The 144,179-nt window shown below is 37.3% G+C and overlaps 1 protein-coding gene across 2 annotated transcripts; it reads right to left on the bottom strand.

Moving 5' to 3' along the window:
* Positions 1-24,200: 24,200 nt before the first annotated feature.
* Positions 24,201-126,615, bottom strand: LOC149204111 (serine carboxypeptidase-like 44). Of its 2 annotated transcripts, none has more exons than XM_089394644.1 (10): positions 125,949-126,615; positions 73,936-74,043; positions 73,502-73,594; positions 73,136-73,228; positions 72,881-72,966; positions 72,486-72,767; positions 72,169-72,302; positions 25,598-25,690; positions 24,934-25,051; positions 24,201-24,840 (listed from the first exon to the last, which is right to left on the bottom strand). In XM_089394644.1, exons 1-10 carry the CDS (start codon positions 126,199-126,201, stop codon positions 24,676-24,678), a joined length of 1,425 nt encoding a protein of 474 aa, XP_089250770.1. In that variant the 5' UTR covers positions 126,202-126,615; the 3' UTR covers positions 24,201-24,675. The 2 variants fall into 2 exon arrangements, with proteins under 2 accessions (XP_089250770.1, XP_089250771.1); XM_089394645.1 differs by lacking the exon at positions 125,949-126,615 and adding an exon at positions 74,551-74,647.
* Positions 126,616-144,179: the final 17,564 nt, after the last annotated feature.

The following is a 144,179-nucleotide window of genomic DNA, read 5'->3' as shown; positions in this document are numbered from 1 at the left end:
ACAATAAAGGTTTTCGTGAAGTCCGGTGTAGCTAAGACTGGTGCTTGGCACATTGCCTCTTTAATATGTTTGAAGGCCTTTGTTGCTTTTGGAGTCCATGAAAATGCATCGTTCTTCAACAATGTTGTTAGAGGTGCTACTATTCTCCCATAATTCTTAACAAACTTGCAATAATACCCTGTCAACCTGAGAAATCCTCGCAGGTGCTTTATGGCTGTGGGGATTTTCCATTCCTTAATGGCTTTAATTTTGCTAGGGTCTACCTTAACTCCTTCATGAGATACAATATGACCCAGATATTTAACCTCTTGTACTCCAAAGAAACATTTGAATCTTTTTGCATATAATTGTTTCTCCTCCAATAGTTGTAGCACCCTATCAACATGTTCAACATGATCCTTCCAAGACTTGCTGTAGATTAATATATCATCAAAAAATACTAACACAAATTTTCTAAGGAATTGTTTGAAAATGGAATTCATCAAACCTTGAAATGTAGAAGGTGCATTGGTAAGGCCAAAAGGCATGACCAAAAATTCATAATGACCCTCATGAGTTCTAAATGTTGTTTTCGGAATGTCTTCAGTCTTCATTCTGATTTGATGATATCTTGAACGAATATTCAACTTGGTGAAGTAAATTGATCCATGCAATTCATCCAATAATTCATCAATGACAGGAATGGGAAACTTATCTTTAATAGTGAGCTTGTTGAGCTCCCTATAATCCGGACACATGCACCATGATCCATCCTTCTTGTGCACTAATACTACTGGAGCAGAGAAAGAACTTTGACTAGGTTGAATTATACCAGCCTCTAGCATTTCTGCAACCCTACGTTCAATTTCACTCTTTTGGGCATAGGGATATCTGTACGGCCTAATGTTTGGAGGAACACTTCCTGGAATCAAATGAATAGCATGATCATGATCACGAATAGGTGGGAGACCTTTGGGAGTCTCAAATAGCTTGGAATGATTGTCCAAGACTTTTTGGATATCTGGAGAAATAGATGATTTCGATGTGGAAACATCTAGCGAACATAATTGTGCAATTACACCTCGTTGTTCCTTTTTTAGAAGCTTTGTCATACCATTAGAGCTGATTATCTTTCCCGATTTCCCTACAATACCCCTTAACTCAGCTTCCTTTCCTTCCGCAAAAAATTTCATGAAAAGTTCTTGAAAATTAAAATCTATTGTACCCAAGGATTATAGCCATTGGACTCCTAGTATAACATCAACACCTCCCATTGGAATGGAAAGAATTGGGCTATTCAATACATATTCTCCCATGGATAGCTTGATATTATGGCACTTTCTAGAGCAATTTATGGTTCCTCGACTTGCGACCATCACTTGACACTCTGGTTCTGGATATAGGAAGCAATTCAATTCTTTTGCTATCTTACAATGAATAAAATTGTGGGTACTTCCTGAATCAATCAACACTATTACCTTTTTCTTCTTGATATGTCCTTCTATTTTGATAGTTTGAGGAGTGGTGATCCCAGCCAATGCATTACAAGATATGGTCAGCTTCATTACTTCTTTATCTAGGGTTTGTTACTGGAGTATATCCTCTTCTTTTGACATTTTTTGTTCATTTTCTTCCTCTTCTTCACAATCTATGTAGAATAATTTCTTCTCAACATACTTATGACCTTTAGTGTATTTGCTATCACAACTGTAACAAAGCCCTTTTGCTCTTTTTTCTTCCAATTGTTGTGGTTTCAACCTTATAGGTTGTAGAAGGCTAGGGGCAGCAACACTTCCATCTTTATAGTTGTGAGTGGTAGGCTTCCTGGTTGCCATAATTTTGCTTTCCATTTTTCTTGCTAACCTGAATTACTTCTCCAATGAATCAGGTTCCCAAAGGTGAACCTCACGTTGGATATTATCTTTTAAATTCCCTATGAACACATCAATCCTATGCTCCTCTAGAATATATTTTACCCTTATGTTCAATTTTTGGAATTCCTCAATGTGCTTCATCATTGAACCCTTTTGTTTGAGACTTATCAATTGGCTAAAAAATGTGTTGCTTTTTGTATCCTCATAATGTGTTGTCATTTCTTCCAGAAAAATTGCCCAAGTGACAATTTGTTTATGAGAGCAAAGCCATCGATACCATACAAATTGATTTGGTTCCAAATATAAAGTTGCAATATGTACCTTTTATGTGTTTTTCACATTATGGAGATCGAAAAATTGCTCCATATGTAGTATCCATGTTGCAGGATCCTTGCCATCAAACTTCCTCATATCGATTTTTTGAATATGGTGGTTCTTCGATCCAACATTAGAGTTTATGAAATCATGATTAATGTTTATTTTTTTCTCATCATGAGTTTCCTTTACTACCTTTTCACCATTAGTAAGCATTTCTTGTAGAAACTTTGTCGAATCTGTCTTCAAATCTTCCATGCTTGTCTTCAAATCTATCTTCAAATTGTTCGTCTTAGCTTCCATGTCATTCATCTTAGCTTCTACATCTTTCTTTAAGCCATACATCTTAGATTCTGTTACTTTTTGTGCGAGTGACATTTGTTGCACTTGGTCTCGTAATTTTGATATATCATGTTGCATTTCTTCCTCTTCTTCATGAGTCACACTAGAGCTTTCAGGTTGTTTACTAAGTGTTTGCATTTTCTTTTCTCGTGGCATTAATTACCGATAATAATGCTTTATTATGCCCTTTGAATTCCTTCAAACTTATGCAAAAATTAAAAAAACTACACACCTTTTTTTCACTTTGTAGGAGCTTGATATTGAATCTTATGTATCTCTGTAATTTTGGATCATCCAGTTCTAAAATTGCGACCTGTAGTAGCGCTTTGCGTCCTCTTTCCAATGCCACTAGTCTAATCAAATTTAGATTCTCCAAGAAAGAGTTATGCACAATCTCCCAATATGACCTGATTATATACCTTTTCAAAAGAGTGAAATTGTATGAAGTTCCACGTGTCACTTGTTTAACCTTCGGATCTGAAAAAGATACACAGGAAACTAAAGTCCGTCCTCTTTCTGTAACTTCTTACGAAATTTTAATCTGATGCTCAGAACAAAAGTTATGAGGATTTTCCCCAGGTCACCTGTTTGGAATGTAATTTGGGAGTCTGCAAAAAGGCAAACTTCCTCAAATCATATCTCCGCAAATATAGCGTGAAAAGCTCTGAAATTCGGACCTGAGGTTCAGAATGATTTCAACCCAAATGGGTTTTTGTTTTAGCGTCTGAAATGTTGCAGAAGAAAATAAATAAAAAAATAAAATAAAATAAAAAAATAAAAATAAAATAAAAAAATAAAAATAAATAAAAATAAAAAATAAATAAAATAAATAAATAAAAAAATAAAAAAGTAAAAAATAATAATAATAATAATAATAATAATAAAAAAAAAAAAAAAAATTATAGCGAAAATACCACAATGACCTGTTTGAAGCATCGAAACCCTAGAATCCAAAGCTCTAGTACCAAATGTTATGAAACCAGCGCACAAAAAGATAGAAAACATAGATGAACGCCTTACAATTCAGCTTCTTCAAGGGGGGAACCTCCTTTACATTACAAAAATGAACAATTATTGGATGATACAAATGACAAAACCTCCTTTCTATATATAGGAGTCTAAGGGGTCACAATATAACCAAGCCGACATAACAATAAAATATAAAAGCACAAAAACAACAATAGAGGGATTCTATGGGGCACAGTAATAACAATATGGGGACAATAGGGGCACAACAATATTAATAAGGGATACAACTACAATAGTAATGGGGGAATCACTAGTATTATAGGGAACTAACACAATCGGTTTGTATGGTATCGATGGCTTTACTCTCGTAAAAAAATTATCACTTGGGAAAATTTTACAAAAGAAATGATAGCACATTATGGGGATACAAAAAGCAACACCTTTTTTAGCCAATTGATAAATCTTAAACAAAAAGTTTCAATGGTGGAGCACATTGAAGACTTCCAAAAATTGAATATAAGGGTAAAAGATATTCCAAAGGAGCATAGGATTGATGTATTCATAGGGACATTAAAGGATAACAACCAACATGAGGTTCGCATTTGGGAACCTAATTCATTGGAAAAGGCATTCAAGTTGGCAAGAAAAATTGAAAGAAAAATTATGGCAACAAGGAAGCCTACCAGTCACAACTATAAAGATGGAAGTGTTGTTGCCCATAGCCTTCCACAACCTACAAGGTTTACATTACAACAATTGGAAGAAAAAAGAGCAAAATGGCTTTGTTACAGTTGTGATAGTAAATATACTAAAGGTCATAAGTGTGCTGAGAAGAAATTATTTTACATAGATTGTAAAGATGAAGAAGGAAATGAACAAGAAACATCAAAATAAGAGGAAACACACTAGGAACAAAGCCTAGAGAAAGAAGAAATGAATATGACCATATCTTGTAATGCATTGGCCGAAATAACCACTCCTCAAACTATCAAGATAGAAGGACATGTTGGTGGGCTCCAGTATTGCAACAATAATGCTGCAACTCCTAGGACTCCCTTCTTTACTTTTATCAACCCGGTAGTTTGTAACAAACTTGGAAGCGACGGTGCTATATGCACAAGTACTAGCTCTTGCCGCAGCTGTCACTGGATCAGCTGGCACAAGTCCGCTAGGAGCTTAAGCCAACTTCTATGAGCTCTCAGAAGAAGCTTTTAATGGTGATGGACGAAAGCTAACTCAACCAGAGGCTAATCTACTTGCAGAAAGAAGTTGAAAGCTAGAAAGGAACGCAAACCCTAGCAAACCCTAGTTCTACCAACTAATCCTACTGGTGCAAGTAAAAGGATGAAAGCTATAGAAATGGATGCCATTGACTTCTAGCAAGGTAAAATGCATGTGATTAAGCTACTTCTGAAAAGAAATATGAAGAACACATCTTTTTGCATTTTTGAGTAATTTGTCAGGATTATTTTGCATATGCTTTAACTATTTTTGACTGTGCAGAGGTTGACTGGCGAAAGGAAATGGAGTGGGCGCTTGCAGGAGGTTGGGAAGGTTAGAAAAGGGCCTAAGGGGTCCCTAGCACCCTTCCAGAGAGTTTCACAGTGATCAGATTCCAAGAAACCACTTTCGTGAGCTTCTACAGGAAGTCCGCAGGGGTTCTATAGGATGTTCAGTGGCTTCTACAGGATGTTCCGAAAGGAGATTTTTGAAGGGTTTATGGTGGAGAAGAGGTGGAGAAGTGGGTATGGAGGTTGATGATGATGTGGAGTGGTCCAGGACCTAGCGAACGAAGCGGGGGAGTGATAAGGATGGTTGGATTTGTTCAAGGAGGGGTAGAACAATGTTGCACAAAAATATAGGAATTAGGTCAAAGTGAGGGAACGTAGCAAATGTGAGGCAAGAATCAGAGTTGGAGGGTGGAGCAGGCAATATTGATGGAGTAGGGGTAGGCAAAGAGGTTTTACAGGTGCTCTGCAAGTTATTTTCCCAAACTATTCAAACAAAGATTCGAAAAACTAAAGACCTAGCTACTTTAACCTAATCTGACCTGAATATCAGCAAAGCAAATGAGCAGAAGTTTATTGCAACGAAATCATGTGAAATAGCTATGCAAACTAAGCAATCATGAACCTGAACATGTAACCTCAACTGGTATCAACTTCTGCAAATGAGAATCTACACTAATAATTGCATGATGAAGCAAAGACAGTGTTTTTGGTAGCTGCAAGGACACCTTGGTCTCAGCTCATGGTCCCACAGAGGGAGAGGTGAGATCAGGGGTGCTTGATGGCCTTTTTCTGAAGATCTTCTCTGTTATTAACCTATCAAATAAATCTGAACATGAAAAAAACCTTTTTAATCATCAACAATGACCTATATAATCAAGCAAAATTGTAATCTACTTAACAGAAATTATTTGATGAAGACATTCAAAACATGTAATAGTGCAAGAAGGAAGCCTTGGCACTTGGGTTGGGCCCAACTCAAAGAGCTACAGGCTCCTAAGAAAGGCTCAGATCTGATGCCAAATGAAACTGCTTTCCATTATTCAAAAATAACCATGTCACAAGAAAGTTGTACAACAGAAACTACAAAAATTGAGCTGAGAAACTAACAGCACTATGGTGCAAAATACAATTGTACCCAAAGTAACCTACGAAGGCTGGAAGCCTTCCTATTTATGGACTACGAGGGTCTCCAACAGCCCTCCTTAACTCGAGGGGCTCAGCTGCTCAAACTGCCAGTGATTAGTCACTTTACACAAAACTGCTCGGCTGCCCTTGGGAATCCTTTTCGGTGGCCTACGGAACTCTGAGCTAAGGGTGGAGATTTTGAGGAAGGGTCCATTTAGTGCAGGAGACACCCTTCCTACGAATCCTCACCCTTGTTCCTTCATGCTTGGCTATTATCTGGCTCATAAATGCTTTGCTTTGGTCCAAAATTTGTCCAAAAACCTGCAATAACCATGTGTTAGCCTTCTTGGTCAAGTAACTACCCTCATTCGTTCAACCAACATAAATATACTCAAAAAACATGCATAAACTATGAAAAATGGTGGATTGATGAAGAACAGTAGGCAAAATAAGCCCAATAAGTTACCCATTTTTGAGGCTCATCACATGTCAAGAAGAAAAAGGTAATAGTGTTGATTGATTTTGGCAGTATCCATAAATTTATGCATTGTAAGATAGCGAAGGAATTGAATTACCCCCTATATCTAGCACCATAGTCTCAAGTGATGCTTGCAAATGGAAGAACCATAAATTGCTCTGGAAAGTGCCATAATATCAAGCTATCCATGGGAGAATATGTGTTGAATAGTCCAATGCTTTCCATTCCAATGGGTGGTGTTGATGTTATACTAGGAGTCCAATGGCTACAATCTTTGGGTACGATAGCTTTTAATTTTCAAGAACTTTTCTTGAAATTTTTTTCAGAAGGAAAGGAAGTTGAATTAAGGGGTATCGTAAGGAAACTAGGAAATATAATCAGCTCTAACGACATGAAAAAGCTTCTAAAGAAATAACAATGTGGCGTAATTGCACAATTATGTTTGCTAGAGGTTCCCACATCAAAATCATCTATTTTTCCAGATATCCAAAAAGTATTGGACAATCATTCCAAGGTATTTGAGATTCCTAAAGACCTCCCACCTATTCGTGATCATGATCATGCTATTCATTTGATTCCAGGAAGTTTTCCTCCAAACATCAGGCCTTACAAATATCCCTATGCCCAAAAGAGTGAAATTAAACGTATGGTTGCAGAAATGCTAGAGGCTAGTATAATTCAACATGGTCGAAGTTCTTTCTTTGCTCGAGTAGTATTGGCACACAAGAAGGATGGATCATGGTGCATGTGTCCAGATTATAGGGAGCTCAACAAGCTTACTATTAAACATAAATTTCCTATTCCTGTCATTGATTAATTATTGGGTGAATTGCATGGAGCAATTTACTTCACCAAGTTGGACCTTCATTCAGGATATCATTAAATCAGAATGAAGACTGAAGACATTCTGAAAACAACATTTAAACTCATGAGGGTCATTATGAATTTTTGGTCATGCCTTTTGGCCTTAGCAATGCACCTTCTACATTTCAAGGTTTAATGAATTCCATTTTCAAACCCTTCCTTAGAAAATTTGTGTTAGTATTTTTTGAGGGTATACTAATCTACAACAAGTCTTGGAAGGATCATGTTCAACATGTTAATAGAGTGCTCAAACTATTGGAGGAAAAAAAATTATATCCAAAAACCTCCAAATATTTATTTGGTGTACAAGAGGTGTAATATTTGGGTCATATTGTATCTCATGAAGGTGTTAAGGTAGACCCTAGAAAAATTAAAGCCATTAAGGAATGGAAAATCCCCACATCCATAAAGCATTTGTGAGGATTTCTCCGGTTGACAGGGTATTATCGCAAGTTTGTTAAGGATTATGGGAAAACAGCAACACCTCTAAAAACATCACTGAATAAAGATGCATTTTCTTGGAGTCCAGAAGCAACGAAATCCTTTGAACATATTAAAGAAGCAATGCGCCAAGCATCAGTCTTAGCTACGCCAGACTTCACAAAAACATTTATTGTGAAATTCGATGCCTCAGGAAATGGAATTGATGTTGTTTTAATGCAAGAAGAAAGACCCATTTCTTTTGAAAGTCATCCAATCAAAGGAAATTATTTACACAAAGCTATTTATGAGAATGAAATGTTGAAAATACTACATGCACTTAAGAAATGGCGACCTTACCTAATGGAAAGACACTTCAAGGTAAAAACAGATCATGATAAACTTAAATAATATTTAGAGCAAAGGTTATGTTCAGAATAACAACAAAAATGGGTCACAAATATGTTGGGTTATGACTTTGAAATCATCTACAAAAAAGGGAAGCAAAATGTTGGTGCAGATGCACTCTCAAGAAAGGATGAGGATGTGAAAGCTTTGCTTTGCGCAATTTCTGTTATCCAACCATATTGGATAAACGAAGCAAGGGATGAATGGAAGAATGACAAAGAAGTGTGGGCACACATTCAAAAGTTACAAAAAGGCCCCAGTAAATTTGATACATTTAGCTAGAAAAATTATTCATTATGGTACAAAGATAGTTTATACCTCTATAAGAATTCCCAACTCAAACAAAAGATTCTTATGGAATTGACACCTCTCCCTTAGGAGGGCACTCAGGATTTTTAAAAACTTACAACGGGGTTAAGAAGGAATTTTTCTGAGATGGTCTTAAATCTGATATTCAAAAGTTTGTGGCAGAATGTTTGATTTTCCAACAAAATAAATTTGAAACAATTAAGACCCCGGGTCTATTACAACCTTTATCCATTCCAAGTCAACGTTGGGAGGAGGTTTTAATGGATTTTATCATAGGTTTACCCAAGTCCAAAGGAAACAGTGTCATCATGGTGGCAGTTGATAGAATTACCAAGTATTCACACTTTTGTGCAGTATCTCATCCCTTTAGAGCCAGTACAATTGCTACTGCATTTATGGAAACAATTCAAAAGCTTCATGGAAACCCAAAGATTATTGTAAGCGACAGAGATCCCATTTTCACTGGAAATTTTTGGAAAGAATTATTTTCTTGTCTGGGTAGTCAGTTAGATCATAGCTCATCGTATCATCCCCAATCTGATGGGCAAATTGAGATAGTGAACAAATGTTTGTAAGGATATCTTCGTTTCTTTGTATCTAATAAAAATACACAATCGGTCAAATGGTTGTCTCTGGCTGAATGGTGGTATAACACTTCCTTCCATATTGCAGTGAAAATGACCCCATTTATGGCATTTTATGGATATCACCCACCGTCCATCACATCATATTTAAGAGAAAATTCTAAGGTTCAAGCAATGGAAGATCACACCGAACATCAACATCAAGTTCTCCAACTCTTAGAGGATAACCTCACTTGGCACATAATAGAATGAAACAACAGACAAATAAACATCGCAATGAAAGCATTTTTTATTTAGGTGACTTGGTATTTCTACGACTACAACCATACAAACAAATGTCCCTCAAGCAAGCTAAGAAGGATAATAAATTATCACCAAAGTATTATGGTCTGTATGAGGTGTTGCAAAAAATTGGTACTATGGCATACAAATTAGAGCTTCCTACAACTTCCTGAGTGCACCCAGTTTTCCATGTTTCATGCTTAAATAAGGTTATCGGTGACAAGCTCCCAGTTCAAACAATATTGCCAAAACTTGACGAGAAAGGAAAAATCATATTGGAACCTGAAGCAGTGACAGGAAAAAGAACTCGACAACTACAAAATCGATCAATTTCATAGTATCTCATCAAGTGGAAGAACTTACCTGTAGAAGATTCCACATGGGAGGATGAGAATTTTATACATAAGCATCTAGAACTACTCAAGCGTTGAGGACAACACTTTTTTGAAGAAGAGGGGCATGTTAGGCCCCTATAATACTAGTGTATTCCCTTATTATTATTTTCATTGTAGCCCCTTTTTGTTATTGGTGTGCCCATGTTGTCCCCATATTGTTATCATTGTGCCCCATAGAAGCCTATTATTGTTATTGTTGTGCCCTTACATTATTATTGTTATGTCGACTTGACTATATTGTGACCCCTTAGACTCATATATATAGAAAGGAGGTCTTGTCATTTGTATCATCCACGAATTGTTCATTTCTGTAATGTCAAGGAGGTTGCCCCCTCGAGGAGGCTAATTTTAAAGTTGTTGACCTATCTTTTATTTTATTTTGTGAGTTGGTTGCATAACAACGACTACCACAGATGGAGACAGGTTGCTATCGTCAAAAGAGGTGTCACAGAATGGAGAAAAAGAAAAGAAAAAAACAAAAACAAAAACAAAAGCAAAAAGAAAGCTTTCACTGGATTTCCAAAACGTATAGTAGATAGAATAAACCTTTAATTTCTGCATTACATAACTTAAGATTCCAAAATATTCTCATCAAATTTCTAACAAAATTCACTAGAAAATATGCATTCTGGTAAAAAAACCTCTAATAATTAGATTAATACATTTGTGAAACAGAGCACAAACAAATTTTATTATGACACTAGATGAATGTGTCTGCTAGTGACAAATTTGATACAGTTTCTACGAGCAGAGCGTACACAAATTTAAATGTGTCTGTTAGTATAATTTGATAGCTTACACAAATATCTGTTAATGACAGTGCTATGTCACAAGGTTCTTCAAACTTTAACCTTGAGGTTTAGCGAATTTCATTGAACCTCATAGCCATTGACCAAGTCCATAGATCAAAACTCATAACTTCATGTCACAACTCAAGCTTGTAATTTATCCTTAGAGTTTTCATGTCCGTGATAGCATTTTTTATGTTTACTGATGTTGATTTCTTACTATTTTTTCTTATAATTCATTATATATATATATATATATATATATATATATATATACGAACTTAATGACGAACCTCATTTGAATCTCATTAAAAATTCGAACTCAAACCGAACCTAATTATTGTCGAACCTGAACTCGAACCCAATTCATGTGACATTGTGATAATGCATGAAGGGGATAGCTTTCCTCGGTCTCTTTTTTATTTCTCTCCTTTTTCAAAGAAACCAATTATTAAATAGGTGATGATGTATGTCTTGCCATCCTTATGCAACATGTAAGTGTTGAAGTAGCCATTGGTCACATTGCCTCGAGATATCCCTCAACCAATTGAGGTTTTGTTTTCATAATTTATACATAAAAATTTGAGGAGCATAAATAGGATATAGATTACTCTCAAAATTATTCGTATGTTTCATTCAAAGCCAAATTACAAGTCACATAAATAGTGTTCATGAGATCCAATAGATTCCAAATAAGGATTTTCTTGTTGAGAAAATATCTCAACAAAACCAACAAACTAATTTACCTATTTACTAATGTAAGCATTATTTCCAAGTCCCCCCTTTAATGCTTACATTACTTCATTACAAAGATTAATACAGAAAACACAAATTAAAGTCACATCTGTCTAACTGGTATTCCTCGACACTTATCCCCATCAGTTCACATATAGTCACATCTATCTAACTGGTATTCCTCAACACTTATCCCCACTCTTAAATCTCTCGGACAACGCTCTTTTCACCACCACAATCTTTGAGCCTCTCATTCAACTCATTTAAGACATAATCGTCTCTAACGATCTTTGATGAACTTTTTATAATTGACGTTTCTCAATCTCCGGAAGGACAATCTCGATATTGGACTCTATCCAGCAATGAATTATGCAACTGACCTTTCTACACACATGGATCTCATGACATAACCCCTAACTGATACTCTTGAAGCCCAAAACACAACAAAACCAATCAACATATAACAAACTCATACAATCAAATTAACTATACGTTTTCTTGGCACTGAAAAACTTCAAAAACTGCTAATTTATTGGATAATTTTAATGGATTGGATGAATAAAATAAACTCACCAAACTCATACTGACCCATGAAAGATGAATCATCACTTGAGCTCCACTCTATCATTCTGCATTGTTGGTCTGCCAACTCCAATGTTGCGCGATGGTCAGTCTCAAAATCTGTTTCCTCGGATTCTTTCTTCCTCATCCTCATAGCACTAACTATGACCTATAAAACTGAGAAAGAAATTCCCCACAACCCGGCGTAGGCTCCCTGACCAGACCACAACCCGTCATAGGCTCCCTGACCAGACCAGAAAATAATGTTAAAGAGATCCATGAGAAGAGCAAGTGTTCCAAAACATAGATAGGTAGGAGCCCGCATTAATTGTAAAGAAAAAGGAAGAGAAAAATGTTCTGCGAACCCTCTCTTTTGTTGGACCATCTGGAATTCTATTTGGTCTCCTCTAAAAACTGAGACTCATGTTTCATGCCTCTAGTGCCAGCTGCTATGAATGAATAAGAGACCCAATAACTGGCAGCTTTGTGAGTTACAGGATCACGATTTTATATTGCAGCGATGGACATCACCCAGTTTATTGAATCTAAATTGGGACAATTGAATAAAATTTCTCAGTCAATTTTTCATATGACAGAGTTTGGCCAAACGCAGCACCAAAGAGGCAACTAACTGAGTATCAGCATCGAGCAATTCTCATGTTGTTTACAGGGGAGTCTGCGTAGCCAAGCACAACGAATGGAAGAGAACTGTCTCCAATTCTTGATAATGCACAAATTCTTTTTATCTCCTCTTGTCATTGATACTTCGCCATACAAAATATCTCGATGGCAGGTTAGACTTATTTTCATATGTTGCTACAGGCAGTAGATCTACTTTAGACAAGCTTACACTCCACACAGGCTTAGTAGCGAAGCGACGTCCATACGATACACAATTGCAAGTGGTTCACACAGCCTGCAGAGCTCACACAGCGCAAAGGAAATCATTGCAGCCCGAGATCCTGAATTGAATCCAGCTGCAGTAGCAAGCGAATGATTTATGCGAGGGAAGAAATTTGGGAGCATTGAAGAATTTCTTGGCCTCCGTTTGGATTGTTGCTGGACGCCCAGACTGTATATCGACAATGGTTACTTACCATAATTTTCTTCACCACATTAGCCCCTTGAATGCAGTTGTAGAAAAAGATGACTGAAGGAGGTCGGATGAACCACAAGAAATTCTGAGTGCTCTCAATCCCCAAGGCTAGCTCACAGATTTGTGATCCATTGTCAGAATTGGCTACCGACTAATGATTGATCCACGCAATCTTCCAATCCGGGCATGTCATTATATGCAGAAACAAAATAATGTCTCTACAGCAGCAACAAATGCACTCTAGTCATCATTAACAATGATCATACAATTTGTTATTATAGATAATTTACATATTATATATTTATTTCTAGTTAGTTATATAATAATATTATTTTTTTGTTATATTTTATGAGATATGTGCATTTAATCTAATTTGGAATATGTACTTTAAATATATATATATATATATATATATATATTTTTAATGAAATATTTATAACTTATTTATTTCAAGTTTAAATTCATTTCTCTTATTTAAATCTATTTAAGTATCATTTCACTTCATATGTATTCTAATTAATCCATTTTAGTTTATTTCAAGTGTTAAAGTGACTTGTATTATAGTAAAATTGTATGTATTTTTTTAGTCCATGAAACTAGAAATTAAAATGAATATTTTGTAAAATTTTACTTCTTGAATGTTGTGGATTTCATATTCGTGGCTTGATGGTGACTACATAATGCTCTTACTTCTTGAATCTTGTAAATTCCAAATCCATGCCTTGATGATGAGTCCTACATAATGTTTAAATCTTATACCATGGAGTTTTTAGTTAATTAGATATATATTTGTTATAACCTTTTATTTTTCAATACCATGGAGAGATAATTTCAATCTATAGCATATAATTGAAAAAAATCACAAAATGGATGATAAAAATCATTAAATATAAAGTAAAATTATGTTTTAAAATATAAATATTAGTTTTTTAATTAATTTTAAATTATCATTATTATCTTTTTTAATAAAAGTTATACTATAGAAAAAAATTTAAACTAGCGAAATAATTAACATCCATAAACTCTCATAAACTGAAATTTAATGAACATCCTTAAACAATAATTAATAAACATCCATAAACTGAAATAATGAATGTATCCATAAACTTTCCATATGAAAATATATACAAAGTACATTACATGAACATCTATAAACTGAAATAATAAGCATCCATAAACTAAAATAATATTCATGTATCCATAAATTGTCCATTTGAAATATACAAAGTATAGTACACATGTGAATGTGCCCTATAAAATGGGCCTAAAAATATACAAACTATGTGGTCTAAGTACCACTACTCCTATGTGACCGTTAGCCAAACATGGCGTCCAAATCTCAGTATTGCAATATAACAAATTTAAATTCAAATTAATTATCATTATTTACAAAATAAACAATATAGAAATAAATGATTTTGAACCACGTTTAATTACGTATGAATCTACTAACCTAGCACGAGTCCAAATGAAAGATAGGTGGGATAGGGATCTAATCAATCTAAGTTTGGTGCTTGTATGTTTGTGGTTCAATGATTGTAACATGCATTGATGGACCCGCATCGGCAACACCTGCGTACCTAGCATCCCACTCATGTAGCCATGTAGTTGTCGCTTGGACACCACTCTGTGTCTGGGCATGTTTACACAATGGAAAAGAAAAATTATAAGTAGTCTACGAATTAATTAGCGTGCATGTAAACTTAAAAAAGGAAAACGATGAAATCTTAGGAATAAATTTTCTTACCTCAATTATTGATCCATGTGGCTAAGTATAGTGACTCTCCTCCATGTGAGTGTGATGAGGTGGAGGTGGAGATGGAGGTTGCTCTAGACAATCAATTTCCCCACAGATGACCTGAGAAGCTCATCCATATAGCCCTATGTCTACATGTTATCATGAACTTATTAATATAAATGTAATATGATATGAACTAATTAATATAAATAATGTATAATTTGATGATAAGAATCAAAATTTATGTATATATGTACCAATTTTGTGTCATGTTGTTCTTACACCCTCCAAGTATCACGGATGGCATCACGACACATCCTTACATATGCCAAAACCTGGTCAAGGGGTAGAAGCTCGAGCTTTGAATCTTCAACAAATGGAACTAGAGGGTCATGAGACAACAATGGTGGTATGTTCATCTCTCCACACAATGTGGCATGTGCACTAGCCAATATGGTTTGCATGCTCACTATAATGGTATCCCTGATCTCAACATCGAGTTATGACAACTCCTCTAGCTCATTCAACAATACCACGCTTAGTGGCACCAATCATGAAGGTGGTGGTACATGCGTATGGTTCCTACAAGCCCTGGGATGATCATAGCTATGTCCCCTGTTGGATCCATAAAAATATGATCTGATGCTGGTTAATTTGGCCTCATATGCAACACAAACTCTTCATATAAATGTCGGGAAAAGTAAAGGGGGACATGGTCATGGTTTGGGAACTAGCCCCAAGATCCAATGAATTGATCATAAACAAAAGGAGCCACATCAACATTCTTAAAATACCTTAGGGGAAGTGTACCATGATCTCTAGCATGGCCTAGAGGGATTTCAAACAACTCCCCATGCACATCAATGTCCTTGGTGGTAGCTTTGACAACCTCCCAAGTATTTGTGCCTCAAACCTTCTACTTCCTAGTCCTATGTAATGCATGTAGGAGGTCTCTCTGTTGGCCCACCCTTTGTTAGAATTGGATCAACCAATTGATGATCTCCAACATTAGAGTCAAGTTATGTCTAGAAGACGAATGAGCAAGGAGCGTACCCAACTCTCATGTAATCCAAGCATGTTGGGCCTTAACATCCTCAAGTGTGATAGTGGTCGTGGTGTCATCCCATGGAGGGATTGACGTTGCATTGTCACTCTTAGCTTCGCCCTACTTAGGCTATGCAAATCATAAACATAATTTAACATATATAACAAACTAAACATAATAACATATACAAATTGAAGATGATTTAAAAATTAAAGGAAATTTCAAGACATAAACATATAAAGCAAAGAGGGTTTAAAAATGTAGGTGTACCTACGACAGGTGAACATGGACTATCTATAACATCATCAACAGAGATAGAAACATTGCATCTAACACTCCTAATAGCGTCGTAGCCAGGATCTACCAGTGGAATGCAAACTCTGGTTAGGCTACGTGATCTTTGACAAGCCTGATCATGTGTAATTGATCTCCCCGCACTATGACATGTTGCAGATTGGGGCAATGTGGGAGAAGGCTCTGCATAAATTTAGTTGGAAGGGGATTGATTATAAGAGTTATAGAGTTAATGAAAAGAAGACAATCAAAGTATAGAGGAATATAAGCAATAGATTTTTATTTGAAGTACGTTAGAGCCATCTAAGTCATATAAGCTTCCAACATAGATCTTTAGAATTGGAAAAAATACTAATACATATAAACTAATCTAAGAAAAAAATAACATATAAATAGAGTTTAGACTGACTAAAGAATGTCGACAAGAAAACCATCTCTAAACTCAAGTAGAATAATCTAGCCTTCCTAAACTTTAGAGAATATTTTTTGATAATTTATCAACCAAATTATTGAGTTCCATATAAACACAATAGAAAGAAGTGATCAAATCTAGCTTGACATTTTTTCCCATTTCTAAATAATGCATTTTATTCATAGAACATAAATATGTAAATATATGTAAAGAATTGAAATAAACCTATTTGCAAAACCAATAAAAGTTCATGCTAGCCAAATACTCCATAAGACAAGTTCTTCTAATGTTTGACTTTGACATATGGCATATTAGGTGCAACCACATGAAGACAATGTTTCTAGCACAACATGCTACATATCGAGTTGTTATCCAAGGGAAAATAAACCATAGGTATTTTCTTAATAAGGAATGCCTCTAATGATCCTATGAAACCATATTTATTGTGATTAACTTCCTTACTAAGACTTTTTTAAAGGTAGGTTAATTTCTAAGAAACCTACTTCCAATATTGTTGATAAGATTTTACAAGAAACATTTAGAGTTAAGGGGGTTCTTACTAACTTTATTTTGACAGAAACAATAATCAATAGGCTAATGAATAAATGGAATTAAACAAGTTGCACTCATAAATGAATTAGTGCTCCATTGATTAATGAATTAGATCAAAATTTGATTAAAATATTTCAAACTTTCAATATATGGTTTGAAAAACTTATGTGAGCACTATCATATTTGATCAAGAACTTCACAAATTTCTTCTTATAAATTCACCCTAAATGTTACAAAAAAACCCCTAAAATCTATGAAACCCTAAAAGTTATAAAGACCTAAAGATTCTAGTCACAAACTAAAATAAATGATTATAAATATTAATATTAATATTAGTTCTAATAATAATATTAGTATTAGTATTAATATTAATATTATGTGGTGTAGAAATTCCATACAAAGCTTTTAGAAGTTTATCGAAGTCCCAAATGTATTGTATATAAGGTGATGCCTACCCATTTTGGAATGCTAACCATGGAAATGTTCCCATGGTTATTTTAAGTCTTTAAACATAATGAAACAATTTTGTACATTAGAAAAGAGTTAAAATGTTTTTATTCACTTTAAATGAACTTTGAACATGGATTTAATGAATGTGTCAATGCATTATTGAAATTTGACATTGTAGTGAAATAAAAATGTTATAGCTAAATCAATTGATTCACTAAACTTGAAACCCTCATGCAACCTACAAAGATTACATATGACATAAATTCAATCTTTATTGAATTTTACCAATATTACGGTTGACACAATTCGAGCATTTATAAAGTTTTAAGATTCCTTTTCGTATTTATTTCAAGTTAAATTCGAACATTGATAATAATAAAATATCATCTATGATTCCAAAAGGTTAATTTGTGAGAGAAAGCTATGATCTATGAAGCTATTAATAATATATTGAGTTTGTTTTTCTTTCAAACCAATTATAGATTAGCAGTTGCTCCTAAAGGTGCAAAAGGTACACCATTATAGGGCTTATGTGCACTTCAATTTCATGCATATCTCATTTAATAAAAGATTTGTTTTGAGGTATGTTGCTTATCTTTTCTCTTTGGGTGAGATATATGCTATATCATAGATTGCTTCAAAACTTGACCAATATGTGACATAACACAAAGAAAATACCTTCATATGACATGAAATAAAGAGTTTGTTGCAAAGAGTTTAGGAGAATGTGATGTGTTGTGTGGAGAATATCTTTCATGCAACGTGATATATTGCATGGAAACTTGTTTTGTTGAACCATGATGTATCACATGGAAAACAACTTTGTGTGCAACACACTATAAAGGAAAAAAGTTTGAGTCATGCAAAAAAAAAATTGTTCGTGTACAAAATATCATGAAGTGTTTTGAGAGGAAAAGCTTTGAATGTGAAATGGTTCAAGGAAGAAAAATTTTGAAAGATGCAACGAAGCAAAATTTGCTAGAAGAAAATAAAGGAAAATTTATCTTTGTCATGACAAAGGAAAAATTGTATCGCACAAAAGAGAATAATCTCAACTAGCCAACCAATTCAAAATCACACTAGTGCAAAATAAAGAGTAAATGGAAAAATAAAATTAGATATATTACAAATATTAAAAAATCATATATATATATATATATAAGAGACATTATTAAATGAATAAAACAATGTCGATTTAGTATTTTAGTACATTTTCTTAGGTTAAATATAATAATTTTATATAAAGAAGATTTTAAAATATCTTAACAATTTTGAATTATGATATTGGAAAATTTATACAAATAAATTATTTTAAAAAATCTAAAAATTCAATATCATATATATAAAATCACAATATAGCTTTGTGATGATAATAAATTGTTCTATTACATTATTATTGTGAATTAAGTTTTTATTAAAAAAATTGTAGATTAAAAATTAATGAGTTGATTAAAAAAGTGCAATTGTCCCAACATGTTAAGAAGGATTTTAAACAACCACATAATAAACATTTCATAAACTTGTAAGTATAAAATTATTAGATATAATTAATTATTTGAGCTTTTAGTTTTTTACATCTCTAGAATATATTTTTCAATTAGAAGTCAACCATGCAAATGTTTGCTTATTTATGAATAGGTTTAAGCAATGAAAACATTTACAACAAAGTACATATATCTAATTTGGGCATTGATTCATAAAAAATAAAAAATAAAAAAATAAAAATTAGTTTGAGCATTTTCATACACCAACAAAACCATCATTTGATTACATAAAAATAAGCTTTGATAGAAACAAAATCTATATGATTTCCAAGTGAAAAATTAGACAAATAGCCTCCACCATATTCTTATTTAGAGAGACAAATAGATACAAAAGCACATAGTTGACTATCCCGATGTTGCCATCAAAATCACCACCTAATTTATCATGATAGATATTTATAAATCCAACCATTGCTATCAAAACACCCCATGTAATAAAATATGACAATAAAAGACAATGTATAGTGATGGAAAATTATTTTTTAGAAGACATTGCATAGAAGAAATAACCATATTGAGCTCTTGGCTCCTCAATCGAGCTTCTAAATTCATCAATTGACCTCTAAACTCTACGATCTACACAAAAATGGTCTACACATACTGTGACCAAGCATTTTATAAGGAAAAAAGGGCTTGATCGAGCCCCTAAGTAACAGCGGATTACATAGGAGTTTGATTGAGGGCTTGTTTTATTGCTCGATCGTGCAATATTTAAGCCCTTAAATAGCTCGATCGAGGGCTAAAATATTGCTTGATCAAGCGCTTAAAAATGCTCAATCGAGTTGTTTTTCTTCATCCCCAAGCCAACATGCTTACCAAAAAATGTAAACAAACTTCCTATTTTCACCCGCATATCAAACTCGAATCTCTAAAGTTATCAAACAAACTAAAGCATGCCATATTGCAAGATAAGTACAAACAACTATATAAAGATTATGCAAGTTACACTATATTAAACAACAAATTGTGGTTTCCTAACTCTCTTTTTTTCTTCTTTTTTACCATGGTGAATCGGTAATTCATTGAAGTAATATGGGTGAGGCCCAAGATCAAACCTAACGACTGCCACTATAACACCAAGAGTATACCCAAGAGCTTGCAAATCAAACCTAACAGTTGCCATTATAACACCAAGAATGTACCCAATAGCTCGTAAGCCAAATATACCAGTAATTTATGACTTAGAAAGAGTAAGACCCCACAAGGGTGGAGGAGCTTACTCCTTAAGCCTTGTCACAATGGGCCAAAGATGCTCTCCCATGGGATTTGAAACTGGGTGGAGGGGATAATATCCAATTGTGCCAACCACTTAATTGTCCCACAAGAAGATGACGGTTTCCTAACCATAGAAAATAGTACACCAAAACCTCAAAAGTTGAGACATCTAAAAAATAGGATAATGTTAAGAAAATTCCCTTCAACTAGAAATCTAGCAATCAACATTGATTAGAAGACAAACCAATTTAGAGATATGTCTCAATGGAAGGATTAACATTTATAAGAAAACTAAATCTTTGACCTATATAAGAAAAAGAGAATTTTGAATTAAAGACTTAGAAAACAAAGTAAGACATAAGAAATTTAATGGTTTATAAGTCCTATAGGGAGTTAAATATAGTAGAGAATTTATCATTTACCAGCATACATCCATCTTAACCCTGGATTTGCCAAGTGCCAAGAGGGATCAAATCTTTCACAACGCAAACCTCTTTTTAAGTGTAAAACTTGAGCAAAGGTTTGCACCTCTAGAGATTTGATTCCTCTCAGCCCTTGGTAATTCTAGAGTTAAGATGGATATATGTTACTTCTGAGCAAAACACTAATAAATTGTTTTAGCTATAAGAAATTTCTTATTTTGGTTGTTTTTATATAATATATATATAATTGACATTGAATTATTTTATTTGTAATTCACATTAGCCCCAGTAAAATATTAATACATGCTCCTTCATATTAAAAATTAAAAACATGTTCTCTATATATACAAAGACTGGAATAAATTATGTATCTCATTTACCAAAGAAAGTGAAAATATAAGAAATATTTTAATTTAAATTACGTTTTTATGTATATAAAAAGTTGATATAAAATTATGTTATTTAATATGAATATTGAAATATTTTATCTATGACTAATACTTCTTTTTTAATTAAATTGTTTTGTTTTGAATATTACATCTCATTTCAATTAACATAGAATGAATTACACATTAAACAATATCAATAATTTTTACATCCATATTAAACAGTTAAAATTTACATATCTCATTCGTATTAAAAAATAAATGAAGAATATTTTACTTAATTATTTTAACTTTTTATAAAATTGAAATATTTTATTTATAACTAATATTAAAAAAAAATTATAATGTAAATATTATTTTATAATTTTTAAATATAACATTAAGTAAGAACATTTCTTTGGCACTAAATTATACATCACCAATATACACAAATAAATTAATATTCATTTATATAAAGGAATTCTTAATTTTTAATATTTAGTATGTGAATACACGTATGCTATTTTTGAAAAACACGGCAAGCAGATTTGTATAAAGTCTCACACTTTAAAATGAAACTCTCATTCTCTAATTCACCCAATTAATGAATCAATTTCTTTGTCCCGGAATAACATGATTATTATTTACATATGTCATATCATAGATTATTTTTAGTCTCATAGACCTTAAAATATCATTTCATTTCATATACCATGCCAAGCCAAGTTGATCACATATGTAAAAGCATTTTCTTAATCACTTAACTATTATTTACATATGCCAAGTCAAATTAATTACATAAAATTGCATTAAAGTATTAATTTATTAATAATGATATTTACTTTAAAACTATATGTATTTATTTATTTTAACAAAACTTAATATTCAAAAAAAACATTAAAAAAATTTAATCATTTTTCCAAAAATAAATCAATTTAATTTAATAATTAATAAAATCTTAAATTAAATTATTATTATAATTTTTTCCAAATAATAATTATTATAAAATAAAATTTATAAACGACAAGAAATGCTAATAATTAATCGATTGAGTGGGAAGATGTACGTTGGACCAAAGAAGCGAATATTGATAACCCAAGTCGTCATGAAATTATGTCAACTGAAAGTCGAGAGACATGCAATTCCCCGTTGTACGCAGTCATGTGGGTTTCATCCCCGTGTGTTGAGATTCAAAATCGAAAGAGGCAGAGATTGATCAGCCTCTATCATAATGTCCCATGAAAACCCTAGCCACATTTCACAAATATGTGATTCTTTGATTTGAAATTGAAAACTTATTCGAATTTTTTTCATATCATCATCCTTTGCATTTGCATAATGTATTACACACAGAATATTTTCTTCAAATCAAATTTTATCCACTCATTTATTTAAAAATCAAAATTCTTGGAGTTCAATTTCAATATAGACCACACCTACCATGTAAATATGTTTTTACATAATAAGACTTGCTTTTCGATTTTGTTATATACAGAACGCGAGTGAGACTACTTGCAAATCTATTCCAAACACCAAAATTGCACGGTGCTTATTGTTTTAACACAAAACAAATCAGGCGTTACAACTTAACCGTATGAAGGGAAACTAATGGACGTCTCCTTCCAACATTGTTTTGATAACCTCAAACATAAATGGAGATTTTGATTGTTTTGCTATCATCATTTTTGTTTTTTGGTTTTTCAGAAGAAAAAAACACCAATTTTATATATTAGAAAAATCAGTGCATGCTTCAGGATCTATCTTCATTCCCTTTCAAAAGTGAAAAAGGTATTAAAACACATGGTACTCAAAAGAAAGAGACCGGCAATAAACAAAAGTATACTAAAAGCCTACAGAAATTCCAAATGAAACCACGGGATTATGTCACATGGTACTCATTTGACATAAACATACAAAGGTTATTAAAACACATGGTACTCAAAAAAAGAGACCGGCAATAAACAAAACAAATCTACTAAAAGCCTACAGAAATTCCAAATAAAACCACGGGATTATGTCACATGGTACTCATTAGACATAAACAAACAAGTCTACTAAAAGCCTACAGAAATTCCAAATAAAACCACGGGATTGGTCTGGGTATAATTTTCTTTTTGTCCTATAAAAATGAAGGGTCAAAGACCTTGTCATACATATTATGGATGAGTGGCAAATTCATTCCTCATCACAGACATAGCTGAATACCAGCTCTGGTGTATGGATTGTAGCTGTAGATCAATAGCCAACAGTGTACGTACAGGGAAAAGCAATTGTAAATGCTTGAATATGTTGGGACTCATAAATTTATCACATTGCTAAGTGAGTCCCTCAAACCAAGAACATCTAAAACTGCCTGCTTGTTGCAATCTTGTAAAGGCAGTTACGCCAAATAGAGGAGAGGCCGTCAACCAATCTCACAAAAATCCATTGGAAGAGTTACATGAAGAATTTGATAGTGATGCACTTCTTTCTTTTGGTAGTCATAGAAAATGAGAAATAATCAGATGAAAGTTCATGAGAATGTAGGACGAGACGAGAATTTTGAATAGGTTCAGCTTAAAGGAATTTGGTAAAGGAATCAATTGGCTTAGGAATAATGGGACTACTGCCAAGCCAATCAATGTATACCTTGATCATGTACACAAAACACACAGAAATTAATAATCTTCTAAACCATTATCATTATTTTGAGTGGACAATTAATCCCAAGTTCCAAGGGTGGATCCCAGTGTAGCAGTTAGTCCATGTGATTGATTCCCAATGAGGTGAGTGTGAAAATTACTTCAAATGCAATTAGGGGAATCAATTATGGGCTAAGGGTCTAATATCATGTTGAGGTTTCCATTACACGGACACCAAAAGCCGCAGACATTAGTAAAATTTCAAACTATTACTATTACTGTGAGTGGGCAATTAATTCCAAGTTCCTAAGATGGATCCCAATGTGGCGGTTGGTCCACATGATTGATTTCCAATGAAGTGAATGTCAAAACTACTCCCAAAAAAAATATTATAGTTTGTTGCAATATGAAATGCATGTTTTTTAAGGGGGAAAATATTTTCATAGAAAATCAATGAATCTGAGTCCATGGAGACGTGTAAATAGTTCAACCATGCTAATTTACGCAAAAGAAATTCACTAGAAATAACTGCTTCATAGTCACTGCCAAGGCATGTAAAATACTTGGCATCCAAGAGATTGATTCTAATTTGAGTATTGTCATAATCAAAAAGCTCAAATACCAGTATCGGCTATCCTCAAAGACAACTAGGATCAAAGAAGCTCACTTTGGTGTCTCCTTCTGTTCTTCTGTTCAATATTTGACGTAAAACATTGCTTATCAGTGCTCTTGAAAAAAAATATAATCAAAGCTCAGCTGGGAGCAATCTTTGAAAGTTGGAACATCAGAACAAGGTGCAAGCCTGGATAGATTCGATCAATCAGTTAATGGCAAGATGAAGAAAAGGTAGACATTGTGACATTCAAGATGGATTGCCGCTGCTCCACAATTTACTGTTGTGCCCAAAATATGAAAACAATGATGATATAAGATTCATTCTAACAGGCATAATCTAGCTGCTGCAAGAATCTTGAAGCCAGTTTTATTCCTTTTTTTCCTTGCTCTTGTTTGGTAAGCCTTTACCAGATAAAAAAGTCTTAAACAGTAGCAAGGCTCTAGAAGGTTGGGAATATGGAACCAGATGAGCAGCGCCTCTTACAGTTGCAAAGGTCAATAAGTTGCCATATGAAATTGACCATCCAGCTACCTGTTGATCAAATGACGACGAATTTTACATGTTTCATACTTTTGGAATCCATTATTACAAGGATAAAAACAAAATAATGAGAGCAAAGCATACTTGTCCATTCTGATACCAGGCGCGATATGGCAAATACACAGTCAAATTTAAGTGATCAGCTAATTTGCGAACTAGCGATCGTGATCCCAATAATGGTACAACTGAGTCTTGGTCGCCACTGAAAGTATCAGAATATTAAATGCCTTAGCTGTGTAAAAGTCAGCTCTAGAGCTTAGGGTTTCATTTTGCTTGAAACCAGAAAATCTAATAAAAATGAAGTAGCAGAAGAGAATAAACTTATTCTAGACAATGATATCATGCAAGTGATTCCATGTCAGATTTTCAGAGGAAGAAAATAAAATATTACGAGAGAACTGACATGTTTTTCCTGATATATCTTCAAAGCAAGTATCAATTAACTATTAGATGATTTAGTGTGGAGTACCACACATTACCGATTCTAAGCCTAGAAAATCTTGAGAGCATAATCTTGAAGTAATCACTTCAACGGTCACTTCAACTGCAAAGAAATCTAGTTATTGTTTTTGCAAGTGTTGTTCCTCAAAGCAAAGGCCGATAACGAATAAGATTTGCACCATACCAAGAATATATGATTTTGACAACTATTATGCCAGAGCAGCTGACAGCGAGCACATATTACAAGCAAACAATGTGCTTTCCTCTAGAAAATAAAAATATAAAAATTGCCTTTGTGTATACTTGCCTGTAAACCCAAACACGTACACCACGTTCGATTATCCTTCTGAGCACTGGGAGAATGTTGATGCATAAATCTTGTAAGTTGTAATTCAAGACACTGGTTAAACAACAAGATATGATGTTAGATTTGAATAATTTTCTTTTATTTCAAATATCAGTAACAAGTGACAAAATAATCTTTTCTTCAAATTCTAAGTGATAGATCAGAAAATCAAGGTCCGGGATGCATTAAATAATTATCCTGATCAATGAAACACTCTCTTACTCAACACAGGCAACCTATAATTGAGATCTACCATGTTTTGTAATTCTAGCCAACCAGCTGATGCAGATAACAGGCATGCCGATCATTAAAAAACTTAGACAGCTAAGACTTGATACATCATGAAACACATTTTCCTATTCCTATTTTTTTAAGCACTTAAAAGGAATAACTATGGCCAAATTTCATAAAATCTTGTGTCCATTTGACATCCTCTCAGCAAGCCATATGTGAGCCTGAAGTCAGTGCCAACTCATCACATAACTCATTTTCTTTGTTGAAAGGACATACATATCTTAATCATGAAATTCCCATCAACTACAAATGGCATAGCTCATAAGAAAGAAATAGATACATTGTTCTAATACAGGCCATTTTCAATTTCCCTGCCTTCTCACTGAAAGCAGGCTGAGGAAAGGGGCAAGCCATGCCTCCATGATTGCTCCCTCTTCTCATTGTAGTACTCAGATGCTGGACCCCCTCGAGCTGGTACCATAGCTATGGCCATCTTTTTTGAAGTCTTGCTCACTCAATCACCACCATTATTACATGCACATATGGATTGATGGGTCTACTTGTGAAAAGTCCTTCCCCTTGGAGTCTGGAAGCATCTAATAGGGCTGAAAGTATAATCATCCCCAACACAAGTGTGGTAACTTGCTTACAAATCCTGATCTAGAAAGACTTTGGAAGGAAAGGCTTGTGTGAACTATTGTTGCGCCCCTAACATTGAATATGGTTCACTAAGATACTTCAATGGCTTTTGTTCCTGGTGATGTTGACTTCACTTGATCTTAAGGGTATGTTTCAGGTGGTTCATTACTCATGCAACAGAGATCATCTGAAAGAAGTCTTGATACTTATCCTTGTCATTCAAAGGACATTTTGCACATTATTGAGAGTAGATATGACCTTGTGGCCTTAGTGTTGCCCTCATAAGATTGACGTTGGCCTTTGATGAGACTCCACACGGTTGTATGCCCCTTGCTACACCTCCAAATGCTGAAAGGTTGTAACAGGAAGCCCAGGGGTTGGCTTATTTGATGATGTGCCCATATGGGCCTAGGACGACCCCAAACTGACCTTGACCTTGTTTGATGGACACTACCTTGTTCCAAAGCCCAGATGAAGATTGTGATCACAAAGATGACTTGGGAGGGCTACCACATTATGCCTAGATGTCAATGCTTGACTCAAAGCATGCCACATCATCCCCACATGCCCTAAAAGCGTAACATGAGCCTTCCTGGAGATGGTGTCATGGTGGAGGAGTTATTTGGAGATGTACCATTACACCTTGATCATTTTCTTGGAGGAGCACTCATGAGCCACTTTATCACTTGCTTGATGAAGATGTCCATTTTTGGGAGGATGAAATCATCATGGAGAGCATTTATTCCCACACAAGTGGGATATTTTTATGTCTTTATTATGTTTTAAAGCTATCTTAAAGTCGGCTTGTGACCTTTAAAGCCTATTTGAATGCTCAAATAAACTTTTAGGGCTTTTACAAGTAAAATTATTAAAAGTGACTCGGTTGCCCTCATATAAATAGAGGGAAGTCACTTTCATTTGTATCATCACACTTTCACAACACTTCTCTCTCTCTTAAGAAGTGTGCACTAGCTCTCTTGTCTTTTTCTCTTGGTCCCTGTGGATGAACAATGGAGTGAATTGCCTTGGGAGGGATATTTCTACATGAGAAGACTATCTTGGATTGATGAAGTGATTCATGATTGAATGGTGTAAGTTTATTGTTGATTTTCATCCATTTTGTACGCAATTTTCTGAAATTAGGGATTCTATTGTGCCATATTAAAAAGTGCAATATCTTTCATGAAATCTTGTTTCTATATCTTATGCAAATTTTGTCTATCAAGAATCCATCCAAAAAAGTTGGTGTATGCATCATTTGATCTTAAATCTCCATTTTAAAGAAATCGCTAGAGTTTCTAAGACAAGATTTTTAGTCCTCCACCCTATTCATACAACTCCCTCTATCTTTGTCACCATTATTAACTCCATTGCCCAACTAAGAGAAGGCAATCATTAGAAAACTTTTGAGGTCTAAAATGATCCTCAAAATAAAAATGTACAACCAAAATCAACTTTATAAGAACCAATAGGATTCAAGATGGTGATGTCAACCATGGGAGGTGATTCACCATTTTTGCATTAAAAAAGTAAAAAGATTAAAAAATAAAAAATAAAAATAAAAACTATTTTTTCAACTTATCTCCCTAGGTTTCACTCAAATTTCGAGCAGGAGCACTCGTTGGATGCAGAATTTAATTCCTCATCTACGGAGTACTCATGTTGCATACTTTCGATGGACCCTACTACACGAAAAATGAGAAATACATGAAAAAACGTGATTGCAGCCATGTTTTTTCATGTATTTCTCATTTTTCCGTGTAGCAGAGTCCATCAAAAGTATGCAACATGGATACTCCTTGGATGAGGAAATAAATTTCGCATCCAATGAGTGCTCCCGCTCAAAATTTGAGTGAAACAATAGGGAGATAAGCTGAAAATACAAGTTGAAAAAGTAGTTTTTTTTCCTCTAAAATTTGAGGTTGTAATCTAATCTTATTTTATTATTTTCACTATTATTTTATAATATTCCTTAGGAGGCCTATTTTAGACCTCAAAATTTCTCTAATGAGACTAGCTTATTATGGTGATCATCTTAATTTCTCCTTTTTCTTCTTCATTCATGGCAACTAGGATTAGGGTTAGATTAAATCTGGGTTTTATAGCAATTTATTGTCTATTTGTTGTTTCCCTATTGAAAGGGATTGCATTTAAGAAATATAAATAGGCAAAAACTAGCATTAGTTGCATATTTTCACCCAAAATTAGGGCTAATGTCTAAATAAAGATTGACGTCATATGCATTTTCAATCATAAAGATATCATTGTTTACCTAACCCCTGCTTGCCTCTTTGATAGCCTCTGCTCCTTTGTTGATCTTATCACTCATAAGCTATTTCTCAAGCTATTATATGTCATTGTATGTCTTAATTTTGCATATCATAAAAAACCCTAACTTATAGCAGCTTTCTTCTAAGTCATAAAGGTCTTAGGCAAGTGTACTTGAACTGTTGGCAACTCTTACCTCAATCTTTCAAAGTTTGGCTAATACATTCCCCTTCAATTATTAGACCTTGCAACACCCTTGAGCCCTCATTAGTTGAATATCTTGTTGGTGATTTCTTTAGGGAAGCCTCCCTTATGGGGATAATATCCACCACTAAACAGTTGGAGAGAAGCCATCGAGGTGTCAGTGGTGGTTGATCTCTTCTTGCCATAAGACCTAGGATGCCTAGTGAAGCTTTGCACTAAGTGTGCTATAATTTGCAGTTGCCAGTAACAAGCTTAGAATGCAAGAAGATGTAGCTAGGTTCATAAGAGAATCTATGCTTTACTATACTAGCGAGCCTAACAACAGGAAACAGGGTCTATACCACTTCTTATTGTACATATTGCCTCAAAATCGAGTAGGCCTTGTGAGAGGCCTCACAAGGTAAAGGCAAAACCTTACTACAATAATGAGGTGGATTGCCACTGTCACCTCAGCAATCCTCCTACTCTTTAGTGGAATTACACCACGAGAGAAGCTTCCTAGTATCCACCCAAAGGATATTCCAAGCAAGATGGCTCAAGGGGATGTAAATGAAAGGCTAAGGTACTTCTTCAATGAACAAGGGCACAATTCCTTTGTGTGGGAGTCACGTACCAGATACCAAGCCCTAAAGGAGGCACATGTGACCTAAGGTTTCAAGATATAGATCAACAAAGGAATACCCAGGCATACAAGTACAAAGGAAAAGATTTGAAAATTGATTTAATCAACAAAAAGAGAAGGCAAATCCTCAAATTAAGCCCTAAGTTGAAGACTTAGCTAAGGTTAAAGTTTTTATAGGGAACAAATTGCTTAGGGAGGATGATGCCAGGCCTAATAGGGCAAATTCAACCATGCTAGATTTTGAGTGTAAAGGATCCATAAAGATGAATTCAAACTAATTAACCTCAACATCCAATTAAGTGATGCCCTAATTGAATTCAACCCCATAACCTAGCCCTAGTGGCTTGCCTTAGAGGACTTAGAAAGATAAAGGAGAAGAAAATATAAATGTTTTTATAATTTTTTACCACCACTAGGATTCCTAATGTCTATTCCTACTTGAGTGATGGAGTCTTTAGGGCTAAATTTAAGAGAAATTGAATTTATGCTTGGAATAAGAGGGAAAACCCTAATTTTCACTTGATAAACCTTAACTATCTTTTTTTGTGAGGGGAGAAATTAAATAGTGAAGCTCTCTAGGAGGTCCCCTATGGTATTCAAAGACGAAAAATTTAACATGCAATAATCAAGCAAGAATTTCCATAAATAATATGCATTTAGACATGGAATAAGAAAAACTCTAGCATTAATTTATCACATAAAAAAAACCAGCAATTTAACTTACAATTCTTCCAAGAAATATTGTTCTTTCAATCCCAAAAAGACATCTTCAAGAAAAAAATCATTCTCCAATAGCAATAGTTTCAAAAAGATCACATCTACACAAGTAACAAGTTACATCTAGGCTAAGTCAAGCTCCCTAAAGGAGGTCAAAATCTACAAGTGATGATGGGAAAATAGAATGGAGTGATCCTCTATTTATATGAGGCCAATCACTTCCATTAATTTGTCTAAAAACCCTATGACAGGGTTAATTTTTGAGTGAACATGGAAAAAGTGGGGTACAAGCCAACCCAATAGCTCAATATAATAAAATAAACCACTAATAGCCCATAGGTGTGGATCGAAACTCCTCCTAAGCATGATGTCATCACCTTTTAGGCCTAAATAAAGCTCCAAAAACACAAGAAATGGGCTATATATGTCTCCAACCATCATAATCAGCCCTGGATTGAGGATAAGTCCTCAAATCAAACCTCAAAATGTCTCCATATGTCAAGAACTAGCTCTAGGTGTCCTGCATCAACTCCATGGTGGCCATCAAGACTATGTGGCAATCTTTCTCAAGTGTTGGGGCTCCATGAGGTGGTACAAACTCTCCCTAGTCATATTGGGGATGACCATCATCATCTAGACTTTGAATCAAGCCATGCCCATCAAACAATGTCAAGGTCATCCTAGGGCATGCTAGGTCCATTGTGCACATCATCAAGAATCTCCAATACTAAGCAAAGTGAGATCGGTGTTTCAACATCTGGGGTTGCTTTGAGGTGTCAATCAACTACTAGAATCATCAAAGTACCCAACATTGTTGTGGAGGGGCAGCATTGCATCTGCAAGGTCATCAATGCTCTCTAGAAGTGTAGTATGTCCTGGGCATCATATGGCATGGACATAGAGTGGGTGTGCCCTTAAGGCCTCTACTAGTCTATGAAGTACCACCTGGCAAAACCATCTCGAACTTGAGTGAAAGAAACCACTCATTAGAGACAATGACCATAAATGCAACACAGTAGACCATACTTAATTGTTAAGGGAAAAATAGCACTTCATACTTGTATCACCTTCAACATCTAACTAGAGCAAGTCCCGTAAAAGTGTTCCCTACCTCGTTATGGGTGGCTAGATAATTAACGCTATTAGGTGCTTCTAGCCCTTAAAGGGAGGTGACATGTCCAAGGTCAACCCTTCAATTCATAGGTGTTTGTGATAGTGGTGGCAATAGAGGGTAAAGACTTCATCACTAGGTTCCATGGCCATGGGACTACCTGATGAAGGTCCATCATCCTGAGTGTATAGATGTATGGAGGGAGCAATCGTGGAGGCATTAGTTACCCCTTTCCTTGGCCTGCTTTTTCCGCCCCTCGAGTGCGCCTTTTACTTCTTTTTGGCACTGCTTTGATAAGGAGCATAGCTCAGGTGCCCTAGATTGCTTTTAATGATGTAGCATTTATTTATCCCTTAAGGATGATCCAGTTTCTCGCTCATCCAGGTTGGGACATGCAAGGGTTCCTTTACTATGTGATGAAGCATCTAGTGCTTAGGAACCAGGTAATTGCTAATGAGGAGGTTAGAGCTCAAGCTAGGATTTTTCCCACATGCTAATTATTGTCCCAACCATCTTTTGCATTTTAAAATTTCTTTTTCTTTTTTTGTGGTCATCTTATGCTTGTATCTTTCTTTTAGCTGCATCAACCTCCAACGCAAGGTTTTTCGGCCCTGACTCAAGGGTGTGGATATGAGGGTGCCAAATCCCAAGGAACCAATGACAACAAACCCCAAGGATGGATGTGAAATCAAGGAAATGTGTGAAAAGTGGTAAGTATTGAATGGTTATGGACATGCTACTTCAATCCAAGTTTCCCGCATAATGCCCTTCTATAACCCTAAGGCCTCAGAGGAGGTCCCACTGGACTAGGGCCAAAGACTAACCCCCTTGGTAAGTTGAGAGAACAATTTTATAGTCAAGATCGGTCAATTATCCATATTACCCCTTTCTCCATGTTAGAATGCACAAAACATTAAGCAAAAGCACTTGATTGCAAAATGGTTAAAGTGTATGCCGAGTGGTGACCCACCTTCCTTCAAGAGGAATGCCGGATGGCAAGAGGTGTATGACTAGTGCAAATGCGAAGGAATGTAGCATATTATCATAGCTAAACAATGTATAGGGTTCTGGCTAGCTCGTTGTCCAAGATAGGAGAAAATTTTTCTCCTATGGGGTTACCCACTTTTGGTCAGTAACATCAGGCTCCAACTCAAGGACATGTGCTCACCATAGAGTGCATGATCTGTAATGCTCGAACAGGGAGTTCACGAGAACCCCGGCAGTCCCTGGGCTCACAAATCTGTTGCATGCACACTCAAATCAACTTGTTTCCTAGCATGTGTACGGGGTGTTGATCATCACCTTTGCATTTATATGATATATAAAACCATACAGAAAAAGAAAAGGTTATCTACATGCAATCTAATCTAGAATGCAACACATCAACATGAATAATGAATAAGTAGGATGCACACACAATAATGCAACACACAAATGCAATGCAACTACTTAACTACAAATGCATTAGGTTCCATTGAACAATGTAAGGTGATTACCTCGTAATAAGGAAGGTAGGTGTTCACCATCAAGTTTCACAATATAGAAATATCCAATCCCTACTTTGCCATAAATCCTAAATGGAAGAGGGTCATTGTTTACAAGGAATATGTCACCAACCTGAAAATCTTTACCTTGTCTCTAAACCCAATGATTCTTTTTGTTTTGGAATGTTGGGCTCTTACTCTTATTTCCAAGAGCATTCTTGATTTGACATACATTCCTTGACGACGATTCAACCTCTTTTGGTCTATCAGGAACCTTTGGCTCAAAGTTCTTTTGTTTAAAGTGAATGTCTTTTGGAGGCATGCTAATCTTGGATTTTCCAATGGGTTGAGGGAAGAGAAATGGTTCTATGTCTTCCACATCCTCAAGCATGTGCGGTTCTCTATATAGGATGAATGTTTTCCCATCCAAAGTAGGTATAGTAATGTATGATAGATCCATTTGTAATTTCCCCCGAATAGAGGCACACCATTTCCTACACAAGAGCATGCCCCAAGCATCTGACACATCAATGATTACAATATCCATTAACACTGAAATGTCTTTGTTAGTAGCCAAGGATACTTTAACATCTTTTAGCAAGCCATACATAGGGATAGACCTTGAGTCAAAACCACACACATTCTTATATGGCATAGTGATTTGCATCTCTAATTGATTCATGACTCTCAAAGGAATTACATTAGCAAAGGCACCAAAAACAAGCATAAATCGTGTAGAATTAGCTTACTTATCACTAAGGGCAATAAGAAAGGTACATGCCCTCCACTTCTTTAGTCATTATATATGTTTTGGGGGATCGCTGGAGGGTCCTTAAATTGTTTTTCAAGGTTGAATTCTTTTTTGACTTGCCCACTTCGGGGTTCAAGTTTGACCAACTCCAAAAGAGGCACTTGCACATTCATCTTAGCCAAAACACTTTGATAATTCAACATCCAAAAACATATTAGGACCATGTGCACTAGGCTACATCAACCTCTAGGGAAACGTTTTTCAGCCTTGACTTAAGGATGTGGATATGAGGGTTCCAAATCCCAATGAACTAATGACAACAAACCCGAAGGATGGATGTGAAATCAAGGGAATGGATGAAAATTGGTAAGTATGGAATGGTTATGGACAAGTTATTTCAATCCAAGTTTCTCAAGTAGTTCCCTTCCTATAACCCTAAGGCCTAAGAGCAGATTCCACCAGACTAGGGCCAAAGACTAACCCTCCTAGTAAGGTGAGGGAACAAATTTACAATCAAGATCGATCAATCATCCAGATCACCCCTTTATCCATGTTAGAATGCCCAAAATATTAAGTAAAATAACTTGATTGCAGAATGGTTAAAATACCTACTAAGTGGTGACCCACCTTCGTTCAAAAGGAATGTCGAATGGTGTGAGGTGTGTGATCCGTGCAAATGGAGGAGGAATGTGGCTTATCATCATAACTAAGCAATGTATAGTGTTGTTGGTTGGTTGGCTACCCAAGACAGGAGAAATGTTTCTCCTGTGCGGTTACCTAATTTTGGTGCGTAATAGTACCCACTCGTCCTTGGGAAAGCATTTCCATGTACTTTGTGGAAGGTTTACTTACAACCAAGAAAGGACATGAATACATGTTTGTGGTGGTTGACAGGTTCAGCAAGATATGCATTCTTATGCCTATAAAAAGACCACCAAAGGGCAAGAAGTAGAAAACTTGTTCTTTAAATGGGTTTGGGAGCTCTTGGGAATATCAAGGAGCATTGTTTTGAATAGGGACATTAGATTTCTCAGTGAATTTTGGACTACACTATCAAAGAAGATGGGCACGAAGTTGAAGAGGTCTACAACATTCCATCCACAGACAGATGGGAAAAATGTAGTCAACAAGACTTTGGTGCAGCTCTTGAGGGGTTACAATCAGAAGCATCGAAAGACTTAGGATGAAAATCTAATATATATACAACACTCTTATAACAGAGCAATCCACACTTCTACTAGTAAGTCCCCATTTGAAATTTTCTTTAGATATTTGCCACCTTCACCTTCAAATATTGCATATGAGCAGCAAGGAGGGAGGAAGGATCTCACAAGGGATGCTTTAAGGGCAGATAAATTTGTTGAGAAGATCAGGTAGATCCATTTGCAAGTACAAAAGATATTGAGAAGACATAGGAAAAATACAAGGCCATGCACAATCAACAGAAAACAAAGAAGTTATTTAGAGTGGGAGACAAAGTATGGTTATTGTTGCTGCAAAATCTAGCAGGCCTTAGAGAGGGAAACCCTACAAGGTATAAACTAGACCAAGAAGCAACAATGGGGTAGTGGCCCACTATCACCACAGCCAAAACCCCCTATTCTTTAAAGGATTTCACCGGTGGGAGGAGTCACAATAGGAAAGAGATCACTTATAATAGGTATTTTAGGGTTAGAGTGTGAAATGATCTCACTAGGAGGTCTTCAAGAAAGGCAATTTTGGATAAAGGCTTCACAAGGAAGCAATTCGCTTTCTATGAAGTTACTTAGAAATGCAGGCACAAGACCTAGGGTTTGATTGATTTGACGAGTGTTGGAGTAACTCGAGGTCAAGGCCAGGAGAAAAGGTTTCTTGCAATGTATATTAGCTAGGCCAAGGCTCATGAAACCTTAAAGGAAGTCCGTAATTTGAGGGAAGAAAAACTAGGGTTTCCCTCTTAGAGAAAACACCTAGGGCAAGAGAACTTATGGATGAAATTGAAGTGGATGCCCACAAATTAATAGGTTTTGTGGCAAACCCTACCCACTTAATGTTTAGGTTCTCCAAACACTAAAATCCTCCATACCTAGAAATTTGCACCAAGCCCTAGAACTCTTCTCTAGCCTTGAAATGACCGAAATTAAGAGAGAAAATATGGATAAAAGATGAAATTGATCACCAACAACTTGGACTAGTGCCTAGTTCCTTGGGAGAATGGAGTCTAAGATGATTTAAGTTAGATAAACTTGTTTTCAAGGAGGCTGAAATTTGATGCCCTAGCAAGCAGATTTCAAGCATTTACCCACTCTATGAAAAGTGGATTTTTATGGGAGAGCTACAATGAGTTCATCACTAGGACTATTCTTCACATGTTATACATGAGTAATGTATGCAATATTCATCTAGATATCAATTCAATTAATCTTCAACAAATTAGGGCACAATTTTACCATAACCTAGAATCAATAGTTCCATACATTAGGCAAAGAAAAATATAGTCAACAATAAAAAGAACTTACAAGATAACATGCAAGAATTCCTTATGTTATCCAAAGAATAGCTCCAAGAAACATCCAAGAATAACCTCCAAATGTCGAAATGCATCCAATAGATCCAACTCTTCCACAAGAGAACAAATGCAAATTCACTAGATAGGCCAAATTTCTCAATGAGGCCAAATTTCCAAGTGTGATGAGAATGAATGAGAGATCAAATGAAATGATCTCTAATATATACATGTGCTACTAACTTTAATTTTAGCCCACAAGCCCCTCAAATAATAAAATAATAGCCAATTACTAATCAAGGCCACAAGCCGTCTTTGTAGCCAATGTAAAAACAAAACAAATCCCCAAAAGGAGGGCAGAAATGTTGATGTCATGCTATCATAGGACCTTGTAGGGCATGCATTGAGCTCCTCTACTGCCATGATGAGTGTATAGGGCTCCTAAAATCAAATTCTAGGGGTTGGCCCCTAGATTTCTCTGCAAAATCATCCTGCGGCCCTCAAATGTGGTTTTGGGGCAAAAAAAAGGGTCTCGTGGGTCACCAAGGGATGAATAAGCATGATTTTGCTCTAACTTTGAGGCTCTAAAGATGGTGCTAGCCATCCCATGTCTCAAGGCGTGAGACAAACCTCATCTGGGCCCCTGATCAACTGCCACACTATGTAATTACTGTTAAGTTGGCTAGGGGCATACTAGTCCAAGTGCATTATCCCATGAATAATAACACAAATGCAAGAATGTTGTGGGTGGTGAAGGTGCCCATGGCTATGAATGATACTCTATAATTGTCCAGAACCCCATGGCTCTCAACGCATCACTAGTGGGTGTCAATATGTTCCTTTGGAGGACCTGGACCCCAGTTAAGTTGCCCAAACCTATAGATGGAACCACCTGCCAATTACACACAATATCCAGTGTAGTAACTTTCACCATCAAGTACATTAATCACTATTGCATTTAAGTGAACCAAGCTTGAAAGAAATGGGCAAAATAACACTTCATATGAGGTTTCTCTTCCAAAATTGTGGCCTTGGTCATGAAATCGTCTTACCTCCCTAGGTAGGAGTAGTTAATAGACTATGATATTAGGTGTTACCAACCCCCAAGGGGAAGTGACATGTCCTTGGTCCACCCTTCAATCGATAGGTTCCATGTGAATAATGATGGAACGGAGGGGAGAAAACTTCATGGCCAAGTGCCATGGTCAAAGGGACCTGGCTATGATGGAATACCTCATCCTAGGTGTATAGATGTGAGGAAGGAGCAATCGTGGATGCTACCTCGGCCTTTGTTTTTTCACCCCTCTATATTGCCTTTTACATTTTCTTGAGTTTTCCTTGTATTACCGCTCATAGCTCGGGGAATGAGAGATTGCTTTGTATGATGTATATCAATTATTACCTCTTTTAGGACGGGGTAGTCCATCGCCCATCAGGGCCTGGGACATGTAAGGGTTCCTTGTCTTCTATGAGATAGGGCAACATTGACCCAGGAACCAGGTGATGGCCATATGATAGAGGTGAAGTTCAAGTTTGGCTTTTGCACATGTGCTAATTTGTAAGTCCTAGCCATATTTTTTCATTTTGATTTTACTTTTTGTTTTTATCATGGCCATCATATGCTCTTTCTTTTTTTTTTAGCTGCATCAATTTCCCAAGGTGCATTTCTAGGCCTTACCTAGGTATAACGATGTGTGAGCACCAAATCCCAAAGAACCAATGGTCGGATGACCTGAAGAAAGAGGTGGAACAGGGACTCATAATGTAAGATGGAAAGTGGTAAGTATGGAATAGGGATAGATGGGGCTATGCTATCTCAATTATGGCTTGCCAAGCAGTGCCCCTTCCTAAAGCCATGGGCCATTAGGGGAGGTCCCACTGGACTAGGATTGAAAATTAACCCTCCATTTAAGATGAGGAAACAAGACTACGGCCAAGACCCTTCTTTCTTCCAAGTTACCCCATAATCCATGTCATCATGCCCAAATGCAAACAAGCATAAGCACCTAATTGCATAATGAATAAAGTACCTTTTGATTAGAAGCCCACCTTCCAACATGTGCTCTTGACAAATGGGTGAGGAGACATATGACTGATGCAGGTGGCAGAGATAGCAATGGCATGTCACGTCAGTGACAAAGTGGCTCTTAGGGTCCACTGGTTGTTGGCTGGAAAAGATGAATAGGAGCAAATCTTCTCCTAGGGGTCACCCACTTTTGGTGGGTAACATCTAACTCCAACTAGGACATGAGCTCACTATAGAGCGCATGATCCATGTACTCGAACAAGGAGTTCATGAAAGTTTTAGCAATGTCCTAGGACCGCAGACCTGTAACTTGCACTTCGCAATACAACTGTTTGGGAGCATGTGCACTAGGCATAGGATATTGCCCATGTTTTTCATAATGATAATAATTTATACAAAAAAGTAAATCTATGCTAAATGCAAGTCTAATCTACATGCAACCTAATCTAGCATGAGAACATGATATGATGATGTTAGCTATGCAAAAGGAACATATAATGCACCTACACTACCATGCATAACATGTGATATCACGAATCCAAGAAAGGGGTAATACGGTTATCTTTAACCAGGTCGAGCCAAAGCTCACCATCAAGCCTAGCTATATAGAAATAACCCACACCAACCTTTCCATGAATCTTAACAAGGATGGGATGCTTGTCAACTAAAACCATTTCACCAACCTTGAATTCCTTTTTAGGCTTTTGCACCCATTGTTTCTTAGGTATGGTCAGCTTAGGATTAGGTCTCTTAATAAGGCAAACTTCTTGAGAAGGGGAACAATTAATAGGCTTGGATTAGCTAATAGGAGGGCCAAGACTTTTGGTTCCAAGTTATTGCCCAAGATATGGGAAAGGGTCCATATCTTCCACATGATTTGGAAGTTGGGGTTCCATGTAGAGAATGAATGGCGTCCTATCAAGTTGGGGAATAGTGGCATACAATAAGTCCATTTGTAGTTGGCCACCAATTGAGGCACCCCGCTTCCTAGATAAAAGCATTCCCCATACATCAGGTATATTAATAACAACAACATCCATGAGCGCAGAAATATCCCTGTTAACAGCTATAGTAACTTTCAAATCCTTAATGAGCCCATGGATGGGAATGGACTTGGAATAAAAGCCACAAACATTCCTATAAGGTCTAGCAATATCCAATTCCAATTGGTGCATAACCTTTAAGGGCATGATATTGGCAGAAGCCCCCAAATCTAGCATATAAATATGGAGAAGCAACCTATTAATGGCTAAAGTCAACAAGAAGGGCACGCAATCAGGGTTTGTCCTATCAAAGTGCATGTTTTGCAATACAATAGGGGGATCATTGAGTTCATCACCTAGCCCAAGAGCCTTCATGACTTGCCTTCTATTGGGAGCGAGTTGTACTCTCTTCTATGGGAACCTGCATAGTCATTTTTCCCATAGCACTACAAGCATCAACAACTAACTCAATTTCATGGTCCTTGGATTTGTGCTTGGGTTTTTCCTTAGGAGGTTCCTTTTCTTGAGAAGGATTTGCATTAGAGCATGTTTGGGCTTGTTTCTCATTCTTTCTAGAGTATTGCAAACCCTTAGATATCCCACTACTTTCCACGGCCAACAACTCTTCTTCTTACTCATCTTTGAGTTTAACTTGGCTAGGTTGTGGATGGATATATCTATTCCCAAGAACAATGTTATATGGGTGAGTTTCATCTACATTGTTCAATTGCTCGGGTTCCTCCTCTTCCTCACTTTGTTCACTAGATTTGTTCTCCTGCGCCTCCTCTTGTCCTAGCATAATGGTTGGGGCAAGGGTGATAGGGATACTTTGTTGAGTACCTAGGTCTCCCTCAATATTCTTCTTAGAAAAGGACTTATCCTTGTTGAATTGATTCTTAGGAGGATCATTTGACTTTGACCCTTTATCTCTTTTAAGAATAGTCACCCTATTCATGATGGATTTTTTACCAATATTGACATCATCAGACAGCTTGCCAACCCTTTGGGCCAAGGCCAAAACCACTTCCTCAAGTTGAGACTTTGATTTCGACTTGGTCTCAATTTTGGCCCTAGGATAGCTGAACATTTCAACATGTGCAACTTCATGTTTTGTTCAACTTCCATGAGTGTCCCCTTAGCTTCAGCCAAGGTTATAGGATTTTTATCTCTAAGGGCATATGTTAGATGTCCACGGGATGACTTGATAAACCTTTCAAGATAATAGCATCATTAAATTTGAGTCTATCAAGGATTTCCCTAAGAAGATTGTCAAGCCTTTGGATGTATTCCTTAGCACTTTCTTTATCATTTTTAGCCATTGCAAAGAACTTATCAAGAGCCATACCACCATCTAAATCAGAAGCCCACCTGTTCTTGAAAGCTTCTTCAAATTGATCAAAATTGGCAATGCTTCCTTGAGGTAAGCTAACATAACAATCCCTAGCATCACCTTCAAATGTTAATGCAAATAGCATCATAACACTATCTTCCTCATCAATATTCCAAGGACGAATGGCCCAAAGGAAGTTGTTGGCATGTCTTTCAACAGACATAACAACACGTCCATCAAATTTGGGCAACCATCCATGGTGTTTCTCAGGTATTGATCAGGGGCTCCAAGAAAGATAGCAATGTTCAAAGGTTTGAAGTATGCAAGATTCCACCTCTTAGCCATGGAGATATTGTAATTAGGGTTAGGGTTAGGAGTAGGATTAGGATTGGTGTCAAGAAATAGAGGTTGCCTAGTAGGGGATGGAATATGCTCACCCCTTCTAGTAGCAACTCTAGTCCTTGGAACTACGTTTTCTTCAATATTATTCTCTGGACACTCAAAACCAAGCAATTTAGGAGTCGCCAGAAGAGGATCTATCTTGTCGTCAAAGAAAGCACCTCTTCAAATGAGAGAAGCTTAAATGTTTCAATCTAGGGGAAGATAGACTTGCTTCCTCCCCGACAACAACGCCAAAAATGTTGCAGCAAAATCTAGCAGGCCTTGGAGAGGGAAACCCTACAAGGTATAAAATAGACCAAGAAGCAACAATGGGGTAGTGGCCCACTGTCACCACAGCCAAAACCCCCAGCTCTTTACGAACTTTCACCGACAAGAGGAGTCTCGATAGGAAAGAGATCACTTATAATAGGTATTCTAAGCTTAGAGTGAAATGATTTCGCTAGGAGGTCTTCAAGAAAGACAATTTTGGTTCAAGGCTTCACAAGGAAGCAATTCGCTTTTTATGAAGATACCTAGAAATAAAGACACAAAACCTAGGGTTTGATTGATTTGACAAGTGTTGGAGTAACTCAAGATCAAGGCAAGGAGGAAAGGTTTCTTACAATGTATATGAGCTAGGCCAAGGTTCATGAAACCTTCAAGGAAGTCCTTAAGTTGAGGGAAGAAAATCTAGGCTTTCCCTCTTAGGGCAAACACCTAGGGCAAGAGAATTTATGGATGAAAATGAAGTTGATGCCCACCAAATTGATAGGTTTTGTGACAAACCCTACCCACTTAATGTTTAGGTTCTCCAACCACCAAAATCATCCCTCCCTAGAAATTCGCACAGAGCCCGAGATCACTTATCTAGCCTTGAAAAGACCGAAATTAAGAGAGAAAAGATGGATAAAGAATGAGATTGATCACCAACAAGTTGGACTAGTGCCTTGTTCCTTGGGAGAATGGAGTCTAGGATGATTTAAGTTAGCTAAACTTGTTTTCAAAGAGGCTTAAATTTGATGCCCTAGCAAGCATATTTCAAGCATTTACCTACTCTATGAAAAGTGGATTTTTATGGGAGAGCTACAATGAGTTCACCACTAGGACTATTCTTCACATGTTATACATGAGTAATGTATGCAATATTCATCCAGATATCAATTCAATTAATCTTCAACAAATTAGGGCACAGTTTTACCATAACCTAGAAACAATATTTCCATACATTAGACATATAAAAACAAATATTCAATAATAAAGAGAACATACAAGATAACATGCAAGAATTCCTTCCATTATCAAAAGAATTGCTCCAAGAAACATCCAAGAATAAGCTCCAAATGTCAAAATGCATCGAATAGATCCAACTCTTCCACAAGAGAACAAGTGTGAATTCACTAGATAGGCCGAATTTCCGAGTGTGATGATGATGAGAGACCAAATGAAATGACCTCTAATATATACATGTGCTATTGACTTTGATTTTAGCCCCTTCCTAAAGTTATGGACCATTAGGGGAGGTCCCACTCGACTAGAATTGAAAATTAACCCCCCATTTAAGGTGAGGGAACAAGACTACAACCAAGACCCTTATTTCTTCCAAGTTACCCCATAATCCATGTCAACATGCCCAAAAAAACAATCATAAGCACCCGATTGCATAATTAATAAAGTACCTTTTGATCAGAAGCCCAGCTTCCAACATGTGCCCTTGACAAATGGGCAAGGAGACATATCATTGATGCAGGTGGCAGAGATAGGAATGGCACATCACATCGGCTACAAAGTGGCTCTCAAGGGCTGCTAGCTGGAAGAGATGAATAGAAGCAAAGCTTCTCCTAGGGGTCACCCACTTTTGGTCGGTAACAGTTACAATTGAAAGAGAGGCTATATGGTCCTAGTAAGAAAATAAAGGCTCTACAATATGGTTCTTTTGAGATACTAGAAAACATGAGAAATAATGCCTACAGACTCAGTCTACCCCCATACATGCACATTTACTCAGTGGTGAATGTGAAAAATGTCAAACTCTATGAGCCTTCCATGTTGGATCAGGAGGAGGAGCAGGTCCTTCCTTCCATAGAGGACTTAGCACCAAATGCTCAGGCAGAGATGATAAAGGGCACAGTTTTGTAGAAGAGGTCCAAAACTACAAGACAGGGGCAACATGACCTTTGGAAAATTGGGTTGAAAGGACAACTTCCAGGAAAAGCTAAATGGTACTCCAAGGAGAAGGTAGATGAAAATTTTCCTCACCTTATTTACTAAAAGCTTTTGGGGACCAAAAGCCTCTCAAAACATGAAGGTATGATCCAAATTGGACCATTATTTTACTTTTCATCCATCTCAATGCTTTTAGATTGGAAAAACTAAAGGAATCAACTTACAGAGCCATTTTTACCGACAGGTCCCAGATTGGCGAATTAGGGTTTGAAACCTTCAAGAGCCATTTTGAGGCCTTAAATGACCACCGTTTGGGGTCCAAACTTGCTATGGACCTAGATTCCATAATCTATACACCAATATCTTTCCATTGATACAAGAATCGCCTCACTCAGAGCTCGTATGATAAAGTTATCCCTCTCAGAAGATGACCTATCGTGATTGACCACAATAATTTGAGACGATGCCACACCAACCCCTGTTACTCATGGAAAAGGAGCTAGCCACATGAAAACTTTGAACAAAACTTGTAATATTCCTAACGGAAATATTAAGTCAATAACAAAAAAAATGCAATATAACAACTAGGAAATTCAACACATACGCAGGAAATCATAACACGAGGAAATGCACCAAAACTCTGAGCCATTTTATTTATCTCCGAGCAAAATGGAGACAAATGAGTATGAAAGAGAAACCTGGGCTTGCTACAACATTTGAAGGTGGCAAATGGCTAATGTTCTCACAAAGCCTCTAGTGAAGGGAAAGTTTCTGAGCTGGGGGTGGTGGAGAATCCCTTGCTAGGAGGGAATGTTGATGTGAGTAGCATCGGAAGGTCTTCTACATTGCCATGGTGTCTTAGCATGTGGAAGACATTATTTGCCTCTTCTAGTGATTTATGTCTTCTTTCATAAGTCTAACTTAGGAAAATTATAATAATTAAAGTAAGTTAATTATTGGCGACTATTGGGTTATTTTCTAAGGACAAATAAATTAATTATTTAAGTGACCTAGAAATAATCTCAATCGTTAATCTCCAATATGGTTCTAGAAGGGAGATTGGGATTAGGGATTTGGACTCAATGAAGATTATAAAGGGAGCTTAGTGAGGAGGTGAAGACTACAAGACGAAGAGCACCAATTGTGTGAGCGAGTCATCACGAAGAGTGAGCAATTTTCTCTCAAGTGAGAGTGGCTCAGTGGACTAGTGTGCAGAGAAGAAGAAGTGTGAGTGGATTCGTGCAAATCCAAGGAGGCCGAGTAGGAGGATATTTCAAGGCCAAGTTGTTAGAGGGAGATTGTACTTGTCTAGAGGAGGTTGAGTTGTTGGAGTCTTGGATTTTTCCCAATGCGCATTAGTGGCAGGGCACAAATCTTGTCGTTGGAGGGGGCAGATCGAGTTGCTAGAGGCCAATTCACTTGTGTTGAATTCATTCTGAGGGAGCCGAGTCGTAGGTTCCATATTTGCATTGTTCCTTGTATCTTTGTGGGTCGAAAAAACCAGATTTTCCAACTAATGAAATGATGGAGAATTGTTGTGGGTTAATTAATTTTGCGATGTGTAATTGATCTCTTTGGTTTATTTATTTTTAATTCTAGAAGTTAAAAATACTAGTTATTTTATTTTTGGGTAAATCAATGTTTATTTGGGTTAAATTGTTGGGGATAAATTAATTTGCCATGAGAAAATAAATCTGGTTGGTATTAGAAATTAACAATCTGCTCATGCTATCAGAAGGCGCTAGTCTCTCAACGCTACATCTGCTAAGGCCATGTACTTCTCTGAAAGGCCCAGGTACCTGTGGAGTGGGTGCCCTCAAGGCCTGGGCTGCTGTGGACCACTTGACAAAAACATGGACTCAAGTGAAAGCAACCATCCATCAGAGACTACAATCAATAATGCACCTAAGTGGACCAAACTTTAATGTTAAGGGCATATTAACGTTTCAAAGAAGGATCACCTTCCGATATCTAACTAGACCAAGTCCCGTAAAGGTGTTCCCTACCTTGGTAGAGGTGGTTAATTGCCAACCCTATTAGTTTCTTCCTACCCTCAAGGGGAAGTGACAGTTCCAAGGTCAATCCCTCAATCAATAGGTGTTAGTGTGCATTTTGAATAATGTGGTGAAGAAGGGGAAAAGGCTTCATGGCCAAGTGCCATGGTCAAGAGGACCAACCAATGGGGATGTCCACATCCTAAGTGTATGACTGTAAAGGAGGGTGCATGCGTGGAGGCATGAGTTACCTACTCGAACTAATTTTTCCACCCCTCTTGTGTGCATTTTACTTCTTGATTATTCCTTGTATTACCGCATATAGCTCAAGGGTTAGAGCTTTCTCTTTATGATGTAGCGATTTTATTACCCCTTAAGATGAGTTTGTTCATTGCTCATTAGGGTTGGGACATGCAAGGGTCCCTTTTTGATGAAATGGAGCATCATGTGCTTAGGAACCAGGTGATGACCATATGAGGAAGGTAGAGCTCATGCTAGGCTTTTGCACATGTGCTAATCTTTATGTCTCGTCCATCTTTTGCATTTTGATTTTCTTTTTTCTGCTTTGTTGCGGCCATGATATGTTTTTTCTTTTCTTTTAGCTACATCAGCCGCCAAGGCAAAGTTTTCCAGCCCTACTCAACGAATGTGAACATATGGGTGCCAGATCCTAAAGAACTAATGACAAGTTAGACACGAAGAATGGAGGTGAGATATGGGGCTTGTAATGTGTCATCGAAAGTGTCAAGTATGGTATAGGGAATAATGAACATGTTATTTGAATAATGGTCCTCCAGGTAGTGTCCTTCCTATAACCTTAAGGGGCCTTAAGGGAGGTCCCACTAGACTAGGGATAAATATTAACCCCCCTAGTAAGGTGAGAGAACAAAATTACAGTCAATATCGATCAATCTTCCAAATCACCCCTTTATCCATACTAAATGTACAAAACAAACAAGCATAAGCACCTGATTGCATGATCAAACTACTTTTTCAATAGCAACCCACCTTCATCCAAGTGCAAATGTTAGACGGTGAGAGGCAAGTGGCTGATGCAAATGGCGGAGCTGGAGGCACATGGCATATCATTGTCAGGTAGTGATTGTCAAGGGTTGTTGGCTAGTTGGTTGTCTAGCTAGCTATCAAATGCAGGAGAAACATTTTCGCTATGGGGTTACCCATTTTGGTGGGTAACAGTCTCCACCAACACACTATCTAGGAGGTCCTAATATAATGGGAGATACACCACCCAAGGATGCCACATGGGAACCAACAGAGATCCTCCAACAACTCCCACATCTCTAGGCTTGAGGACAATGTTGCTTTTCAAATAGTAAGGCATGTTAAGGTCTTAATCCCTAACCCTTACGTAGATAGATAGGTTGCTATGAATACCTATGTATGGACACCATTTCTAGTAAATAAGGCCCATGTAGTAGTGTGAAAACAATAAATGTAAGAAGGATTGCTAGAAGGTTCTACCTACTAGAAAGTTTCTTCTTCAGAATGTTCGTAAGGGTTGATAGTAATACATAAAGAAGTAAAACAATGCAATGAGATGTGTTGTAAATTTTATTGTAATCAAAGGCTTAGTTGGAGGTTTCCCCCTCGAAAAGGACAGTGAATATTGCTGCCATTAATAAAGTTATAACATTTTGTGTTATTCTAGTTCTTTATTTGGCTATTGCGATTGCAATTTGTCATTTTTGTGGTAAATTTGGGTAAAATCTATTATTTATGCCCTACATCTTTCAATTTACTAACAAAGAACGCCACATTTTATGAATTGAGGACTTAACATAGCATAAAAAACCAGAGTACATACCATGTATACCAAATGTAAGCATGGAACACAACTCCAAGATAGATAAGAGAGATGAATTACATAATAACTCCTTCAAGAATAGGAGAACCTCCTCCAAATACTCAAATACATTCATACATCGACAATTACATGTCCTTAATAATGGTCGTATGGTCTATGTTACCCACCACCTGTGGGTAGTATCTATATGAGAAAAAAATTCTCCTAGACAATCCTCAGCTAGTAGCCAGTAGTCCCTTGCTGCCACCAGATAGCTTGATGTGTCAATATCTCTACCACTTGAGCCAGCCATATGCCCCCTTGCCCATCTATCATGATCGTATGTTTGAAGGTGGGCCATTCCACCCCGAAGGCATGGCTTTTCATTGTGTAGTTGGGTATTTTTGTTTACTTATCATGGTCGCTCTTGGGCATGGATTAGTTGGGGGATTCGGCGGAAAGAGTGGGTTTGGTTTGTAATCTTGTCTCCTCTATCCAATTTGATGGATAACCTTATATCCTAGTCACGTGGGATCTCCCTTATTGGCTACTAGCTCTAGGGATGGCACGAAATGGGAAACCTTGATTTTGGGTGTGTGGTCTCTCTTCTTGACACCATATACATCACTCCCCTCTGCTCATTATAACCCCCATTCACCATATTTCCCATCTAGATCCACATTTGTCCATTGGGTCCACAAGGAGTTAGCCTCCCCCTCCCCTTGTCCACACTGGGTCGGGCCTAGAACGATGCCCTGGAGGTTGATGCAGCTAAAAAGAAAAGAAAAAGCATAATTTGGCCACTCTCAATAGGAAATGTACTACAAATATCAAAATATGGTTGGGACATAAAAATTTGGCACATGGGCAAAAGCAAAACATGAGCTCCACCCCTATCATTACGGCCATCACCCTGGTTCCTAGGGACCCTTGTGTTGCCCCGCTTCATCAGTAAGGAATCCATGATTGCCCCAACCCCTAGTGGGCGATGAACTACCCCACCTCAAGGGGGTAGCCACTGTTATATCTCACGCATCATGCTCTCATCCCCTGGAGCCGCGAGCAATTATAAAAGAAAAATCAATAAAAGGCAAAAGACATATGAAGAAGGGTAAAAATACAAAGGTCGGGTAACTCATGTACCACAATCGCTCCCTCCTAGATTCATACACCCAAGTGTGTGCTTCCTTTATTATAACTACCCTTGTACTATGGCATGTGGCTTGGAGCCTTCCCTAGATGCCCCACTCCATTCCATCATTTATCACATGCCACCTCCCATTTGAAGGATGTACTATGGACATGTCACTCCCCTTAGAGGTTGAAACCACCTTGGTTAACCTTCTCCTTAAACTTGGAGACACTTGCACGTTCTAAAGCCCACTATGGAAGTGCGTGCCACTACGAAGTGTCCACTTGGTTCCATGATTTGTAAGCTCATTTACTCAATTGCACTAATGATTTGTTATACTAGAAGGTGAGGAGATGCATTGGATCTTATACAAGATTGCAGGTGGCTCTTTGGTGTTTGGTATCCCTATACAGAGTCCAAGCCCTCCAGAGGGTCATATTGGCATTTGTAGGGTGAGCGTTGAGAGCCAAGGGCCTCCACTATAGCAGAGAGCATATTGCCACATCATGGGATCCATCACTGTCATCCATTGCTTGCTCATGTTCCACCTATTTGACGATGATGATGCACCTGGACCATCTTGCCCTGCCGGCTACACTCTTGCACCACACATTTGGCAACTGATCTAGGGCCCAGGTGAGGATGTGTCTCACTATGGGAGACAATGGGAGGGCTTGCATCATTCTTTTAGCCTTTACAAATGGGATACAGGCTTGTTCAATCCATTTGGAGACCCATGAGGATACTTTGTGCCCCCATAACCACTTGGGGGCACCACAAGTTATTTGCTTGGATATCAAGGGGCCACCCCCTTTATCACTATGTTTGGAGCTCATTCATTCATCTTGGCACACATTGGACTCCATTAGGCCTCTTCAATGGCCCTTCGACCTATTGTATCTATTATTTTTCCCTCTTGGGAGGCTTATTTTTGTATTATGGAGTTATCTTGGTGGGCTTGTCACCAAGGAATGTTATTTTTGCACATTATTTTATTAGTTGGGGCATTATTAGGCCTAATTAGGCAAATTGAACCCCTTAGGGAGGATATATATTGATGTGATGATCATTTCATTTGATCATCACTTGGATTTGGATCATTATCTCTTCTTGAGAATTTCGCTAGACCTATTGATGGATGAATTGGAATCTTGATGCATTTCGATGTTTGGAAAGGCTTATCTTTAATCTTGGAGCTTCGATTTTTGTCTCTATTGATGATTGGAAGATTTCGCTATACTTGTAAGTGTATTTTTCATGATTTATTTCTGATCTATGTCACATGCGTAATGTATGGGAATTTTCGCTCATGAAGTTGGAGTAGCTGCATTAATGAAATGAGAGTTTATTGAACCTTGTCTTTGTGAGGGATTTTCATATGTTTCATGCAAAGTATAGTGAATGATTGTCCTAGGGGTATTTTATTGTTCATAATGTCCTTGATAAGTCATCAATTATAGCATCAAAGAATTATAAATTTTCCTAGTAACCTAGTTGCTTCCTCTAGGGCCATGCAAATTTGTTGGGGAACTCCTTGATTGGGTATAAGGATCTCTAAACATTGAATCTCATTGACTCCCATTCTCCCAATAGGCTAGGCACAAGTCTAGTCCTAGGTGATTACCAAAATGAAGATTTTTCTTACCTCCTTTCTCTCTTCGAAACCCTAATCCTAGTAGGCTTCCCAAGGCATCACACGAAATCCATTGTAGCCATCCAGAATTGATGAAATTTGGTCTAGAGTTGCGTTGGTCTGTCCTTGAGAGGTCCTCCAATTTTGAAGTTATTCCGATGGTGGAATCTCAAGTTGTGTCAGGCCCTAGCTTGCAAATCATTCTCCCTAGGTTTCCTTTGGTTAGCGACTTTATCAAGGATCATTGCATTAAAGTCTCAAGTCAAATCCTATCTCTTGATCCTTTTCTCCTCCCTCACATGGTCAAGACCCTTTGTTTGAAGTTTCATCCCAAACCCTTGACCTTGTTTGGGTCCACTAGGGCTTCTTTGTGGTCCTACAACCTTGTCACTCCAATTTCACAAGGATTGCCTAGAAACCCTATTCCTCTAGGATTCTTTGGTCTAGGGCACTTCTTATCAAGAAATACTCGTCAACCCTAGGTCTAGGTTTCCTCCTAGCCCTTCTTGGAGAGCCATTCATCTTACTTATAAAGCAAGCAATCCCTATCATTAGAGTCTCTTCATTGAATAAGCTCTTGAAATCACTACCTACACACCATTGATACATTTCTCCCAATGGTTTCTCTAATATTGGGACTCCTCCCATTAGTGAAAGTCCGTAAAGAGCAGGGAGCTTTAGCTGAGGTGACAGTGGGTTATTGCTCCATCGTTGCCGCTTGGCCTAGTAGCTGCTCTATATGATCCCCTCCTAAGACCCTTGCTAGTTTGAGCAGTAACATTTTTGGCATCGTTGTCGGGGACATGAGACGTGTGTCTTGTTTCCCTTACGACATTATTGATATATCATTTTGGCGACTCCATTGGAAGAACAAAGCCCTAGTTCTTCATTGAACTTCAAGGTTAATGCTTGTAGGGTGAAGCAAGCACCTATCAAGGCATCAAAATTCACCTTGACGACTCCACATTTCTTAGTATGCAAAAATATGAAAATGGACTTCTGTCGAGAGCGTGGTATCCCTCCATCTCCCTATGATAACCTTGATCCTAGAGAAGTTCTAAAGCTTCCAAAAATAAAGAGATGGATTAAGAATTGAATGCCTAGGTTCAAAGGAAGTCCCGATCAAGATGTTAATGCCCACATAGATGACTTTTGGTACCTAGCACCATATAGAATCAAGAATGATGATACAATTATGATGTTATTTTCTCTATCACTTGAAGATCAAGTTAAAGATTGGTATAACAGTCTTCCCCCTAAAAGTGTTGTTGGTTATGATAAATTTGAAGATGTCTTCCTGGGAAGATGCAACATCACCCCATGCCAAGAAAGTGGCCTTTCTATCTAAGAGAAAGAAGCTCCCTTTACAGGAGATCAAATAGATCCTTTTCTGTATAATCAACACGAGCTAAGGGATGACAATGAGGGATATACCTTAGAGTGTAAGGTTGTTGGTGCCCCTTTGATTCCTAGGGATAGTCCTCCTCTCATTACATATGACAAAACCTCAAAGGAAGAATCTTCCTTGCCTAGCAAATAGGGAGATTTTGAGGAAAATCAAGGTGACCAAGCAAGTAAATAATTGTTGGAAGATCCTGATGTGGGAATCGGTATTGAAGTCCACAAAGATGAACATGATGAGGTAGGGTCTCTCATTCAAGAAAAGACGCTAGAGAATAATGCTAATGTGGATCCTTGTGATATCAACATTTCTAAATTCTTCCATGTAAACAAGGCAAAATGGGATATCGATTATCATTTCACTTCAACAAAAGGCTTATTTATGATCAGTGGGACGCATCCCCCAAGGTTGGGTGCACACACTCCACGCACCCGGGACGGGGAGTCTACTGGGGGTGTGTTTCCCCACACACCCTTTTTGGGGAGTCTTGAGGTGACGCAAGGGGGTGCATTTCCCCGGTGTGGGGGACGAGACTCCCCAAAAGGGGTGCATCAGGGCATCCCCCCTCAAAACTTCAGTATCTAATATATAGTATATAGCAATATACTAACATGTTTTGCTTTCAATTTAGATTCTAGAATGATGAGTGATGAATTTAATTTTAAAATCAATGTAGATTGTAGAATGATGAATGATATGGATCAATGTATGTGAATATTTCATTATTGAATTTTTTTATTGAATCTCATGGTATGGATGAATAAGAGTGTCATATGAACGATGTACGTATCAAAATGAATGATGAGGATGGATCAATGTATGTCATTATCTAATTCAATTATGAATTTAAATTTTATTTGTGGATCAAATTTCGATTTTCAATGTATTGGTATCCGTATTACTATTAGTCTATTTAATATTTATGCTTTCATTATTGAACAATGAATATGAACTTGAATTATATATATATATATATATAATTAAAAATTATGTACCCCAACGCCCCCCTGCACCCTCGAAATTTCCCTAAATTTTGAGGGTACTCCCACACGTCGCCCCTATGCGTCTCCCCGCACCCACGTCTCCCCGCACTGGAGTCTTGGTGGAACATTGTTTATGATACTAACAAGGAAAATGAGGTTGAAATTGATTTCCCTTTTCTCCAGGACATTACTCATAATGATATATCCACTCACACCATTGAAAGGGAGGATCACTATTTTCCCATGTATGAAGAGGATTCATTGGAAGTAGCAGGCCCCAGTTATGATATCGATCATGACACTGTCAAAGGCCTTAATTTCCCTTTCCCTCTACAGGATCCCAATGACATGGATTCTTTATCCATGAACCCTTACCTGTCTTGTTCTCATACCATCTCTAATATTGATGAAACCTTCCCTCCTCTTGAGTATAATGTCAAGGAAGAACCCTTCATTAGATAAACTTTCCCTTCTCAAACATACCTGCAGGATTATGAGCACACAATTACTGACCCTCTCCAATGTGATCATCACATTGAGCAACCTAATTGTTGTGCCCCTTCCTTCTCAGTCCCCTTTCCCCTCCCATCATGACCTTGTGGCATCCGCAAAGTGTAACGTTATGAACAATGATCGTGATAGGGAGTCCTTGAGCTTGGTCACCAATTCATCTATTTTGTGTTTGGAAGAGGCATTGAACCTCTATGTGGGTATCTTTCCCTTCATCCAGGGCTTCTTTCTGTATCTCAAGGACATCATATTTTCGTGCCTCTCACCCAATCATCCACTATATGAGTGTTTCTATGTCGGCTTTTGGACCTATTACATGGGTAATCATATAGGTCGGCATGTTTATATTGATCTAATGATATGTCCGTTCCACTGGCTCTTTGATTACACTTAGTCTTTGCCTGAGATAATATGCATGCTAGGGTAGGATGCATTGCATAATGATTTTTGCATTAGAACTAACAGCATATCCTTTCATCATGCTAAAGTAGTTGCATTTAGATTAAAATTGCATCTAAAATAAACTTTATTCTTGTTGATTTTTATGGCCTATATAAGCATGGGTGATCATGAGACGCCACAAAAACATGTCCTGTGTGATTGGTCTTTGATATGTGCAGGTAACGGGTCTGTCGTACCAAGAGATTGTTGGTGTTCTCGTGACCTCCCCATTCGAGTACGCTTGTGCACTCTTCTAAGAGATCATGTCCCAGTTGGATCCAAATGTTACCCACCACCTGTGGGTAGTATCCATAAGAGAAAAAAAAACTCCTAGATGGTCCTCAGCCGGCAGCCAGCAGCCCCTTGCAGCCACCAGATAGCTCGATGTGCCAATATCTCCACCACCTAAGCCAGCCATATGCTCCCTCACCCATCTGTCATGATTGTATGTTTGAAGGTGGGCCTTCCAACCCCAAAGGTATGGCTTTTCATTATGTAGTTGGGTATTTTTTTTACTTATCATGGATGCTCTTGGGCATGGATTAGTGGGGGAATTTAGCAAAAATAGTGGGCTTGGTTTGTACTCTTGTCTCCTTTATCCAATTTGATGGTTGGTTAACTTTGTATCCTAGTGCCATGGGATCTCCTTTATTGGCTACTAGCTTTAGGGATGGCACTACATCAAAAACCTCAATTTTGGGTGTGTGGTCCCGCTTCCCGACACTATATACATCTCTCCCCTCCGCTCATTATAACCCCATTCACTATATTTCCCATCAGGGTCCACATTTGTCCATTGAGTCCACAAGGAGTTAGCCCCCCCTCCCCTTGTCCACACCTTGGGTCGGGCCTGGAACGATGCCGCGAAGGTTGATGTAGCTAAAAAGAAAAGAAAAATCATAATTTGACCACTCTCAACACGAAAGGTACTATTAAATGCGAAAGATGACCGGGACATACAAATTTAACTCATGGGAAAAAGCCAAACATGAGCTCTACCCCTATCATTATGGCCATCACCCTGGTTCCTAGGGACCCTTGTGTTGGCCCCCTTCATCAATAAGGAACCCATTATTGTCCCAAACCCTAGTGGGTGATGAACTGCCCCACCTCATGGGGGTGTCCACTGCTATATCTCACACATCATGCTCTCATCCCTTGGAGCCCCAAGCAATTATAAAAGAAAAATCAATGAAAGGAAAAAAGCATAGGAAGAAGGGTAAAAAAACAAAGGTCGGGGTAACTCATGTAGCACGATTGCTCCCTCCTACATTCATACACCCAAGTGTGTATTTCCCTTATTATAGCTACCCTTGTACTATGGCATGTGGCTTGGAGCCTTCCCCTGATGCCCCACTTAATTCCATCATTATATCACATGCCACCTCCCATTTGAAGGATGTACCATATACATGTTACTCCCCTTAGAGGTTGAAACCACCTAATAGGGCCCTTGGTTAACCTTCTTCTTGAACTTGGAAACACTTGCATGTTCTAAAGCCCACTATGGAAGGGCATGCCACTATGAAGTGTCCACTTGGTTCCATGATTTGTAAGCTCATTTACTCAATTGCACTAATGATTTGTTGTACTGGAAGGTGAGGACATGCATTGCATCTTATACAAGATTGTAAGTGCGTCTTTATCTAGGGTTTGGTCTCCCTATACGGCGTCCAAGCCCTCCAGAGGGTCATATTGGAATTTGTAGGGTGAGTGTTGAGATCCAGGGGCCTCCACTATAGCAGAGAGCAGATTGCCACATCATGGGATCCATCAGTGTCATCCATTGCTTGGTCGTGTTCCACCTATTTGACGATGATGATGGAGCTAGACCACCTTGCCCAACCAGTACACTCTTGCACCACACACTTGGCAGTTGATCCAGCGCCCAGACGACGATGTGTCTCACCATGGGAGACAATGGGAGGGCTTGCATCATTCTTTCAGCCCTTACAGATGGGATATAGGATTGTTAAATCCATTTGGAGACCCATGAGGATACTTTGTGCCCCCATAGGCACCTGCTTTATCCCTATGTTTGGAGCTCATTCATTCATCTTGGCCCACATTGGACTCCATTAGGCCTCTTTAATGGCCCTTCAACCTATTGTATCTATTATTTTTCCCTTTTAGGAGGCTTATTTTTGTATTATAGAGCTATTGTGGTGGGCTTGTCACCAAGGAATGTTATTTTTGCACATTATTTTATTAGTTGGGAAATATTAGGCCTAATTAGGCAAATCGAACCCCTTAGGGAGGATATATATTGATGTGATGATCATTTCATTTGATCGTCACTTGGATTTGGGTCATTATCTCTTCTTGAGAATTTCACTAGAATTATTGATGGACGAATTGGAATCTTGATGTATTTCGATGTTTGGAAAGGCTTATCTTTAATCTTGGAGCTTTGATTTTTGTCTCTATTGATGATTGGAAGATTTCTCTATACTTGTAAGTGTTTTTTTCATGATTTATTTCTGATCTATGTCACATGTGTAATGTATGGGAATTTTCGCTCATGAAGCTGGAGTAGCTGCATTAATGAAATGTAAATTTATTGAATCTTGTCTTTGTGAGGGTTTTTCATATGTTTAATGCAAAGTATAGTGAATGATTGTCCTAGGGGTATATGATTGTTCATAATTGCCTTGATAAGTCATCAATTGCAGCATCAAAGAAGTATAAATTTTCCTAGTAACCTAGTTGCTGCCTCTAGGGCCATGTGAAGTTGTTGGGGAACTCCTTGATTGGGTATAAGGATCTTTAAGAATTGAATTTCATTGACACAATTCTCCCAATAGGCTAGGCACTGATCTAGTCCTAGATGATCACCAAAACGAAGATTTTTCTCACCTCCTTTTCTCTCTTCCAAGCCCTAACCCTAGTAGGCTTCATAGAGCATCACACAAAATCCATTGTAGCCATCCAAAATTGATGAAATTTAGCCTAGAGCTGTGTTGGTCTGTCCTTGAGAGGTCCTCCAAATTTGAAGTTAATTCTGACAGTGGAATCTCAAGTTGTGCCAAGCCCTAGTTCGCAAATCATTCTCCCTAGGTTTCCTTTGGTTAGTGGCTTTATCAAGGATCATTGCATTAAAGTCTCAAGTCAAATCCTATCTCTGAATCCTTTTCTCCTCCCTCACTTGGTCAAGACCCTTTGTTTGAAGTTTCATCCCAAACCCTTGACCTTGCTTGGGTCCACTAGGGCTTCTTTGTTGTCCCTCAACCTTGCCACTCCAATTTCACAAGGATTGCCTAGAAACGCTATTCCTCTAGGATTTTTTTGCTTAGGGCACTTCTTATCGAGAAATACTCCTCAACCCTAGGTCTAGGTTTCCTCCTAGCCCTTCTTGGAGAGGTATTCATCTTGCTTCTAAAGCAAGAAATCCCTATATTGAGTCTCTCCTTTGAATAGGCTCTTGAAATCACTAACTACACACCATTGATACATTTCTCCCATTGATCTCCCTAATATCGGGACTCCTCATATTGGTGAAAGCCCGTAACGAGCAGGGAGCTTTAGCTGAGGTGACGGTGGGTTATTTCTCCATCGTTGCCACTTGGCCTAGTAGTTTCTCTATAGGATCCCATCCTAGGACCCCTACTAGTTTGAGCACTAACATTCTCTATATACCTATTCACACATTGCACATGTAGCTCCTTTATTATTAGGCTAACCACTATTACACATACATTTAACCATTACATGTACATTTAATCTCATATATTCTCCCCTTGGGATCATATCATATACATTTAACTCCATAAATGCTCACTTTGGGGTCATACCATAGTACCCTCCTTCAAAAATATTTCTCCTCAAAGCTTTGTAAGTAGAGCATTTACGTGATGAAACCCTGTAATATAATTTTCTTATTTTCCTGCTTTGTTCTTTTCATTGATGATGATCCATCCATCCAAACTCAATTCTTTTCTATCCTAATCCTTGATGGTTGGTTGTTGCATAATCAATTTCCTTTGATTCCATGTATTGTTGTTGCAACTTCTCCAATTATATGTAGTAGTTGTTGGTCTCTAATAATATCCTATTGAATAATAGTTGTGTGATGCTATGTTCCATGAATATTGATGATTATTCCATCTTCTCCCTCAATAACATTGATATCGATCTTCTTGTCTTCCTTGAAATTATTCCTAGTCGAGAGGATGTTGTTATGGTTTCACATTTGATGGTTTTCCTTCATTCTACACACCCAATACATCTATCTAGTTTTCAGAGACAATGGCATCCTCTATCATCTTTGCTTGGTTTTTTATTACTCTAGCCTCGGAGATAATACCATCATCTTTGACATGTACGTCCTCTACATGAATTTCAACAAATTCAAATATCTTTTGGTGGCCTTCTTGAATATTGTCTTCTTTTTCCTTTTGAATTTGGAGTGTGACCCCATTTATCAACTTGATACATCTTTCTTCAATTCTAGATTGCATTTATAATTTTATCTCCTTAGTATTTAGGTATTCTTCAACCTTTTTTGCAAATTTCCTCTTCAATTTTTGTGGTAATATTTTTATCCCTATTTTTTATTCAGACTCGTGTGTTTGCCTTTTCACCTTCTTAATATCATTAATAAGTACTTGATTATGTTTACATAACCCTTTGATTTCTTCATCTTTCTTTTTCATTCTTCCCTTGACTCGTCATTTTTCAAATTTCCTTTGCTATTATTTTCTTGCTTAAGTTCTTACCCTTTAATGAGTGATTCATTGTGTGATTGCGACTTACACAATTGATCACCTTTGTTCTTAAGGCCTTCCTTTAATTCCTCCTTATCTTTTTGTAATTTGGAAATTTCTTCTTTAGCTTAATTTAATTCATCTTCATTTGCATGCATCACTTTTATTTTTGAGTCCTTGATCTATTTGTCTAAGAAAAAAAATTCAAATACTTCTCATGTGACATCTCATATATTATTAATACTCATCCACCACATCCAAACTTCACCATAAAAATAATCACTTACCTCAAGAGGAGTCTTACCATTTTCCTTTATCATTCTCAACCATTCATTAGGATTGATTTCGTCTTTATCTTCCTCTCCACAAAAATTAAGTATTGCCATTAATTCTTAATTGAGTTCTAATCACAACCCTCAACTCCCAAGATCAATATGTTATCAATAATTATCTCAAATAATTATGATCCTTTCTATAGTACATTATACTATGTTTTATCTTTCCAACTGCTTTTAAATCACTCAATCAAACATCCCAATCAAAAGTTATGATAATTTAAAGTTAACATACATTTTAAAACCCTGATTCAGAGACTATCTTGCTAGTCGACCTCTCCTAATGTATCTCTACAATTTCAACCCTTCTTAGTCTAAAATTTTGGCGTATAGTATTTTGATATCTTCTCCACAATGCCACGGGTAACCAAAATTTGATGTAAAAAAGTGAAATTTATTGTAACTTTAACAAAACATGTTGATTTTTGGCTTTTCTAGAGAGCCAAATTACATTTGATGCCACATGTCCAATTTTTCTGGTATTATTCTAAAATTTGGATCCAAAGCACCATGGATCGTCCCCTTTCCAATGCAACTAGTTACACTCAATTTGGAATTTTACAGAAGTAGATATGCCTATTTTACCCAAAACACCTAATTGAACCTAGTTTTAGGGCTAGTCAAAAACCCTAACTTCCATAGGCTATATCTCAAATAGTATAGAGAATCATAATATGACACTTTTATCAAAAGTACTTCACTACGTCTCCTCAGGCTCCTAGAAAATTTAAAGTTTGAAACTTCACCCAAAAAAAGTTATAGCGAAAATTCTCAAATGATTTGTTTGAGACTAATTTCAAGATTAATCAAAAACCCTGACTTCCATATCTCAAAAAGTGTAGTGAACAAAAACCTAAAATAGTACTTTCATATGTATCCTCAGGATCATAAAAATTTCACAATATGAAACTTCACCAAAAAAAAGTTATGGTTGTTTTACCAAGCACCTATTTGAGACTAGTTTTAAGACTAGTTAAAAACCCTAATTTTCATAAGCTATAACTCCAAAAGTATAGAGAACCAAAACTTGAAATTTTTATCGGAGTTACTTTACCATTTCACTTTATGCTCCCAAAATTTCACTATCTAAAACTTCACAAACAAAAAAAGTTATAACAAAAATGCCAAGGTTACTTGTTTGAAAGAAAAAAGCCACAAGATCATATTCTCTGACACAAAATGTTATGAACCAAAGACTTAAAATATCATAACAAACTAGAGTACACACCATGTACACCAAATCTAAGAGTGGAGCACAACTCCAAGATATATAAGAGAGATGAATTACACAATAACTTTTTAAAGAATAGGAAAACTTCCTCCAAATACCCCAATACATTCATTCCTCCCAATCACGTCCTTAATAAGGACTACATGATCTCTATATATACTATTCACACATTGCACATGTGGCCCCTTTATTATTAGGCCAACCATTGTTACATGTACATTTAACAAATTAACCCTATGTATTCTCCTCTTGGGGTCATATCACATACATTTAAAACCATATATGCCCCCCTTGGGGTCATACCACCACACCTTCAGCGTACTTCAGTATTGAGTCTCACTTGTAGTTACAAGGACTTCCATAGGCTAGAGAATGGAAACATAACTAGCTTGGATTTGAGATATGGTTGTAAGGTATCTGTAGCAATAACTTTGGATTGAAATTTAGGGAATCTGACTTGCAACAGACATAGTAACTTGGCTAAGGATCTCTTTAGTTGGGCCCTGTCATCCCTCAAATTATACAGGAATTGCGACAACGACTCAGGTCGGGGGTTGTCACCCTGATCCCCAACCTCTCCATTCTAGCTATCTCCCAACAGCAGCCTAGGGGCGGTAGACCCTGTGGAAATGAGATGATGAAGGACAAGTTGGGAACCAACGAGTCCGAGAGACATAATTGAGTGTCCTAGCTACCTGGTTAAAATTAGCAAGATTTTAATGATTGGATTAAATTTATATTTGAGACCAGTGCCTTATGGAGTCAACACTCTTTCTTTTTGAATTCAGACCAAGTAACCGAATGGACAACTGCTGCTTGGATGCTTCACTAACTTATATGAAATGCAAATCCTAAGACCTAGGTGAGATGCAAAGATCTTGGTTATTTTTAATTAAATGCCTACTCTAAGTATGACCTTCCCTTAACTGTTTTGAAGCTAGGCTCCAAGGTAGGTTGTGGGAAGGAGGCCAACAGGAAGCAAGCAAGGGCTTGATTAATGATACCTTTTGTTAGGCTCCTATCACACGATGCCTCCGACGCTACAGAGATTGTGGCTCTGATGACTGCAAGGTCACCGTGTTAACCACTGAAGAGTTGCTAAGTCCCTCAAGCTAGATGAGAAGGGTTGCCCTAGAAATCTATCAACCATGCTTATGCTTGGAGGTAAGTTTTTAAATGCAACTAAACTTAGGATGCAATGCACAGATGTTGAGTGAATCTTAGGTTGAGATTTTCTTAATGATCAAGTACTTAGGCTATGATTAAATCTTGAGTTAAGGAAACAAGTACTTGCCAATGATATCAAGAGACGATCTTAACCATAAGAGAATGTGCCAAGTTAACAAGATGCAAAAGGTAACCAAGATGTAATTGATCTCTTATTAGATGACTACAAGATATATGCTCTTAAGAGTAACTTACCAATATGTTCAAAGGGAAGATTACCATCCTCAACAGATATCCAATTAATGACAATAATGGCAATAAGGAAACTTATTCACTTAGGACAATAAAGCCAATGATCTCTTAGAGGCAACGTAAGATACCAATGTCAATTATGAGATTATTAATGTTATCAATCAGCAATTCTTAAGTTAAGACTTCCCAATGCCAATTAGAACAATTTAGGTTTCCAACAAGAGATGCCAATTAACAAGATTGTTCAAGAGATTGATAGCTTAATGCTTAGTGTTCCTCAAACCAACCAGCAATAACAAGTTACCACAATGCCAATGAAACACCAATTCAATTGTAGAGGTGAAAGAACAAAAGATGCCAACATGCTCATATCCAATGGAAACCATTCAACAAGATATTCTTGAGATTGATGTCAAGTGAATTACTTAGTGCAATCTTCAGATTAGGAAACTCACAAGAAACAAAGTGTTAGTATCCTTCTTACGAAATCATAAAACAACTTAATGGAACATTAACCAATGCAAAGAGCCTTTATGCAAGTTATGACATCAAAGAAGCAAGGAATAAATTCTTATGACAGCAGTGAGTTAATTCTATGCCAAACATGCCACAACAGTCCCAAACTTATCAATTTATCTTGATTTAATGAGAGCACTCAGAATGCAACTCCAAACAGAGAGAAATGCCTATGACTGCAAGTGAATGCATGGAGATGATGTAAGCCAATGAAGCAGCCAGTAAGGGAATTAGAATGCAGCCCTTCTAATCCGCTTTGTTAAATACAAAAATTCAATTAGTGATGCAAGGCAAAAGAGAGAAATGCTTAATGAGTTTAGAGTCCTTTGACATGCCACTGTTATGTTATATCAGACCTTGAAATACTTCTCCAAACGACGTAACAGTCATCCAAAATGTATGAAGTGAACCAAACAAATGATTACCCAATTTGCAAACAAACTTCCGATTTTACAAAACTGAAGATTAGTTTTAAGCCACTGCTATATAGTAATTTTAGAGATGTATCTTTAACAATTAAAGGTGAATTTTAAACAGCCCTCAGTTACTGCTGACTTTTATTTAGAGATTTATTATATCTATATCAGATCATGAAATTGATATCTTAATTACCAGCAAATCAAATGGAAAGTATGGACTGTCAAAAGCCTTTTTATGCCATTATTTGCTTATGACCAAACTTTAGAAGAAGGCATTTCAGATCAAAGATTTTCAGACCTCAGAAGCAGTATATCAAACCTCAAAATGCAGATTATGAAGATGCCAAACAAAAATTAGAGAATGTAAATGAAATTAGATGAATGCAGAATTTGTCTTTTAGGCCAATGTCATGAGCTTAATACCACTGCAAACAAATGTTTTCATACTGCAAATGAGGAAAAGTAATGAGAAGAGGAGGGTCAGAACTCAAACCACTTGGCCCAAGGCCTTCCTTTGACGATCCCACCTGTAGACACCAGTGAAATCACTCCAACAGGCGTGCCCACCTGCAATCATAAAATGTTATCTCCAAGACTGCATGAGACCTCTCTTCAGGCCAGCGTTTCTCTTCCTTGGCTGAGCGTTCAGATTCTGGCATGTGGGTATGGTAGATCTGGGCTCAAGGAAGACATATGCATGCCAAAACCCCTTGCGGTCCCTTTCCTTGGTGAAACCCCGGTCAAAATACCTAAGTTACCAAGATTCGGATACGGATACGGATACAGATATGGATATGGATTCGGATACAGATCTGGATCCGCTCAATTTTCGGCAAGGAAACAGCAAGTACAATTAATATAAATATATTTTTATAATAAAAATTTTGATATTAATGTCCAAATTTATTGTGATCACTACCGATCAACAGCAATAGAGTTTATATTATTATTATTATTATTATCCAATTTTAAAGTCACCACCACATGATTTAACTGCTAAGTTTACGAAGGCATATATACTCTACCCCTCTAGTTTTGAACCTGTGACCTCATAGGAGGAAACACATGCTCTTAACCATCAAGCCCACTCAAGCTATATTGTGTTGATGAATTTCGTAAAAAAATATACAATACTTCATAATTAAAGTTGCATTAATTATTTTATAAACATTATACTATTAACTATGATATATTACAAAACTATTTAAATGATAAATAATAATAATTTAATACACATAATAAATTATGTGAATTAAATAATAAGCTTATAATATATAAAAGTTTAATATAAAATATAATGTACAAATTTTAAAACTTGTACATAACAAATTTGATATATTTTAAATAATTTTAATTTATAATATATATGTACAATAAGATAACATTTTTTTTATATTTTGAATAATTAATTTATAATATATATATACACAAAAAATTGCTTTATAAAATTAAAACATTTCTAAACTAATATAAATAAAGTATAACATATTTTAAAAGTTTTATTTTGAATAATTAATTTATAATATATATACACACAAAAAATTACTTTATAAAATTATAACATTTCTAAACTAATATAAATAAAGTATAACATATTTAGAAAGTTTTAATTAAATTAATTTAAATAAAATATAGCATAGCTATAAAAGTATAATTAAATTAATATAAATAAAATATGGCATATTTATAATTAAATTATAATATTATAACATATCTAAAATATATACACCATGTGACTTTACGAGTTCTTTTATAACATTTATGCCGCTGATCTGCGGTTCTTCTACGGCTGATCTGCCGCGGCTGGGTTTTGATCGACTATTTTCTCTGCCACGGTAACCTCTTCAGCAGGACTGGAAACAAGCGCTGGTTGAGATCCATAGATCTGTTTATGGGCCATGCAATCAAAATATGCTAAGGGTTTCTTGCAGATTAAAAAGCTTACTGAGATTCTGCCGCTGGGTTTTAGATCTAATCTTGTGCGGCTAGATCTAGATCTAGATCTAATTTTCTTTGCGGCTAGGTTCTAGATCTAATCTTCTGCGGCTAGATCTAGATCTAATCTTATCTTCTGCTTTTTTTCTCTGTGGCTGAGTTCTACGGGCAAGGAAAATATGGCTCCCAGCTTCGCGAAAATAGCTGCTGGCTCATTTCCGTCCGCTTCTAGAGGGCAAGCTCCTGCCCATATCGTCAGTGAAGCCCCAGCTCCCACTGTCCAGGTGGTCCAGGCCTCACTCGATGAGGCTTTGAAGTTTTCTGAAAGTGCCCTAATCTGTCGGTTCAATGGTTTTTGGCCGCGACTGACAGCTCTCCACAATTGGATCTTGGAGGTATGGAAGCCTGTCATTTCTGATGAAATTAATATCTACCCTTGTGCTAGGGGTTTCTTTATAGTAGATTTTGAAAATCCTGAAAGCAGACAATGTATTCTAGATTCCGGCCCTTGGTTTTGGGAAAAATCAGGCCTATTCATGAAGCCATGGAATCCATCATTCGATCCGTCAACAGCAGTCATAACCTCAGCACCAGTTTGGGTGAGATTGCCAAGTCTACCCTTGCATCTCTGGAACCTCTCCTCGCTAAAAGCCATTGGAAATGCAATTGGGGAATTTTACTGCAGGTGCCCAGAAACAGAGGAATATGCCAGAACCACCTATGCACGCATCTGTGTGGAAATGGACTTCAGCGCTGGATTCCCAGCTGAAATAAACCTAACAAGTAAAGACTATGTGTGGAACCAGAAACTCGATTATGAAAGTGTCCTCTTCAGATGTCAATCTTGCTTTGAGACAGGCCATCTAGCCAAAAATTGCCCAAAAGCCTCCGAGAAAAATTCTGCTAGAAAAAACCACCACAGATCTACATGGTGGGAAGGAGCACAAAAAGAACACTACACTGTCATCAAAGAAGAATACTCTAGAGAAAACTCTGAATCACAAGAAATCGGGCAAGAAAGAAACAACTCTCAAAACAAGCAGGGAGAAAGCCCCACCCAACAATAAAAAAGTGAACTCGACAACCCCTCAAGCATCAACAGTGATGAGGATTTGAATACCGCACAAAATAAATCTTCATTTAACAGCAAAGCAGATCTCCTAGACCAAACTTCTTCTCCGACTACCTTCAAAAGGACGAACACAATGGATCGCGAAGCTAAGACACCAATGTCCCAAGAACCAGAAGAAATGAAGGAGATGCAAGATAAAGGAAGTTGGAAGACCGTAGAGGAAAAAAAAAAGAAAGTTACAGCACCAATCTCGCCAAGAAAGACAAGGAGCCAAATAATTAAAAACTAAGAAAATTATAGGTCCAATAGACCAATTTGGTCTCAATGGACGTTAACCATCATCATCATCATTATCATCATCATCATCATCATCATAAAGTTATAATTAAATTAATGTAAATAAAATATAACATATTTATAATTAAATTAATATTATAACTATATGTAACTATATGAGTTCAAATGTGTGAAACTGCATATGCCTCGCTGATAAATAAAATCCCAGTATCGGCGTCATACTACCAAGTCCCGGCATCATATTACCAAGTCTGTAGATCCCAAAACCAATGATATTAATACCAGTCGCATCATCTTGGTCGTCTTATTCGCTGCACGTGCACGTACTGTCTGAGCTTCCAGCGAGCAGCTATCCGGGTTAGAGTGCAATGCATTGTCGACTACTAGCAAACTGCCAGGTCAAGTTATTACCAAGATATTTTTACTCATTAAAAAACTGTTTTCTAGCGTATCCAAGTGAATCCAGATCCAAATCCGTTTTTGATTCGGGGATTCGCAAATCCATTTCCCAGGGTGAACAGATCCAATAACATAGCAAAATATTGTAAAAAACCCTCAAAACCCTAGTTGAATGAGTGAGAAACTTCCAATTTTCAAAATCGCTTGTCCTTTCCTCAGATCTGTGGGGTTTTCACCTGCAAAGGAACTTTATGTACAAGATCCTAGCAACTAAATCCTCGATCTAGACAACCCATGTTAGATTTATACAAGATATGTACAAAAGAAGTCAGATCTATACAAGGGTTAGAAATTTAAATTATTTACAAAATTTCTATTATACAATATATACAATGATTTATGGCTCTTATAAGCAGATCTATTCATTAAATGCACAATAGATAAAAATAGATGAGTGAAATAATTTAAATGTGTGAGAAATGGTCAAAATCTCTGTAAAATCAATCGTTAGATAAGTCTTGAAATTTAACAAAGTGGGCTCTTAAGCTTTCTTGTCTTGGGAGTTGGCTAGTCCAACCAAAGACTTCCCCTCACACCCAAGATCTGAATCCTTAAAATCTCTACACACTTAAGATCAAGTTATTAGATCAATAGGGGCTAGATAGACACTATAACCCTCAAGATCTAGAGATACCTACTAGATCTATCAAGTTAGAATGCTTTCTCTAAACCCAGTAGCTAATGCAAGATACATGTGCAAATAGCTAATCCAATCAATGGCTAAAGAAAAAATAACTTATAAAATATTATTCAATAGAACATTAAGAACACGATCTAAAAATAAATTACCACAAGAAGCAGAAGAGGAGCCACCATGAATAAACCCCAAAGTCTTCTTTATTATTTCCAACAAAAAAATTATAGCAGCAGAGCTTGACTCAGAACTTCTTTACAAAATTTGTTGTTTTTTGAGAAGCAAATGGCTTTTAATTTATAGATAAATCCTCCAAGTGTAAAATAACGGCTAGTTGGCTTGATCCCCATCAAAAAAATCTCAACCGTTGATAAATGTTTGATCATCCTTTAATCTCCACCATCGAAATTCTTTATTTTTGAGGAATTTTCAAATTTCTCATTTAACCATTTTTTATTAGCTCAAAATTAATTATTTTGAGCTAATTTCCTCAAAAAATTGACTTTGACTTAACCACCAAGGCCCAAGAGTCCAATTTTTCTTGAAAATTTTCAATATTCCCTTGGTGGGGGACCTCCAAAAATTAATTTCTTTGATACATGTTGTCGCCTAGATTGTACAAGTATAGCGACAACTGCTCAGGATGGGGGCTGTCACTTTGATCCCTAACCACTCCGTTCTAGCTATCTCCCAACATCAGGATATGTGGGGTAGTCCCTAAGGAAATGAAGGGAAGGAAAACAAATTGGAAACCAACTTGTTTGGGAGACACGGATGAGTGGCCTAGCTACTTGGTTAAATTTGGCAAGATTAATGATTAGATTAGATTTTAAAATGAGACCAGTGCCTTATGGAGTCAGAATTCTTACTTATTTTAGATCAAAACCAAGTAACTGGATGAACACCAGCTGATTAATATGACAAACTATCCTATATGATATGCAAATCCTATGATCTATGTGTGATGCAAGATCTTGGTTATTTTTAATTATATGCCTAGTCTAAGTAGAACCTTTCCCTTAATTGTTTTGAGAAACAGTCTTCAGAGTAGGTTGTGAAATGGAAACCAATGGAAAGCAAACAGTGGCCTGATTAACGATACCTCCCCCTGTGTTCCACCCACCTAGTGCCTCCGGCGCTACAGAGACTATGGCTCTGACAACTGCACAGTCACTGTCTTAACCATTAAGAAGAATTGAATCCCTCAAGCTAATTGGAAAAGGGTTACCTTAGGAGTCTATAAACCAAGCTTATGCTTGGAGGTAAATTATTGAATGCAAACTAAGTCCTAAGATGTTTACGCAAGATAGATTGAGTGAAGTCTTCTTGAGTTAAGATTGTTTATGTTATTTAAGTACTTAGTGTCAATTATCTTATAGCCAAAGTACTTGATAATGATTAGATAACAATCTTAAGACAAGATAGATGCTTAAAGATATAAGTGCCGATATTCAACAATATTCCAAAAGATGCTTAGAAAATTCCAAATGACCAATGTTGAGATACTTACTTAGAATGATAAGCAATGACACTTAAGATGCCAAATGCTTAAGATAAACAACCAAGATATTAAAGTCTCTTAAGATTATGATCTCTAACTTAGCGCAATGATCCAATGATTTCTTAGCAATGCCTCAATTAGATGTCAAACACAATGATGTTGATTAGATCTCAAGTGTTAAAGCAACTTATACCAATCACAAGATTAGAGATTTAGAGCTCAAGTGTAGGAGTGTTTTTAGTGCAAAATTCAAAAAAAAAAAATTGTAAACTTAGAATGAGACAAGCAAGTGTTAGATCAAATCAGCAGTAATACTTCAAAAAATTTCAACAATGTATTAGACTTATGACAGCAGCAAGAAAGTCACTTTATATCATAGCATTTACCCAACATAAAAAGCATAAAATTTTCCAATGGCTAGCAAATGCAAATTTATGTATTTAGCCCACTTTATGATGATGTATTCAGTAATATATCAGATCTGAAACAAATTATTCCAGTAGTAAACAAACCAACAGATCAGCGAGCTAATGATACTAAAATCAATGCCTAATATGCCCAAAAATAGGAAAATTTTACCGAAATTAAAAAAATCAAATTTTGAGCGCTCTTTAAATGTGTGATTCAAAAAATTGAAGACTTGATTTGGTAATTTACGCAGAAAATTCCAGCAAACAAATTTTTAGATCTAGGCTAAATCTAAGATGCCTAAGTGGCCAAAATTTAAGAAAAATCAAAATTTGCACTTTTAAGTGATTTTAATCAATTCAAATGTGATTTTATGGCTCTTATATCACTGTTATTACTATTGTAATAAAACAGAGGCAAAATGAGGGTTTAGAGATCAAACCCTAGGCCCAAGGCCTTGAAGATCAACTTGCCCAAGTAACCCAGAAATTCTTCAATGATCTTGCACCTGAAAACACAAGTTTTTGAAAAAAATTATCCTGCAAAACCACCAAGGAATCAATCTTGAAAATTTCAGATATGGGACTAGGGGAAACTAGGCCAAGGAGGGGCAACACTAGGCTTGAAAGGACTAGCGTTGAGGTAAGAGGAGGCTAGGAGAGCAGATCAAGGGTCAAAGAGGCAAGAGGAGACCGAAAAAGGCTAACGCTGGAGAAGAAGAGCCTCAAAAGGTTGGAGGTTTGCCAAAAAGGGGCAAACGGCTAGGGTTTAAGGGCTAAAAATCCCATGGCTAACCCTAAGACAGCCATCTAGGGTCTCAAAGGGTGGTCGAGACTCCTTAATCCCATGGCTAGGCTACTTAAGGCCTCAAAACCCCAACGTGGGGGCTTGAAGGGAGGACCAAGGCCCTTGGAGGCTACGGCTTGCCTCCAAGAGGCCAGAAAGATTGACACAGGGGGTTATTAGGTTGACATTGGACAAGAGAATGAGGATGTTGGTCTTCTGAGGGCTGGATTTGGGCCCAAGAGGCCTAAAAAGTGAAACCCTCCCTTTAGAAAACCAGAAAGAAAAAATAATAATAATAATAATAATCTCCTCTAAATCTGAATTTTGTTGCAAAATCTTCAATGAGTAACCCTGCAAAATTTTCTAGAGACTATATCTTACCCTCAAGGGCTTAGATCTAGCTCTACTTCAGCTTGGTCTCTTCATTCAACCTGCAAAAAATGAAAATAAAACACCCAAACCCCAAATATATACAAAAATTCTCAAAACCCCAATAAGCAGAAATAATTTACAAATTATTTTATAAATATACAAATTAACAAGGATTTTGAAAATTTAATCTTTTGAGAAATAAAAAGTTTATGGCTATTTTTTTTGATAAATGGCTAAAAACGCTTCAAAAACCCCATGCGCACTATAGCCTTAGCGAAGATCTAATCCACCACATAAATATTCAAGATCCAAGGAAAATGATCCTTGCTCACAGTTTGTGAACTTGGAGACCAAGGACTGAAGTACCTGCAAAGACTATGTATTTATCTCAAAATAATCATATATTAGCACAACATAAGAAAGTTCGTAGTCACTACAGAGTACAGACCACAAATCAGTGAACATGGACACCTCGAGTTGCACCCCAAAGTCTTTATTATGATAGAAAAAATAGTTCACAACAGGAAAATAGTTTACACAAATGCTTCAGCAGCAATTTCTTAGCCAGAAATTGGATGGCTAGAGACTCAAATGACTCTCTAATATATAAATAAATCCTCCAAGTGAAAAATAATAGCTAGTTTTCTTGATCCTTGTCAAAATAATCTTCTTTGTCAAAAAATATTTGATCATCTTTTAATCTTAGCCGTTGAATTTTTATTTTTGAGGAATTTTCAAATTTATCATTTAATTCCATTTTAATTAGCTCAAAATTAATTATTTTGAGCTAATTTCCTCAAAATTTTGACTTTGACTTAACCACCAAGGCCCAAGGGTCCAATCTTTCTTGAAATATCTAATATTCTCTTGGTGGAGGACCTCCGAAAATTAATTATTTTAAGACCCACGAATTTTTCATTTAGAAAATCTAATTTTCCTAAGACATTTTAATTTGCCTCTAATTAATTAAATTTCTGCCTTAGGATTTTAATTTAATTTGCCAAAAAATTTAATTAATTGACACATGAAGGAATTAATTATTTTTTCCATCCTCTAATATTTTAACTATAGTGTCTAAGTATGAGGGACCATGCATTAAATTATTTTTTACATAAGATTTACAATTTCAAACCTCAAAGAGGGAATACCTGTTCGACTTAGACCCTCAAATTACATACCCAATTCTGCAACACAATATGAGCTAGTAGACCAAGTGATTTGTAATAAAATAATTTAGCCAAATAGCTTAAATTATTCTCAAATCACTTTTACATAAGACGCAACTAGAACACTAGGACTCACTTAAGACTTTGACGAAGAATTACACTCTAGCTTTGGAGTGAGGCTGGAAGGAAAAACTTTGCCGACCATCCATGTTTAAAAACACAAATGAATCAGTGAGACGAAAACATCCTAAGATGAAACTTTCGCCAAAATAATAGGCTTACCTAGGTTGTTACATACATTTATGGTCTTACTAGCACCATTTACATTACATAACTTACACAATGGGTTTACAATGACATATGAATTACTAATAGATGATCCAATCTTGTTGAAAAAGTTTGGCACTTCCGCTTCCTTGGAACTTTGACAAAATGTGTGCAACAATACCCACGAATTTTTTCACTTGAAGAATTTAATTTCTCTAGGACTTTAATTTTGACACAAATTAATTAAATTTCCGGCTTAAGATTTTAATTTATTTTTTGCCAGAGATTTTAATTAATTGACACTTGAGGGGATTAAACATTTTTTCCACTCTCTAATATTTTGGCCATGGTGTCTAAGTATGAGGGACCATGCACTAAATATTTTTTACATAAGATAATTATATTTCAACCCTCAAAAGAGGAAACATGTTCGTTATAAACCCACAATTTATTACCCAATTCTGCAACTCAATATGATCTAGTAGACCAAGTGATTTGTAATAAAATAATTTAGCCAATTAGCTTAAATTATTCTCAAATCACTTTACAAAATGCTCGACTAAAACACTAAGACTCACCTAAGACCTTGACAATAAATTTCACCCTAACTTTGGGGTGAGTCTGGAGGGAAAAACTTTATCGATTATACGTGTTTAGAAACACAGATGAATCAGTGAGACGAAAAAACCTCCTAGGATGAAATTTGTTGCCAAAATAATAGGTTTACCTAGGTTCTTATATACATATATGGTCTTATTAGCATCATTTACATTAAAATTTTGCACAATGGGTTTACAATTCTAATAAACTAACGATGATGAATCTAGGATATCTCGCTGCTCAAACATGATGGAATCCTTTGCAAAAATGTGTATTGGTATAGGGTAGCTGACACAGAGTGGTCAACAAGCCCTACCAAGGAATCTTACTCGTAACCGACAAAAATACTTAGTAGAGGATCACATCGGAATTGTGGTCGAGGAGTCGGACTCATAGCTGAGTTAGGAACTCAAACTCACTGGAGATTTGCATTTTACATTGTTGAGAGTTAAATCCAAGCTGTGCATGAACCTATCCAGACAGAAGGATTTGGACCAAATTCAAGCCTCAGTTTTCTAAAAGGAATATCTCATTATTATCACGATATTCTCAACTTGAGGGTGGCATCTTAGTTGTACTTCCAATGGTTGGAAGAATAACATAACACTCTACAACATTGTTCCTCCATTGTAGCTCACAACTGTGTTATCTTTTCATTCCATGTTTTCTTATTAGGCATGATGAAATGCTACTAATGTTAAAAGGTGAAACCCATAAATAAAATGCGAGTTATTCCATGTTTTCTTATTAGATGATAAAATGCTACTAATGTTAAATGGTGAAACCCATAAATAAAATGCGAGTTATTCCATGTTTTCTTATTAGATGATAAAATGCTACTAATGTTAAATGGTGAAACCCATAATAAAATGCTACTAATGTTAAATGGTGAAACCCATAATAAAATGCCAGTTATGATAAATGGTCAATGCAATTGATTTGTGAAAGAAAACATCATTGCTAAGTTTGAATTTAATGCCCTTACTAGAAGAAAGTTTGATATTGGAATTTCCCCAATATTTATGACCAAAAAGGATAAAGCATCAAGTCCTTACAAGATCCTATCTACAAAATTCAACAATAAAACAGACTAGTCTGGGTGGTGATCAACTCACTTGCTGCACATACTCCAAGGATATGGTAATTTAGTTGTGTTTGCATGCAATGCATTTTGAACCTCTGGCAAGTTGAGATAAAATAGCCTCTCAGAAGACATACAAACATCAACCCCTAGGCTCATTTTGGTTACCTATTACATAACATATGCCACAAAGCACTAGTCATATTTTTGATGCAAAGGAAATAGGCATTAATTACTTGGGCACCTTCTAATAAAAATGACTTAAAAACCCACATGTTTACAGTGTGCACACAGCATAGATAGAATGAAAAGAAATGTAATATGACCATTCAAATGGAATAAAAACTTTACCGTTTTTCTTAACAGAAGCTCCTGCTCAACAAGGGATGGATAACAAACATCAATTATCACATCATACGAATTGACATAGTCTCCAACCTCTTCACTTCCTTGATTCATTGCTACGATACACTCAATATCTGTACTGTTGGTAACATCATACATAGCAGAAACATTGAAGCTACAATAATTTGTGATGGCCTTATTGGTCTCATCAGAAATTAGTCCATGTGACCACAAATATTTCCAGCCTGCTGCTTGGTTCACATCAAGCTTAAGGAGCGGGTTTCCAATCTGTAAGTGAACTCAATTGGAATAAACCTCAGATATGTAAATGAAAATTTGAATCAGACAATATTGGTGAAATTTATGATTAGGAAGCTCATTGGATTAAAATTTCCACTTACCGCAATTCCCTTGATGTTGAACTTAAAAACTCTAGCCTTTTCATTGTAATCAAGCAAAAGATCTGCCAATTGTGGTATATAATGCCCTGATTGACAATTAAACCTTATTAGGTATCTACTAATAATACCGCATTCAAGTTAAGTAACAGAGAACACTTGAATCACTTTATAAAGGAGTTAAATCTTCAGTAACCAAGACATTTGCATGACGCCAAATTTGCAGAGGCGTTTCAAAAATTAAAGGATGTGCCTAACCTGCATAGCTTTCTCCAGTCAGGAAAAAGTCTCTCGATCTATATTCAGGGAACTTTTCAAACCACTTGAAAAGAAATACCTGCATATCCGCAGCTGTATCCACCAAGTATTAAACAAAAACAGATGCAAAATGAAAAGTTGAACATTCTCACAAGAACATAATACATGACAAACAACCTAAAATAATGTTATATTAATGATTGTCAATCAAATCCGTGATCCATTAGATACAAATTCCCTATCTCGTCACCATCCATATTAACTTCCATCTCTTACTGCAAATAGGATATATGTAATTTCAACAAAACTGATCTCCTTTAACTCATGAAAAGATATGTTAAAATGAAGAGAAAAAGAATTGCTTACCTGTTGAAGCGTCATCACATGTGTAGTCTGAGCTAGTATTTGAATATGACCATCCAACTCCAGCAGGAGATTCCACAAAAAGGAGGTTTGATACTATATATATGGTGTCATGTCACATATATGTTTAGTAAAATGAATGAATGCCCTCGCAGAAGATTGTATTCCAAAGATCACCATAGCATCAGTCCCAAATCAGTGTTGTTTGAACATTGCGTAATAAAATAAAGAATCAGCATATTCATGGTAAAGTAAAAGGAATAATGCAAGCAAATAACACTTGAACAGAAATCAAGTATAATATTTGGTTCATAAAGATAAATGTGCAATCATGGATTACAAAAGTACCAGAGATGACATTGATTCATTACATTTCTATATTTAGTTGCTGATATGTATTCAATTCAAACTTTGAACAAGGAAATAGGTAATAAAACCTTTGTTCCAAGAATGGGAATTTCTGATAAGTCCTCTGCCATCTCCTCTTGGATAAAAGGGACCAAGCTCCATAAAAGCACCCCCTCCAATTGATGAACATCCTGGGCCTATATTGGTAAATGTTTTAGTGCGCATAAAATCATTTCATGCATTGTAACACAAAATAGCGTAAGAATTAATGCATGACACTCAAGGCTTTCTACATTCAATTGTGCTAATTATTTTCTTTCAATCGAGTGCATATATATATATATATATATCAGAATTTTAAGTACTTAGAATATGTCCAAGGAAAGTAAAGATCAAGTAGAACTAATGAAAAACTTCACTAGAAGATATTTTATTATTTAACAATCACAAACGTAACTTGAACAGAAAGCAGTTTGACCTTATCAAATACACCATTTTCATTCAAGATCACTTTAACATCGACCACATATTCTGTTTTTCAAATTTTTCCCATTACAGCAAAGTACTAAACCCTTAGACTACTGCCAAGAAGCAAAACCAATACGAAAAGAGAAATTTCTCAATCTAATGGTAAACATATAGCATCCCAGCAAATGTGATTTGTCAGATTATCTTAACAAAAAATGCATATCTTGGAAGCTCACATCCATCTTGTATTGGAGTAAATGTAGATGGGAGGATTCTCAACCCCATTCTCCACCTCCGTCCCTGAAGAAACCACTGATATCACATGATTTTTCAGATATTTTTACTCCCACTTCTAAAATGATTGCACAAATAGAAGTGTAACAACCCATCTAATTGACCCATTAATAAAAACGTTAAACTTTATAATATATGAATATATCTATATATATACATTATATTTTATGATATATAGTTAGACTTTACAAATATAATTTAAAAAAATATATATATCATTAAATGTTTATAACATATTTTGAAATGTTATAAGTATATATATATCATTAAATATTTATAACATATACTTGATAAAATGTTATAAGTAAAAATCATTTAATGTTTATAAAATATATTAAATGAAATGTTATAAGAAATATCATTAAAGTTATACCATGTATTAAAGAAATGTCATGAATATATATATAAGTTAAAGTTATGAACTTATGCAATAACGTGTCAACGTAGATATCAATCAAACTATATATATATATCAGATATAAGGGATCGTATAAAGAATATCTGAACTCATAAAGACTACCCTACCTACTGAGGATTTATTACAAAGAAATATCGCAGAGAGACATGAATGCTGAGAGGCGGTGGCTGCAAGTGGGAGGGCGGCCACCGCCAGGCGAGGGGATATATAGCAGAAGCCTGAGCCGGGAGCAGGGGGGCGGAAAAACGAGAGAAGTATAGACTCATTAGCAGGAAACCCGGAGAAGAGATTTTACAGTGGAAGAGCTTTGAGTGATCTGAGTTCTGGGCACGGAGGGACAGAGAGCCTCTGTGGAGAGCTTCTCTGGATCGGGCAACCAGGTTGCTCTGTCTGGTCGGGTGGTATTGGCCATCTCGAAATTGAATCAAAGGATTACCAGTTCAGCAGCGGAATCGGAAGTCGGCAAGCAGCTCAGGTAGGTGCAGATTCCAATTTTATGTATCACTGTTTTCAAATTTCTTATGCGTGTCTATCTGGTTACTGTAAATACGAATTTAGACCACTACACATGGTATCAGAGCCTTGGTAAGTATGTGGAAACCATCATCTGTAGCCCTGATACTATGATAAGGGAGTAGCCCTGATACTACTGGAGGGGTGGAGGTGTTATCCACCGTTTATCCTCCGAATCCTGGAGTCATGGGAGGACTGTGCGAGTCACGCTCCCCTAGACGTGTGATGATGACTGTCGGATGCCTACTGGGAATCAGGTCGGTATAGCCGACGCTGTTACCTTCGTGTTATGAATGGTGAGGTCAGTAAATCGACGCCATGGCATACTCTAGTAGAGGACGGATAGGATGGGAGCAGAAGAGATTAGGGAGGAAAGGATGAGTTTGAATAGCTTGGGGACCTGGATAGATAAGGGCATACCTATTAAAACCTTGAACCTAAAGCTCTAACTTCGGGACGAAGTTTTCAGAAGGGGGAATGTATGTAACAACCCATCTAATTGACCCATTAATAAAAACGTTAAACTTTATAATATATGAATATATCTATATATATACATTAAATTTTATGATATATAGTTAGACTTTACAAATATAATTTAAAAAATATATATATATCATTAAATGTTTATAACATATTTTGAAATGTTATAAGTATATATATATCATTAAATATTTATAACATATACTTGATAAAATGTTATAAGGAAAAATCATTTAATGTTTATAAAATATATTAAATGAAATGTTATAAGAAATATCATTAAAGTTATACCATGTATTAAAGAAATGTCATGAATATATATATAAGTTAAAGTTATGAACTTATGCAATAACGTGTCAACGTAGATATCAATAAAACTATATATATATCAGATATAAGGGATCGTATAAAGAATATCTGAACTCATAAAGACTACCCTACCTACTGAGGATTTATTACAAAGAAATATCGCAGAGAGACATGAATGCTGAGAGGCGGTGGCTGCAAGTGGGAGGGCGGCCACCGCCAGGCGAGGGGATATATAGCAGAAGCCTGAGCCGGGAGCAGGGGGGCGGAAAAACGAGAGAAGTATAGACTCATTAGCAGGAAACCCGGAGAAGAGATTTTACAGTGGAAGAGCTTTGAGTGATCTGAGTTCTGGGCACGGAGGGACAGAGAGCCTCTGTGGAGAGCTTCTCTGGATCGGGCAACCAGGTTGCTCTGTCTGGTCGGGTGGTATTGGCCATCTCGAAATTGAATCAAAGGATTACCAGTTCAGCAGCGGAATCGGAAGTCGGCAAGCAGCTCAGGTAGGTGCAGATTTCAATTTTATGTATTACTGTTTTCAAATTTCATATGCGTGTCTATCTGGTTACTGTAAATACGAATTTAGACCACTACACATGGTATCGGAGCACTGTTCAAACCTTCGGACCTCCCAACCCTACGCTCCTGTACACGCTTCCTCTCCTTCTATGAATCCGTTACCCGAATTTCCCATGAATGATTGAGACTGTGAAGAAGCCCCAGAGAATAATCGTATTGATCTTCACATTCTGCTTCAGACTTGATGAATTGGGATAAACACCTTTCGAGAATAGAGTTTGGGTATCTAAATTGGCAACAAGCCACCTGTGGTGTGAAAACCATCTGCGGAATCCGAAAACAAATCCACCTGCGCTGTGGAGTCCATCCGAAATTTAAAACAAAAAAGGGTTTTGAGAACTGTCCAGATAGTCGCCTAAAGAGATCTTGAAGTTCAAATCCTTGTTTCAACAGTATGCACGAGCAATACGCCTCTCACTCTATAAATATATAGACAGCAAAATAACTTGAATGGTTTTGCCGGCACGGAATCGAAGATCTATATCACCAAATAAACCCAAGCTTTATCAACGGACGCTGCTGGACTTGGGCGTGGTTATCACAACCCGACACAAGCTGCCGATCCGTTCCGATAGTCTTCGGTGAAATACTCCTTTGGCAGGGTATTTTCGGTGAACCCACAGTATATCGCGCGGAAAAACCTGATTCAGATTTAATACATTTCATTTCTCATTCTTTCGAGTCAAAGTTTTACCTTTGGCTCTTTCCTCTAGGACTTCGTCATATCGACTGCGGATCCCTAATTCAGTTTTCGATCAACGTCAACGTTTTTTTTTTGGGATTCATTTTATCAGAGTTTCGTTGTTTAAATTCATCGATTCACTCCATCAATTTTTGCATTACAGATTCGTATACGCTCAATTTCTTTATTCCAGAACACCGTCTCTCATATCTGAATTATTCTTTTGCTCTCCGCGTGTGTCAAAATTGCTTTGATCTATCTTGAGGGAATGTACACAGCCTTGGTTGAAGTAACTGGACATCTTATCTCTTCATATTGTTAATTAACTTAGGTCCAAGAGCTATCGATTTTTCCCAATACCGGTTTCTACACTTTTCAGGATTCTCAAATACTTTTCTGGGTCCTCTGCAGTTAGGGACCAGAACTCTGAATTCTCACAGATGCAAAAATGTTGAACGCGAATTTTCTGGGATTACAAGTTTATTTTAAATTAAAATGAAACAGGTCGTGTACCGTGTTAACTAGCATATAATCTGATGTTGTGTCGATGTTGGACAGTTATTCGGTATATGGTGTCGTATTGTTATAATGTGCTTTGGCATGGTGCGCCTTGAAAGAAAATATAAAATTGTGTGTGTGCATCTCTTAAATAAAGAATATTGATATTTATAAGAACAAAGGAAATTACATCAAGTTTATTCAAAACAATTATATTTTATATATGCACAACTAAAGCACAATACACAATGATCCTCCATTTGTGGTAATAAGTTGAGTATGTCTTTCTTGTGATCTACGTGAGTACTGTTATAAATCTGCTGGGTTTACTTTACTGGTTTAGGGTTTGTTGAAGTTAATTCAGTGTTACAGAAGGATCTGTGTGCACTGTGGAAATAGATATAGTGTTTAGGTGCAGTGATGATGTGCAGTCAGGTAGCACTGCCATAAATAAAGTACAATGTATGGATCATGTGATATAGACATGCCCAGTCATGATAATTATGATTTATACTTAATATTTCAGTAGGCAATATTATTTTAGTTACTAAGTTAGGAGTTAGAAATGCAAAACTCTGTTCATTATTGGAAAATCATAGTCCATAGCTGTAAAACTCTAACCAGGAGAAATAAACTATCCACAAATCATATCCTCTGCTCAAAAAAAAAAAAAAAAAAAAAGAAACAATGCCGCAAGCAAGCAGCTGTCCTCTGTTTAAAGGTTCACTGCCTGTGCTCTCCATCAGAGAGAAATGCTGTTAACTCCTTAAACTGCATGTCCTAGATTATTCGTTCTTTTCATGAAAGACAGTTAAACTTTTAAAAAAATCTAAGCCTCCTCTTACAAGTCAGTTTCCATCACAGTTACACCATTGCTGCACCTTCACTAAAGTCATCCCTGTTGTACCTTCATTGAGGTCACCATTGCTGTACCTTTATTGAGATCATAACAATGTGGTCTTTATGATAGCTACACCAAGATAGGGATCAGGACCTTGTCTTCATAAAAGAACAAGATCATGACTGCTATTTTCACCAAGATCTTGACTGTGTCTAGAATGCCAAAATGTATAACTGTGAGGTCACAATCATGCCGAGATTGTGACTGTGCAATGCTAAGAGTGCCATATACTTAAATAAATTAAGTTCAGCAATTAAATTGAGTATGTATAATGGTAGCCACTAAAAACTATACGTTATAATAGTGGTTCATGTTTTAATCCATGGCCAGCTCATATCACTCATTAGGCGCTTAATATTAATATATATATATCAAACTGTTGGGAAATAATATATATTGTAAATGTGCTATAAAAGTGCCTCAAATTCCTCTGCCCAGAGCAGCTGTAGTGTTGGTCTGTGCAGGCATTAAAATAAGTGCTCACCTGTATAAGGGTGTGACATTCTGCCCTTAGGTTTTTGTCATGGCAGGAAACCATAAATTAGCACACTTCCATCACCCGAAGGAAGAACTACTTCTGAGTTGATTACTTCTGACTTTTGGAAATTCAATTAGCTAATCCATGCGCCAATCAGTAGAGGCACCAGCATGTTAGATCCAATAGCAAACTGCTTGCAATTTATTGCCAAGTTGTCAATGCTGGTAATCATACAAGCTAAAGATTTAATCCATACCCTTGTAATTTATTCAGGGTATGGATGCGGATGACCCCCTTAAATGTTATAGTCAGGTTGAGGTATGACAGTTATGTTACCGATATACATTGTAAACGAAAAGCTAACATTTTCGTTTTGGGGATGTCATTAGGTAAATAAACTTTGGATGTCTTACCTTAGGGACTAATAACCATACACTTCTGCATTATTCATTTTTCATTTTTAGAAAACCCTGCATTAGGACAAGGAGGTCGCGTGGCCACCCTCCTTGACCTCGGTACCAGTAAGATCCGCCTAGCGGGTAAAAATAGCAAAACTATACCCGTTTTAAATGTGAAGTTGCAAAGAATTTGGTGTGTTAAAATTTGGTTATCCGCCTCCATTTTTTTTTATATATATACATTTTATTTGTGTTCAGGGACCATTACGATGGTAAAGACGTATGAGCGACGACGACGTGACCAGGCAGCATCATCACCATTAATGCCGCCACCGTCACCATCGCCATCCCCCTCACCCTCGTCACCACCAAGGCAACCGTCAACATCAAACGCTCCAGCGCCAGAGTTGGCTGTGATAATGAACTCTTTGGAGGCCTTGTTGGAAACATTAAAGGAATCAACTAAGGCTAAAAACAAAGAGGAATTTCAGCATGTAGCCACCAGTTCAGCGGAACCACATAATTTGGAGCCCAGAGGATCGAGAGAAGACATCTCTAGGGAGCTTCAGAAAATTAGACTCCCAGAATTTTCGGGAGGTCGAGCTGGTGAACGCGCTGAGGCATGGTTGGAGGGGATGAACCGGTGCTTTAGGTTAAGAGAATATTCGCCTTCAGCAAAAACGAAAATTGTCGTGTTTCAACTAAAGGAAAGTGCCCTGATTTGGTGGGGAAACCTGGAAAAGCAGCTACACCTTACATCAGACAACGTTCCTTGGGATCTGTTTGAGGAAAGGTTCCGCGCGAAGTATTTACCTCCATATTTTCAACAGCAGCAAGCCAGAGCCTTTCATACACTAATTCAGGGAAGTAAAACGGTGGAAGAGTACGAAATAAGGTTTATGGAGCTGGTAAAATACATCCCCTACTTAGACTCTGATGAACGTCAAGCTGAACGCTTCATATTTGGGTTAAACCCTCGCATCAGAGCCTTGGTAAGTATGTGGAAACCATCATCTGTAGCCGAGGCAGTCGAATGTAGCCGTTATGCAGAAGAGCACCTTGGAATCAAAAAGGATATGGGGCCAGCAGGGCCTTTTCAATCTGGGTTTCCAGGGAAGGCTCCCCGGAACGTTTTCAGAGGAGGTAGCTCGAGGCCACCTTACGGTAACAGGTTTACCCCAAGTATGGGGACAAGAGTTCCCATGGCCGTAAACACTATAGCTGCGGAATCGTCCAGCACCAGACCGTGAGCATCGCAAGGGACTACCGGTAGAGGAAGGGGTGCGAGAGGAACCAACATGGGAGGACGCGGCTCGTTCTCTAGAAATTCACACCTCGATTCAAGAGGATCAGCGCAGCTCAATTGTTGGGGATGTGGGGGGCCGCATTTCCAGCGTAACTGCCCAGAAGCGTCATCGAACATATTGCAAAGCACTGGGAGGGAGCCGATATCAGCCAAGCGAAGTAATCATAGAATTCATGCAGTAGTCAACCACGACCAAGCAGCCCATCAATCCACTGTAGTGGAATCTTCAGGTATTATCAATGGTGTAAAACTCAAAATCTTATTTGATACTGGTGCCACAGATAGTTTCATTTCGTCATATGCATTAAACAAATGTGGGCTGGCAGCTCGTAGACAAAATGATTTCCACCAAGTGGAAATGGCCTCAGGAGAACTCCAAACCGTGGGCTTGAGTGTGGATCAATGCAAAATTGACCTAGGGGTCTGTGCGACTAAACTAAAAGTCTACGTCACCGCCCTAGGGACGTATGATCTTATCATAGGTATGGATTGGCCGGAAGCTCACCAAGCGTGGGTAGATTGTTATGGAAAAAGGATTTTGGGCTTAAATGATGAGGGGGAAGTAATCCAAATTCAAGGAATCAAGAGAGAAATTTCCTTGCGCTACATTTCGGCAATGCAGGTGAAGCGTTGTTTAAGAAAGGGTTGTTAGGCTTATGCAATTCACGAAGTAAGCCAGGAAAAGGGACCGTCCTTAGAACAATATCCGGTGATAGCCGAGTTCCCGGATGTATTTCCAAAGGAACTACCTGGATTACCCCCGGTAAGAGAATTGGATCTCACTATTGAGTTAAAGCCCGGTACCCAGCCGATTTCTAAAACGCCTTATAGAATGACAGCCCCAGAACTTCAGGAATTGCAAATCCAGTTGAAGGAACTACTCGATATAGGGCTTATTCGGCCCAGTACCTCACCTTGGGGCGCTCCTGTAATTTTTGTGAAGAAGAAAGATGGATCCTTAAGATTATGCATAGACTATCGGGACTTGAATCGAGTTACAGTAAAGAATCAATACCCTATGCCACGAATCGATGATCTTTTCGATCAAATGAAAGGAGCTTCGGTCTTTTCAAAAATTGATCTTCGATCAGGGTATCATCAGCTAAGGATTTCTAAAAATGATATCTCTAAGACAGCATTCCGGACACGTTTTGGGCACTATGAATTTACTGTGGTACCATTTGGGTTAACAAATGCGCCAGCCGTATTCATGAATCTTATGAACAGTGTTTTCCGTCAGTATCTTGATAAATTTGTACAAGTCTTTTTAGATGATATTCTCATCTATTCCAAGAATGAAGAAGAGCATAAGGAGCATTTGCGGTTAGTATTGTCCTGCCTTAGAGAACGTCAGTTATATGGAAAACTGTCCAAGTGTTCCTTCTTTCAGGAAAAGATTCATTATTTGGGTCACATCATATCAGGTGAAGGGATTTCAGTAGATCCGGAGAAGGTAAAAGCGATCATGGACTGGCCAATACCGAAAAATGCACATGAGATACGAAGCTTTATGGGCTTAGCAGGTTATTACCGGAGGTTTGTGGAGGGGTTCTCCAAAATCGCGAAGCCAATCACAACCCTCCAGCGTAAAGGTGTTAAGTATGAGTGGACCGAGGAATGTAATAATGCATTCTCTGAACTCAAAAGACTACTCACCAGCGCACCAATCCTAAGGGTCCCTGATATGGGCAAAGACTTTACAGTATGTACTGATGCATCCAAGCAAGGGCTAGGTGCAGTATTGATGCAGGATAAGGGAGTGATAGCTTATGCTTCCAGAAAGCTAAAACCTCATGAAGAACTTTATGCTACTCACGATTTAGAATTGGCCGCTGTAATGCTAGCTTTAAAGATCTTGAGACACTATTTGGTAGGACGAAAGTTTACACTTAAAAGCGACCATCAAAGTCTACAATATTTGTTCACCCAAAGAGACTTAAATGCCAGGCAAAGGCGATGGAGTGAATTCCTAAGTGAGTATGACTTCGGAATATCATATATTAAGGGAAAGGAAAATGTGGTAGCCGATGCCTTAAGCAGGAGACCCCGGATATTTTCTCTCATACCCATTAAAGTGGACTTAAGACAACGAGTGCTGGATCGTCTTATAAAAGACAGCTGGTATTTAAAAGTGAGGGCAAGTCTTGAGGGGATTAAGGCAAAAGAATCTAAGTTCGAGGGTTATGAATTAGAAAGCGATGGGATCTTGCGATTCCGTGGAAGGATGTACATTCCTGATGATAAAGATCTTCGAGATACCATCCTCAGGGAAGCTCACAAAGCCGTATATTGTGCCCATCCTGGAGTAGGGAAAATGTATGCGGATACCAAGAAACTCTTCTTTTGGGCAGGCATGAAGCGTGATATCGCTCAATTTGTTGCAAAATGTATGGAATGTCAGCAAGTAAAGGCAGATCATTGTCACCCAGCGGGTCTCTTACAACCCCACGACATACCTATGTCTAAATGGGAGACCATCTCTATGGATTTTATCACTGGACTACCTCTTACTTCTCTGAGACACAATGCCATTCTGGTAGTGGTGGATAAATTAACAAAAAGCGCCCATTTTATTCCGGTAAGAGATACTTATGATGTTGCTGACGTGGCTCGAGTATTCATAAACGAAATTATCAGATTTCATGGAGTACCTAAGAAGATTATATCCGATAGAGATTCGCGATTCACTTCCAGATTCTGGACGTGCATGCAGACAGCCTTAGGTACTCAGCTAAATTTAAGCACGGCTTACCATCCTGAAACTGATGCGCAGACTGAAAGAGTAAATCAAGTACTTGAAGACATGTTGCGGATGTATGTAATGGATCAGCAATCCCACTGGGAAAAGTATTTACCCTTGGTTGAATTCGCATACAACAACAGTTACCACAGTTCAATTGGGATGCCTCCATTTGAAGCTTTATATGGCAGACCGTGCAGAACACCGTTAAGTTGGGACAGGATAGAAGATCGAGTGATAATAGGACCAGAATTAATCCATGAAATGGAAGCGCAGGTCAGACAGATTAGACAGCGGTTAAAGGAAGCACAGGATAGACAAAAGAGTTATGCTGATGCTCACCGATCTGATAGGAAGTATGAAGTAGGGGACCAGGTCTTCGTCCGCATCAAACCAAACAAAAGTACTATTCGATTCGGAAAAGGGACAAAGTTGTCACCCCGATTTATAGGACCGTTTAAAGTCGTGGAAAGAGTTGGACCTGTTGCCTATCGTCTTGCCCTGCCGCCCCACCTGCATAGAATTCATAATGTATTTCATGTTTCTGTATTAAGGCATTATGTAGCTGATCTATCTCATAACATCCAGTGGAAAGAATTGCAGGTATCGGACGAGGGAGTCATAACGGTCGAACCGTTACGTATACTGGAACGTAGAGTTCGACAGCTGAGGAACCGCCTGGTGGACCAAGTTAAGGTCCAGTGGGACAAGTATAGTCCCGGATCAGCGACTTGGGAGAATACAGAGGACATATGTCAGAGATACCCTAGTTTATGTCCATTTTGAAGAGCTTTTACACTATGTTTAGTATATATATTTACTTCACCTCTGTTAGAAAACCAAAAAAACATTTGAATGATTGGTGATAAACATGGAACTTTGCGGCATAATATATGTTTAAATTCCTGCTGGTACATGGATACCAAAATAATATATGTTTAAATTCCTGCCGGTACGTGGATACCAAAATAATATGTGTTTCATTCCTGCTGGTACATGGATACCCAAAACAATATATGTGATTATATTACTAAATTATAAATGTTGAAGTAAAGTTAAGACCGTCAAATGATTTTACTTCGGGTAGAAATTGAACAATATAAATCTGTTTTATTTTATGCATGTCAAAACGAGCAACTGAAATAAAAGACAGGAAGTGAATACACCTATAGACAAGTCAGAATACATGCATAGAAAATAAACAAAATTCTGTTATATGTAGATAATACATAAGTTATTCCGAATATACTGATGCACATTTTACAAATGCTGGGTAAGTGTAAGATTGCAGGTAAACTGGCAGATAAACTATGATTGCAGATAATTGATCCAATTTTCGAGATGACCACGTGATGACAGAACTCAGATCAGTTAAAGCTCAAAGTGATTCTATGATAAGGGAGTAGCCCTGATACTACTGGAGGGGTGGAGGTGTTACCCACCGTTTATCCTCCGAATCCTGGAGTCATGGGAGGACTGTGCGAGTCACGCTCCCCTAGACGTGTGATGATGACTGCCGGATGCCTACTGGGAATCAGGTCGGTATAGCCGACGCTGTTACCTTCGTGTTATGAATGGTGAGGTCAGTAAATCGACGCCATGGCATACTCTAGTAGAGGACGGATAGGATGGGCACAAAAGAGATTAGGGAGGAAAGGATGAGTTTGAATAGCTTGGGGACCTGGATAGATAAGGGCATACCTATTAAAACCTTGAACCTAAAGCTCTAACTTCGGGACGAAGTTTTCAGAAGGGGGAATGTATGTAACAACCCATCTAATTGACCCATTAATAAAAACGTTAAACTTTATAATATATGAATATATCTATATATATACATTATATTTTATTATATATAGTTAGACTTTACAAATATAATTTAAAAAAATATATATATCATTAAATGTTTATAACATATTTTGAAATGTTATAAGTATATATATATCATTAAATATTTATAACATATACTTGATAAAATGTTATAAGTAAAAATCATTTAATGTTTATAAAATATATTAAATGAAATGTTATAAGAAATATCATTAAAGTTATACCATGTATTAAAGAAATGTCATGAATATATATATAAGTTAAAGTTATGAACTTATGCAATAACGTGTCAACGTAGATATCAATCAAACTATATATATATCAGATATAAGGGATCGTATAAAGAATATCTGAACTCATAAAGACTACCCTACCTATTGAGGATTTATTACAAAGAAATATCGCAGAGAGACATGAATGCTGAGAGGCGGTGGCTGCAAGTGGGAGGGCGGCCACCGCCAGGCGAGGGGATATATAGCAGAAGCCTGAGCCGGGAGCAGGGGGGCGGAAAAACGAGAGAAGTATAGACTCATTAGCAGGAAACCCGGAGAAGAGATTTTACAGTGGAAGAGCTTTGAGTGATCTGAGTTCTGGGCACGGAGGGACAGAGAGCCTCTGTGGAGAGCTTCTCTGGATCGGGCAACCAGGTTGCTCTGTCTGGTCGGGTGGTATTGGCCATCTCGAAATTGAATCAAAGGATTACCAGTTCAGCAGCGGAATCGGAAGTCGGCAAGCAGCTCAGGTAGGTGCAGATTCCAATTTTATGTATTACTGTTTTCAAATTTCTTATGCGTGTCTATCTGGTTACTGTAAATACGAATTTAGACCACTACAAGAAGTGTCATAATCTGGCTCTGGAGTCTGCAATAGAATGAGTCAAGTTGGCAATCTCGCTCAATTGTAGATATGCCTTGGTCCTTGGAATTGAGAAAATAATCATGGAGGAAGCTCACAACGCATCCCATGTAGGATGGTTAAACCACCAAAAGAAAAAATACATCTTTGAAGAAGTATTACTTTTGTCTTAGAATAAAAAGGGGTATAGTTAGCCACAAGAGGTCAACCAGGTCAGTGAAAGCACTATGTAATGTCCCTTTCCAAACCATGATAGCAGAAGGGATTCACTTAGTAGCCTACCCTGATTCCCGTAGGCTATAGTCGGAAAAAAGGGATCAGCTGGTTTAATTGTTCGATGACATTATAATTAAAAGGTAGCATTTTAATAAGTAAATAGGAGTATGGTAAAAATAAAGTGACCTGTGGTATTTCCAGCCACCCATGGTATTCCAAGAGGAGAAAATGGATATATAAAAGAAGAAGGAAGCTCAAGGAAAAATATGAGTTGAAGATTTGAGAATTGAACATGGAGCTCGAGTAGCTTACTGTGTGAAGAGAAAAGCCTTGTGTAGAGCCCAGTTTCAGTGGTGGAACTATCCACCCTAGCTGGTGGTGATTAGTTTCGGTGGTGAAACATCCACCCTAGCTAGTCTGAAGGGAGAATCATTTCAGGTTCTCCATTGGCACTTAACATAGAAAGGAGGATCATATAGCAACAGTTTCCAGAAGTCTGGAGATAAAAATTTGCAGCAACTTGCATCACCAAGAAGGGGCCGAAATCTACAAGCCAGGATGCATCCTTTAGGTGGGCTGAATTCTATAGGCTAGGACGCATCCTTTAGGTGGGCCGAATTACTTCTGAAGGGAGGCCAAATTCTAATGTCATTAGGAGGGCCAAATAACCGCTTAATGTTGAGATTGTAGCTTGGAAGGTGATGTTGAGATTGTAGCTTGGAAGGTGATTTTGCATGGATTAGGTGTCATGACATGCAGCAAGTCACCTTAATTATCTCCTACAGCGATTAATTAATGAATTTCCTAAGTCAGGACTTTAGACGGCAGTTTAATTTAATTGTTGGGTACCTTTTTGTAAAAGGGAAAGAAGTCAACAACAGATTAAGTCGTGACCATTGATCTCAGTAAAGTGAGATCTAATCTCAACCGTTGAGATTAGGGATTTTACTTGAGATTAGGGTTTGATCTTTTTAATAGGGGGTTTGAGCCAAAGGAGAAACACAATTTATTGGCATGAGTTGGGATTCAGTGAAGCTCAGTATTTCGCAGCAAGAGAGAAAAGAGACTAGATCAAGATAGCTAGAGTGAGATCAGGGCAAGCAATATTAGCAAAGAGGCTGAGTTACCTTGGCACATGTGGGCCAAGTTATCTTGAGTGAGTAGGCTGAGTTTTCTGATGGGTCATGAAGCTGAGCTTTTCTTGTGTGCAGTAGTTCTTCTGTTGGGTCACACGTGTGGGCTGTACAAGGGCTGAGTAAGAGAGAGGATCTTTTGTTGTGTATTCGCTAGAGCAAATTCTTGTAAGTCTATTGTATAAAATATTTCTCCTGAAGCTAAATAAGAAGCCCAACATTTGATGGTTTTCCCCACACTAGGGTTTCCACGGTATATTTGTAATATCCCCATTCTTGGTTTCCCCTACGATGCAGTTAGGATGGACTTCCCGGGTTGGTGATAGGTAGGTCATGGAAGTGATATTACGTCACTAGTGGGCCCCCCAAAGGTTTTGGAAGAGATTTATGGGGTCTAACAAGCTTCGCTTGCTATATTTCATCATCAGGTTCAGTTCTGCACAGTTCGTTCTTGGTTCCGTTGCATTCTAACAACTCCCGTAAAAGAAGGTTATTATCAAGCATATTTTAATTTAATATGCTAAAGGTGTCATTTGGAGCAAATTATTTGGAGAAACACCTTAGTGTAATAGCTTGTTGGAACCAGAATGAAAAGATCTACAAGGTGGGATGATGAAAATTGACTTTTAAGTTATCGAAGAGATTGTAGAGGCAGATTAATTATTCTTTGAGATTAAAAGTGACTTAAATAAAATAAACTAAAAGAGTCACTTAGATAAAATAAAAGGGAGGAGCTTCTAGAATGAAAATAAAATAATAAAATAAAAGTGCTTCTAGAAGGTTGGAGAGAGATCCATCAAATCTTTAAAAGAGGGGAATGCAAGTCATTTGCGATATATTGGTTTTGAATACTTTTTCTTGGAGAGACTTTGAGAACTTGGTTTTAGGTTCGAAGAGCCCAAGGACGAAAACCCTTGGGATTCTTAATGTGTTGGATGAAACCCCAACTCACTGCTGTGAAGATTTCTTTCAAAAATTTCATAAAGCTTCATCAGCATCAGTTGGTGAGTAGATTTGGAGAAAATCATATGTGGATTGGAAGTGGGGATCACCCAGATCTCCAATTTGGGCTTCATCTCAGCTATTTTCTAGCTATTTTGTATTGACATGTAATCATCCTCCAGTAAATAAAATAAAGTTGAGTTTTGTTGCATGTCTCGTACTTACTCTAAGTTACAGCATTTTGGGTTTCTTTTACATATGCAATTTTATTTGTGCCGATAATCTAGAACAAATTGTGGAGGATTTTAGCCAAATATTCGGAAAGGAATATAACAGTGGTATGAGAGCTAGTTTTCCTGCCACCCTGAGGGTTTAAAGGATAATCTCATTGATGCTTGGATTCGTGGTTGCTTATGATGGTGTAATCGCAAATCTGGTTGTAATCTAAGTCTGATCTGATGCAAGGTTGATTATGGTGAACTAAGAAGTTTTCCCTTTTTTTATCTTGCCCAGGTAACATGATGGTGATCGCATATAAATATTATCCCAAGCTTACATTATGTTCTGGCTCAGATAGTTATTTGCCTGGGATAGAGTGATGATATATGGAATCAATTTGATAAAGGCACGTTTGTATCTCAAATCTGGTGAATGTGTGAGTGTGTGGTGCTCCTATCTAGTGCATATCTACAAACCAATGAAATGAATGTTAATCTATTAAGGTGCATGTGAGTTTGTCCTAGCACTGTTGTCGGTCCAATTCGCATATGTTTTGATTTGATGCGCAAAGGTATTTATTTGGTGAAAATTAGACTAATCCAAGTGCAACTATCATCTAATAGTGGTCCATGGTCCCCAATTTGATATGGTGTATGGAAGCATATTATTTGTTCTTATTACAGGCATTTTTTTTATGGGTCAATCTTATACAATACAAGTGTGATGCACGCAATACCTTTTCTAATTTGATCTGGTCTTTTCTTATTTAATATAATGTAAGATTTGACAAGGAATGATTCCATTGGTTATAGTTGTGAGATTCCTTTGTTTGACACAGGCATATGATTGAAGATTGATTATGCTTTATATAGTGCAATTAAGTGATCGTGGGAAATCTAAGACTACTAACCAATGTGTGCTCAAGGCTCCAATCTGGTCTGTCTAGGAGTTATTGCTGGTATCTCCGATCTGGTGAAGCATGTGCACAGGGAAGGCAGACCCAGCTCCTGCGAAGAGTGCTTTATGGGAGGAACTCGTGGCACAACCTGTAACTGCTTGGGCGGCCAGGTGGACGACGATTTCATTGACCAAGTTGGCAGGGAGATGATTGGGTACCTGGAGACCACAATTTGCATGTCGATCTGAGTCACATATTTAGTGGAGTTGTGTGGAGTTGTGGGGAGTTTGCACAAGTGACAGACAGGGTCAAGTGATTGACATAAAACCGATTTGAATAGCGTCAAGGGTCCCTACGGGAGATGTGGAAAGTTCATTGTTATGTCAGGCTAACTAAAGCGCAAGAGAGGAGCAGATACAATGGTATGTGACTTTACTGTGGTGTAGTGGGTAGTATTGTCGCATTGAGATTAATTTGTCAAGTGTGGCTATCAAATGTGCAAGAGACGTGATCACAATGCGGATAGGACTATAAGAACATACGTACAGTGGTCGCCACTCACGTCAACATCAGCAAGTGTTCGAGGAAATCGGTTTTGACAAAAACCAAGGTCAGTAGATCATAATTCAAGCGGGGGAAGCGACTGTGAATTGCAACAATCATATGGCAGCATAGCAGCTACAGGTGTCCATGGCGAAAAGCAACCAAAGGAAAGTATGAAACAGGTTGACAAAATGTGTTTCAACTAGATTTGATGGACAATTTCAGGTGAAACCCTCATATCATCAGGAACTAAGACAGGCATGTACAATAATTAATGATCTTGCCTATCTGAATTTTTTTGTTAGCACATTGTTGCAATTGTATGTAGAATCTTACATGCATAAACCCAAAACAACACAACCTATACAAATTCCAATCGTAGAGAACCAAGAACCTTACAATGGTATCTCAAACCCTCTGCTTGTTTGCAATGACATCTTATTGATGTGGATTTGTATGTTGTAATCATCACTAGTGTGGTTTGTTTTATTTAGAGATCAATTACTATATTGCTACAAACTTGATCTGTTATATCTAGACGATTTGAAATTCTGTAGAAGGCAATTTTGGGAGGGCTTTTTTATGGTTGTTAACATAAGAATTTGAAAATTTGCAAATTTTTTGGCTCATGGATGATCCGTCCAAGATCTGCAATGAATCAGCCAAAGGCCAAAAGGAGTTGGATGAGTCGTTGGGGCAGCGTGCAACCCTTAGTGTTGATCATCTCATCAGAAGAAATCTTATGACGAGAATTTTTGGAGGGTCCAAATCTAGAAAGGATGAGGATCCAAAGCAAAAGCAGTCTCAAGAACTTCCAAAAAAGAGCAGGAGTCAAATGAGAAGAAAACATATCAGTTTCACATGTCAATAAGCTTGGACACCAGATCACATGTGTGGAGTTAAAAAGGACAAAGAAACAGATGGGGCTACAAAAATTGAAGGAGAGAAAGAAAAGGCAAACAGTTCAGGTCAGCAAATTGAAGAAATGGTTGAAGGGTCCTTGGTTGCCAAGGAGACGCATGAGGAGCACTCTGACTTGCATGATCACGAGGAGAAGCATGACTTAGATTTGCATCATGAGGATCATGAGTGTCCTCTTTTGCGTTAGAAATACTAAGAGGAGGGAGAATCAGTGTTTCACTTCAATTAGTTAATTTTAAACTTCAGAGATTTAAATATCATTAGCATCAGATCAAAACATAAATCAACATCAAATCACATGAACAATACATAAGAAATTTAGGTGGAAACCCTTCCGAGAGAAAAACCACCAAAAGCTTTCTAATATAATTGATGAGTATGATAATTTATCAACTCCAACTGAAGGGAAGCTCCAACTTCCTAGTACTCTATTAGAAAAGCGTACGTTTAACCAGGAAGCTCCAACTCCTAAAATGATGCTCCAACACCCTGGTTTTACCAACTCTAATTGGAAGGATGCTCCAACACCTTCATTTTATCAACTCCAACTGAAAGGATGCTCCAACACCCCACAAGCTCCAATTTGCCCTAGCACCACCCTACCACCCTGAAGTGTTCTCAGGCTCTAACCTAAAGGAGACTTCAATATCTGCCTTGCACCACACTGCCACCCTAAATTAAAAGATAGAAGAATATAATGTGGGCTCTCGTACCAGGGACAATGACCCACTTACAATGATATACAAATAAACGCTTACTGTTGTCTCTGATGATATATACCCAGATCAAAATTTGTATGCAATAATGTTCCATCAACAAACTGCTCACAACCTTCAGGACTTCTTTCAAATGTTGTTGTAAATCATGTTATCCTCTACAATTTCCTAGGCTGAGGAGGAGATCGAAAGAGGTAACCTCGAACCACTTTCAGCTCAGTAGCTAGCCCTACTAAGCCAGAGAGGGATCTCTCAAAGTTTTTATCAATGAATAGCTTTAAAGAACAAAGTTTTTAGGCTAGATATGCAAGTTTGTTTGTGTATTTGTGAATTTGAGATTTTAAGGTTTGCTGGACTAGGGTTTAGAGCAAGTGATTAGGTCTAGGCTTTAGGAATGCAAAGACAAGTATAGAAAGGAGCTAGGTATCAGTAGGCTATGGTATACTTGAAATGTTGTCAATGTAGTATAGATTAGAAAGTTTTGAAGAGACTAATGAGCATATGTAAGTATGAATTCATTAGCTTTAGAAGAAATAAACACAACTATGAACTCCACATAAACAGAGCTTGAAATCAAGAATCTTGTCTATATAACTGCAAGGTAATTCATAGAAAGAAGACAAAGCATGTGAAGAAAGATGATTTATCCATTAGAAACTGATAGAAAGAGTAAACAAACACCATAGACTCATAGAACTAGAGTTCCTGAAAAATAGCTGCAACTGCTCCTGTATTAGCTGAAAAGATCATAACATACAAGCCTCCTCCACAAAAGTCCAACCCCTCTCTCTGAAAGAGAAATGATACATATAGACTCCATTAGACCACTTCCCCACCTTCAGGAGTTGAATTCCTAGGTGGTGGAACTGATTCCAAGATTCTCTCAACCAACAGGTGAGAGTGAGAAGGTTAAACACAAACACTTCTTGGAGACTTTGTTTTGGATTTTGCTTCCTTAATGAGGCCTATTAAACATCAAAAACAACCTATCATGTGCATTTATTCATGCTTACATCATCTAACCTCGAACCAAGTTCAATTACATCAAGAGTTTTGACTTTGACCAAGTCAAACTGAAAACTAGGAAATTTACATAGTGAAATTTTAAATAAAAACACATAGGAAATTGCAAAAGCGCAGCGCTGACTTTGAGCCCACTTTAAGGTGTCTTCCTGAGGTCCAAATGAAGATCTGAAAGAATGGTCAACTAGATTTTCAAGTCTAGTTTCTAGAACACCTTGAATTTTTGAAAATGACCCATGGGAAGGCCTTCAAAAATTCAATCTCCCAAGGTCACTCCAGAAGTGCAATGCCTGTCAAAAAGAGGTCCATAAAACTGATTTTTGACCAATTTTTCCCTTTTTTCCTCAAAATTTAGGCCATTTCTGGAAAATCTGAAGAAATGAGTTTTGAGAGGATGCTAAGGGCTTTCCAAAAATGCAAGCCATTTTTGATTTGAGTGCCTAAGGAAAAAGCGCAGCGCGCTTCTGTGACTGGCCAAATTTCTACATAAGGCACCAAAATATCCAAAAAACCAAAAATGTTCAGAATTTCTTCAAAATTGGTCATGAGTTGTAAAATGAAGTATGTTAAGCCCTCATGGATGCTTCAGCAAGCATCTCCAAGTTACCCTTCTCATTTTGGTCCTTTAGGGCTTCTTTGAGCTTGTTTTCCAGCTGTTTGACCTTGACATTGCAAATCATATTCTTGGCCTGGTAGTGATGTGCCATATGCCTTAGTAGCTGGTTGTCTCTATTGGCCTTGTCCAAAAGCTTCTCCAAGTGGTCATTTACCTTGTCTAACCAATACTCCCTATCTTCATTGACCTCTAAGGCAATTTTGTCTTCTAACTCTATTTCCTCATCCAGCAGGATGTGTTTTTTCTCCTCTTTCAATGCCTTCTTAAGCCCTTTGGTTCTTGGCCTCTTTTTCTTACCTTGTCCTTGAGTTCCTTCAGGCTCATTGATCTCCAAGACTGCTTTGCCCTTGCCTGCTTGCTGCAATAGTTTAGCTTGCTCCTTTTCCATGATAAGTTGCTTTGCCTTTAGCTGATTGTTTTCTTGTTCTAAGAAAGAGATGACAAACCTTGCCCTTGCCATGTTGTCCATGAGTTCTCTGATCTGAGAGTCTTTGTCTTTGATAATCTGCTGCATGCTTGAGGGCTCATTTTCTGCTTCTAAGTCTACTAACTCAAACTCATGCTCAACCAAATCTTTATCTTGCACTGGTGACCCCTGTTTTGCTGATGTAGAAGGCTTGGCCCCTTTCTCACCATGAGAAGTAAACACAAGCCTTTTTCCTCTTTTGTACATCCTAGTCACCTCAGGTCTAGGTTCTTTAGGAATCTCCACTAATTTGCTTGAGGACCCAACCTCCATTTGTTGTGTTGGCATGCTTGAATGCTAAACTGAAACATTGGATTCATGCCATTTCAAAGCTGCCTCCAAGAAAGAATCCCATGTCATGTTCTTCTCTGCAAGTTGATGGAGCACTACAGTCTTGATCAAACTATGATGAAAGAGACTAGGATAGTGTTCTTTGTTTTTCACCTGTACCTTCTCTGACATCTTGGAAAGGCTCCTACATAGATAGTTGCACATGTTTAGAGGTTTCTGAGCTGTAAAGTGCATTAGAAGCCGGATGTGATAGGCATATAGTCTAGAGAACCTTCCTTCACATGTGAAGAATTTCATGACAACTTTCATCAATGGAGCATACTTCTCCAACAGGTATCTAAAAGGTATGATATGTGTATGAGTCTCCCTGTATGGTGTTTTCAAGAAGGACCTATAATGTACAAGATCTAAGTTCATCCCCTTAAACCAATATTCACCATGACTTGGTATCCTTGTAGCAAGTTAATAGAAGGCACTGAAAATGTGAACTCAACACCAGCACTAATGGCACTTTCTCCTTTCAAATGGATAGCAACCCAATCTGTCAACTGTTCATGGAAACCTACTTCACACACCCTTTTGCAAAAATCTAGACAATTCACATCTTCAAAGCACTGTTTGATAAAGGGTGATGCATTGATCTCATTGCAGTTGGCTGGTTCATATCTGAGAATTTTGCCTCCCTTATGGTGTTTCTTCCTTTCTGGTGAAGAATCTCCTTCCATGATGACAGAAACCCTAGCAGCAGGAAAATGAAAAAAAACTATGAGGGATAAGTGAAAAATGAAATGATGGGTAGGTGGAGTGGAAAAAATGGCAAGGGAATTTCTAGGAGGTGGATATGGACTGTGAGCAACTTATGAAAATGAAATGAGGTGGAATGAAGGACAAGACTATTTGTGAAAAATGAAAAATAGAGTTTCTAGGAAAACTGTCCAAATTCCTTTGGAATGAGCTAGGGTTTCATTTTTGGTGAAGTAATTTGGCAATTCGCAGTTGGTTCAATGGTTCATAATGTATATTAAACATGTGTAGAGGTGTAGAATGATAGTTTTACATGTTTAACATATGAAAACTAGACCAGCCATCATCAACCCTAGCTCATTTCATGAAAAATTCACTAAAAACCCTAAATGAAAAAATCTTAAGCTTGAATCCATCTTGCTAAATAAAAAGGTAAGTAAGGTGATGTACTTACTTGTAGAGGAGTCTAGGTTAGCAAGAAAACAATTTGAAAGCTTGAAATTTCAATTTGGGTGAGTTTCTAGACGGTTTTGAGCTGCTCTGGCATAAGCGCAGCGCAGTCTCTGGAAGCAGTGCAGTGTCCAGAAGCGCAGCACAGTCTTTGGAAGCGCAGCGCCTTGAATTTTTTGCTAATTTTGCCTAAAAACCCGAGTTTTTCTCGCCAATGGATGAGAGAGCCCGATGCACAAAGGGGAATAAAAGGCAAATAAAGTGAGTTTGGGGCTTTTTGAGTTTATATAGGCAAGTTAGTTTTCCTTTTGAAAAGAAATGGGCCCCACAAACCTTTTACAAAACTGATTTTTCACCTTTAAGACTGAGTCACCTTGGAGACTGAAACCTGAGCTGCATTTTCACTTTTTGAACACTGAAACTTCTTCTCTTGGATCCTTTGAAACTGAAATCATGTTGAACTTGTGACAACTCATCAAGTTAATGTCAAAGAATTTCTTGTCATGCTTTATTTAATGTTGGATTTACACATGATGATGATGGACCTTGAAACCCTAATGACCTAATGAAAACTTGAAAGTGAATGGAATGATGATGATGACTGATAAAATGGAAACCTTATTTTTATTAAGACACCTTCATCTGAATGAGGTAGGTGACTAGCATGTGTGACTTTCCCAAAAGACTAAAATCATTCCTAGACCAACTAACCAAGTGACCAAATTTTACTATGTAAACCTAGTGACATGGTAAAATTTGACTTTGAGACTCCTGACAGACTTGGTAGAAGCACATTTGATCACTGGTGGTAGGCAAACAAGACTGACACTAACAGATCAGACTTCAATTTTCAACATACAAAGATATATGTATATAGCTCAATAGTTAAACAACCACAAGAATCTGCCTCATACCTCAATTAGTTGAAGAGATCATACCACAAAGGAAGATGAACATCAAGCTACCATTGAATTCCCTTATGTTGCCCCTATTGCTTCAAACTTGACCTCTGGTCGACTCCTCAATTTATGAACAAACCATCCCTTGAACTTCAATTCAAAGTAGCCTTTACACAGTGCTTAACACTCCCTTTTTCTGCTATAGAATGTTGATTTTTGTAGCATCAGATGTGCTCTAGCCTCGAGATTTTGTAGAGAGGCTAAGACACATGCATTCTCCAAGACCCAAAAATCGTTTGGGAAAATTCCACCTAGAGATGGTTTAATTAAAATAATTAATCATTTTTTAATGTGTTCATGAGTCTAAACTTAAGAAATGTGATTAATTAAAGGGTATTAATTAAATATGGTGTTAATCATCTAGAAGAAGACGAGGATCAACTCCCAGTTAATCATAGCCATCAATTATGTTTTAATCTTGGTCGTTGGTGCTCCAACGAGAGATTATAAGAAGGAGCTTGATGGGCACTTGGAGAGCACACCAAGATAGTGAGATCTGGAGATCAAATTTCTCAAGAGCAGCAGCGCTGAGTTGCCGAAGAGAGATCGAGTGATCTTCTTGCAGTGAGGGGCAAGGATAGTAGATCGAAGAAAATTTTTCCAGTTCTAGAGAGTGCAAGGCAGAGAAGGCAACGAGAGGTTCAGAGAGGCAACGCAGTGCTTTAGAGGGAGTCCGTAATTTTGCTGGGAGTAGTAGATATCTAGTGCCAAAAGCCGAGGTGTGAGACCAGAGGGCCAGAGAGTCGAGTTCCAACCAATAAATCGATCAACTGGAAGGTTGATGTCGCTCCTAGAAGCTGTGACGCAGAGACTGCGCAGAGGCAGCGTTGGGCTAGACATCTAGAGCCTGGATCAGAGTCGAATCGCCAGTGACAGTGTGAGAATATTTCTCACTACCGCTTTGCCAGTTTATTCTCTGTATCAAATTGCCAGTTTGGGCATCTAATTATTTGTACTCAGATTACCACTGCATAATAATAAAACCCTTAGTTGTTGCACCAGTTTTCCCAAGTTGAGTTTTTTCCGGGGACGTTTGTCCAAAAACAACGGTGTACTTGTGTGTGTTTATTTCTCTTTTGTGCAGTATTTTGTTTCCGTAGTTTTTTTGTGAAGCTTGCAATGTATATGTTTCGATATTTACCATAGAAAACTGCAAATAATTTGTTCAGTTAATTTAACAAATAGAAGAAATATTATCAATTGCTACAATAGGATTCGGGGTTTCCGAATTTTCATATGGTGTCAGAGGACAGATTGTAAGTCGGAGAGCTCAGTAGCAAAAAAGGAGGAGGTTCGAATTTCTGCATAGGCAGCAATTCAAAACCCCAGAGGCAGCGCATTCCTTGGGCCAAGAGGAATGAGTTTTGAGAAAATGTTTATTTCTCTGAGTGAGTCAACAGAGGAATTAGATTTTCCAGATCAAAGCTTACTAGAAGCAGAAGGGAGCAACAGTATTTTCCTTGCAGAGCAGATCTTCAGTCAGGACGCAAACTTTGCAGCAGTTTGCTAATGAAAATAGCGTCAGAAGGAAGGAAGAGCACACACTGAGGGAATTCTTTCCTCAGGGGACTTCTAGCACAAAATTTTGAATTTTCCTAACAGATCATCCATAGTTGTGTGCAAAGTTTCTCACTCTAGAAGGGAGTGCGAACAGCTGGGCAACAGTTGCGCAAAGGAGAAAAGGAGGAGTTTGACATTTTCAAAGAGATGGCATCAGCTGGGTTGAGAGATCAAGATCGGTTGGACGAAGCCTCCAACTATGTGATCTGGAAGGCTAGAATTTCCTACCTTCTAGATGAACATGATCTCAAGACTTACATCGATAGTGTGGTAGTTGTACCCACAGATGCAGATCCGCTTAAGAAGTACAAGAAGGAGATGGCAAAAGCAAAGAGGCTGATCCTCGATGGGGTTCAAGATCACGTGGTATCTCACATAGCTAGCAAAGATACTGCCCGACAAATGTGGGAAGCACTAGCTACATTGTACGAAGGATCTTCTGAGCAACGGAAGATGTACCTCGAGTAGAAGTTGAGATGCACGAGGATGCAGAAAGGGGAGCGTATAGGCCCCTTCCTTACTAGGCTTCAGGATGTCCAGGATCAACTGGCTTCAATAAGGACAGTGCCACAGCCTACAGAGTTTGTACGATTAGCTCTGAACAATGTTTCGAAAGAATGGCAAGCTTTCGTCCAAAGTATCCTGGGCAGAGAGAAACTACCAAATTGGGAATGTGTGTGTGTTGATCTGCAGCAGGAGGAGATGAGGCAAGATCCGGTGAAGAGCACCATCAATGGTGGTAGCAACAGCAGTGGAACAAAGCAAGTAAAGGAGGAGGAAGATGTGGCCCTCGCATCTAAGGTGCAACAAGAACAACGCAAGAGGAAGGACATTTCCAAGATCAAGCGCTTCAGGTGTGGTGAGATTGGCCACTATAGCACTCAATGTCCTCTCAAAAAGAAGGACAAGGAGGAGAAGCAGGATTAGCAGGCTGCATCCACAAAGATCGACAAGCTGTCCTCTAGACTGGAGGAAGAGTTTGCCATGATCACCGAGCTACCTCCAAGGGTGAGGTGGGGTGATTTGGAGTTGTAGCCCCAGAGAGCTACAGGATGGGCAGGATTCTTGAGGAGGTCCACCTCATGAATCAATACCTTGCTACGGGAGCCCAAGACATGCAGCAGCAGGATGGATCAGTGGCAGTTGGTGCAGTCAGGTGCCAAAGTGACAGATGCAGTAGCTAGTAGTGGTCAGAGACTAAGCAGCGCAGAGCAGAGTTGGCAGCAGTGCAGTTGGCACAGAGCAAAGTTAGCAGTAGCGCAGAGGCTTTAGTGACAAAGTAGCATCTAGCAGCAATCAGGACTTGGGTGACAGATGCATCATACTGACCACAATTGGTTCAGTGTTTTGGATGCTTTTCCGTTGCAGATGTTGCAGTTGTAGCAGCAGCAGTTGGAGAAGGTTGCAGTGCAGATGCTGTGTTGGCAGCGCAGCAAGGCCAGCAACAACACGGATGTGGCAATCAGAGTTGCGCAGTAGTTGATGGGCAGCAGAGCCAGACATCAGCAGCACAGCAGGAGATGGTGCCGAAATAGAGTGATGCTTCAGTGGGTTGCAGCACTAGAACACATTCCTCGCTAAGAGGGAGTGTTGATTCTTGTAGCATGGATGTGCTCTAGCCTCGAGGTTTTGCAAAGAGGCTAAAACACGTGCATTCACCAAGACCTGGAAATCGTTTGGGAAAATTCCACCTAGAGATGGTTTAATTAAAATAATTAATCATTTTTAATGTGTTCCTAAGTCTAAAATTAGGAAATGTGATTAATTAAAGGGTATTAATTAAGTTTGGTGTGAATCTTCTATAAGAAGACGACGATCAACTCCCAGTTAATCTTAGCCATCGATTATGTTTTAATCTTGGCTATTGGTGCTCCAACCAGAGATTATGAGAAGGAGCTTGACGAGCACTTGGAGAACACACCAAGATAGTGAGATCTGGAAATCGAATTTCTCAAGCGTAGCAGCACTGAATTGCCAGAGAAAGATCGAGTGATCTTCTTGTAGTGAGGGGTAGGGATAGTAGACCAGAGGGAATTTTTCCTGTTCCGAAGAGTGCAAGGCAGAGAAGGCAACGAGAGGTTCAATTAGGCAGCACAGTTCCATGCAGAGGCAGCGAAGTGCTTTAGAAGGCGTTCGTAATTTTCCTAGGAGCAGTTGAGATCTAGTGTCGAAAGCCGGGGTGTGAGACCGAAGGGCCAGAGAGTCGAGTTCCAACCAGCAAATTGATCAGCTAGAAGGGTGACGCAGCTCCTAGAAGTTGTGACACAAAGGCAGCGTGAGCCCACACAAAGATTGCGCAGAGGCAGTGTGGGGCTAGCCATCCAGAGCCTGGATCAGAGTCAGATTGCCAGTGACAGTGTGAGAATATTTCTCACTACCTCTTTGCCAGTTTATTCTCTATATCAGATTTCCATTTTGAGCATCTAATGATTTGTACTCAGATTACTACTGCGTAATAATAAAACCCTCAGTTGTTGCACTGGTTTTCCCAAGTTGGGTTTTTCTAGGGACGTTTGTCCAAAAACAACGGTGTACTTGTGTGTGTGTTTATTTCTCTCCTGTGCAATATTTTGTTTCCGCATTTTTTTTTGTGAAGGCTACAGTGTATATGTTTCGATATTTGCCGTAGAAAACTACAAATAATTTGTTCAGCTAATTTAACAAATAGAAGAAATATTATTAGTTGCTGCAGTAGGATTCGGGGTTTCTGAATTTTCACATAGATAATGACCTTTTCTCTGCCTTCAACAAGACTTTGCTCAGTCCTTAACTTCTGCTAAGATTCCACCTTGAAGCAGCCTTCACACTATGATCTTTTTGCCTTTAGACTCACCTTCATGCATGCAGCTACTACAATATTGATGTGGCTCACAATCAGACCTTAAACAACATCAAGGATTAATTATAAACAACATACAAGAGCTCATCTATAACACAATTTTTTGCCATATAACCTTTGCGTCGGACTTGGCCTTAAAACTTGGTCTGGTAAACTTAGACAAGCTTTAGAATAGGTCGAATTTCTAGTCCAAATTAAGCCTCAATGATCATTGTGTTATATCACAAGTCTGATGGAAATGATGCCACAAAAGGACAGATTTATACCTTGAATTAGATCTCAAAAAGAGTGCAGATTTGCCCTCAGCAACTATCACATAAAAGGGTTAAATTAGGGCTCAACAACCTGTCCCAGAAAGGAGTGCGAGTATACCATAGAATCTAGCCACAGAGAGCTCGGAGTTTGCTTGAGAAAATGACTTCAAGTCCAGCAGAATTGTCCTCGGAGCGAGCCTCAAAAGATATAATGCTACCTTAGGAAAGGCTGAAACTAGGCCTCAGAAATAGTCCAAGATGATCCTTCGAATGGGCCTCAAGAGGGCCAAAAAAAACTCTGCCTCAAAAAGCCCTAGAACAAGGCCGAAACTATGCTCAGAAAGTACTTCAAGGCTGCCACAATAACACGTCTTTGCTCCAATGAAAAACCCAAACCAAAAGATGACAAGAAAGCTCAGAAACCTTGGAAGAACTCAGCCTCCTTCTGTTGATATTTGTGACTACCCTGGCCACAGAGATAACAAAGAAAATTATTAATGATAATGTGTGATAATATGATCATTTTAGGATGGCAACGAATGCCCTATATATACAAAGGAGGGATGGTCATTAGGGGAGCTGACTTGTCCTTAAAACCTGAGTTGACTTCACTATAATCATAAATTCAAATTTATTATAAGTCGACCTTAAACCTTCCTTTGAATTCGAATGCTCAATGAATATTTTCTCTTTTCAAGGCAGATTTGGTCAACTCAAGACCCACATAAACAATTCAAGGATTTCTTAAATATTAATGCCAGATTTTGACCCCAATTATAAGCTTGCCTATTATCATCTCCTTTGGGGCACCTTGACTGCACTATGGGGGCTCGAACTTTGACAAGGCATATCTCCTTAACCGTGAGGAGTTATGTGGCGAACCACCTACTGTTAGAAATGACATGACGAGTACAATCAGCCGATGATGGTCTCGCTTGCAAAAACATTGATCTTACCATTCATTTACCTTAATAAATGTGGGGCTTCTTTTAGTTGTTTCTTGGGTTGAGATCAATGACAACCAAATTCCAACAATTTCCCCTTTTGGTATTGATGAAAACACACCTACTCCCCTTGTCTCCATGCTTTTGTTCTCCCTCTCCTGATTTCTCTCCCCTTTGACATCAATGGCAAAGGGTAACTCCCCTTGACAAAATATCTTCTTCTATCTCCCTGCAAAATGACTTTCTCCCCCATATTCTTCTATGTCTTCTTGTCCATTGGTGATTCCAATTAATGCAATTCACTTATGTATATTAAAAGTGTTCAAGTCAAAACTTGCTTTATTTTCTTTGTTGCTTCTTATTGACCACTCAAATGTACATTTGCAGATTTGTCAACTACTCCATGATCAAAGTATACTTTGAACATTCCAACATCGTTAGGACAGCAAGAATTTCAGTTTTCATCATCATCATTCAACTTTTGGTCATCATTTTGTATTCCAAATTCTGCAGCCCTACGGGGTTATTGTAAAAATGATTCTAATAAGATGAAAAATGAGTCATGTAATACACCTAGGTAGCTTAGGATTTTGCTAGAAAGTTTTCACTCTAGGGAGTTTTTTTCCTTAGCTAACTATTTGCGTTTCTCAACAAAAGAGTTTTTCTCGCAGTTATACCCCTGTTGTCGCTCAGATTGTACAGGCACGATGCAACAACGACTAAGGTCGAGGGTTGTCACTCTGATCCTCAACCTCTCTGTTCTAGCTATCTCCGAACAACAAGCTATGGGGGGTAGTCCCTATGAAATATGAAAATGAAAGACCAGTTGGCAACCAAGTCTAGGAAACACAATTGAATGGCCTAGCCACATGGTTGATTTTAGCAAGTTAAGGGATTAGATTAGATCATTATATGAGACCAGTGCCTTATGGAGTCAACTATTTGTTTTATATCGATTAAATACCAAATGACTAAATGAACAATCGTTGCTTAAATGCTTTGTTATCTTATATGAAGTGCAAGTCCTACAATCTAGGTGTGATGCAAGAAATCTTCGTTTATTTTAATTATATGCCTAGCTAAGTGTATCCCTTAATCCTCAGTTGTTATGAGGCTAGTCTCTAAAGTAATTTTTAGAGAAAAGTCAAGGCAAAGGAAGCAAAGGCTTAGTTAACGATACCTCCCCTTGAATCTAACATACCCGGTGCCAATTTAGATGTTAAACAATTAGATCTCCAATGCTATTGTGAAAGAACAAGAGATACCAATATGCTTCAAGTCCAATGACCAATTAAACATCAACTCTTGAGATGAAGTGCTTTATGAGTGAGTTACTTAATGCAAGTTTCTTAGATTATGGAACTCATAAGACATGCAATATGTTAGTATTCTTGTTATGAAACAATGTAGCAACTAAACCAAAATCCAATGTTACCAATGCTAACAATCCTTTTCACATTAGAGCCTTAAACACTATTAGAAGCTTTTATGTAACTTATGTTCCAATGACATTAAACTTTTAGGACAGCAATAAGTTAATTTCAATTAGAGCACTTAGAATGCAAGAGATGAAATGCATATGAGTGCAAAATGTGAATGAGACAACCCAAATGCCAAACTACTTTGCCAACACAAGATTCTCAATGAATTAGGTTCTTTTAGATGCCAATGCAACTGTTATGATCAGACCTTATTATGCTTATGACAGTCACCCAATTTTCATGAAACAAGCCACACAGTGAATGCCCAATTGATGCAAATGACTTAGCAATATGTTAGACAACTTATGAGTAATTTTTTATGCCACTTAAATGAGTCCTTTGTTACTGTTATCAAATGATTATAGGCTACTAGCAAAACAGTGAGGAAGCAAGGGGTTTAGGAAGCAAACCAATTGGCCTCTTGGCCTAGAAGGTGACTAGAAGACTTGCCCAAAACTTCTCTAATGGAGTGACCACCTGCAACCGTCAATGTTAACTCAAAATCTCATGAATCTTGCTGCAACCACAATATGTTAGAGGCAAAAATCGAATAATAACCTACTGCAATGACTGAAATGGAGCGAAGAGGGCTCGAATGAGGCAAGGGTGAGGGTTAAAGGCTAGGGAAAGGTGGTGGCTAAGGGAGAAAGACCTTGTAGCCCTGCAGAAAGGAGGGAGGAGGCCCTTAGGCCTGCCGTCTAGGCTTAGAAGGACGGTTGAGAGGGCAGAGAGGCCCCACAAGAGGCTGCGGCCAAAGATCAAGCCCTCTAAGGGTTGCGGCAGAGGGAAAGGAGGCAGCAGAAGAGGGCTAAGGCCTGTGACAAGGTAAAATGAGGGGCCAAAGGCCCAAAAGGGCTTCCCAAGCCCGTGGTTAGGGAAGAGGAGGAAGGTCGAGGCCCTTGGAGGCCTGCAGCTAGGCCAAGGAAGAGGGTCAAGGCCCTAAAATGGCCTCTAAGGCCTATGGCTAGCTCTAAAAGGGCTAGCGGCTCAATTTGAGGGGAGGCTGAGGAGAAAAAAGGACTCCAAGAGGGAAGATGGCTAGGAGAAAAGGCTGGACGGCTAGGCCAAAGGGCCACAAAAAGTTTTGAAGCTTGCAATTTGCTCAAAAATGCTCCAATTTACTGCCAAATTAGATGCTAGGCCTGCAAATTAAATGGAAACTAGATCTTACCATCAAGGGCCTAGATCTTGCTCCAAACCCCAGCAAAATATTCTTGATCACCTTGAAGCTCACCTGCACAAATGAATCAAAAATACCCAAAACCCCAATATATATAAAAATTCAAAATAAACCCAAACACCCCAAATTGTTGCAAACAAGGGTTAGAAATTATTTACAAATATACAAGGCTTGTAAAAAAAAAAATTGAGAAAATAAATTTTGAATAATGAAAATGGATCAATGTGTTTTTCGAAAGTTTGGAATATTGGCCACAACCTTTAGCGAAGTATGAAAACCATATAAAAATTCACAGAGCCCAAACAAGGTCGCTCTTCTCCAAAGTTTGTGAATTTGGAGCCCAAGGGTCGGTGTACCTACAAATTTCTATATATTTTTTCAAGTAGACTTGTTAGATCATATGGTGAATCAGATCACCTAAGATAAAACCAAATTTTACCAATAGAATGTTCTTATCACCGACAAATGAAATAACAAACTTATAAAAACTTTAGCACAATATAGGAAAGCACATAACCAGCGCGTACCACAGATCAATGGAACTGAACCCCAAAGTCTTTTTATTATGATATTAGACGTTCCCAGCAGAGCAATGGCTCAATACCAATGTTACAAATTTACATCATCCAGAATCATTCTAATCATAATGACTTGAGAAGCAAAATGGCTTATATTTATAGAGAAATCCCTCGAAATGGAAAATAATGGCTAGTTGGCTTGATCTCCATCAAAACAATCTCGACCGTTGATAAGAATTTGATCATATTTTAATCTTTGCCATCAAAAATATTCATTTTGAGTTTTGTATGACTGTTGTTTTCTTTGAAAATGTAAGATTGCAAGTTGGTTAGAGGTAGTTGTTGTGATACATCTTTCTTCTGGCAGGCAAGATCTTCAATTTGGTGTGCAAATTATTCACGCTCTCTTCTTTTCTTTTGCACATTATTATGTATCGGTTTTACTCACTGGTATCTTTGTGTTTGCAGGTCAGGAGTAGTGACGATGGTTGCATTGGAAATCTCATTACATGACCCTGACCTTCTAGTTGGTTAGGATAGGAGGAGGTCTAGTTGTGTTTTAGTTTCTTTTTGCACTCTCCCTGCGTTTGCTCTCCATCTAGTCTTTGCATTTCTTTGTTATGGCTGCAGGTTGTTTTATGTTCAACCTCCATTTGCTTGCCTTTTGGTCTTGTTTCTTTGTTTTGTCTTGTTTTTCTTTAGTGTTTTGCTCAATAAGACTTTGCATGAAAGATGCTTCGGTCTGACTCAAAAGACAATGTGGCGAAATTTGAAAAGGGAAATTGTGACTACGAACAATGTTTGGTTTATCTATCATCCTCTTTTCTATCTTGGGTTTGCATATATTTAAAGACGGTGAAGTCTGGACATAAAATATGATTCATTTGCCTTTGGTCAAACTATGAAGCCTGTATCTTTATTAGAATCTTCCATTCTAACTCAGCCTTGTATAAAATGGTGTTTTGACCTGTCAACTCAATCGAGTAGAGAAGGGAAAGGAGAAAAACTCTAGACGAGCATCATAACTTTGGTTATCATTCAAATCCCTTAAACAAGGAACCAACCTCTTCTGCTCTCAATAAGTCGAGATCCCTCTTCCACCATCAAAATAAATAAGTGCCTTTGCACATTCTATTAATAACTAAATAAAGAGGTGAAGAAGAGAAAGGCTTCTTGCACAGATAGGTGAAGTAGGCAACATCGTTGTGTCAGTTTTTGTAGCATCGAATGTGCTCTAGTCAAGAAACTTCGTGGAGGGCTAGAATACATGAGATCTCCAGAAATTGTTCTTGGAAATTCCACCTAGATATGGCTTAATTAGATTATTAACCTATTTTTTAATGTTTCTTAAGTCTAAACTAAGGAAAATTGGTTAATTAATCATAATTAATTAAGTCAAGCTGAGAATTCTCTAGAAACTCACACGGATCGACAGGGAAATAATTTGTGCCCTTGATTAAGTTCTAATCTTAGTCATTGGTGCTCCAACAAAGGATTACATGAAGAAGTCGATGGGTAGATGGAGAACAAATTTGAGGAGTTTGATTTCCTTGGAGAGTTTGTTGGAAGAAGAGTTTGAGCTTCAGAAGGGAAGCAAAGACAGAAAGGAGCAGGGACAGTGATCCGGTTGAAGTTTTCCAAATCCGGAGAGGCAGCAGCAAGAGGCCGAGTTATTCCCAGTGAGGCAGGGCAGAGCACTGCGCAGTCAGCTTTAGAGGACAATTTGATTTAGCTGTGGGAAAAATTGATTCAACTTCCAAAGGCCTGGAAAGTCTTCCAGAAGGTCGAAGAATCATTTTCCTCAGCAGAGACAGGCAAAAAGACTTGATCAGAGGCAGTTTTAGGCTAGACGTTTAAGGGTTTGCGCAAGCACTGCACAGAAGCCAGCGTGAGGGGTCCAGGAGGATGAGTTTCTAAAGCAAAGTTGTGTCGGGGTTGCTTGTGGAGGAAGGGAAATTCCCTTAGATAATTTTGGTCAGATTTCATTACTGTTTGGATTGTTAGTCGGGCATCCATAGATTGTACTCAGAATTTCACTACTGCATAATAATAAAAACCCTCAGCTGCTGCACCGGTTTTCCCAAGTTGGGTTTTTCCAGGGACATTTTTCCAAAAATAATTGTGTTAATTTTTTTATGTGCGCTAGAATTTTCTCAGTTTCCAGCATTATTATTTTCCACAGTTTTATTTGTGAAGGTTGTAGTATGATTTATTCAGTATTTGTCGTAGCAAATAAATTGTTAAATTAATTAACAATTAGAAGAATAATTTTCAGTTGCTGCAATAGGATTTCAGTAATGAAATTTTCACATGGTATCAGAGCCCGATTGATCAGTGGGGAAGCTTAGAAGCAGAAAAGAAAATTTCACTGTTCAAAGGGAGCAGCAAGCCGAAATTTTCTAGCGTTGCGCAGAGCCTAGCCAGGCAGTGCAAATTGTTGAGCAAGGGTTTGATTTTCAGTTGCAGGGTTGCAGAAAATTCGAGTTGCCTAGAATAATAATTCCAATAGGCAGAGGGAGCAACAACATCTCGGATTTTCACTGAGCAGATTCCTTGGTTAGGCGCAGAGGGTTTTGCAACAGTTTGCAATAGCATAATCAATGTCGGGTGGAAGAGAAAAGCATATAGTAGAGAGAAAAGTTCTCTCAAGGGATCTCGAGCTCTAGAGATCTGTTTTTCTAGTTGCAGATTGGCAGTAGCTGTGGACAGAGTTCCTCACTCTAGAAGGGAGTGCGAGTAGCAGATCTAGCAATCAAGCAAAGGGAAAGAGGGAGTTTTCGACCAGATTCGAGATGGCCACAGCTGGGCTTAGAGATCAAGACAAATTGGCAGTGCCTCCAACTATGTCATTTGGAAGGCCAAAATGTCCTTTCTCCTCTCGAGCATGGTCTGAAGACCTATGCAGAGAATATGGTAACAATACCCCAAGATGTCGATCAGCTGAAGGAGTACAAAAAAGAAATGGCGAAGGTGAAGCGGATGATTTTGGATGGAATCTGAGATCATCTAGTCTCACATGTGGCAGACATGGGTACAGCCAAGGTGATGTGGGATGCTCTCTCCACGTTATATCAGAGTTCTTCCAAGCAGCAAAATATGTACCTCTAGGAGAAGCTAAGGAACACCAAAATGCAGAAAGGTGAGAGCATAGATGCCTTTCTCACTTAGATTCAGGAAGTCCGAGATTAGTTGTCAGCTGTTGGGTAAGCACCTCAACCTGCAGAGCTAGTACGATTGGCACTGAACAATGTCTCAGAGGACTAGCAGGTATTTGTCCAGAGTATCTTGGGCAGAGATACCTTGCCAAGGTGGGACAAGATGTGGTCCAATCTGCAGCAGGAGGAATTGAGGCGGGCTCTATTGAAGAGTACCATCAGTGGCAGCAACAGTAAGGGCATGAAGAGTGAGGAGGAGAATGTGGCCCTAACATCTAAGGGTCCTAGTCAGGCGCAGGGGGGAGCAGAAGATGAAAAGGACCTACCTAAGGTCAAGTGCTTCACGTGTGGCGAGTTTGGCCACTACAATACCTAATGTCCTCTCAAGAAGAAGGACAAAGAGGAGAAGCAAGACCAAGCGGCAGCACATGCCAAGATAGATAGGTTGTCCTCCAGGTTGGAGGAAGTTTTTGTGATGATGGCAACCATACCTCCAGGAGAGAGGTCGGGTGACATGGAGCTGTAGTCCTAGAGATTGCAGAGATTGGGCAGGGTCCATTGAGGAGTACACCTCATGGATCATTACCTAGCTACGGGAGCCTATAGTATTCAGTAGCAGGATGGATCAGTGTCAGAGATGCAGTTAGATTCTAGAGTGACAGTTGTAGACTAGTAGCAATCAAATACTGGGGAGCACGGTGCAGAGTTGGCAGCAGCACAAAGTGGCACAGTGCAGAGTCAGCAACAGTGCAGTTTCTTAAGTGTCAGTGGAGAGGCTAGTAGCAGTCAGGACTCGGGCGACAAATGCATCATACTGAACACAATTGATTCAGTATTTTGGATGCTTCTCAATTGCAGTTGGTGTAGTTGCAGCAGCAACAGATGAGAAGGAGTTGTAGTGCAGATGTAGTGTTGGGAACAGTACAACAGGGTCAACAGTAGCATGGATGCAACATCAGAGTTGCACAGTGGTTGGTGGGCAGTATGGCCAGACATCAGCACCGTGACAGAGGATGATACAGAGACAGTGTTGTAGCAAGGTGTGCAGCAGTAGAACACAATCCTCGCTAAGAGTGAGTGTTATTTTTTGCAGCATCGGATGTGTTCTAGTCACGAAACTTGGTGGAGGGGCTAGAATAGATGAGATCTCCATAACCTAGAAATCGTTTATGGAAATTCCACCTAGATATGGCTTAATTAGATTATTAACCTATTTTTTAATGTTTACAAAGTCTAAACTTACAAAAACTGGTTAATTAATTATAATTAATTAAGTCAAGGTGCGAATTCTCTAGAAATTCACATGGATCGATAGGGAATTAATCTGGGACCTTGATTAAGTTCTAATATTGGTAGTTGGTGCTCCAACAAAGGATTATAAGAAGAAGTCGATGGGTAGATTGAGAACACACTTGAGAAGTTCGATTTCTTTTGAGAGTTCGATTTTCCAAATGTCCACAGAAAAACTCAAATTGGGAAAACCAGTGCAGCAGTGAGGGTTTTTATTATTATGCGGCAGTGAAAACCTGAGTACAATCTGGATGCCTAAAACTGGCAATCCGCAGCAAGAAAATCTGGGCAAAAACTATTGAAGGGAAGTACCCTTCCTCCCCAAGCAATCCCGGCACAACTTGCCTACAGAGAGCTTGGCCTCCTGAAGCCTCTGCTAATGATGTCATTTTGCCTTTTGTTGCTGAGGAAATCATCTCTCTGGACCTCTGGAACCTCTACCCAACCACTGGAACTGAAAAGAAATTTTCTCCTCAATAAATCGAACTGCCCTCTCTGAAGCAACTGCACAAACCTCTACATTGTCTCAATTGGAAAACTTGACCCTCTTTCTCCTCTTACTCTTCGGATCACTGTTCTTGCCCCTCACTCACTACTTCAATCTCTGGCTCTCTATCCAACAACTGGCTAGTGCTACTCAGGAAATCGAACTGCTCAAGTGTATTCTCCATCACCACATCGATCTCTTCTTATAATCCACTGTTGGAGCACCAACCACCAAGATTAAAACTTAATCAATGGCTAGGATCATCTCTGGATCGATCCGTGTGAGTTTCTAGATGATTCTCACCTTATCTCACTTAATATTGATTAATTAACCATATTCCCTAAGTTTAAACTTAGGAAATTTTTAAAAACGGTTAATAATATAATTGAGACACTTCTAGGTGGAATTTCCAGAAACGATTTCGTGGCTAAAACACATCCGATGCTACAAAACTAACACTCCCTCTTAGCGAGGAATGCGTTATAGTGTTGCACACCCTACCACAACACTTTGTCTCTATATCATCTCCTGTCACGTTGTTGATTTCTGACTGTTCTTGCCCACCAACTACTGCGCAACTCTAATATACGATGCATATGTGCTGTTGTTGACACTGCCATACTGCTACCAACACTGCATCTGCACTGCAACTCCCTCTCATTTGTTGTTTCTGCAACTGCAACATCTGCAACTAAAGAGCATCCAAAATACTGAATCAACTGTGTTTAGTATGATGCATCTGTCTCCTGAGCATCTGACTGCTACTAACATCTGCACTATCACTAAAGAATCTGCGTTGCTGCCAATTCTAAACTGAGCCACTTCCTCTGCTATCAACACTGCACTGCGCTCCTCAGCATCTGACTGCTACTAATCTGCAACTGTTACTCGGGCACTGACTACATCAACTGCCACTGATCCATCTTGCTACTAAATATTGTGAGCCCCCGTAGCTAGGTAATGATCCATGAGGTGGACTCCTCAAGGACCCTGCCCAATTTTTATAGCTCTCTAAGGCTACAGCTCCAAATCACCCAACCTTACTCTTGGAGGTATGGCTACCATCATTGTGAAGTCTTCCTCCAACCTGGAGGACAACTTGTCAATCTCGACTGATGTTGTCTGTTGATCCTGCTTCTCCTGCGTGTCCTTCTTCCTGAGAGGACACTGAGTACTATAGTGGCCAAACTCGCCACACATGAAGCACTTGACCTTTGATAGGTCTTTCTTCTTCTTCTGCTCCCCCTGCCCCTGACTAGGACCCTTCGACGCAAGGGTCACATTCTCCTCTTCCTTCTCACTCTTCACGTCTTGCTGCTGCTACCGTTGATGGTGCTCTTTACTAGGGCTCGCCTCAACTTTTCCTACTGCAGATAGGCCCACATCCTGTCCCAACCAAGCAAAGTGTCTCTGCCCAATACGCTTTGGACAAACACTTGCCAGCTATCTAAGACACTATTTAGTGCCATTCGTACAAGCTCTGTAGGTTGGGGCGCCTCCCCTATAGTTGTTAGCTGATCTCTGACCTCCTGAAAGTGAGGAAGGGATTTATGCCTTCACCCTTCTGCATCCTGATGGTTCTCATCTTCTCTTGGAGGAAGATATTCCGATGCTCGGAAGAGCTCTAGTATTGCGTAGCAAGAGCATCCCACATCTCTTTGGCAGTATCCTTGTCAGCTATTTGTGAGACTATATGGTCTCGGACTCCATCCAGGGTCAACCGCTTCGCCCGCGCCATCTCCTTTCGGTATTCCTTCAGCTGATCCGCATCCTGGGGAACTGCCACACACTGTCTATAAGAGTTTCAGGCCATATTCATCCAACAGGAAGGACATCCTGGCCTTCCAGATGACATACTTGGAGGAGCCATCCAACCTATCCTGATCTCTAAGTCCTGCAGTGGTCATCTTTGATAATGTCGAAAACTCCCTCTTTCCCTGTACTCGGCTGCTACTCTGCTACTCGCACTCCCTTCTAGAATGCATGATCCTGCAAGCTACTACTGCTAATCTGCAAGTGGAAATTCGAATTTCCGAGACTCGAAGTTCCCTGAGGAAAAATTTCCCCCTTCTGTGTGAGCTTTTCTCTTTTCCACCTGACATTGGTTCTGCTCTAGCGAACTCTTGCACAATCCTCTGTGTCGCCAGAAATCTGCCCAACGAAAAATCTGAGCTGCTCCCTCTGCCTCTAGAATCACTCGATCTGGAAAATCGAATTTTTCTGCTTTTCTGCTCAGAAAAATCGAATTTCCTCAAATAACTCGTCCTACCTGGCAAAGGACTTCGTTGCTCGTGGGAATTTCGGGCTAGTGCTCTTACTGAACAACGAAATTCCTTCTTTCGCCTCTGAGCTCCCCAGATGATCAACTGCACTCTAATACCATGTGAGAATTCCAATATGGAATCCTATTGCAGCAACCGGTATTGTTTCTCCTAATTGTTAATAAATTTAACAATTTCTCTGCTACAGCAAATATCGCAATTTCTCTGCTACAGCAAATATCGAAATAAACACATTACAACCTTCACAAATAAAACTGCGGAAAAATAATGCGTTGGAAACTGAGAAATGCTAGCACACACACACATAAAATATGAGACAATTATTTTTGGACAAATGTCATCCAAAAAACCCAACTTGGGAAAGTCAGTGCAGCGATGAGGGTTTTTATTATTATGCAGCAATGAACATCTAAGTACAATCTGGATGCCTGAAACTGGCAATCCACAGCAAGAAAATCTAGACAAAATTATTGAAGGGAATTACCCTTCCTCCCCAAGCAATCTGGCACAACCTACCTACAGAGAACTCAGCCTCTTGAAGCCTTTGCGCAGTCATTATGACGTCAAGCCGCTAACTAGTCTCTGATGAAGTCATTCTGCCTTCTGCTGCTAAGGAAGTCGTCTCTCCGAACCTTTGGAACCTTAGCACAACCACTGGAACTAAGAACGAATTATCTCCTCAACAAATTGAACTTCCCTCTCTGAAGCAATTACGCAAACCTCTACGTTGCCTCACTGGGAAAACTCGGCCCTCTTATTGCTCTTACTCTCCAGATCTGGAAAAACTTCCTCTGAATCACTATCCCTACCCCTCACTCACTGCTTCGATCCCTAGCTCTCTCTCCGGCAACTGACTGCTGCTACTCAGAAAATCGATTTGCCAAGGAAATCGAACTACTTAAGTGTATTCTCCATCACCACATCGATCTCTTCTTATAATCCATTGTTGGAGCACCCACAACCAAGATTAAAACTTAATCAATGGCTAGGGTCATCTCTGGATCGATCCATGTAAGTTTCTAAATTATTCTCACCTTATCTCAATTAATATTGATTAAGTAACCACATTCCCTAAGTTTCGACTTAGGAAATATTTAAAAAACGGTTAATAATCTAATTGAGACACTATTAGGCAGAATTCCATAAATGATTTCTAGGTTTTGGAGATCTCATGTATTCTAGCCTCTCCAAAAAATTTCGTGGCTAGAACACATCTGATGCTACAAAAACTAACACAGGAGGACGAGTTTCTGAAGTGAAATTATGTCAGGGTTGCTTGTGGAGGAAGGGAAATTCCCTTGGATAATTTTGGCTAGATTTTCTTGCTGTTTGGATTGCCAATCAGGCATCCATAGATTGTACTCAGAATTTCACTGCTGCATACTAATAAAAACCTTCAGTTGCTGCATCGGTTTTCCCAAGTTGGGTTTTTCCAAGGACATTTGTCCAAAAATAACTGTGTCAATTTTTTTATGTGTGTGTGCTAGAATTTTCTCAGTTTCCAACGTTATTATTTTCCATAGTTTTATTTGTGAAGGTTGTAGTGTGATTTATTCAGTGTTTGCCATAGCAAATAAATTGTTAAATTAATTAACAATTAGAAGAATAATTTTCAGTTGCTGCAATGGGATTTCAAAAGTGAAATTTTCACACGTCGGGGTATTGTTCAGGTTTGCTAGCAGCGAAGCAATGCTTGTGGTTCCTTGAGGTGACCCCGTCAAGGTATTGCTCAGGCTCGCTCGCAACGAAGCAACACTGGGGAATGTGCTTAAAAGCTTAATAAACTTACTATCCTTCTCCCCTATCGAAACAGTTGAGGTGTGACTAGTCTTATATTGATGTGTTTGAAGTCGAGAAAGCAATAGAAGGGACTATATCTTTAACCGAGATAAGTGGCAAAGTCGAGGCAATCTACATGGCAGATCAATATTTCTTGAAAGATTGAGACCTTGCAATTAAAGATGAAACCTGAGCAAAGAAGCTAGAGTTCTACTAGTGTGTCACCAAGTGTTGTCGCGGCGACAAACACCCTCCAAAATTTTGCTTACACTTGAATTTTGGAGCCTATTGAGGATCTTGCAATATGTTGTTCTATGGTTACTTCGTGGTCATCTAATGTTTTGTAAAGTGTTAAGTCTTCTAAGTGTCAAAGTCACTTGCTCACACATGTTCTGTCTTCAATGAATTCACAAACACACTTCCTTCGATGCAAGCTTACATGAGCACTATGTAGCACTTAAAGATAAGGCTTGCGCAATCACTGGTAACAGTGACTGCACAATCCATAAGCACAGTGTACTACGCAACACATGTCGACAGTCAGTTCACACTCTCCATTAACAGTCTCCCTCACTTCAATTGCAATTGCACTTTCATTTCAGTGATTTTTCTCAATTGTCGCTCTAGTGCACCTTTGTTTTCTCAAGTGTCGCTTTCACATCTGCAACTGTTGGTTTTGATTGCATTCACTTTGATAAAGTGTCATTTTCATGTTATCTTCGTTCTGGCATGTGCCGCTTCCATTTTCTCAAGCTTTTCCAAGTGTCATTTGCACTTTTCGCTTACTTTCGCAAGTGTCATCTTTTGGCATGGGAAGTGTCACACATCGCAAAAGGTAGAGTTATGGTTCATTTCAAGGGGCAACTTTGGTGTCAATGGGTCCTATTTATCATATAGACATGTATTAGATACATTCCCAAAAGTTTCATGCATTGTCATACTAATGTTGTCACTATCGTCACAAAGTAGTGCCGCACCTAGTCAAAGGGAGTCAATTGTACATTCTTAAAGGGCAATTATGATGCATTCTCCTGCACTATTGTGTCCTATTCATCATAAAGACATGCATTAGACTTATTTCCCAAGTCTTGAGCACTATCGTACAAGTGTCGTCACTGTCGTCGCAAAGTGTACCCTAAGTGTCGCACTAGAGAGGAGAGTATTGTTTCGACGTTGCATTAAGGGGCTCATGTTGTTTTCGAATGTTGAGTCTTCTATGTCGTTTCGTCAATTATTTTGGGTGTGTGATCATGTTCAAGTCTTACCTTGGTTTCATATCTGCTTCACTAATCCCACACTTTGTCAAATTCTGGAAGAATCCTCTGCCCGATCAACTTGACCTCACTCAACCTCCTTGAACTGCACATTCACAGTAACAAGCATCAAGTTGATCCCTTGCCTCTTGGAACTGTGCACACTGCAATGTGCAGTTTCTACCTCCAAGGATTGTGCATTGCACAGTCACAGTGCTTAAGGATTGCCTCCCTTCCCTCAGAAACTACGCAATCTTGCCTCCCAGCCAGTCTCTTGCTGTGCATTGTGTAGTCTTAGTCATCAAGTTGCCTCCCTGAGTCCTTGAACTGCACAATCCACTGACCAGTCTCCCTCTAGAACTATGCATTGCACAGTCTCAAGGATCAAGATTTCCTCACTGAGCTCCTCAACTGCGCAGTCATCTTTCCCATGCCTCCAAAATTGCGCATTGTGCAATCTCAAACTTCATTCCATCACTCCTGACCCCTAGAACTACGCATTGCGCAATCCCCGAGTCTGCCTCTCAGTCCAACACCCAATTCCAACTCAATCAATATTTTCATGAAGCAATTTAGACAAGGAAATTTCCAAACTGATGTTGACTTTTCATGAGTGGATTTCGCTTGCAGGTACTATATCTTGACATGACAGGTTGATGGTTAGAGAAGAGGAGAAGGGGACTATGCTAAAATACACTTGTGAAGTTGAAACCATGAAGATGTCATCAAGCGAGAAGATGAAAGAACACCAGTTTATGACATAAGACAAAATGTAATGTGTGGAAGTCCAAGAGTCATATGTGGAATATGAAAAGTCACATAGTCATATATGGAAAAAAGAGTCTTTAGGAAAAGTCCAAAAGTCATATAGAAGTCCAAAGGTCACATTAGAAGTCGAAGAGTCATGAGGGAAGCTCAAGAGTCATGGGGATATGAAAGGTCATTCCTCTTGTTATAAATACACCCTCATAACTCAAACAAAGGACTTTTGGAGGCTTAGCCTTTGGAGAGCTAGCCTTGGCTTCTCTAGCTTAGCATAGGAGAGAAGATCATTCTTTGGAGAAGAAAGAAGTGACTTAATGTTCCACTATTGGAGCTAGTGGCTTGTCATTGTAACTGTGTACTTGGATATTTCACCTAATAATCAAAAGCTCATTGAGCCAACACACTTTCATGCGTATGTCATAAATGTTGTAAGACTATTCTTTGAATGTTTGCGATATATGTTGTTCTCATTTGTACTAAAGAAATTGAACTATTTTGGTGGATTTGGTGCTTATCTTGTTGAATGTGTGTTGTATTTGCTTTAATGTTCGTTGTGTCTGTGTGAACTATTTCGCTAGATAACTAACAAACCTTTCCTTTCTCTCGTGTGTCTCTCTTAGGATAGTACTATTACTTTCCTTCTAGAGGCTCACTTTTATTTCCCTCTTGTGAGAGTCTTCGTTTACACATTGCAATTGGTGTTTCACAGTGTCAACTTACTTGTTGATTTCAAAGGTTATGTGCATACTCTCTTATGTGATTCATTGCAGCCAAGGCAAACCTTAGAGTTATGGTAGTCGGGTCGATACTCCAGATGGGGCTCCTACTCCAAATAGTGTGAGGTCTAATTAGGACTTCACATCAGGGAGACCCCCTTGGTTGATGGATTTCCAACACCGTAAACACACAGGATTCTCTTAAATCTTCACACAATTTTGATTGTCACAATATATCATGGTCGGTTCCAGCTCCTGGTCGAACAGTCCTGCAAACAACTTTTGAAGCCACATTGCTTCAGTATAAGCTTCATTGGTTGCGATATACTTTGTTTCTTTAGTGCTGAGTGTGACAATTTCTACTTCCTGCTCATCCAAGTTATCATAGCGGAGCCCAAACTGAACATACTCCTTAAGTAATCTTCCAGACATCTACACTCCCTACCCAGTCAGAATCTATATATCCCTATTGTTACACATCTCTATTTGAGACATATCTCAAACCATAGTTTATAGTACCACGTAGATATCTCAATATGTGCTTTGCACCAATCCAATGCTCATGTCTCACTTCCACCTGGAACTAGCTCAATGTGTTCACTACAAAGCAAATGTCCGGCTTGGTATTAACCAAATACATCAACAAGCCAATCAACCGTCGGTACATGGATGGATCTACAAAGTTGGACTCGGAGTCTCTCAACTTCTTCAAATAAGTCACCATGGGAGTTGCCATGGATTTGCAGCCCATCATGCCAAACTTCTGAAGGATCTCAATAACATATTTTCCTTGACCAAGGAAGATTTCGCCAGGCTTCTGCCATACTTCCAGTCCCAAATAATAATGCATCAAGCCAAGATCCTTCATGTCAAACTCAGAGGCCAACTGCCTCTTACACTAAATAATGAGAGACTCAACACCTGTCAGAAATAAGTCATCAACATATAGCAATAGAATCACAAGTGCATTCTTCACAACCTTAAAATAGAGGTTTGGATCAACATCACTCTTAGAGAATCCAAGTCTCATCAAGTAGCTATCAATTCGAGCATACCAAGCTCTTGGAGCTTGCTTGAGTCCATACAAGGCCTTCTTCAACCTGCAAACGTGAGACTCCTTCCCATGCACCTCAAAACCTTGAGGCTGCTCTATGTACACCTCTTCCTCAATTACACCATTAAGAAAAGCAGTATTTACATCCATCTTATGTAAACTCCAACCCAATGAACCAACAAGAGAAATAATAGATCTAATAGAGGTGTACCTAGTAACTGGAGCAAATATCTCATCATAGTCCTCCCCCTCTTTCAGAGAGAACCCTCTAGCCACAAATCGCGCCTTGTACTTGTCAATACTTCCATTTGCAACATGCTTGATCTTATATATTCATTTGGAAGTCACCATTGACTTCCCTTTAGGTCTTGGCACAATCTCCCATACATCATTCTTCATGATGGATTGATATTATTCCATCATAGCATCCTTCCACACTTGTTGGCTAGCTGCTTCTTCATAAGTGGAAGGTTTTGCATCAATAAGATTAGTCATAAGAGTTGCATAACTAGAGAACCTTTTAGGTTTCTTACTTTCTCTGGATGTGCCATTTGGAGCTGCATGTCCTTTTGCTTCTTCCAAGGTAGATCTAATCCATGTTGGTCTCTTCCTGATCTTAGGAACAACAATTGGTTCAACAGGTTCACAAGGCCCTTCTGGCTCTTTAGGATGTTCTAAAGAACTTGAACTTTCTTCCTTAGAAACCTCATGCTTTTCTTCTTCATTGTTGGAGTTTATGGAAACTTCTCTAGACTTCCAATATGCAACCTTCTCATCAAAGGTAATGTCCCAGCTAACCTCAACTCGTCATTGCTCAGGAATGTAGATTCTATAAGCCTTTGATGATTCACCATACCAACAAATATTCCCTTCTTTCCTAAAGGTTCTAGCTTCTTCCTCTTATCCTTAGGAATATGAATGTAAATTGGGTAGCCAAAGATTCTCAAATGCCCAACCTTTGGCTTATGTCCAATGAAGGCTTCTTCGGGAGTCATATCTTCCAGAATTCGATGAGAACTTCTATTCTGAATGTATATAGTTGTTAAGGATGCTTCCCCCCATAAGAACATATACAAATCTTGATTATGCATCATAGATTTCATAGATTCTTCAATGGACATGTTCTTTCTTTCTGCCACTCCATTCTGTTGAGGATCATAGGGGATAATCAACTCCCTCTTAATCCCAGCTTCCTTACAGAATGCAACAAGTTCTTTCGAGGTGTATTCTCCTCCATTTTCAAATCTTAATATCTTGATCTTCTTTCCTGTCAAGTTCTCTACTTTAGCCTTGAATTCTTGAAATTTGGTGAAGACTTCATCCTTGGTCTTCATGAGATATATCCACGTCTTACGAGAGAAGTCATCAATAAACGTTACATAGTATAATGAACCTCCAAGTGATCTCACTGACATAGGACCACATACATCAGAATGAATCAAATCCAATATTTCTTTGGATCTACTATCACTGCTTGGAAATGACTTCTTGATATTCTTTCCAAGTGCACAACCTTTACATACACCTTCATGTTCTATCTGCAATTCGGGAACACCTGAAACCAATTGATTCAAAGCAGGCAATGATATATAATGAAGGTGACCATATCTCCTATGCCATAGCTCACATGGATTAATTTCATCATGTACTAAAGCTTGAGTTGGTTGACCCAAGAGCCTATACAATCTCTCTTCACGAATTCCAATAACTCTAGCATCATCTATACTAGAGCCCTTGGGACATACAAGTACTTTGCCATCAACAAATACTATTCTATCTCCTTTATCTTCTAAATATGAAATAGAAACTAAATTCTTTCTCAAACCTGGCAAATTTAGCACATTGTTGAGATGACAATGTTACCAGATTCCAGCTCAATGGATGTTTTTCCAATTCCTTTGACTGCATAGCGATGGTTTTCTCAAAGCTCTAGACTTTGTGCCAGTCTTCTTTCCATCATGCTAGTGAGATTGCCACGATCTCTTGTCATGTGTCTTGAAGCACCACTATCTACCAACCACATACCATCATCATTTGCAATAGAACCTGTTAGAGAATAAAAGTAAAAGAAACCTTTGTCCCCTTTAGATTTCTTTGGGTGTTCATCAATGTTTGTTGCAGAAGCATCTTGTTTTCCTTTCGTCTTTCTATCATTCTCTCCTTCAGTGCATTGGCTCATATAATGACCAAATTTAAAACAACTATAGCATCGAATCTTAGACATATCTTTCTTTTCTTAAGGAGTAGGTCTTCCTTTTGGTTTTCTATTTTGGAAACCAAACTTCTTCTTTCCTCCATTCTTCCTTTTGAAACGTGTTGTAAATTCTTGAGAGTCTTCTTCCTTTCTATCTCTTGATATAGGCCTTGACTCTTCTTCGGCACAAGAGATCCATAATTCTTCAAAAGAGGGAACTTCCTTTTCGCTGCTTATACCAGCTGCAAATGCATCCCGTGATCTGGGTAGTCCATTAAGTGTTGTAGTCACAAGTTCCTTCTCAGAGATGACTTCATCAATTGCTTGAATTTGGTCTCTTAGTTGAGAGATTCTTACAAAATATGAGGCCACGGTGTCATCATTTGTCATCCTCACATCACGAAGCTCATTCTTCAAACTCATGACTTGACCAATGTTGTTGACTGTAAATAGATTAGTTAGGGCATCATACATTGCCTTTGAAGTTTCAAGCTTTGCAATATAGGGGATCAAGTGATCTCTAATGGAATCCACAATAAGACTCATGGCAATGATGTCATCCTCCTTGAACTTCTCTTTTTCTGCATTATCTGTTGGTTCTACAACCTTGCCCTTCACAATATCCAAAACTTTGTTCTTTGCAAGAATAAGATCAATCCTAGTTTTCCAAGCTTTGAAATTTGAAGCCCCTTCTAACTTGTTCTTTGATTTCATAGAAGAAGCCATGGATGTAGATCAACAAGGACTCAACAATAGTGATCTCAATGTAGGGTTTCTTCAAGAGTGATCTCAATGTTCCTTCCTCACCAAAACTCTGATACCATGTTGATTTTTCAAGTGCAATAGATACAAGCACAATATTTCTAAAAACTGATAATTACTTCTAATGATGTTGATCTTCTTTTAATTTTTTCAGTATATCATTAAGCAATTATACTTCAAAAATTCAACCATATAAAAGCAGTAGAACAATAGAGATCACAATGCACAAAGAGAGCACAAGATTTACCCTGGGAAAACCCACTAAGGGGAAAACCCAACAACCTTTTCAATAGAGAAATTATCTTTTCAACAAGAGACACACCTAGACCTCTAGTCAACAACTAGGTCAAAATGACCTTCAACAAATCTATGGTCAAACCTAGTCAACACCCTCCAAGTCAAGCCTCCAATCTGATCTAGCAACTTGTCCTTTTGTTCTGCCATAGGTTGAATTTTGGCCTCATAGAAACTGCCCAAAATCCCAGAATTTCGGCCCTACAATTGCCCAAAAAAGATGTGAACTAGAGAGAGAGAAGTCTTCCACATATGCAAGCTAGATAGAGAGAGATAGAGATGAATTTGTCCTTCTTTTCATCCTCTTTATCCTTCTTGTCCTTTGCTTGAATGCCCAAAAGATTCTTGCTTGAGGAGGTCAAATGTCTATATATAGTGATCTGCTAGGTCGAATGGGTGTCTCTTTTGCCAAGGCCGACTTGACTTGGAGGGAGGTCAACTTGACTATTTTAGGAGCCAAAATTTCAATTTTGAAAATTCAGATTTTCTTCTTTTAAAAAGTCCAAATGGACATGACTCAAAAAAAAAATTACTCTAGCATGAAGAACATGTTTTACAATAATCAATATAAAATTATAAATACATCAAGGGCCAAAATATACATTATGAAAACCGACCATAGTTGCAAAATCCAACAGAATGTGGCTTGAAAAAAGGGTCGAAGCAAGGCCGAGTACATATTCATGCAGGGGCACAGAGAGATATTCTCTCAAGTAAGCAAGAAATATGCATGAGTAATATTGCAAGTTTGTTGTGAGTGAGATACTCAGTTATACCGAGTCCGAGGAAAGAGCATGAAGCAACAAAGGAGATCTAGATCAACCAAATTGAGGATGGATCTAGGGCTTGATCCGTTGGATCAGATCCAGGCAACTGTTGTATATGTAATTTCCCCGAGGGCCATTGTCCCAGTAAGGGAGTCTGAGTAGGTTCTAATAAGAATTTAATGAAAAATTGTTGATTGGGCAGAACTTGTTTGTAATATGTTTGTTGTGCATGATCGAATCATTGGTTTTATAATTTCCATTGCGCATAATTTGTTTCTGGTTAGACACATCGGTGTGTTTAATTCTAAGTTGCACGAAACACAAAAATGTCTAGAAGTTTCTGAAATAAGTATGACTATAAACGTCATCCCCAGAAAATGGAAACATAACATCACACACACACACACACACATATATATATAGAGAGAGAGAGAGAGAGATAAAAGTTAATACCAAATTATCCTACAAGAAAATAAAGAATGAGACACATGAATGACATTTTAGAAGGAAAACCAAGTCTATATTAATTTCATTGATTACATGATGCAAAAATCCAAAATTAGCCTTCATAGATGAGGTTGACCGTTGTACATTGAAGGTTCCAAAATCAACCTTTATGCATCAGGCTAACTGAAATAAAACATGAACTAAAGACAAATATTGACTACATATGAGAAATCATAACAAATCTCATCCCCATCAACAAAAATATAACAAGATGCTCGTTCAGCCAAAGAGACAATTCTACCAGTACTTCCAGTTCCACTTGAATCACCACTAACATCAAGAGCAACAAGAGAGAGCTATAAGTGTAATTTTGTTTAATGAAATTAGCTTAGGAATGAAATCAACTTTACGAAAATTGCTTAATTAAGTGTTTTTGGGTGACAGAAGGGACCCACATCCTTCTTGGCTGCTTCAGTGTGCCCGAAACAGCATCTTAACTCTCCGAAACACCATACTTCTCAGCTGAAACACCGCCAGCCGTATCGTACAGTGTTTCAAAATCACAGCATTTTGGTGAAGTTTTGGCATTTCAGTACATTTTCGGTACTGGTACGCCGCTCGGTAAGGTGTTTTGTGCAACATAGGCTTCAGTGAATCAGTTCATTAGCTATGTAAAGTTAAAAGGAATTTGTTACCAGATTGATGTGTGTGTACACTGAAACTAGTGCCCACAAAAATTCTAACAAGTTAGTATCACTTGGTCAACTTTGATTACCCACCAAGTCCACCTTAATTAGTGGCAGATTTTTGTTCAAGAGACGTGGTCAGAAATGATCCTTGACAGAATCATCTTTTATCACTCTTCTCTTCCAATAAATATGTGTGCACATTGAACCTTAGTGGTTGATAAAGCAGAGAATTCTTTGTGGATATAAGCGAAGTTTTTTAAAGATATACGATACCCAAAATAAGTGTGTTATGCAATCTCTCCGATTGCTTGATTTCTATTATAGTTTGTTGTGATTTTTGCAGTCATGTCTACAAAGAAAGGAACATGCATGCTTAATGATGTATTCTTTATTGTTCAGTAGTGAAACATAAGATGCAATTTTCAAAAATAAATATTAATGTATTTTAAATTTATATCAATAAAAGAAGGAATATTGTTATGTATCCATAAATGTAAACAATTATGTGCAAAGTTAAAATTCTTTAGAAATAATTAGGCAATGACGAAAATATATATACATACTTCAAATAACCTTTCAAGTGAAGAAAATTGAAAAGGAGCAGGAACTGATAACTATAAAGAAATAGTTACTGTAATAATCATACACATTTGTGTGTAAATGACTATAATAATTTCCAATGTATACTAAATTTTCACTCATTCTTCTTGTGAAGCCAATCTCTGGCCAATGTATGTATTACTTAGATAAGTGATCCTTTATATTGGCAAGAGGGATCACACTACGTACCAAAAAAGCCTCACTCTATTGACCTTGACATGCAACTATGTCCCAAGGAGTTTGATACTGGAGAGATCTAAATGTCAAAACCAACTTATCATTATTAGGGCTTTGCATATTCAAAGTTTTATCATGCTCATTCCAGAATTTGATAAATTTCAACTATTCTTTACTGAATCCCTCGATATATCCTCATCACAAGTTCCCAAGTAAAAATAAAAATCTTCATAAGAGAAACATTAGGTTGCATGTGGGGGCGTCCTATAAGAAGGTTTTATGGTCATGTATAGCAGGAAGAATTTGATGAAAACGTTTGAAAAGCCCTCCCCCTGCCCCCCTTCTCTTGCAATCATCTTCTTGCAAGATGTATTTGAGAGATTACTAAACTCTGAACAAAGACACATAAACTTCAATTGCAACAATTTGTGGATTCCGATGAGGAGAAAATAAACGTAATAAAACAATGCAGTTAAGTGTTATAGCAACATTGCAAGGGCATCATTTACAACTAGTGTCAATAGTTAAATAGGAAGAAAAGGAAGTTAAACATCTGACTCGATATATATTACAAAAGAAGAAAATTATACATCTAGCAATGAAGTTGAAAGCCAACTCATGCTGGGAATAGAGTAACGAATGCAAAAACCTAGGAATTTTGAACTTGTAATTTTATGAACCAGAGAAGTAGAAAGCTAGACGGCTAAGAAACCTGGTTATTTCGCATAAAAGAATGACAATGTATAACTGATATCATCAAGAATGAAAAATAAGACTGAAAAAAAAAAGAACCAAATGTCCAAACATGACCTCATTGAGTAATTAAGATGTTTAAGACGTTTCAGAATGGTCTCCTCCATAAAGTTAGTTGGTCCAATGACCATAAGAAAAAGACCAGATAATAAAAGAAATGATACAATCAAAAAGTCAAGTGAAAAATAAGCGACTATGGCCCCCAGATAAACAGGAATACAAAAAATAAGAATGTTTGTTTCTCAAAATGATTGATTTTTAGTTTTGCTCTGTTTGTGCTTATTTGCAACCACATTTTCACCATAGTTTAGGAGGTCAGTACTAAGGTTATACAGCGTTTCACTTATCAAAGTTTATCCGTTTGATACAGCTAATACGAATCAGGTCAGCTTTTCATATTGATTGATTTTTGTTTTGCAAAGATTTGTGCTTATCAGCACCTACATTTCTACCATAGTTTAGGAGGTCCACACCGATGTCTTGCAGGGTTTTGAAATCGTGATTTATCTTTCTATAATGTCGTTTATAATGGTCTTTATGATCTGTGGCGCTCCCCAAATTACCGTTCCCAAAAGGATCCGACAACAATGCCCTGTGTCTATCGATAAAATCACAAAAACATTCAATGTTCTGTACTCAACATTAGTTTAGAGATAAGTAATTAAGGTATCAACATCTATTTTAACAATATGTATATAAGACTGCATTGGTGAAATCTTTAGCTGAGGATGTTACATAGATCCTTCTATTAAACAGTCATCAAGGACTCTATATTTCAGAGGAGGAATATCCTTGAAGCCCACAAAATCCTAACATGAGTTCTCAAACTTTCATATACAAAAAAATGATACCCAAGAAAAGAAAAACAAGCCCAACAATGATTACAATTCACCCTTATTTCTACTTGCCAACACCATGAAAAGGAGAGTGAGATTGAGAATTTAAAGAAATAAACAATGAGGTTGAAGTGGAGTACCTCCATTTAACCACAATGTGAGAGGCATTGAATGAGAATCATTCTCTGCTTCCACAAAATAGTAAAACAAAGCTCGGCCCGCCTTTTCATCGACATTGATGTAGCCTGCATATTGCTTAAAATCAACTTCTGGCTGTCCGGGAAGCCTCCCTACTAAATCTTCCTCTGTCGGACCTCCTCTTGCTTCCATGATCATCAGACCGAGCATAATGCAGAATACACTCCTCACGCCCCTCCTCGTCATCTTCTGCATCTGCAAGCCTTGTGATATTGCACACCCCCATGGGTGTCTTCCTCCATGAGATTTATTATGACGGGCAGCTCATTATCTTTGTATGCAGAGCCCGCGCCTGTTCTCCTTGTGGATCATCTCTCCAGTTCGTGACGAGGGACCTACCAGCACCCCCGCTGACAAACCAGCCCGCGCCTGTTCTCCCTGCGGAAGCTGGTCGCTCCAATTCGTGACGAGGGACCTACCTGCACCCCATAGCTAACGAACTCCTCTGCAGATGTATGATCCGATTTACATATTGGAGTGTCTGCCAGTAGAGTTTAACACAAATCTTGAGGATTTGTGAATCCACTAAATTATCCAGGACTTCAATGACCACCTTATTGTCATAAAACTCTGACAGGGACTTCAGTCATCACCTTGTTTGAATAAAACTCGGACAGGGACTTCAATGAAGACCCAATTTGACTAAAAGATTTTATTTTTTATTGATCCTTGCATTTGGAAAACGTTTAAACTTATTTTTGATTTTAAATCCCTAGTTGGCAAACCCGTACTATATCACACTAAATTCTGGTAATTCTATGAATTTAGTAATTTATAATAAGATTTAGAATAATGTGTTTGTGTGGGGTTTAGTCTCATTAAGTTATAGTTTTAAATTTTATGGGAAGGGGTTGAGGATGGGAACCATGTATCAAATTTTATAGTAAGAGTTTGAGGATACTCTTAAGGGAATTAAACTATCTTAAAAGGTATCCAAACTCGATCGAGCTTGGCACAGAATTAAACTATCTTGAAAGGTATCCAAACTCGATCGAGCTTGGCACAATTCTAGCATTCCACTCGTGTTTAAATCCTTCTTCCATCCAACATTGGGGTTGGCCTCAACCTAGGCAAAAAAAAAAAATGTAATTATATAATAAATTGTATTTAGATGGTTAAAATTTAATGATATGGAAAGTTAGAGTTTTTATAATTTGAAATTTTGAACAAATTTTTCATGACTCAAGTGAATTCATAATTAGGTAAATTTTTCAAGAAAATTTTTTAACAATTGATTTATGATTGAACAAATTTATGAGGGACATTATTTCACTAAATGATGGATGTTATTGATGTTTGAAATTTATGTGATATTTTATTAGATTTGTTTGCAAAGCAAATGTCTTTTTGTTACAATAATGGATTTGTTAGTTTCTTAACTTTTATCAAGATCTAATATTGATAAATACTAACAGATTTTAGAGACTTATTAGTGTGGTTGGGGAAGAAATAAGTCTCAAATTTTAATTAAAAAAAAGAAGATATTATTGTCAAAGAAATAGAGGACAAACCACAACTAGAAATTATTCTTCATTATTATTCCATATTGATTCGGAGGAATCACCAATATTAGTTCATAAACCCCCCGGATGCGAGTGATACGACAAGTGGGAGTGAGGAGCCACATGCTAGCCATGTGCTGCCTCAAGCTTAAGGCTGGCATTCAATACGAGGATCGCCACCAAGGAATAAAGGTATGGGCGAACAGAGGAAACAATTCAATGCTCTGTCCGGGTTATTCGAGCGACTGCAGCGAGCAGTTATGGCGAGCAAAGCTCAAGGTGGTGATGAAGAGGTTAAAAAAGGTGGTGGGACGGCTCGCCATGCGCAGGTTCATGCTCAGTATTTGGTATTCAGCGTTCAGGTTATTGCCTGGTCCTTGGTTCTCCGGGCAATAGCTCTTGCCATCCCCCTGTCTGTTGGGTGCCGTCTCAAGTCTGAAAGGCTGGTTGGGTGCCGTCTTAAGTTTGTTGGGTGCCGTTTCAAGTGTGATAAGCCATCCTATTCCGCACTGTTCCTTACCCCCGGTGCTCTGGCAAAGATTGTTAGGCCTCGGCAGCGCTTGCTTAGCCGTCGAGGTTCTGCCCGGGGAGGGTCCTCTCATCCTCCATTCGAAGAATCCCAATACCGTTGCTGTCGTTGCCATTGCCATCGAATTGTTGAGGCCAACCCCCTCCAAACAAGCCAATTCATGGACTCCAGTAGCCCAGAATCTGACCCAGCACCTATGCCTGCCTTCGGTTCTGCCATTTTTACCTTCAGTAGCTCTCAGAACAAACCCCGTATCAATGCCCACGTTTCGGTTCTCTTCCTTGAGGAATCTCAGGATGATGGCGATGGTCATCGCAGCAAGGGGAAGCACCCGGGCGAGAGTTCAGAGAATGTTAAGGGAATGCCAGCGGATGCTCCAGAGCATGCTTCCAACCTTCCTCAGCCTCAGGAGGTGTCGACATCCAAGGGGGACAATGTCAACATGGATCCCTACCCTTCTGCAGAGGAAATGGAGAAGTATGGCTGGTGCAAGGTGGTCGAGGAGGAGCCGGACGAATAGCTATCCATTTGTTCAGCCTCACATCCTCCAGCGCTGCTCAGGTCTTGTTTTGGCTTTCTGTTTATGTCATGTTGGCTCAAAGTCTGTTCTTGCTATGTCTGCACCGCCCGAAAGGGATATCGATGATGGTCTTTTGTCGCCCTTGCGTGGGATGAACACTTTTGGTCCAGAGCCCCTGCGCGGGATGTCTAGTTTGATTTGGCTGCATTTTTGTGGTTTAGAGCCCCTTCATGGGTTGTTTTGCTTAGATGTGGAGCCCCTGCGAGGGCGGTCCTTTTTTATTTCTCCCATGCCAAAGTGCCACAGTTTGGCCTCTGGTAAATCGACTCTGTGAATGTAAATGTCTTTCTTGTTCCTGTAAATAATAGAATAGTTTTTTAACGAGAAAAAAAAAATATTAGTTCATAAACCCAATATATTATGATCTCTATATTAATTGAAGCATATATATAAAAAGTAAGTTCTTGCTAACATAATGGTTGATTAGTTACAAAGTGATCATGTTAGCCTTCCTCCCCCCCCTCGATGTGTCTTTGTTAGAGGCCTAGCAAAAGAATCCTTTTAGAACTATAGAATGATTCAAGAGTTTCGGGACTAACAAGACCACCTTGCACGTTTGTATGAAAGAAATTTGCACAACTAAAAAAAATCTTAAGCAAAAATAAAAACAAATATAACTGCACAAGAAAAACAAAGTTTTAAAAAAAAAAATGATCTTATTTAAAAAAATAAAATAAAAAAATAAAACAATAAAACTTTAAACATACTAAAATTTAGTTAATTTAATGGTCAAACAGAAATATATGTATTCATGAATAAAAACGAAACTTATTAAAAACCCAAAAAAAAAAGAATAACTCTTACCCCATCTTCAATAATAAAAATGAAAAAATAAATTTTTATTTATATATTATTAATTTTTATTTAATTATTTTAAATATTCACATTTAATAAGTAAATTTCAGTTTTTTCTAATTTATTATAAAATATTTAATAACATATCAAATATTTGAATTTTTTTCATTTTTATGAATAAATTATTAATTAAAATTTCATGTAAATTGATTGTACACGATATTAACCATTTCCATCCAACACCATTTAATCTCAATTTCATTTATGGAAAATAAAAACTTAACCACATTGAAAAAATACACTATAATAAAATATATTAAATAACAAAAAAGTGTTACGTAATATGATTTTTTTTGAAAAAAGAGAGCAAAATCGTTTTCGAAATTTTTGTGGAATTCTTGTTTCCAATAATTGACTTTATGATGAAGCGGAGTAAGAATAATATCATACGATGAATTGGATTATTCCTTGTGAACATTGATATTCACAATGGATAGGATGTGGACGTTACAAGTTTGGTCCTTTTTTTCTAAATGTAATAATAGTGGGGGTATAATTGAGGTTAGGTTAGTACATGAAATGAAATAATATTTCAAGGTTTATGACATTAAAATAGTTTATGAGATTATTAGTTTTTTGTTTTTTATTTTTTATAATTCATTTTTTTTCGATTAAATTGATGGTGAGTTGATTTAACTTTCCAATAATCTGCTTGTTAAAAAGACAATGTCAATAAATTGATGCTAACATGTTCTCATAACTTTCTAGGATGTTTTTGAATGCATTACATTCCAAAATGAAATGTTTTTATGATTCCACTGCCCTAGACGTTCAAAATGTATACGCCCGTTCTTTCCAAGCTTCTTTAGGCCTTTTCCACCGTCATGTTTCACACCAAAGTTGATGCGAGTTGGTCCTTAACTGATCAATAAACTCTTTTTGTTCTAGATCACACGTAGGGTTGAATTCCTCAATGTAGTACTTCTTCTTTCTAACCAACTCTTTTCCCCATACTCTTTTATGAAACTTCTCCATAACAAAATTCTTTAGCTCCTTGTTATTTGTGGGACAGTCATTGAGGTAGATATTCCATTTTTGCATCCATGTGTAGTTTTATTTCATCCATGTTTTCTTTCTTTCGCTCATGCCTTCATTGTAGATAACATTAGGTCATCTACCTACTCTCATTTGCTCAATTTTTTTTAGATATCTTATGAGCCGCACCATAGCAATTGCTTCGATGGGAGTTGCTCTTGTTTCACTCAACATTATCTCATAAGGTACTGAAATTTTTATTTTGAACTTGCTCATGATCAAGCGTTTTTGGATTTTCTCAACATGAATCACATAATTTACATTATATGTTGGATTTTTAAATAATATTTTAATACTTAATGTTAATTATTGGCAACAATAATTGGAATATTGATTTTTGTGTAGGTATTATTTGTATTGGAATTAGTTTTTAGTTTGACGTAATATTTATAATTTTAAAATAAATGATTAGATAAGAATTTGTTTTTTTAATTTAAGGAATATTATAAGATATAAAAGTATTTAATAAAAGTGGATTTTTCCTCAATTGAATTGGTTTAATTTTTCAAGAGTAATGATCAAGAGTTAATATTTACATGTATTGAACAAATAATAATTATCTATCATAATTGTTCAACTACCCACTTCATATTATAGCATAGGGACCAAGCCATGAGCTTGACACTTCATTTGGTGGAATTGAATGTAGGTGAAGAGGAAAATAATCATTCCTCCAACCACCCAAGAGAAACCTAATTGACACTCTCACTTGAGACAAACCTAATTGATGCTCCTAAATTGCATTTTTTATATCAATATGTGATTTTAAGAGGCAAACCATGAGTATTGATCAACCACCCACAAACAAAAGTAATGTTTTGTAATTAAATTAACTCACAAACAATACATTAAGCCTTAACTACTTCGTAGTGAGTGTTTATGGGATCAATCTATGGTTTGATGCAATTATGTGACATGCAACAATGCAAAGAAAGAGGAAAAACAACAAGAGAACAAAGAGCAACAATATTCATTCCAAAATGTAGAAATATATAAATGCACATAAAGATCATGTAGAATAGGAAGATGTGAAATGTAGATAAAGAAAAAACAACTAAGACAATGGATTCCACATTTCATACAAAATAAGACAATCCACAAATACAAAAACACAAAATGTAACAAAACTCCCTACATAAAAAAATATGGAAATACAAAATTGCCTTAAAAAAAACTAGAAATCTGAGTCCCATATCTCATATCAAATATGATAATGAAAAAAAAAAAACACAACCATAGAATGAAAAAGAAATAACACTCTTTATATTTCAGATTTCAGATTTTATTCAATAATAATAATCATAATATTTCAAACATAAATATTTATATTAAAAATAAAATAAAAAAATATTATCTTCATAAAACTATAACCAAATTACATATGCTAAACAAATGTACTAATATTTTAATTAAATTTATTAATATTAAAAATCAACGTAAACAAAATCTTTAAAAACTTAACAAATGAGTAGGTAAGGATGTAATGTATTATAATAAAACAAGTGTTGCATGGTAGTGTAGTCTTTGCCACACAAATTTGCAAAAAGATATTACTTAATTACTAGTCTTAAGCAAGTGATTAAAAAAGCATTTAATTTAATTTATGTATAAAGTGACATGAGTTGAATCTTTATGACCTTATCTTAATGATTTTGTGTAGTTGACTTACACACAGTGCAAAAAGATATTACTTAATTATTATTCTGAACCAAGTAATTACAAAAACATTTAATTCAATTTATGTATGAAGTTACATGAATTGAATCTTTATGACATTATCTTAATGATTTTTGTGTAGTTGATTTACACACAACTAAATGAATCTAAACCATGAGTGATGTAAGAACTGCTCATAAAATTATTATGATAGCCTAATGAAACATGCAATCCAAATCTTTGCACCCAGATCCATGGATGAAGGGTATTATGCAAAAATGATTACTGTCGTGTCATAAAGGTTTATTTGTTGCATATTTGTTTCTTACATTTCCACTTATATTGCTCGCAAATTTAAGACCAAAAAATCAATAATGTTTCGTGTGACTTAAAACATACAGTGTCAACTATACTACTATGTTGCATTTGCTTCTATGTAGTTTTTATTACATTACATGTAGATAATGTTGACTTAATTCTATCAAATGATAAAAGAGTTTGTATTCTTTTTATTAATTAAACCAAAGATTTATTAAAAATAGAAACATGTTTTACAAATAATGATTTTCCTTCTTTATATATTAGTAGCTACATTTTGTATATTCTTGAAAGTATACAGGATTAATAAAATCAAGATGGCGAGGAAGGTGGGTGATTTTGGATAAGGATTACACTCTTGGAGATCACTAAACTTAGCCAAGCATCTCAGAAATGTTCAGCAACAATCTATAAATAATTGTCGATAAAACATTTGTAGAGTCTATATGTTGCAATAAGAAATCAAAAGTTCATTTTATGGACCAATTATATTTAAAAAATAATGATTTTGTCATCGGGATAAAAAAACAACCATATCTCATTTTAAAATTAGACCTTAGACATAGTAAAAGGGTGAATGTTGTCCAAAACCATAACTTATTTTATATGACCGCCGTTCAGATGACATTTTTTAATTAATGAATTTAATTAAAAGGGTAAAAAAATGCATAACTACTTTAGAAATAAATTTTAAATATACTACTTAAAAATATTCTATAAAACATTATTGGTAATTAACTTAAAAGTTTGAAAACACTATTCCAAAATATACATCTGTCTCTCCATAAATATCAGATTTGTTAATGACCATTGTAATGACCTGGTTGAGATGAACGCAGTTCTTGGTTTATTTATTAAATGTCAATAAATGAGGAAAGGATTTTCAGTAAAACTATGTTTGACCGACGACTTTATAGGTATCCAATTGGTCTCAATTTTAAGCTCTACTGGTGCAGGCAACTTATGCTCACTAGCAACAACACTGTAGAGATTCGAATGGAGATCATTTGTGTCCAGCTTCAATGTTCACACTAACTTATTCAACAAACAAAGACCTGAGTTATGCAAACGATAAGTTGCTAGCCAATCGAAACATGTATTTACTAAGGTCTGCACAACATTTTTCCTTCATTAAAATGATGTGAAACACTTTACTTTCTGCTATTAAATGTGTTTGAGCAAAGAGAACTTCGAGATTTTCGTTTTCCAGCACTGAAAATGAAGATGAAAGCACACCCAATTCCTTCCATGTCATTATTTGGATCAACAGTAGGTCGGTGCATGTGAGTATATTCACATCAACATTCGGTAAACTATTCATTCTTCCATAAGAGTCGGTAACAGTGACCAAATTTTTTAGTGGGTGGAGATTATTTGATTGCATCAAGCATGAATTGATACCATTTCTTTGGGTGCGATTATGTTTATGTATAACTTGATTGAGCCATAGATAATATTATAGTGTTTTATACCTTCAATGAAAAAAAAAACTTAAAACGAGAATCAAAACAACAATGGAAACCAAAATATCGTAATACTCCATATCCATACTTGAGGTACCATGCCTCGTAATCTTGAAAACAAGAACAATAACTTCAATTGCTTTCTTTGTTTAAGATAGCGCTTAATAATCCTTGGTCGTAGAGATGGTTTCCCATTTCTTCTGTCATTCCTTACTTCTTTCATGTTTCAGAGCTTTTAATCTACACCTAAATTCCAAAAACCTGCTAGCTAAAGCAGTATTGTTTTGTGAGTAGTTACTCAGTTCTAATTTCTATCTACTATAAAATATTTGAAAATTGATAAGCCAAGGATACCTTGATGTTGTGATTCTAGCATTTCTATTTATTCACAGAGAAATGAAAATGACAGTTGAGGGTTTCACAAAACTAGGCGAAAGTAATGACTAGGAGTAATGATAGTGATGGAAGTTGCACAAACTTAGGTAGTGGCATATAATTTGGCTAAAAGTGATTAATTCATTATGCTCCAATGCACGTGAAGGTGGAAATAAGACTTTCAAAATATGAACCAATGGGATGATTACAAATTGGTTTTTTAATTTTATATACATATATATGGAAGTTAAACATTAGAAAATATATTGGTCAAAGCTCAACTAATGGGTAGTCAAAAGTAAATCGATTGTTAGAGCCTTCCCTTGCCAGGGACTAATTATAAGTGATCAGGTATTTATCTCATGTCATATATAATATGTGACCAAATACCTATATCATGTATACATATTAGAAAGGCATATCATAAATTCAAATGAAAAATAAACAAAAATGTTTTTAAAAAGTCAAATTATTTGTTTGCGGGGTCTTAGATAGACAATGATTGGGTGTGTTCTTAAGACACTCTTAGATATTTTCCTCATAATATAATAGAAGCTTTTAGATTAACAAAAAAAATAGCAAATAATTTATATGGAAAAAACATTTTAATCATTTTAAAAATGTATATTAAAATGTTTAATATTATATTTTATAATATATGGTATCATTGGAAAAACAATTTTTAATTTAAAACTGCAAAACATATAAATATATGTATATATTTATTTAAAAATGAAATTTACTTTATTCCACACATATATAGTTGAGAAATTATTTTTTATTTAAAAATGAAATTTATTTAATACTTTTTGTATAATTGGCAAACAAATTTTCATTTAAAAGCTGAGATTTATTTAGTACCCTTTCTCTAAAAACAGACATTGCATGTCAAATTTCAAATTTGATATGTTCATGCTAAATCGAAATTAGCAAATTAATTAATTAATTAAACTCATTATAGCACTGCACAACAAGGTGTGTTACTACACCGTTAACACAACACCATGAGTGGGCACTTTATTTATTTGAATAATTTATTCTAGGCGACTGGTTCGAATATGATCTCTTTGACGTGCTCTTTAATTTCCATATCATGTGAAAGTGTGAAATTGTATCCCTGCTTGTAAAATAGTTCAAACAATCGTAGATTGTCAAAAACTAGTCTCCTGCATTTGTCTAGCATGTCTTTTGCACCCTTGAAATCTGCGAGGGCATTTTCCATGAGACTATAAACATGTTTGAGAGCTTCTTCCTCTGACAATTTGGGATGGTCCTTCATGTAACACTGTATGGCAGAAGCCACCTCGCTTTGACCTCTCTCTGCCTGCATTAATAATAGTTAGAAATAGTTCAAGAAAATTAGAACCATATAAGGACATGGATTATATATTGGACAATAAGAGATTAAGTACTATGCCTAGTATGTCTTGGTATCATTCACCATGTGTCTTATCAAGGTCACCAAATATGTAAATTTAGATCGGTAATCAATTTGGGAGAGTATATGATTTGCTTACTATTGAAAGTATCAAACGGATTGCAGAACCAAAACAATCTTAATCCATATATGAAGGAATAGAAAATCTGAAAACTTCTTGGGATACAGAGAAAGACAAATTAAAACAACACAATAAATGTTATAAAACACTATGTAAATATATTTCACAATGAATGAAAGAACACAAGATGTTTATAGGACTTTTTTAGAAGAAAACTCAAAAACCCATAATGGCATACTCTTAGCAATATTACTATCAATGAAAAATCCAATGTTCTATAGTGATAATAATATTAACTGCAATTTAGCAGTAAGAAACAGAAGGACAAAACTAAAAGAAAAAATTGCATCCAAACATTTTAGATTCTAAAATTGTAAGGTGATGGTTGTTGGACATCACTGCCTCAACTAGCCATGTAGTATACATGTTGAATTTATTTGTTAGGGGGAAGTTTCTTTTGTTTGTCATGTTGTTGTAAATATATGAACAAAATATTATTATATTTTATATTCTTAAAAATATTATATAAAATAAACAAACTACTTTATGCTCAAACTTGAAAAGCTTTCATCCTTTAATTGTCTATTATGACTTGCATAATTTTTGGTGGGTAGTAACCACTACTAAGTTTGCACATTTACACATTTACCCTTACATGTTAAAGCATTAAAGAAAACATAAATAATGGTAGGTATATTTATTTTCATCTTGTTTCTTTTCATTTTTTATGCAAATACTTGTTCAAATTATGGTGGGCAATAATTGATGGTAAATAGGTTATTTACTTGAGGTTATTTTCCTATGGAGTTTAACAATGAAAAATCATTGCACAAATATTTTAAAATCATGGCATATAAATATTGCAAAAAAAATTGAGGTTGTTATCCACATGGCACAAAGGCTACAATAAGACCTTCAAAGTTATAGTCCATACAAATGTTTGAAAAAATAAATAAATCAATCAATAATATTGAAAAATAAATATTTGTTTTTCAAAGTTAAACATTATAACTTGCATTGGTCAATGCTAAACTAATAGTGGTCAAATTGTTAGAGTCATGCATTGGCAGGGACTAATAAAAAACAAAAATTAATATACCTAGTTGGTATGAAGGAGATGTGTAAAAATATTTCACTCTCATTCTTAACCATAAATAAAACAAATCCATGCCCATGGGAAAGAACATAATTTTATATTAATTTTAGAAAGATCAAATAAGTAAAAAAATCTTGTATTTTCACTTCTGGTTGTGAACAAGATGTATAGTTTTTATACTTATTAAAAATATTCTAACATGACACTTGAATAGACTATTTGAATATCTATACTAGCTAGTTTATTTCAAGATTAATTTCATATAGGGAGAGAAAAATAAAATAATATATATATATATATATATGTGTGTGTGTGTGTGTGTGTGTGTGAGAGAGAGAAAAATAAAATAATATATATATATATGTGTGTGTGTGTGTGTGTATGTGTGTGTTAACCATAATAAAATCTTTTAATGTACAATTAAAAGAATTAATTGAAAATAAAAGAATTCAATTATTTCTTAACAAAATTAAAAAGAGTGAGATGTGTAATTCATTTAATTCTCAATATAAAATTAATATGTAAAATTTAAAACATATAACTAATGATTAAAAAATATAATGTCGATCATAGATAAAATATCTCAATGTCATTATGTGTGTGTGGATATGGTTAAATAGAAAAAACTATGTATTTATTATACTTGCATAAGGGTTATATTGTTTTTTATTTTGGTCAAAAAGCTTTGACTTTCAATTAGTTTTGAATTTTTTTAAAAGATTATATGAAGTTTATTAAAATTTTGAAAAAAAATAAATATTAAACAAAATAGTTTGAAAACTTTAAAATAATTTTAATTTGTTAAAATGTAAATTGTTTTTTTTCTAATTGGTTGATGACTAATTTTATGTAGTTTTAAATTGAATTGCGAGATATGAAAATTATATTAAAACATAAAAAATCTAAAAAAAAATTATATTTATCAAATGTGGTAATAGTGATTGTTATTTCAATCTTGCACAACACAATGTCATGTGGATAACTCATAACCATAATTTAAGCAAATAGTTGCATAAAAAATGAATAGGAACAAGATATAAACAAGTGTAATATGAAGTTTATTAAACATTTATTATGTTAAATTTTTAGATTAGTTTTTAATTTATATTAGTTTAAAATTATATATATATATGTGTGTGTGTGTGTGTGTGTGTGTGTGTGTGTGTGTGTATTAATTATTTAAAAGTATTAATTGCATCAAAGGCAGGTACTAAGCAAAAACATTGCATATTACGCTTGGTATATAAAGCAATTGAAAAAGTCAATATTTTGATGACAAAAGCTTATGGAACATTGTATTATTTCATTGTGGTGTATGACATTTCGGCTAAACACTTCACCCATCTTCAGCCACAAAAATCTTAGATGAATTCATGACGACTAGGTTACCCCAACTGCCAATAACCTAGGATAATTCAACAAACAACTCTGTAAAGCTTTCCAACAATATTTCATGCTACATTTAAAATTTGCAGTAAAAAAGAGAATACGGATTTACTTTGCCTAATGTCGTGAGAGATCTTTCTCTCACCTTTTGATCTGAATGTTGGGAAAACTTGTTAATGATATGCAAGCTCCCTCATTAATATTAAAAAAATGTGCTTAAGATAGTCTCAAATTAACCAAAATGTGAGGAATTATGTGTAAGTGTTGAATGTCTTTTATGAGAAATTTATGAGGTTAATTATCTTTTTAAAACACATATACAACAAGTAAATTACAGAGAAGTAAAATACAACTCATAACACAAAGTTGATAAATAAGTTCACCCTTCCTAGGCTACATCTCCTTAGACCTCCTTCAATGGCTAGGCCCTCTTTGGATTAATAGTCAATTCTTTGATTACATGCACCTGCAGTGCTCCAATAGTTTTGAAACATGTTGCATTGGATTCAAAAGACCCAAAAACCCCAAACATGACTACCCAAGCTCTGCAATTGGACTTCAACTGATCTAGGCTTGACCTCCTCTCCTGGTGGCCCTTGGCTTCCTTGAAATTCAACGTAGAAAAATCATGTACATAAGGGCCTTTATGCCTATATAACCTATTCCATTGTGTTCAGAGCATCCAAATCATCTAGGAATGACTAATTCTGAGCCAAAATTAGTCGAAAACTGCAAAAATTATGCTCTCTTCAATTTTCCCTAGGAAAACTCCACCAATTCTGGAGAAACTCTAGTTAGCCCCACCAAAATTTGGAATAGTGTTGGATTTGTCAGACCTGCCAAAACCACCGCCAATTGCTGCGAGCACCCTCCTATTCAGCATTGGGTTGTATGGCGCTCATGGAACCGGAGTTGGTCCCCTTGGGCTGGCCCCTTACCTACAAACCTTCAGTGCTTAAACTTTTAATATAACTACAAGCCTTTAGTAGTTAAGACATAAGGGTGGCATAGCGGTGGAGCGTGGGGCTTTTGCAAGTGAGGTCGTGGGTTTGGTTCCTTGGCCTGGCAAAACATTTTACATGACCTTTGAGAGGGCACGTGGCTGTCTCCGGACTTGTCACGTGTCAGCCTCTCATTGGTCCACCTCAATGCCCTTGACCAAATAACATGTCAACACTTGTCACCATTTGATTTAGCCATATGTCAAAATATTCCTTGGAATATTCTTTTTTCTGACTGACCTGTATGAATGCCTAGTTAGCATCCCAGTCAGCCTTATACCCAAAAATTCCATGTCTAAAAAAGAGGACAAAATGCTCTATCTTTATCATACGAGCTCTGTTTTGAGTGAAACGAGTTGCGTTGGGATTGTATCACCAAGACGAGTGCGGTTGTTCAAATTTTGAGTGATTCCAAGCACTTTGATTTTTGAGCAGAGTTTGCCCCTAATCTATATTTCGATTACTCCTTCCCACTGACAAGCTTTTAGACCCACAAAAGCTAGTTATCTGATGAGACCTGAATACTCTTATCCTTTCCAAGTTCTATGAATTGATTCTACTTGGAAAAATCTCCATGACAACCACTTGGGTTCACTGACATGCCTTGCCTTGCAAATGGCTTGACACTTCAACCAATGTTCTCCTTTCATTATTGACCCAATCCAAAACTTGTTAGCTACTTACTTACTAAACACCCTATTGTACCAAAGCTGACTGATGGCCTTCCCACTGAGAATCATGTTCCTCCTTTGCAACACATGCATTCGATGCAAGCTTCTCCTTGGAAACCACTTTTCCAAGTTAAGCCCATCTGAGAGAACTACAACAATGAGTTCCAATATCAATAATAACAAGAAAATAACTGACCATTCTTTTACCTCCACAGTTCCAAATTCCACATCTGGAAGAATGCATTCTCCATCTCTTTTGCTTCTTGGCATCAACACACCAAATGGTCTACAATGGATGCAAAAGAAATTTTGCATTTTTGTCCACTTTCGCTTCTTGATTCCATCATCCTCCAGTATTAACATGTTTCTCATGTCATGATTTGAGAATGAGGGCTAATCGTGAGCCTCTTGCTCAAGTGTGGACCTTCCAAAATCCTGTGACATCTTGTCACAAGAAACGCCATTAACCTTGAAAAACACTCATGCAAGAATATAACTTGACGATCTCTTCCTTTTGCTTCTTCAAAGAAACAAATGTCACATCATGTGAACATTTCCATGTACTCTTACATCTTGGTGTATAAACCATCAACTAAACACAAGTCGACAAAACATGCTTCTTCAAAGAAACTGACTTTCAAATCAAGCAAAAGCATGTACAACAACTTGACGATTTACAACAATAATTCCACATTCTCATGAAACAATTTGTCACATCTCCCTTTCATCTTTGGAGACAAAATCAACTCTTCCAAGTCGATATAACATACATGTAACAATCAATTGACCACACAAGCCGACACTCATGCATGTGAAAATGATCAACATTCTCAAGTTGAAAACATACATGTTAACAAAGCAATCAACCAACACAAGTTAATCACTCATGCATGTTCAAGCACAATGAAACTATTAAAAATTCCACTGTTCACACACACAAACTCTCATGCATGTATAAAAATTCTCAACTCTCTCACAAGTACAATCACAAGTATAGGAATCCCATTGGTATGTAGGAGTGCTTAAAGAGCTAAAGTGACCAAATTTGTTGAAATAAAGTGAGTAAACACACTCCACTTTCGAACACCTTCCTGGCATAAACATGCAAGTTCAAGAATGCAACATGCATGCAAATTTGTAGTTGCAAATTGCCATATTTGTTGCATCTAAGTGAGTCAGCATAACTCTACTGTTCCAGCATCTTGCTTCATACAATATGCAACATACTTTCAGGAGAAAAGAAATGCATCCAAATAACAAGGAAATGCATCAATAAGGCAATATTTGCATCAATTATCAAAAGAAATGCAAGGCCTTAATTGGCTAAGAAATCTAACCATCTCTTTACAAACCATTTCAATGGCGCTTATTTTAGCTACACTTCATCATGTGTATCATCCTGACCCACATCAATGATGGAATCCTCTTTTCCATTCTTGTCAAAATCTCTCTCCACCTTCTTCAAATGTCGTAGATGACTTGTTGGATGCAAAGTCCAACACTTGTATACAAGATGACCCTGCTTATGGCAATGAGTGCAAAATAATTACATCTTCTTTTCAACATGATTTCCATTATCCAATGGACCTTTGGCTTTATATCTCTTTTGTTTTGAAAGTTTCATGTGTATGGCTATCCTCTTCCAACACCTCGAAACAATATGGTTATTCAAACCACAAAAGGAACTTATAAATTTTCTCCAAATCTTATGTAAAGATTTACCATGTTTATCATAATCAAAAGTAACTTGATTAAAGGCACATTTATGCCATGCACATTCACCTTTTTCACCTTCTTGAGGAGGTGAATTTGATGAGGTAGTGGTTCTCTTCGGAATACCAACAATGGTTTCAATGACCTTAGAGCTTTCAACATCCTCTAGTTTCTCATTTCCACTTGTTGCATGCTTATGAGCATCTTCTTGCAAAGTGGTTATAAAACTTTTGCATTCCTCATGAACACAAACTTTGCAAGCTTGAGGTAATGAACATGTAATGAAAGTCCTTCTTGGAAATCCTTCATGTGCCTCCTTGGCTTTGGATCATTCTCCATCATGTTGTCCATAACCAAGACCCAAATACCTAGGCCTTTCCTCAACAACAATTGGCTCAACTATGGCTTGTGCATGTTTGCCTAACCCTTTACCTTCATAGCCCATCTTCATCAATAATTTGGACCCTATTCCTCTAGTGTGTCTTTCAAAAACACTAAGACATTCATTTTTAGAGGAAATTGAAGATAAACTTGAATTGCATACCTCATTTTCATGCACATACTTGGCTAGGGTTTCCTTGGCATCATGGAGTTGAATCTCCATCTCATGCATCTTTTCAAGAATCTCTTGCTTCTCCTCCTTCATGGCCATCAAATCCTCTTGAAGTATAGTGTTCTCCTTCCTATCTTAATTCATATCTTGGACCAAATCTATCATGATGATAAGCTCTTGCAACATCTCTTCATCAAAGAGTCTTGCTAAGGAAGATGGATTAGAAACATCACTTGTTGAAGCTGCCATCACACTTGTAATGCATCAAAAAGCTTCACAAAGCTTCAAAAAGTTTCTCAACAAAGAAGCATCTCAGACCATCTCCCTTCTTTAGCTTACACACATAAACTTGCACACAGTTAAATTCTCCTTGCACAAATACAAAACCAATAGCTAATTTTCTAGCTAACCTTGGCAAACCATCTCAGGGTTAAAATGAGCTAATAGTGCTCTGATACCAACTTGATCTGAATGTTGGGAAAACTTGTTAATGTTATGCAAGCTCCCTCATCAGTATTAAAAAAATGTGTTTAGGATCGTCTCAAATTAACCAAAATGTGAGGAATTATGTGTCAAGTGTTGAGTGTCTTTTATGAGGTTAATTAGCTGTTTAAAACACATATATAGCAAGTAAATTGAAAAGAATTAAAACACATCAACTCATAACACAAAGCTGATAAAGGAGTTCACCCCTCCTGGGCTACATCTCCTTGGACCTGCTTCAATGGCTAGACCCTCTTTGGATTAATGGTCAATTATCTGATTACATGCACCTGCAGTGCTCCAATAGCTTTGCAACCTGCTCCATTGGATTCAGAAGACCCAAAAACCCCAAAAATGACTATCCAAGCTTTGCAATTGGACTTCAACTGATCTAGGCTTGACCTCCTCTCCTGGTGGCCCTATGCTTCCTTAAGCTTCAACGTAGAAAACTAACATACATAAGTGTTTTTCTACCCTTGTAACATGTTTCAATGTGTTTAGAGCATCCAAATCATCTGGTAATGATTCTTTTTGAGCCAAAATTGGTCGAAAACCGCAAAAGTTATGGTCTCTTCAGTTTTCCCTACGAAAAATCCACCAAATCAGGAGAAACTCCAGTTAACCCCACCAAATTTTGGAACAGTGCGGGATTTTTCGAACCTGCCAAAACCACTGCCAACTGCTGCTAGCACCCTCCTGTTCAGCGTTGGGTCTTATGGCGCCCATGGAACTGGGGCTGGCCCCTTACCTCCAAACCTTCGACGCTTAAACTTTAAATATAACTTCAAGCCATTAGTTGTTAAGTCATAAGTTGTGGCATAGCGGTGGAGCATGAGGCTTGTGTGGGCGAGATCGTGGGTTCGATTCCTTAGCCTACCAAAACATTTTACATGACCTTTGATAGGGCACGTGGCAGCCTTCGAGCTTGCCACATGTTAGCCTCTAATTGGTCCACCTTAATGCCCTTGACCAAATAACGTGCCGACACTTGTCACCATTCGATTGAGCCATATGTCAGAATATTTTAGGAATATTCCTTTCCTTGGAATATTCTTTTTGCTGACTGGGTTGTACGGATGCCTAGTCCGCATCCCAGTCAGCCATGTACCCAACATTTCCATGTTTGGCAAAGCAGACAAAAGGCTCTATCTTTCTCATACGAGCTTTGTTTTGAGTGAAACGAGTTGCATTGGGATTGTATCACCGAGACAGACATGGTCATTCATGTTTTGAGTGATTCTGAGCACTTTTATTTTTGAGCAAATTTTTGCCCCTAATCAGATTTGCAAAATCATAACACATTTGTCAATCCAAATTAGACACAAGAAGGGTTTTGATAGCATTAAAACATGGTACTTTATTTTCTGTGACAACACTTCATTTGTTGTAAATTCCATGTGGTCTCTACTCTTGAACACAGAGAGAATTCATCCATAGGGTTTTGAAACAAGACACGAA

Source organism: Pinus tabuliformis, chromosome 1_2, assembly GCF_031772625.1.
Source record: "Pinus tabuliformis cultivar Carrire ecotype Pingquan chromosome 1_2, CPIR1, whole genome shotgun sequence".
Classification (NCBI taxonomy): domain Eukaryota; kingdom Viridiplantae; phylum Streptophyta; class Pinopsida; order Pinales; family Pinaceae; genus Pinus; species Pinus tabuliformis.
Note: the sequence above shows the minus strand (reverse complement) of the source record. Positions and strands in the feature narration are given on the sequence as shown.

Coding starts and splice junctions, on each gene's coding strand:
- LOC149204111 (XM_089394644.1), bottom strand. CDS start 126,201: ATGCAGAAGATGACGAGGAGGGGCGTGAGGAGTGTATTCTGCATTATG. Junction 73,229..73,501: donor ATGTGATGACGCTTCAACAG/GTAAGCAATTCT, acceptor TGGTGGATACAG/CTGCGGATATGCAGGTATTT. Junction 25,052..25,597: donor GTACGTGTTTGGGTTTACAG/GCAAGTATACAC, acceptor TGATACTTTCAG/TGGCGACCAAGACTCAGTTG.